Source organism: Panonychus citri, unplaced genomic scaffold (genome assembly GCF_014898815.1).
Source record: "Panonychus citri isolate SS breed McGregor unplaced genomic scaffold, ASM1489881v1 Contig00130, whole genome shotgun sequence".
Lineage (NCBI taxonomy): Eukaryota > Metazoa > Arthropoda > Arachnida > Trombidiformes > Tetranychidae > Panonychus > Panonychus citri.
Window position 1 is genome coordinate 46,930 of NW_026515535.1, and position 143,276 is coordinate 190,205.

Sequence of the window (143,276 nt, forward strand, 5' to 3'; positions counted from 1 at the left end):
TGAATGTCCTCCATATAGCCCAGACACTTGACCCTATGAGACCCTATGTGAAAGACAAGGTCGATACCAGTAGACAAAAAACTCTAGATGGCTTGAAATATCGAACAAAAACCATCATTAATGGTATCCAGGAGGAAACTCTTGCTAATGTTAATAAAAACTTTAAAAAACGTATTCACTATTCAACCCTTGGTTGCCACTCTCTTGCAAAGTAACAACAAAACTACTCTATTGACAAAAACTCCGAAGTTTTGCAGCAAGTATAACCATAAAGTGGCAGTACAATAAAAAATTTTATTGCCCTAACCTTTGACTTTTTTTGTTTTTGTCATTTTCGGTCAGTTTTGTTTTTCTTTTCTAACTTGTTGATTGTTTTCTTTCTTTTTTCTGTGTTTCTAACTCTCAACTTATTCTGTATTTTTTATCTCATTCTTCAATTTTCATATAATTATGGAATTAATAAGTACTTCTGTCTGACCAATATGACGATATTTTTCAATTGGATAAAAACCGTATTAAGGATTTATTGTACTTTATTCGTTTTGCTCACTGTAATAAAAATTTCGACAACAATATTAAGAGATTTAAAACTTTCATCAATCGTAAGATGCTGCTAATAAATGCCTCATTCGATGAAATTCAAATTCATATTAGCAGATTTAACATCCCTTGTTCTGTTATCCAAAATCAACTTACAAAAACATATGACTTTTATGGGACAAAGTTTTGATACAATCAATAGCAACTATTAATTTCGGACATGTTTTCAAACTAACTTGGAAACTTGGATGAAAATTCGTAGTTGGAATTTATTGTTTTATTCGTTTTGCTACCGTTGATAAAAATTTCGGCATCAATATTACGAGATTTAAAACTTTCATCAATCTTAAGTGGCTGCTAATAAATACGCCATTTAATGAAATTCAAAGTCATATGAGCAGAGTTAATACCCTTCCTCCGTTATCCAAAATCAACACCACAAAATGACTTTTAGGGACAAAGTTTTCAATAAAATTATTAGCAAGTGTTGGCAAATATCTTGCATGTTAACAACTCGTCTCTTAACCAGAGACGAGCTAAAAATAAAGATGAAGATGAAGATGAAGACGAAGATGAGGATGAGGATGAAGATGAGGATAAGGATGAAGATGAAGATGAGGATGAAGATGAAGATGAGGATGAGGATGAAGATGAAGATGAAGATGAAGATTATAATTACTTATAATAGAAAGAAAACAAAATGTATCAGTGCAGTTGGGATGAATTTCCCCTTCTCTTGTCTTTGAAGTCAATAAAATTATGTTCTAATAACTAAAGTGATGTGATCTTCAATACTATTACTGATAAAAGTTCATCAGCAAGTATTAATTTTGGACATGTTTACGAATTTGAATCATCATTTAAGGTGTTGCAAGCTGGAATCACCTCAACTGAAATTCAATCTCTGAAAAAACATGAGAATATCGTGAAATTAATTCTAGATGGGAAAGAATATGGTAATGATACATTTACCTTCACCTTTTCCACTTTATGTCCAGCAAAATTATCAATAATCAAAGAAACTTTATCATCACTTCCCGGTTGGTTATGAAATCTATTCAACAAATCGTGAAAAATTGACCTGGTCTCCAAGTGCTTGTATTATAACTGTATGCTTGAGTACATATCGAATTATAATTAAAGAGACGAGATTCCCAATTATCGTTTCCTTTGATTTGAAAAGTGTTGCGATCTGTTTGATGAAAAATAAACAGAACACTTTAGTTTGATACAGTGTTTAGTCATATTGCAATTCTAACCGCGTACGCGTTGTGATTTTTTCGAAATATTTCGATTTCTGACGGAAATGGCTGTAACAATAAAATCGATTTAGATATGAAAATTTCGGTTGATTTATTTCAATTGAATTGGAGATATTTATTTATAAAAACTAATCAATTTATTAATAGTTGGATTAATATTTATTGTCACCTGACAGATTTGATTGATAATATCAAAAAGAAATCAAAAGGTTATGAATAATTAGTTATATTGAATGAATACATATTCACTATATATGTATCATTGGTTCCTCTTGTTTGATGGTCAGTATTTTATCCTGTCAATGTCCATATGATAGAATGACCATTCTTGTTAAGGTCAAGTTATCGTTTGAATACATTAACGATACGATTATTATTATGACAAATTCAATTCACAAATTTACTCGAATCATTGTCATTAACTTTGATTATTTTAATTCTGATTCTCCATCTTCATCAGGAATTAACTCTGAGAATTGTTAAATCAATGATTATAGTAATTGTCATGGTTACAGGAAGAAAATGATGATTGAGTATCACAGGATGCAGCTTTTGGATCATCATTATTGGCTCAGAGTAAACAAAATCTTCTGAAACCAGAACTTTATTATTTCATTAAACCTGAAAATCTTATACAGACTTTCATTATTGAGGATATCATGTTAATCTTTTAATTAATACTCTTTTTGGTTAAACATTTACTCAGATAATGAAACCTCATCATGCTAATGATAATTAATTATTCATAATTGGTTGACTATTAATTAACTTGATCGATTGAATTTAAAGATATTCATAAATAACGATTATCAGTAAATATGTTAATCTGTTTTCCATGATGAGAAAACAAGTTTCAAGAATTTAATTTTCTTGGAACTTTTTTTCTATTCAATGATAACATGATTACTCAGGGAGTAGAATTTTATATTTCCATGAGCATCATGATGATGAAAAAAGATTGAATCAAAAGTGAATATAAAATAATATCTTTCTAAAATGAATGGATGAAATTGTTACCATCGATTTTACAATTTGTCGAATTGTTTTTTTTTCTTTCTCTCAGAACTTTTTTCTCTCTCTCAGGTTAATTCTGAGCATTTGAAATTCATCTTCTAAACATGATCATCATCATCATCACCATGTAAATGGAATTATCTTGAAACGTTTTCTACATAAGTGTTGCAACTTGTATGTTAATCATAGAAAACTGATTTTATTTGGTTAACAAAAATTCGTAATCAAATGATAATAGTAAAACAAAACGATCGCTCGGTAATTGGTTAGTTCACAGAATTGGAACTTTTTTTTCTCCATTTTCGAACAACATTTTTCAATTTACATGGAAATACAGGTAGAGGGAGAAGAGAAGAGAAAGAAAATACTAATATTATCTTCTGAATATCAATTGAAATTTAGATGATGATCATCTTCATATTTCTCCCATGAGCATAATCTATGGAGATAGAAAATTTTTCCCTGTGAGCATTCATCTTGGAATTCATGAGTATCAGAATTTCAATCATCATTATTAGCATTAGAATATCAATGTAAGAATTTGAAAAAGAAAAAAAAATGGAGAGAAAAAGAGAAAGAGGGAGAGAAAAGTTCTATTCTTTTTAGCAACTGATATTCTTATAATTCCAAAGAATTGCCTCAAGATATTGAGGAGGAAATTCTGGTTATCATGAGACTCGAAAGAAAAACTTTTTTTCCAACAAAAAAGTTTTGTTTATCTATTATTCTAATTTCGAGTGACAATTTCGATTAAACCAAACTAATTGTTATCGATTTGACAATCAGATTGTAATGATTCAGTTTTCCATGTAAATTAATCCTCATATTCCTGAATTAATGATATTTAATGAATTCCATGTTAACTAATCACATACCTTGGTGATTATGGTCAATAATAATTATCATGATTGTTTAAATGTATTAAACATCAAGTGAAACAATTAACTGACTAATGATTAAAAGGAATACAATTATTACCTTAATTATTAACTTCAACTGAATCACAATTGAAATTGAAATTACCAAAACAACCAGACTAACCATTTGAATACAATTTACTGTATTACAATCAGAAAATAATGGTTAATCATTATGATAATCATGATTAGTTTACTGATTATGACAATTATCATTAACGACTCCTTGTAAATCCCATTTAAATGATTGTGAAAAGTGAAAATTATGCTAATCATCAAACAATCAACTGAATTAACATTGAAATGATAATCGTAATTAATGTGAATTAATATTGTTGTCAGATTCAGTCTACCATTGAAACAGAAAATGATTTTTTTTTGTAATATTTACTTTTTATTTAGATCTCATAAATTATCATCATCATCATCATCATCTTGACCATTAGTATATCATGATGATAATTGTCATTGCAATTACTTTATTGTTGTTATTAATTGTTAACTAAACAGCAAGATAATCATTTCATCAGATGAAAATTATTATTATCATTTCAATTGAATTGATTTCCTATTGAAAGTTAATCATTTTCTTGACCAGTAACTTAAATTGTTCATCTTGATTATCTTGTTTACTTATGTATGTGTGTGTTAAACTGTTAACAATTAACTTGAACAATTTATATAAATCGTGTCTATTGACTGTATATGTGAGTGTGTGTGTCTTAAATTGTCTAACTAATTGTTTGATAATAAGGATTGATTATCATTGATTGTAATGATAACACACAAATACAAACATATCATGAATTCAATTGTAACTTTAATTTCAATTGTACATCTTGATTGTTAATCATCAACATGATGATGATCATCATTATCCAATTAAAATTTTCATAATTCTCTTAACCATAACTATTATCATTGATTAAGTAGCTACACGAAAAAAACGTGATTGTGATTGAAGATTAAATTGTTTTCTTATGTATCATCATCATCATCATCATCCTGTTGGTCAACAATTGACCTCAAACCGAAAGATACAAAACTGAGCCCGTAAATATAATGTTCATTTCATTATCTTGATTCATTTATCATGAATCATATTCTCAAAGAAGAAGAGTGAAAATCATCATTCATACAAGAAAATTCCCTGAAAAACTAATCATGTTATTGTTTAGTAATATTCAGTTGATAGAAATGATTTTCTTTCTCTCTCTCTTCATCTTCATCATCTTCTTATATTATCAACATGATGAATTTCATCAATTTCCATATCTACTAGGAAGTAATAGAAACACAATTTTCGATATTTCAAAATAAACATAGAAAAGCAAGTTCGAATATGATAAAGTCATTTTTTTTTCTTCTTCTTTTTTGAGAGAAAAAAAAAGTTTCATCATTAATATCAAATCGATCTGATCAACAGTAAAAAGAAACTGTGAAAGTTTATCATTGGAAAACCACAATAAGAATATTTAAATTTGATATTTGATTTGATTTCCCATGAATATGAATCTGAATCGCAAAGAAAAATATGATTACTCCTTTCATGTTGATCATTGATCCCACCAAAAGAAACCAAAACCATGATGATAGTAATAATAAGAGAGCATTCAATATGTATGAATAATCATCAATACATTTGAGCATCTGATTATTCAGTTGATAATAATATGAAATAAGTCACAATAACATGGGATTACCTTGAAATCCAAGAAAAAAAATATCATCAATATCATTGAAAACAAAAGTAACTGTCATGGTGACATATTATTATCATGATGACATTTCATGATGATGCTGATGAGGATGAGGATGATAATATAATATGTCAAACAATTGGATTCTGGTTTTGTATTTGATATAATCAAACTTTGTCATAATTGAAGTGGGAGTTGAAAAGTTAAGCAAGAAAATATTAAATTATTGATAACCTTTGATGATAAAGCAACGAGAAAACAAAAATCTAATTAAATTGTTTGAAAGTTCAACTAGTTTATGTTTTTTTTGATTGTAATAGTTAACAGGATGATTTAAATTATTTATATTTACCAATCAAGATGGTTACAATCAACTCCCAATTGTAATGTAGTAAATTCATTCATTTAATCAACACAATCAAATGGTCCAACTATTGATTAAAGTTAATGTAACAACCACAATATAATATGTATAAAATTTCATCATTTAATCATGAGAAATGATCATTAATTAAATTGTTGGTATTGATTCAGTTATTTTATCAGGTTAATCGTATTGACTATTGGTCATTGTTTTGGCTGGACAGTGGGGGTTGTGGTTGTGGTGGTCGTTAGGATGTTGGACCAAAGGTGGGAAAAGTGGGTGTTGATGCTTAATTGAACCGTTGTCACAATTAAAGCCATTGATTAATATTAATTATGATCATTGGGAGTAGATGATTAGATTAATTATCCAATCACAGTTAAGGTAAGTTTGCTGTTAAAGCTTTAATCAACATTGACAATCAACATTGATTAGTTGATTAACCAACTTTAACAATAACAACGCCCATCTCACCAACAATTAACAATCATTAAGGCTTATTAATAGTATAATTGTAATTGTAGTTAATCATTTAACTTTTACTTTTCTACCTTTTAGATTATTAGTTAATTGTTATTACTATTATTGATTATTTACTATCAACAATTAACTTGAAAACTTTTCCCAATACTTGCATCTTGTGGTTACTAGAAATGGTGATGATTAAAACTTTGATTTAGTTAATTGTGATTCCAAAATTAAATTAAAGTTTTCACACTTTTTAATTGTATTAGTTCAATTGATTAATATCATTGATTTTTATTGTTATTGCTATTTACAGATTCAATTATTTATATTGGTTTGTTGTTGTTGTTGTTGACAGAATTGACAATTATTCAAGTTAATTGTTTTGGACAATTTAATTTTGTGGTTGATTGTGAAGTTAATTTAATTATATATTAAGAAAAATTTATTAATCTACAATGATATCAATACTACTAATATATTTATATATCAATAATAATAATAATAATAGTAATTAAAGTTTCAAGGATAAGGAGAAATCGGAAACGGAAACGGAAATGATGAGGATGATGATGATGATTGCAACTCTCTTTGGTAATAATAAGAGGATGAATCGTTAATTGTGATTATCTTTTTGTTTTTCAAGTTTTCTTTTTAATCAGTTAATTAATGAAGGACAAAGGAGGAAATAAAATCTACATAAAACAAATGATTAAATTAATTTATTGGATTGTATATATAATTAGTCAGCAGTTAGTTGATTGTTGTAAATAAAACAGAGGAGCAGATGATGACGACGATGATGAGGATGATGATGATGAGGAAGATGAAAAATAAATACAAATATTAATTGTTGATGATTGTGGTTTTAATCATTCAATTGGTGGGCTTAATTGTTACTATTAAATTATGATTAGTTTAATTACCATCAACTTCAATATCACTTTGATCATTTTCAATGATTCCTCTCATTTCATCACTACTATCATCAACCTCTTCCCCCACTTTATCATCATTATCATCATGTCTCTTATCATCTTCAAATCTCTTACTCTTACTCGCTCTTTCATCTTTCATTTTTTTACTTTTCTGTTTTCGATGATTAATTAAATTATCATCAGCTGATCTATCAATTAGCTGAATGTTTATCAACTTTTTAGAATCTGAATCAAGAGTATCAACATGATCATCTTCATCATCTTCATTATTATCACCTGAATGATGATGAGAAGATGAACCAATTTTCGAATTTATTCTAATGTCCATTTTATCTTTCATCTGAGAATTTTCATCCTTCTCTTCCGGTTTATCTTCTTCATCATCTTTAGATGAATTGTTTCCAATGATGATCATATTTTTAGGAGTATCGATTTCATCATCATCTTCACTCATTGCATCCTTATTACTATTAATACTATTTTTACAATTGTTTGGGTGGGGCAGTGGTCGATGATGATGATTATCACCCTCATCATCATCACCATCATCATCTGAATTATCATCTGTATCTTCATCTTTGGTATTCATTTGGATTAACATGATTGGACTTTGATGATGGTGGTGATTAATATTATTACTATTATTGTGATTGTTGGTTGACTGTAGATGACGAGATGACCCTCGATTTGAGGGTCCAAGGTCAATGGGTCCAGTGTTATCATCTATATCATGTTCATCCACTTCCGGGCTTGAAGGTCGAGGTGATGAGGACATGAAAGAGTTAACATCATTAGAGGAATCATCATCATCCTCATCTTCATGATCAGATAAAATTGCTCGATGTGATTGTAAATGATGATGATGATGGTGATTTCTTGATGATTTTACCGATGATGATGATGATTTAAACAAGCTCGGACCATGATGATGACGGTTATTATTATTATTATTATTATGATAAAGATGATGACGAGATGATGATGATGATGTTAATCCACTTGAATTACGTTTACCGTTATTATTACCCAATGTTGATGAAGATCCTGAAGATGCTACGGTTGGTGTTGTTGTTGAGTTATTGATATTTCATTATCACCTTTAGATGAATTGTTAACATGATTACCTGTTGATGTGGTGGATGATGATGATGATGATGATAATTGATTCTGTTTATTGCAATTAGAGAGCAGATTTTCAATTGAGAAGGAATTAAATTTTGATTTGAATGCTGATGCAGTTGAAGGATGAAATCCAAGTCCAGTTGATGCGGTTATGTGGGCAGTTAGATTTTGATGTAATTGATGAAGATGATGAGCAGCGTGAGCATGATGAGATGATAATAATGATGAAAATTGAGCATTTGCAAGAGGTGAAAAGGAACCTGAACCTCCACCGCCATTGGAACCGCCATTACCACTGCCACTAGTACCGTTACCTCCGAGACCAATAAGTTGAACATTTGATCGTGAGGATGCTGATGATGAAGAAGATGATGAAGTTGAGAGAAGATGATTTTGATTAGAATTTTTAGTTTTATTGGTTGGATTAGTTAATCCACCGGTTGAGTTAATCTTACCATTGGTGGGATTTGGTGTTGATTGTTGTTTGGAGTGGAAAGCGGATGAAATTGAAGATGATGAAGGTGTTATCGTTGTTATTGTTGTCGCTGAAAGTGAACCTGAAGGTGTGGTTGATGAAGATGATGAGGGTGACATTGAAACCGATGATGAGGATGAATTTGGTGAAAGAGATGAGTGATGATGATGAGAATGATGGTGATGATGATGATTACTAATCATTGGTGGTTTTCTCATGATTTCACAAACATCAACATTGAGCACATCATTTAGTAGGCCGAAAATTTCCCCACCCACCAAATCTCGTGGTTCTTTACGATTATTAAGTGACCGCAACTCGACAAGTGATTGAATAATACCTTCGGTAAGTGAGGCCGTGTTTACACCAGGCTTTAATTTAGATTGTTGTAATCGTTTAGCTTGACGCTCTAATTGTTTTCTCATCTTCTTTCCCCTTGTCTCGATCTCGCTTGACAATTTCATCTGGAGGTATTGGATCACCCGAACAGGTCTGCGGGTGAGCGTTGTGAGCTGGTCGACCTGGACCCTTCTTGGTGTGCTCCTTTTTCCGCCATTTAGCTCGTCGATTTTGAAACCAAACCTGAAAATCCAACAACAACAACAAAAAAAAGGATAAAATGGTTATTTAGAAGATTCAAAGTTCGAAAGGTTCAAATTATCCTTTCATTTTATTACTCGATAAACTTTTCGATCACAATAAAAGGTGAATAATGTTTCACTAATCATTTGATTACCAATCATTCTGGTTATGTCTTTTTATCTGCATCAATGATTATCATTGCGTTTACACCTCGAAACTGTCAATGAGGGATTTTGTTTCTTTGATTAGAACTTGATAAAAACTTGAATTTCTAAACCTTTTACATATGTTTCGAGATTTGGACATTTGTGATATTATCGATATCTTTTCAATAATAATTCTCATTCTTATCAGTTGATGATTTTTGTTTTCCAATGGGCCTGATGCCAAGTCTCCGGAAACATGATGATGATAGAGAATGATGATTGATGCGATTGGGAACAAAATCATCATCTCATCTTCCTCCTTCCACCTCCCCCAATCTCTCTTTCAATGTATATAAATGATGACAATCAAGATGAAAATGATGAGATTTTATGTTCTGCTTTTAATTTCATCCCTCATTATGATGAAAATGATAAAGATAATGAAGATGAAGGAGAAAAATAGTGAGTGAGAGAGAGAGAGAGGAGTGAGGGTGTTGATGAAATGAAGATAATTTTACCTTGATTGATCTATCATCTTCTATCTTCATCAACATCAACATCAAAGTGTTTACAAGATTCAAATGATAATATGAATCAACAATCATGGCGATCATCTGAAAATTTTTTCTTCATATTCGATTCTATTCCAACTAAAACTATCATTTAATAAATTATATCATTAAAAATCCAACCTGAACCACGCCTTTTTTACTCACTATATTTTACTCACCATTCATCATCACTCATCCATCTCTCTCATCATCATCATCATCACCATCTCTGTGTATCATTTTTAAATAAAATCTTTGCCTTCACCATAAATGGAAGATAATCTTTGTAAAATCTTCATCTTTTTCCTCTGAAGTAAAAAGAAGATGAAAAAAAAAGAAAGAGAGAAATTTTCATCTCTCTCACCATCAGGATTATTTCTCATCCTCATCACCTTGATCATCTTCCACCCTCCAACCTCCTTCTTCCTCCACCCTCATCCCTAATCATTCATTTACACTTACAAGATAAAATTAAGTTGTTAATGATCAGATGTTAATCCGAATTGATGAAGATGCAAAAGCAATTTAATAGCCTGCCAACAATTAATCGGATAAAACCTCATCAATATATATTATCCTCTTCCGGTCATCATTATCATCATCATCCTCATCACCACCACCACCACCACCGCCAATAACAACGACCCCTAATTACTAACTCTAATTATCATCTCAATCAAAGTTAATCCAATTGAATTGATGCGAAAATGAAAACATCAAGAAAACAAGAAAATCCAAAATTACAATTGAAACATTTACACCTCTCATCTTCAATCATGATGATAAATATTTTCCCTATATAATCATCTCAGCATCCTCATCATTTATCATCAATAATATAGATATTATTTATCTTATCATTGCTATTCAATTAAATTGCCTTTTCTCCAACAATTGTATCCCAAACAATCAAATCAAATTGTGATCACTTTTCATGATAATTTATCAATACGAAAAGAGAGTTAATTTTAACTACAATTTGTTAAAAACTATTTTTCTTTCCTCTTCATCTTCATCATCATTTTTATCATCAATTGTTGTCTAACAATTGTAATCACGCAATTGAGTCAATAATAAATTGTAACTCGATTGTGTAAATAATAAACAAAGGTTACAAATAGACAATCAAATGAAAAAAAAAGGATGAGGATGAAAACCATTTCCTGGAAATAGTTTGATTTTTGTCATCATCATCATTGAATTTAATCCTATAAAAATAAACAACAACAATGATTATTTTTTTTCAATGAGAAACTTATTGTGTTTATCTATAGGGAAGAGGATGATAATCTCATCATCATCATCTTAATTTATTGTTTATCAAGTAATAAACAATTGGGTATCTTCATATTATGAGCTAATGTTTGGGAATAGTGATACTTTTGATTTGAGTTATTGAAATTTTTCGATCTCATTCGATGAGGAATGAGAGTTTGCTGAGATATTGAATTTTTTCTAGAAATTTTGTTGTTTCTCAAGATATTGCGTCATTTGGTTGAAAATGACGAAATATCATTGAAACTTCTTCCTCAGTTTCCGGTCAAAATACATGAAATTTTTCTTTGTAATTAATTTTGAATATGGAAATAACACTCAGCATTCCATTAATTGACCGATTTTGACCATAAATAATCTTCGATTAAAGTTTGATTATTTGTTCAGAGCTACCTCTGAAAAATGACAATTTATTTTCGACATACATTCGAAAATCAAATTTTCGATGCTTTGATTTGATGCAATATTCGTGAAAGATACAATTGAAGCTCAAAAGTTGATTAATAATTTCACATAATTTCAAGAAATTTAATTGAAAATTAAAGTCACCATAATAGCTTGAAAATTTTATTCCCAAACTTTATGTATATACCTTATTATCATAATGATGATTTAAGAAGCTCAAGATGAAATTATTTTTCTGTAGTACTTTTTGTTATAACGGTTATCCCATTTTACTTCCGGAAAGTTTATTATTATAAGAAAGAAGATGATGAGGAAGATAAGGAAGATAAGGAAGACAGAAAAACAATGAATCTAATATTATCTATTATAGGCTTGAATTTGAGAGAGAGAGAGAGAGAGAGAGAGAGATGATGATGATGATGAAACAATTTGATCTTCGCAATTATATTAATATGAAAATCGAGTTATCATTTAAAGGTGAAGATAATGAGTCAAGAATATTTGTCATCATTATCATTTAACTGTTCTGAAAGTGACCTAGAGCATATATCACATTATGAAGATGAAGATGAAGATAACATTGGATTCTAATATAAATCTGGTAGAAAGATGAAGATGAAGAGAATGAGAAAATTTTTTCTATTTACTATCAACCATTTTCTTCATTTAAATTGTTACTCTATTATTGTTATTTGCTCTTGTTGTTACAAGACTTGGACGTGAATTGAATTGATATGATAATGATGATGATAAGGATGAGGATGAGGATAAGGATGATAAACAATATATAAAAATTGAGATCACGAAGTACAAGGGCAAAAGTGCAAGTTAAATGTTATCCCTATGAGATAAATGATAATGATCATCATCCTCATCTTTTTCATTTGAGCATCCTCATCCTTTTCTGTCCTATTCCTTTGCGTCTGATTAACATTTATACAAAAATTAACTTTTCCCCAATCAGTGTAAAAACAAACAATTAATTCTGATGGTAAATCAATTGTTAATCACCAATTGATTGTTTTTAGATGGTTAAAGATGTAATTTTGTTTTTCCATCACTTTAATACTAACAAGATTATCCTTTGACCTTGTTAACAAGGGGAAAGTGTGTCAATGTTTATTACTAAGGTTAAAAGGCTATCTTGTTGTTGTTGTTTCCATCACTTCATCATTTCCGTATCCTCCTTTTTTTTCCTGCTCTTCTTTTGTCCAGATGAATTCAGATTAACCGGAAATTGTCCGTTAGTGTGAAAATGAACAATCTAATTAGGAAATTACAGATTAATCATTGATTCTTATCCCAATTGACATGAATCTCTCGCCTTATTGTTAATTGTTAGAGACAATTTGATTGGAGAAATTGATAATCAAGAATGATTAGTGATAGAAAAAAAAGAGAAAAACTAATAAACAATTAGATTGTGTTACTACAACTTAATCAACGATATAATAAATTCATTGATGAGATAAACAATTTACTTAATCAACAATCAAATTGAATGATGAAAACAAAGTTAAAGACAAAACAATCAACCCGGAACAATAATGAATAACAAAACTTAAACAGATGATAAAAGATGCTAATTATCAGAGGCTACTGATGATAATCAAGGTGTATAATCATCATCATCTTCATCTTCATCATCATCATCATGATGAGATGCTGGTTGTAAAAAGAGAGGATGAATTATGCAAATAAAGATGAGGATGAATCGCCAAGCGGCACAAATTTAGATGGATGAGTTTTGTTTAAATCGTTAAACTGTAGATGAAGATTAAGGATATGGATAACAATTTATTTTGATCATCTTCAAATCCTAATCAATTCACTGATGCGGGTGCCAATTGATGATAATGATTATAATTTACAATTAATCAACTTAAAAATGAAATGGGTGCCGGTAAAAACTGTTACATGTTTTTGTATATACATACATTCAATTTAATTTGAATAATAATCAAACTACAAACACAATCAAATACAACAATTGAATATCATTTTCAATTCATAAGATACTCAAGGCGTGAATGTTAATCATTTCCCTTCCCTGATCATCATCATCATCATCATCATCATCATCAATGATTAACCCTCCTCGTCCCCACCACCCACTACCCACCATCACAATTGTCACAATTAACTTTGTTTCCAATGTCAATGTGTTTAAAATTTGTCACATTAAATTTGTCAATGGTAATTTGTTATGTCCAATACAAAAGTTGTTTCCCTTTTCTCATTGTAATTGTGATTAAATTATCATCACAATTAGATTATCCAACAATTACCTGTAACCATTAATAAATATTATTGAGCTTTATTGCCTTTTAATTGTTCAAATAAATTGTTACCATTTTGTTGTTGTCAAACAATTTCAAATGAACAATTTGTATCATATTGATAATAAATTGCTAATAAATTCAAATTCAACAATTAATCCTAAATTTAGACTCATTTAACAATTAATATTATTAAGTTAACTGTTTGATTTTTTTTTCTCCGCCATTGTTAACATTACAATCAGTTAATTCAGTTGTTGTAATCAATACAAAGTTTATATGATTAATTTTTCCCAATCACAATTGAAACTAATCAACTTTATGTTATATCATTTTTACATTTTAACCAAATTAATATACAATTAAATTGATTGTCCAGTTGAATTTATCATCATTTACTTGATTCAGTTTGTTATTATATTTAAATTTGATTGTAATTAATAACAATATTTGATTAATGGTTGATAATCACTCTCATGATTAACATTATAATAAGTTTAATTTTCATATTCATATTCAAGTTGAGCTAATTTTTTAGACGATTAATTAACTGTTAGGTAAAAATTAATTAATTATTAATTGTGTTGGTTGGTTAAATTGTTGACAGTTGACCAATAAAACAATCAACTATTGTTTACCTACTGGTCATTATTATTGTTATCACATTGGTCAAGGGTCAACAGTTTCAATTGAATTAAGTTTGATAATCGTTAATTGTTCAACAATCAGTTAATCAATAACAATTTACATAACTAACATTTCCAGCCAAACTTAACTAAATCATTAAGAGTTTGTAATACTCAGAGTAGTTAATCATTTACTCAAATGTAACAATCAAATTAGTTAATTTTTTTTTGTTCACCATTGAAACTTAACTAACAAACTATTCAATTGTTATTATTGTTGTTATTATTTCATATCTGGTTGATGATTTAAACTGGATTAACAATCAACCATTGATTGTGTTGGTTTTTTTTACTCTCACTCTATCATCTTGATTAGTATTATCATTTCTTGATTGTTGGGATAATCATTCAATTCTGGATTCTCAATCAATCCATCATGATGATTGTCAAACTTTGTATTCTTAATCTAACCTTTGATTAAGAAGAAGCAAAAAAAAGGTTAATCTGATAATCATTGATTGTTATCATTATGATTAATACTTTGAGTGTCAATGATTAACTTTTAATTGTTACCATTGGAATTGTCTATTGGTCCTAGTAGTTTATGTTTGATTGTTTGATTAGACAAATTGATCAAATTGTTACTCTCAAACTTTTGATTATAAATAAACTTGTTGGGAAATTGATGACGTGTTGATTGGTTATCAATCAAATTAATTACTAATTAGTTACTTGCTAATTGCCAATAACTGATAGACTGATTTACTAATTATCGCAACTAATTTATTCTCATTGAAGAAACAAGAACAACAACAATTAGCTTATTACTTTTACTTTACTGATTTAATTGTTGATGATTGTCAATTGTTTATATAAAATATTATCTCAAAGATAATTAAGAGACATTAAATTGTTTGTTTATCAGAATCAAATTAAATCAAATTGAATTACTTTTCGAGATGATCATCATGATGATAATGATGATGGTCGAGGCAGCGAGAAAAAAATCAATCCCTTGAATTGATTAACTCTCAATATCATCATTTGGTAATCAAAAATCAATCTTAAATTGTGATCATCCTCATCTTTTCAAATGGTAACCATGGTGACGGGAAAAAAATATTTGTCACGACTCTTGATGATAATGATAATTAACTGATCAATATAATGATAATATCAACTGATTGTGTGGTTGTGGTTTCAACAATCAACTGATTGAGGTGAAAATCGTAATGAAAATTAGAGGAAAAAAAAATTTCTCATCCAATGATCACAATTTCAATTCTGATGCTTTCAGGGTGAGATGATAATGAAGATAAGGGATAATAATGATGATGATGATAAAACAAATCATCATCATCATAATTGTTCAACTGAATATAAAAAAAATATAACAATAATTGTTGGAATAAATTATAATTAAATGAGAATCGAGTTGAAATGATAAAATTATCTAACAACCTGAGGCTTGATTGATGATTAAGATAATTTAACAATCATCTTAATCATTCACATCATCATCATCATCATCATCATCTTAATAATCTTACATGAATTCCTATTTCCTGCTGAACAATCAAGAGATAAATAATAACATTGATAATAAACATCACGAAAATGTTTATATTTATAAAAAGTTGAGACTTTTAATTAAACTAATCTGATGATTGAAACAATCAAGTAAATCACGTTAAACGATATAATTAATAAATCTGATAAATTTCAAAATCTCATCCCAATTAATATATCTAACTAAGAATGAGAAAGTAATAAGTTATCCTCATCATCTAATCAGCTGTTTCCATCTAATATCATCAGATGAATATATAAATTAATTGATGAAGATGATCAATTTTTCCCATGAATTTTGATCAATGATTTTTGGAAACTGTGATAAATGGATTAGTATAAAGTTACCACCATCTCCCACACCCAACTAATTTCACAGATTAAGTGTTACGATTTGTTGTTTATGACAGAAATGATAATATAATAAGTTGCTTGTTATCCTAATCCAATGTTTTCATTTCAAATGTTTATCTAATCCTAATCAGATAAGCTTCTGTTATAATAACAATTTAAAGGACTTTTTAATGAAGTGTAACAATAACATATTATATGTGTGTATTATTATCATATGATTAGGATGATTAAGAGGATATGATGATGAGGATAATGATAATAATAGAGGATGATAAATACTATTAATGTGGTTCTATTAACAAATGAACAAACTTTATTTGAGGTTTTATATCAAGTCACGTGACACATTTACCGTTATCCCTCATTCTGTATACACCTTTTATCATTATTATCCTTTAATCTTTAATCCGATCAAGATGATGAAGATAAACTTGAAAATAATGGTCACGTGGACAAAGAAATAAAGAGAGAGAGAGAGAGAGATCAATGAATAGAGGAAAAGATGATGACGAGGATGATGATGTTCATTTCATGGGATAATCCATTTGATGAGAAATTAAGAAAATGAAAATTCAAAATTAATCTTTGATTGTGTCTCTCTATTTATCATTTAATCGTCAAATAAAAATCTACCATTACAATCAGATTAATGATCGTTAATCTGGTTGTATGTGATTAATTTTATCTAAAGAAAATGATTACATTTTCTCACCTTTAGTAAATTAGTCTATCTAATGATTAAATTGTCAGATTGATGACAAAGATTAACCTGAAATAATCAAATTACCGGAAACTAATCAATTCAGTAAAAAATTCAATGATCCATTCAAATATATATAAATAAATATATCTACACACTTAGCATATGATGTTGTCTTTTTTTTATCAATCAACTTGTTATCATACATTAATGGATGTTGATGATGATGATGTTGTGGATCATCATCATTTAAGTTGATCCTTGTGAGAAAAACAAAAAAAAGGTCATTCAAAGCTCATTAGGTTAACCTTTTTTTTCATTGTTATTTTAGGTGATTTTTTTACCTTGATGACCTTTTCCTCCTCCTCCTCCCACAATTCATTAAGTCAATTGACAAATAAACACACACTCACTATAAATACACACACCAACTATTAACTTACCAAGTTTTTCAAACAAACTCAACAATCAACATCGGGTAAACAATCAACAAAAATATAAAGACCAAAGTCTTTTCTTGTTGTTTAATGATGATGATGTTTTATATTCAACAATTTCCATGAGAAATGATTAATATTTTTTTTCTGAATGAATTTTTCTTGTTTTCATTCATAGGTAAGAGATGATGAGAAAGTGATTAACTGTAATCACCATCTTCTATTAATCATTATCATCTTAAAGTGATCAAGTTTATTGGAAGTTTATTTTTTCTTTTCATCTTCAAAATGTTGATTAAATTTTCAATTATATTTTTCATCGTAAAAGAAATTGAATTGAACTTTTATTGAATTTAAAGTGAATCTTGTTATTAGTTTTATCCTTTTGTTTTTTTGTTCAGTTTCCATTCTCTCTCTCTCTCTCTCTCTCTCTACTTAATAGTACTATTGGAGGATGAAGATGTGCTGGTGTAAATGATGAGGATGCTAAAAGTGATGAAGATAATGATAAAGTTAATACAATAAAATAGGAAACAAAACCAATTGCAAATAGTTAACTGTCAATATAATGTAACTCTCTGTTTCTATTATCATTACTAGTGGAAGATGAAGAAAAAATCATCATCATGGTCTCAATCTTTGTTATCATCATTATCTTCATCATGAAAATCTTTCTCTTTCTCTAATTCCATTGAGGATTTCATGAGGTAAACGATTGCAAGAGTTGATATAACATTGAATTAAGTCTGAGAGTTGATACAAATAAAGACGAATGACTTTACTCATCTCCTTGTCCAATAAAAAAAATCATCATCTTAATAGGTTTGTCTCTCTCTCTCTCTCTCATCATCTTATAAACAGGAAAAGAGGTGAAAACGGAAGAAGGAGGATAAAGGAGGAGGTAAAAGTTTTCCCACTTTCCTTTTTATTTCATCAACAGAGGAGAGAGAGAGAGAGCGACAAAAAAGGATGTCCAGTATAATAGGTCAATTGTTTAAATGATGTTACCAATGGTCATTGGCTTTAACACTCACAGTCTTTTTATCACCATCATCATCAAGATGATCATTATCATTATCATTGTTATTATCATCCAACATCATCATCATCTTTTTGTTGTTCCTCATGTTATGACCATTACCTATACAGTAAAGAGACACAAATACAATGGTCAACAGTGATGATGACCAAGAAACAAGAAGAAGATGCTAACGATAGAAGGAAGAAAAAAAAGAGAAAACATCATTTCCATTGAATGATGATGAGAAAGACTTTCCTTTACTTTCTAAATTACAGTTTACTCTCTTTCTCTACCTTATCATCATCCTCTTCTCATCCATTTTCACCCATTATCATCATTGGCTCTTCTCTTTCAAACCTAAGCATTAACATCATCATCACCTGAAGCCTGAGGCTTAGGATCGCATCAGTTGATCTCGTAAATGAAAATAAGTGTAGGTGATTTTTTTTGCAAGTGAAAAAAAAACGAATCAGTTTTTTTTCAATGAAATCATTTAAATGATCATTTGATAACAAAGGAAAGATACAAAAAAAGACAATGACTCTAGATGTTGTTGATTGTTTGCTTTTACCTGTACAGGTAAAAAAAGCACATTAACATTTACACAAGAAACATTAACTTTCTGTGATTTCAATGAGACTTTTTTTTTTACTATTCTGTCAATGGATGAAAAGTTTTTTGCAATTCTAATGATCAGGTTAATTGTATTCATTGTTTTCTGTTTACATGATCAAGGTGAAAGGATAATGATGATTGTTTCCCATTGACTATTAATCAATTTGCGACAATTTACCTTTGGGTTGCTTAAAATTTGAAACTTTGTGTAAACTTTTTTTCTTATGCAATCTCAATCAATCGTATATGTAATTTGTCATCTTCATCATGATGTTTACCTGAGATTTGATGGTTATAATTGCAAATATGATTGAATAGATATTATTATTTTTTGCTTCTTCTGGTAGTAAACATTTATTATTGATTAAGTTAAACTGTTGGAGATAATTAATTGACACGAAATTGTGTTAATCATTGATTTCATTTTCCAATCTATTCACTAACCTTACCTAGGGAATTAATATCATCAGCATCATCATATTTTTATCATCTTTCAGTTGATCATTTTCATCTTTATCTTCATCCCTGGTGTGTAGAGAGAGAGAGAGAGAGAGAGAGAGAGAGACTGTATCCCTGGATAAGAAGATGAAGAAAAAAGATGAAAAATCGAACATAGATTTTTACTAAACTTATCTTGCTCCTCATCATCTCTCTCCATCTTCATCATCATATTGATTCCTCTTGAGATGATGTTATCTATGTGTTATCAATAAGATATGTCCTTTTACTGAAGTGCAGAAAAAAAATATAATAGTGATACAAAATGATGAGGATGCCAAAAAGCATCAGCATCAATCACAATCAAAATTGACCATTTGAAAAGGTACAATGACCAATATATATAAAAATCCTGCAACAATCAAACTTTTTTTTATATACTTTGATTTGAAACATTCAAACAATCAAATGCTGAACAATAAATTGAAGGCTAACAATTTAGTCAAACAATAAGGCTGAAAAGTGTATCAAGTAACAATGAAAAAGGATCAATGTTGTTGACTAAATCACGTTTCGTTAATCATATAAATATATATTTATACACATATAAATAACTAAATCTAATCCAAAACAATCAACAATCAACAAAATCTTAAATCATAAATATCAAATTACTTTTGCTTCACAAATTGTACTAATCAAATTAATCTATATAAAATAATAATAATATTGCGCTGGACTGTGATTGTAATTAATCAATAAAGGTAAATGATTAAGACTGATGATCATCTGATTCACTGATTAGTTGGAAAGATAAATGAAAAAATAGTATTTTGATTAAAAGTGATGAGGATGGAAAAAGATTACAGTTAAAAGTGTTACTATGTTTTACCTTTTCTTCCGCCTCATCATCATTTTCCTCCCTTCTAAGTGGTGGTTATCTTCATCATCTTGATCATCATCGGGATTGGATGATTAAGGAAGATGATGATGATGATGATGATGAGCAGGATGATGGAGGTGGAGGTGGAGGTAAAAAAGTAGGTATAACTAATTCACTCAGGGAACTGAGGACTAACCTGAACTTTTATTTATCAGTTTCTCTTTCTGATAATATGTAACCCTCTTGATGAGAGTTAAGTAAACTTGATCATCAATTGTTATTATATATTGATTACAATTTGAAATGTCAGTTAATCAATTGTTAATCAATCGGTTGTTAATCACAATTAACTGATTGACAAATAAACACAAATCTGATAATGAGAAAAGTTGGAAATGGATAAAGACAAAAGGTTAAGATTAAGTGAGAGAAAATATCAAATTTAATCATCAATTAGGATTAACGTTTTTTTTTTGTTTCTAATTCGCAATCAAATCAATCATTTGAAACAATTAATGAGTTATTATCAAGTAAATAAACAATTTAAATTATTCAACAATCAACTTACTTACTTGTATTGATAAACAATTAGCTGATTTACTTTGGTTTATAATTTTAATCGTTGTTGATGGTTAATCATCATTATAATGATTAACTACAATTTAAATGTTGCTTAACATGCAATCAGTTGATTGTTTCAACAAACTAGGAAATTAATTGTTTAAATTAAGTTTAAATTTTCATCATTTAACCAGAAATTTAAATATTTTGTCTCCCCCTCAAAAAAAACAGTTAAATTTAATTGTCAAATCAATTGAATGATCAATGGCAATTTAAGATCTTAATTGTTATCATTTTCATCAATAATAATAAAATCCTAAATGATTAATTAAGTTACAAAGTTAATTGTAATCAAATCTTTGGATAATTTAAATGATCGTTTAAATCATTAAAATTGATTATCAATCAAAAGTTGATTATATTTACAATTTAGAGGAAAGAAAAAAAAAATTTTCCTATCAAATTCAATTCTTAATTGTGATTAAATCTATTTACCAATCAATTGATCATTCTCATCACCATTAACTGTTAGAAACTAAATTAGTTAATTAAATTGTTAATGATGATGGAAATGGGAAGTTACCTTGAATCTAAGATGTTTAATTAATCAACCACACCTTAAATTAATTATCACTTTGATTTAATTTCATTTTTTGATTAGCTTATCTACTTATGTATGTATAAGTTTAAGTTGATTGTTGGTAATTAAAACTTTAGTTTAAGGTGTTAATTAGTTACCAGAACAATTGTTTTTCCTTGATTGAAAATAATCAACAATTTAAATTGAAATTTGTTGTTTTGTTTTACTTATTGGATTCATTGGGAAAAAAAGGATGAGGATGCTTTTTGTTTTCTGAAAAGATTAACATGACGGAAGAGAAAGATAAAAGATGAGGAAGATGAGAAAGGATGAAGATGAAGATGATTTTCTTTCCTATAAAATGAATATCAACATGAAGTTGATAGGAAATCAAGTCACGAATGAGAGAGAGAGAGAGAGAGAGAGAGAGAGAGAGAGAGATGAGTAGGAGGAAGGATGATGAAGATGAAGATGAAGATGAAGGAGAATGGGAGTTGAAATATTGTTCTTGGTGATGATAATATCTCGATATCATGGAACCGTTTTCATGATAAAAATTAGAATCACAAGAAGTAGCACAAAAAGAGGATGAAGATAAAGATGAGGATGAGTTTTCTCTCTGTGTGTCTCTCTATTTTCAATCAAAAAAGGATGATGACAAGTAAATCTAATACAAAGAAAAAGAAGAAGAAACAATCAAAGAACAGAATCTTAATTCAGAGAATTGAGAGAAAATCTCATGAAACTGAACATGACAATTGTGAGAAAACAAGGGAAAAAAGAAAAATTCTGGTTATTCTAAATTCGGTAATAACATGGAAGATAATAAAAAGATGATGATGATGATAATTCATGTTCATGTTCACAAACATAATCCTAAGTCCATGATAATCAGCTGATGACAACATGATGATGATTCTTGAATTTTTATCAATTGAAACTCTTGATAAACAAATTCCGTATTTTCATCATATTGACATTCACTCAATATTATTAACATTTCAGTTGTTTATTTTTTTTTACTTTCATCACAATTAAAATGACAATTAAAATGACAATTAAAATGATTATCATATGTTACCAATGGTAATCAAGGTAATAAAATTAACTTAATTTTAATGATTGTTTGTTAATTACTTTAGGACGAGATGATAATTAAGGTTGAAGGCGATCAATCAAAAAAAACCGTAAAAATAATCACAATTTAATCAAAGACACTGGGAAAGGGTTAAATTGTTGTTATCATTGAGACAATTTAGACTTTGATTGTTTACAATTAACCAAATAATAGAAGTGTAATTAAAAGGTAAATAGCAACAATTAAGTGACAATTTTGGCTTCTGATTATAATCAAGATAGAGTAACAATTATATTGATTGTTGTGTGGATCTATTCAATAGTCAATTAATTAGTCAATTAATCAACTAATCAATAAGACATAAGACTGTTGAAGAAAACAATTAACTAATTAACTAGAAAATGAATATATTATTATTAATACAATTAAAATGATCTCGATGGAAACTTTGATTTAATTTAATCATTGCAACTGTTGTTTGGTTGATTGTTTGATTGAGACTGTTAATCATTAGTTAACACGCAATCATGTCCGTTGGTTGATTATCATTGGTTAATCAATTAAATTAATTATTATAATGATTAAGAGGAGGAGGAGGTTAATTTAAGTTGAAGAGGAAAAAAAAAGTTAAATAAGTGGGTTGAAGTTAAATCGCCATTGATTTGTTAATGGTTAATTCAAATTGAATTGATCATAATTAACTTTCTATGATGATAATCAATTGATTGTTGTTTCAACCAATCAACAATTTAATCAAGACAATTGTCAACTGATTAATTTTGAAACCATGTTACTTTAAATTAAATGTCATCTACATCAACCAACCATGATTAACTAGCGTGGCTTAATAATCAACGGTTAAAACAATTAAGAAATTGTTTAATCATTAGCAATATGTATTAATACAATTAGAGATGATGAAACAATTAAATCAACTGATTAAGGGAAAATTGTAAACATTGTTTCAAAATTAAAGATAGAAAATCAATTCAATTAACTTTTGTCGATTGTCGTTTAATCAATTGTTAGACCTGAACAATTAACTATCACCAACTTTATTATTCCAATTTTAATTGACAATTAAGGACAGAAAAATTGATTCAATAGGATTTCAATTGAAACCCAAAACAATTAAATCATCGATCACTAATTACAATTAAATGTATATATAATACAATTATATACATTATTCATTAGTAAGTATAACAATTAAATCACAATTGGTCAGCGTAATAAATTTAATTGTTATGATGATTAAAAACCATTTGATATATTTAACTATTAGTATGATATTAATTTCACTTCCCTAACAATTAACTTTGTTTCTAAATTGTTGTTCAAATACAATATGAATATAAATATTGTCACCATAATATGTATTAGATTGATTGTTAAAAGTTAAATAATATCAAATAACAATCAGTTAATTGTAATTATAATCATGATAATCATAATAAATGGTTAATTTTTTACCTTTTGTATTATTTATAAGTGTGTGTGTGTATATACACTAGTATTTACATGTACATACGAGTGGTAATTTGGAGTGGGTTTTGGTTAATGGGGTGGTAGTTGATTTCCACTCGGTGGGTTTTAAGTGTTTACATTATAATAAGTGTACGTATGGTTAATTGTTGAATATTAAATGTACACAATTGACCTAATCAAGAAAATCATTTGATTGTTACTGGTAATTGTAAATAGGTAAGAGAAAGGGGGATAATTAACATTGCTTATTAATAACAATTCCTTGATTGTTGTTAGCAATTTGATTGATAGGTTTTTCAATTGTGAACGTAACATTGTAATATTATATAAATTAAGAGGTAACTTGTGACTCGTGAGATATTGACACCTATGGTTTTTGTGTAAGTGAGAGAGAGAGAGAGAGGAGAGAGAGAGAGAGAGAGAGAGAGAGAGAGAGAGTGGGATGATGGGAGGTGATGGTAGATGATAAATATGTATTCTAAAGGAGAGAGAGAAGAAAATTAACTAGAAAGCTAATAAGAAGATGAAGATAGATGATGACCAAAGGGGAGAGAGGTTAAGATATAATATTCGCAAGGTCAGTAAAGTAAATTAATCTTCACTTCTCATCCTCCTTCTTTGCCTCTTTCTCCTCCTCTATCATTCTTATAATACTTTTTTTCTCATCATATCTTCATCATCTTCTTTTCTTCATCTTTTTTGTCTACTCCTCCTTCTTCCTCTTTTTTCTGCATATAAGATACTCTCTCTCTCTCTCTTTCTCGTTCTTTCCAAGTATTGAAATAAAAGGCTAATCAATAAGCCTACTAATGGATTTATGAAGAAAAGAGAGAGCGAGAGAGAAGCATGATGATGATGATGATGATGATGAAAAGGCAAGAGAGTGTGTCAACATAATGTATAACATATTATATCAATATATTATTGAGAATACACGTTTAGATGATCAATATAATTCGGGCGTGATCATATTGACCATTGAGACGAGAGAGAGAGAGAGAGAGAGAGACCAAAAGAGATGATGATGATAATGAAGATGAAGAAAAAAAAACAAAAACAGATAACCTGGTTACAACATATATGAAGATGAAGATTAGGTTAAATCAAGATTTAGGTAAAACCAGGTAACAATATCAATTTGTAACATCATCATCATCATTATCATCTTGTAATAGATAACAAAAAAAAACAATCAACAGCAACATCAATAACATGAAAGTGATGAAACAAGAAAAATAATAATTTCATCATCAAAATGATGATACAAACAAGGTTAAAAAGGGCTTGGCTGTCTCGATGATGATGAAGATGAAGATGAAGATGAAGATGAAGATAGTGAGGTAACCATTATTAATAGAAAATTGTAATCCCAACAATACCTGTAAGTGTAAATTGAGATGTTAAATGTTACCTTGTGTTTTTTATTCGCGTAGAGAAAAAAAAACTTTTGTCTTGGCGATTTTTGCATGAGAAGTTAATGAGTATCGTTATCATAATCTACACCTTTTTTTTCATTTTCTCACCTTGCTCCCTCTTACCTATTTCTCTCTCATTATTATCTCCATCTTCATCTTGTTTCATTTGTATTTCTCTTAATTTTCACACCTTCCATCAATACCCTATTGCAGTTACTTCTTAACACATAGTAGGAAGCTGGAAAATAGTTGCTGATGATGAAGGAAGATGATGATGATAATAATAAATGATGATTCGAATTGCGATTTTTGTGTGAGAAATTACATTAAGAACCAGTTCTATTTTCTCTTCTCTATCTTAATCATTAATTTTTCTTTTCTTTTTTCATTTATATTCTATTATTTTCTCTCTCTCTCTCTCTCTCTCTTTGTTGTTGCTCATTTTTCATTTACCTTTTCAAGCTAATAAAACATTCAGTCACCTATTGTATTAAGTGCGATGTAAATACCTTTTGAAACAACCAAGGTGTGAGTGTGAGTGTAGGGAGGAGGTAATTGAGAAAATGAGTGAGAGAGAGAGAGAGAGAGAGAGAGATAAAGTTAATTTAATTTCTAAGTAGAAAAGTTGATTTGTGGTTAGAGAAAAAAAGAAGAAAAAAATAACGAAAAAATAACCGATAGTTATTACCTTGATTCTTGTTTACTATTTATCTTAGAAAAAAGCATCAGGTCAGTACAGGTAAGTGTGAGTGATTGTGTCTATCATTATGATCTGTTTAGCATCCTCATCTTCTTGTACCTTTGATTGAAAAAAAAGAGTCTCAACTCACTATCATCTCGCTTTAGGTATAAGATGAAAGGTCTTAAACAGCCATCATGCCAGTGGTGGTGATGGTGATTGTGGGGAGTGGGTGGTGGATAATTGTGATAATAATGATCGAGGTAAAAACAATAATCACCTATTTACTTTTTCATCATCATTTGTGTGAAAAAAGGTAAAAAAAAAACAGATATTTACCTTTACATAAATACATGTAATCATATTCAGGTAAGATGATGATGATGATGTTGATAAGTATAATGATAATGATGATGGTTAATATAAGAGGGATAATATTTATGAATTACAGGTTATATCAATGGTTAGAGTACAAATAACGTCAAATTTAAATTGTTGACTTTTCGCTTTAACTATTTAGTGAATCTCTCTGTATGTATACTAGTATACACACACACACACCCCACACCCTGACACCATCACCACCCACCACCAGTCACATCAATGAGCATCAGCAGAGTAGCGAAAGGTTAAAAACTATATAAGCTTCCTAATGGATTTTGCTTTGGATGATAAACATTGAGCATCAATTGCAAAGAGAAAACAAAAAAAACTAAACAGAAACTTCAACAATTAACATAATTGTTGCAAAGGTAAATCAGCAAATGAATGAGAAGTTTTTTTCTTTGAAAAAAAAAGTTAATTTAAACATATTCAACAATCAACTCATTGCAATTTACTTAATCAAGGAGAATACATTTAGAGAGAGAGAGAGAGAGAAACAATCAGAAAAACTTAATTGCAATTAGATTTCAATTGAGTTAAATTATTTTCTTTCTCAACCTTCTTAATCATATTTACCTTAATTAGCAATTAACTTAAGTAGTTAAGTTTTTTTCTTCGTTGATAAAACTTTTTTTTTCACTCTTTACAATTAGTTATTAATATGATGTTTAAATTGTTGCTGTTGATTATGATGAATAGAAATTAAGATTTACTATTAAGTAGCTAAAATAATTAGGTCATAAAAAAATGGATTCATTTAGTTTTAAATGATCATCAATGGTAAACAATCAATTGATAATTAACTTGATGAGAATCCCTTACACTTTAATCATGTTGGTTGTTAATTGTTATGATTAAATTTCAAATGATAATGATATTAAGGTGACAAGTTTTTCATTATATTAATATATAAATTGTATTAAGACAGTTAACTTTGATGGTGATGATTGTTATCATTTTAATGATTAATAAATTGTTTCAAATTAACCAGGTAAATAATAAAATCTGTGGTTATCATTAATATAATTTACCTTTGGTTATTTCATGATGATGATGATGATTATTATTATTATTAAACTGTATCATTAACATTCATTGTTATTATTATGATTATCTCGTTGATTAGAATCACCATCATCAAGATTAAGTGTATTATCATCATGGTAATTTAGTTTAATAATAATAATTTGATTGTAAGAAAATAATCTAGATAATAAGAGTAACGGTTTTAAATTGTTATATTGTTGATTGTTAATGATTAGTTATCTCATTAAGATTATCATTGAATTTTAATGTTTATATAACTTGCATTGGAAAACAGATTATCTCGTAATCATCATCTTTAAATATCATTTAAATTGTTATTTATTAAATAATTTGATTGTTACAATGATGATGATGATGATTATCATGATATTAAGTGGCTTGTTGAAGGATGAGGAGGAGGAGGAGGAGGAGGAGGAGGATGATGATGATGATGATGATAAAGGGGATGAGATTTTTTCTTTGCTATTATTCAGATTCCATCTTAAAATATTAATATCATGATTCTTATGATGAGGTTACAGGTAAATTATATTACATGATATTATCTTAATAATAATGTAAGGGGTGGCTTAGGGTATGGTGGTGATGATGATCAAGGTGATGATAAGAGATGATGATATTGATAAGGGATAAGACTTAATGAATTAAGATGATGATGATGATTAAAAGGTTGGGTGAAAGTTTATATGGTAAATGGGAAGAGGGAGGATGAGGAGGATGAAGAGGATGGTGGTGATGAAAGGTATAAGTTGGAGGATGAAGATGAGGCGGATTGTGGTCTGATGAAAGACTTTCAGATTAGAAGAGTGAATTTTAATCTCTCTTTCTCTCTCTCTCTCCATCCTCATCCTCACTCTCTCTCTCTTCATGATCAAGGTGAAAGGTAAGAGAGAGAGAGAGAGAGAGAGAGAGCCAATCATATCTAATTAATGGCTGTCATCACTCGTCTTCAACTATTTTCCCCCTTCTCTTTTTGGTATCTTCCTCTTTCTTTTCTAGTTACTTTATTTTCCCTCTATTATCATCATAATTATCTTCATTACCATCATCATCTTACCTGTTGAAAAGATGTAACTGAAAATCACTTATAACCCGAAGCAATAACAACCTTTTTTTTATAATTTTATTTTCACAACAGACTCATTATTGTATCTGTGTAATACAACTCACGCAATTGACAACATACACATTTTTTTCACTCATTAATTAACTATCTAATTTAACTAATCATTAACTTGTTACAATCCTTTTCTATGTGTGTAAATGAATTTACAATTATCTTTAATTAGTATCACTTTTGTTGAGATTCATTCAGCAAACATCAAATTACAGTCAAACTTTTTACTTTCACCAAAAAAGTTACACACAAATTTCACTATAATTGTTAATTGTTGTTGTAATTTCACTTTTATTCAATGAATTGTGCAAATACACAACAACAATTAGCTAATTGTTGACAACTCGTAGTACATATTTAGTACACGGTTTAATGTTTTAACCTTAATTGAATCTTAATGTAACTATTTAATTCAGTTGTTACATAAAATTACAATTACAATTAGAAAAGTGTATATCTGATTACAAGCGACACAATTAAATAATGTGATTATTATTACAACAATCAAAACAATCGTAAAAGTTAAACAGGAAGATTAAACTGCTCTCTCTCTCTCTCTCTCTCTTTAATTAACTTTACATCTTGTTAACTATATTTAGCAATTAGAATTAAATTTAATCATTAGAAAAGTTGGATAAGTGAAAAAAGAGTTCAAGGTTTACATGGGAAAACTTGTTTTCTAAGAATTTTAATCAAATTTGTTAATTGTTACACTGAAAATAAGACGATTAATATGATGATAATGATGAGGATGGAGATGGAGATGGAGATGAAGATGAAGAAGAAGATGGTGATGATGAATAATCTTCCAAGGGCTTAGCTAAAGGCTAAATAAATGCTCACGGAAAAATAGTCAATGATAATTTTTTATTTACTTTCAAAGGTAAACTTTAAGTTGATTATTAAACTGTTGTGATATTTAATTGTACATATGAATTGTTTTCTCGTGTCAATTAAATAAAAATTAATCAATAATTTATTACCATCATTACCCTTGAATCTCTAACTAAATTTCCTAATTCACTATAAATCAATAATCAAAAGTAAATCAGAGAGAGTTAATTGTAATTAGACTTGAATGAAGGGGAAGAAAAGTTGAATCGTTAACTACTAGTAATCAATTGATTGTCCAAAAAATGGTTAATCAGTCAACTTAATAATCGATGAACAATCAAGTTTTGATTAAATGAACGAAATAATAATCTGTTACGAATCAAATACAAAGAATAACAATTAACTATTAACAATTCCAATTCCAGCAATTAACTTCGCTATTTACATTGATGGGTTCATCTTACTAATCATTCAGCTAAGATGTTTATAATTCAATTAACTTTATTTACCTTAATTGTTTGTTTTCTGGTTAAATTGTTACCACAAGCAATTTGAATCAAGCAAATTCAAGGAAAAGTAATAAAAAATGTTATTTTTTTATTAAATTATTTTAATTTTTTTCTGTTAACTGTCAAAACCGTAAATCACAATTAACAAGTTAATCATCCATAGCTAAAGTTAAATTGTGTATATTTAACAAATCACAATCAGTAGGAATTAGTTGATTGCAAAATAATTGCAATATTGCAAATGATTAAGATGAACACAAAGTTAACCATGAAGATTTGTGTTAACTTTTGATTAGTTGCAATTACAATTACATCTCTCTCTGTTAAATTGTTACAATCAGTGGGCAAGGAAAAAAACACCAACAGTGTTAGTTAATTGTTTCCCTTGTCAATTGTTGTATTATCCACCCAATTTAAGATGATGATCAACAAGCAAAGAGGTTAAAGTTCAAGGTAAGTTGTTACCTTGGACATAAGAAAAAAATTTTTCTTCTTTGACATTGGTTGATTATCCAATTGATTGTTGATTGTTGTTAGTTAACCGTCAAATTGCTTGTTGTTGATTATAAATAAGAGTTAACAATTGGTTAAATTGTTGGCAGAACTAAATTAATCTTAATAATAATCAATCGATCATAATTAATCTCGAGAAAAAAAACCTTCACTTTCAATTGAAAACTTTTTTTTTCGAAATTTTTCTTTTTTTTTTGTTTCATCCGAAAATCTATCAAACAATCAATCTGGTTCTTTGATTGTTAGTTAATTGTAAAAGATGATGGTTATTATCTCAACAATCAATTGTTCATATTGAACAAATTGTTTAATTGTCTATTGATTAATCACTAATTACTTATTAGATTATCATTGTAGCCGCTTAAAAAATAGAAACTCAATCATTATTTACTTACCTTATATTTTCAATCTTAATCCTCATAATAATTTAATAATCTTACTAATCAAAATTGATGAGATTATTAATCAACAACAACAACAACAACAATAAAGTAAATTAATCAAATCAATCTTATAGTTGATACCAGAGCAGCTGATTAATCAACTAATTGACATGTGATGAAGATGATCAGAGGGGCGGAAGATCATCTTGTTAATCCTTAATCCACCCACTTTGATAATGAAGATTAACTAGGAAATTGCTAAATCCTACTCTTTGTATATAATCAAACACACGCACTAATCATAAAACCATAATGATTAACAATCAAGAAGAAAATGCCAAAATTTGGATTACAATTTAAATTGTGATTAGTTGATTTCTCATTGCGTGTTTTCAGCAACTAAATAATAATATCTCTCTCTCTCTCTCTCTCTCTCTCTCTCTCTCTCTCTATGGTTAATCCTCTATCCAGGTAGAGACACACAATTAGGGTGTAAACGGTGTGTAGGTAATCAGTACGAGTATCTAACACCCACAGGCACAATTGGTTAATCAAGTTGATGATTAAATTTAATAATCAACTGAGAAAATATGATTTCCCCTTCAAAGGATAAACTTAAATTCATTATTATTTTTCATTTTAAAGGTAAATTATTGAAAAATATAAAAATGCTTGATACAATCAAGGTTATCCTATTGATAATAATGGAAACAATTAATTGCTGATTGTTCATTTAATCATTTGATTCATATTTCAATTAAAATTAATTAGAAATTGAGTTAACAATTTTATATATACTCTAATACTTGATTCAATTGACTTCCACCAACACCTACACACATTAAATTGTTAATTGTTGATTCAATTTTTAATCATCTCTCTCTCAGTCTCTCTGTCATTCAATTTGATTTAGTTTAAAACATTATCTTCATTGATTAATGTTAATCATGATAAGCAATTAGTTGGCTTGATTATCAATGAACTTCTAGCTTGTTGTGTTAATTTTGTTTTTGTTTTTCTGTTAAATTGTCTGCATCAAAATTGATTGTTACAATTAACTAACATTGATTTTTGGATTTAATTTTCATGCTGAGTCTTGAATAACTTCACCATTGAAATAAGGTGTCAAGTATCCAGGGTGGTTAATGATTTAATTTAATTCATCTTCAATCAATTTTCACCACCATGAGGCCTCATCATCATCCTCATCCTCATCTTCATCCTCATCTTCATCCTCATCTTTATCTTCCTCATCCTTGTCTTCCTCATCCTCCCTCACCTTTAAATTTGACCTGAAAACAAAATTGATCAAAAAAAAAGTTAAATCAAATTAACTTTTCATTTACCTCAACATGAGTAACTTGTAATTGTTACCTTGATTGTTGTTAATTTAAAACTTTTGATTAGGTTAGTTGATCAACTTCCTGTTGGCCTTTAAATCCGATTGATTAAATTTGTTGTTTTCACAATTAATTCCAACTGATTTGGTTAAACCAAATTAACTCAAATCAAATAATTTCTAATTGTTTCCAAATTTCCAATTTTCAATCAAATTAAATGATAAAAGCCACAACTCCAACCAAAACCTTAATCATTACGCTAGTTAATTGTTAACCCTTAATTGTGTATGATGAGTGGTAATTTGATTAGCTCAGGTATAATAATAATAATACAATTTGATTAACTCTTTTAATTAAAAACAAAAATCTGATCTCAATTTACCTTTACCATTTTTTTTTCACTTTTCTAATTAACTTGAGCAATTTTCAATTACTGTTTAACTGGTGATGATTTAATTAACTTACTAATTCACTACGAGGTGAATATGTACCAGTATATGAGTGTGATGATCAAATTAAAATTTCCACTGATTAGTTAATTGTAAATCGTTAATTTCATTTTCAATTTTCTCTCAAAGTCTCAGATTTAATTTTCTATTAATTTACTTTTCCTCACTCATCATCTTTATCCTTGTCTACTTTTCACCCTCATCACTAAGAGTTATCATCCCATTTTCCCCTGCCACTTTACATCTTCCTCTTCCTCATCATCCTCATCCTCATCCTCATCCTTATCCTCATCATCTTTACAAATTACATCTCAATCAATTGGATTGAAATAAAACAGAAACTGTCAAGACTAGAAAACTATCAGATTTCATCATTTTTACCTTTCTCCTTTCATCATATCTCAGGTAATCAAATCTTCAAAAATCATCATCATCATGATTAAGTTAGAAAACATTTCTAATTGTTAAATTGCAAAATCATATCAATCTAATTACCTAGAAATTCAATATTATCGATATATCGATAGAGTGAGCAAAGGAAATCGATTGGATCGAACTGTCGAGTTGGAGAAAAAAAGAAAAAGAAAAACTTTTTGTTCTAAAGAAAAAAAAACTTTTTTTTTCTCCAAAATTTAATAACCTAAATGATGATGATAATTAAGTTAAATCATGACGATGATATAAACAGTATAATAAACTAGCTGTTGAAAAGCTACTGATCATCTATTCAGAAATAAACTACAATTAAAGACTATAGGTAAGTCTGGAATTGTAATTGGACGATCCCTTAGATTAATTATCTTCATCATCATCATCCTTGTGCCTCTCTCGTGATGATAAAGAATGAGAAAAAAAGGAGAAAATAATGATCTATGGATGTAGTTCGCATTTCCAATTGATCATAATTACGATCACCAGGTAATCATTTCATCTCATCATCTCCTTAAAATCCCCTGAAGAAATAATTACATCTCTCCCTCTTCTCCCCCATTATCACCATTATCATCCTCATCATCATCATCTTCTCTTCCTTAAACACCCATTGTTTCAGTTTCTTTTACCTGTTGTTTTCATAAAGTGAATATCAAGGTAACCATGATGATGGAGAAAAAATATTTTTCACCTTAAATTCATTTTCTATTGGAAAATCAGATTGAGCTTTCTAATTGTGTGGAAAACGATTGGGCAACATTATCAATACTCGAGTAAAGAGTTAAAATGATTAATTGATTCTCGGTTAATTGTTAACAATTAGACTAAAACAAAGAGCCAATAATCATCCCTATCGATTCCCATTCTTGATGTTTGCGTTTCTTTGTTTGCTTTTTTCAATCTCCTCACGCATCATCTTGTTTACTTTTACCTTTGGATGATAATTATGATGATGATGATAGAAAGAGATGAAGATGAAGAAGCTTAATTTAATTCAACGGCTGATTTCATAATCACCCTGAGGCTAAATTATTTCATCAACATTAAAAAACGATTCTCAATATCATTTATTAATAAATCTCAAAACTTTAGTTTTTTTTGTTCAAAATTTTCAACACAATTAACTGATTATCTTGATATAATAATCAAAATGTTGCATCTAATTGTCAATTACAATTTAAATTGTACTTACTATTATTGTTTTGAATAATTTGAATGAACAATTAATTTAATCAAAAAGATTTACTCTTAATCATTTGTTTATTATCATTAAAAATCAACAACAATTAATGTATTGATTAGTTGATTGTTTAAATCATCTTACCAATCCCAGTTTTTATTTTCTGGTCTAATCATTATGATTTTTTAAATTGTAATTACAATATTCAACTTAATTTAATATATTGATTAACAATCATAAAATTTAAATTTGATTCAGTTAAATCATTTTGATATATATCATGACAATTAAAGCTTAATCATTATTATTACTATGATGATGATGATGATTGTTGAAGCAAACAATTAAATTGCCTGGAGACAATTAAATCAACTGATTTAACAATTTAGCAAAAAAAAAAATTTTGTCCCTAAATCAATACACAATCAATTAAACTTAATTGTACTTAAACTGAACACACAAAATTATGATTAAATCTTTAACCATGTTAATTACCTTGAAAAAAAACACAACTAATTGTTGATTAAACCAAATCAAAATGATAACAATCAAGTAAAACTTTTAATTTAACGTAATTTGAAAATATTAATAAACAATTTACTAATTGTTAGTTGTGGTTATTAATATTGATAATCATTTGAATCGTTAATCATTAATCTGATTGTTAAATTAACTCTTAAACAAGGTTAAATCAAGGAAAGAGAAACAAAAAGTTAACCAATTATCATTAACTTAATCACTCATCATAATCATTTAAAATGATTATCATTGTTATCATTTTAAATCATCATCGGAATCATCATTAGCTTAATTAATCAATAATATGAAATTTATGTTACCAATTATTATTAAATTACCTCTAGGATATATAACTGAATTAACTGATTGTATTGGGGAAAAAAAAGTTTAGAAAATTAATTTCAAAACTAATCATCATCATCATCATCATCATCATCTAAACAATCAGCTGATTACTGGGTAAGAGTGATAATAATAACCATCATCATCTACTATATACAATAATTGTCATTGTCTAATTGTGATCAACAGTGAGTATCAATGATAATCATGTGTTGATAACAATTTAAGCTAAATTGTTACAATTTACGAGTAAAATATTGGTTTCAATTGATGATTGAATAAAATGAGATGATAATCATAAGGTAAATCAATATTGATTGACAGATTAAAGGTGATTAAGAAAAAATTTTGTTCCTATTGATAACTATTATTTACATCATCATACCTGTAACTGATGATGATGATGAGTGGGAGGATGATAAGGATGATAAAAAGGATGAGGATGAATCTAAACGCCCATTGGAAAATGATGAATAACAATATTAATCTTTATCTCTAATCTTATTGATGCTATTAAATGGACAACAATGATAATAACGATGATGATGATGAAGATTAAGAAGAGAAACAAATCATCTCTCTCTCTCTCTATCTTCCTAATCATCATTATTATCCAATGATGATGAGGATGATAAAAAAAGTGAGCATGTCAAGAGTCTAGAAGATTTTTTTTTTCTTCATTCAATTTATCCGTTTCAACTTCATTCACTTGAATGAATCTAATACTATTAATGTGCTGGTGAGATTGATGATAAATGATTGACCAAAAGGCTAATGGTCAGTTTAAAATAATACACTGGACACACCAAGGGTGAGGTTAGGAAAGTCATTAATTCAATTAAAAATAATAATAGATGATGATTACAATTATCATCATCATCATCATCATCATCAATTAGATGACAACAGGAAAAGTTAACGGACAGAAAACAAAATCAATTGATTTCTACCTTTAAGTTAATGTGACTCTTTTGTTTTCTGGTTAACTGGTTAACTTTTCTGGTTTAATTTTCATCTTGAGCTGATCAGTTAATCTGGTTATCTGGTTAATTGTATAATTTAACAATTAACATTTTTCCTTATACGCATGTTTAATTGTCCCCGATGAAACTGATTGTTTATAAACCAATTACAATATCAACAAACTATATTATCAACTATATTTAAGTTGCGTGTTGATAATTTAACTTTTGATGATGATTAAGGATAATCAATTGATTGTTTATATGATTATTTACCTAAAGGTAAAGGGATTTAACAAACGTTTAATTGTTGATGATAATTGTTACCAACTATCATTTTGTATTATATATATAAGTTAATCATTTCCGTTTAAATTAGTATATATTATTTGTCTATGTATATTATATTATATACACACAACTTCACGGTTAATATAAAATTAATTGTTGTTAGTTAATTTAGTTAGGTTTTTGTTTTCTTCATGGTTTCACATTGTTGATTGTTTATCATTAATAATTGGATATAAATATTACTAATTTTTTTATTCAATTCTTGGTAACAAGCTAATTGTGGCTTGATTGTTGAAACTTAAATTGTTGTTGTTGTTGTTTCTGTTGTTGCTTTTGGTATATTAATATATTGACAAGCAGCAATTATCAGCAATTTAGTTTAAATTGTTAGCAAAATGGTTCCAGACATTATCATCTTTAACTCACCCGCAAGCTATTTCTCATCTTTATCTTCATCCTCATCATCATTCACTTTCTTTTTCTCTTTCTTTTTTTCTTTTCTCATCAAATGTTCAATTCCTTTGCATGGACATTGGAAAACAATGGTGATAATAATACAACGAGTTTACTACTAATTGTTTTGTCTAAATTGTTATTCTGTTGATTAGTTGTCATCAACAACATCATCTTATTGAATTTTTCATTTAATTGTAGATAATTAATTGACTTTGTAGAAGAGAGAAAATATTTCAATTGTGATTCTAAATCAATGCAAACGATTTTTGTTAATTTCTTAATCTTAATCCGTACTTTCAATTCATCATTGTTATTGAAAAGTTAATTGCTACTAATTAATCATGTACAAAGGTGAGTATTTGCTAACAATTAAGTTGATTATTGATGATGATTTGGTTGTTGAATCAATCTTATAATTGTTCAAGTTAAATCTCAATTGATTTTCCTGCAAGACAATTAAATTTAAATTAATTATCAACAAAAAAAAATTGGGCAAACCAGTTAATGAAAATTCAAGAATCAACAATTAACTTGAAACAATCAATAAAGCAGTTAAACATTATCAAGGTAAATTGTTATTAACAATTAACAAGATCAGCGACTTTATAATAAATTTGCCCTCCGGCTAAATGATAATAATTTAAGTTGATGTTTGTCTTAGTTAATGTTAATCAAATAAAAAAAAATGAATCATCTCATTAAATTTGATTACAATCAGAAAACCAATTATCAAATTTAACTAATTATAATCATCATTATGATTAGCCCAACAACATGACAATTTAAAATGAAAATGGTTAACAACATTGTCAACACCAAATTAAATTTAATAATTAGCAATTAACAACTAATTAGTTATTTCTGGTTAACTATTAAATCAAAATCAACCTTGAAACCAGAAAAAAAAACAAAACAAAATGAGAAAACTTTTTTAATTTAATTTACTTTTCTTTACATAATTAACTAATCAAATCAATACCATTATTATAATTACAGCAACAATTAACTAATTTAACAGCAACAATTTAACTTGTCTGACATTTATGGGGAAATTAAATGATATTATCAATATAAATCATTTGATTGTATTGATAATAATTAATAATCAAATTGTTACCCGATTGTTAATTGTTGAAATTGTTTAAATTACTTTACAATTGATCAATTGATTGTCCATTTAGATTTGATTAGATGATTGTTTCTTGTCTCGGGTTAATTGTAATTCATTTGAATCAGAAAATTAAATAATAATAATTTGTTGTTTTCTGTTACAACCAAATTAAATTGTCTATGGTTAATGATTATTATCAATATAATAAAATATTAATTTAATTGTTGCTATTATAATATCACCAGGTATCAGAATTGTAAACTCTGTTAGTTAATTGTTACACCAATTAACAGAAGCAAAAAGTTAATTCAATTGAATTAAATGAATTAACCTTTGAATATTATTATTAATACAAAGATGCAAGTTAAAAAGTAACAATTTAATTTAATTGTAATTTAGTTTTGGTTTGTCTGTTAATCATTGAGCCATAAATGTATGATGATGATGAATAATTTAATGATTATCATAATTGTTGATTATAAATTGTTGGCTGTTAATTGCTGTCAGCAATGAATTGTAAAAGAGGAAATATTAAATAAAATCTTCAACAATTAAAAAAAAAGCAAATTAAAAACCATTTACAATTTAGGTTTGCTTGTTAAATTGTGATTGCACATTGTGATTTATTAGTTACAATTTAGTTTACAGTTAACTGAGTTAGTTGATTAGTTGATTTAACCATTAATAATTGATCATTATTATTAAATTAAACTATTATAAATTTGATTGTTGATTAAATGTATTTGATATTTAACTGAATTGATTAATTTACCTTGAAAAAAGTTTCCATTTTTTTTTGTTATTGCAAACTAATTATTATTACTGTTGTTGTTTATTGTAACTTGTTAATTGTTCAGGTTAATTGCTAATTGTTATTTCATTGTTGATTAACAATGAATTAACCATGTTTCCGTTTTTGATCATACAATTAATGTCAAGCCAGTTAATTCATTTATTATAATCATCAATCACAATTTGATTTACTTTCATCATCATTTCAAATCTCATATCATTTCATTAGCTAAATCATTTAATGATCAACAATTAAAATTAAATTGTCTTGTCAAATCAAATAATAATAATAATACAATAGATAATTATCATATGATAATTGTAACTAATCATGATAGTTAATTAACTTAGACTAATTAATACAATTGCTATTTGGTTAATCAATCAAAAAAAAAAGGTTTCATAACAATAATAAAATTTTCAAAAGATTAAGATGTTAATTGTATTAACGATCATGATGATTTACTAATCACAATTATGATTCCCATCATTTTTAACAAACAATCAATCAATTGAATCACAATTAACATATATTCATGTCAGTTGATCATCATGCTGATTGTTAAATCACCTTAAATCAATGAGAATCAATGATTTTTACAATTGAATTAAATATAATCACAACGAGAAAAAAAAAGTTAGAAACAATCAGAGATACAATTAACTTTGATTATCAACAACAATCAAAGTTTTTTTTTAAATTACACTAAGGGGATATTGTTAAATTGTTGATGATGATGATGATGATGATGATGGTAATCATCAATCATTATTCTGGCAAGTTAAATGATCACAATTAAGATCATCGATCTAATGTCAAACGAATAACTTTTTTCATCTTGATTCCTAAGATGATTAGTTGATAATAGTGATAATGATTTGAGATGATTAAGGAGAGAGAGAGAGAAATAAGATAACCTCCCTTTTCTCACTCATCTTCATTATCATCTTCTCTCTCTATTAATCCTCTCATCATCAATTACCAATTTAAATTTGATTAACATGATACATGTAATGAAAATATTATCGTTCGAGGTTAATAACTAATCATTTGTTGGTTGGAAAAAGTTTCAACCATTGAAAATTATTCAGAGTATTGAGTTAATCATGTAATCAGAACGATATTATCATTGAATAGGAAACATTATCTTGTTTTTTTTTTGCTTTCGAATTGCAAATTGAAAGAATAGATAGAAATTAATAAAAAAAAAGTTCTTTACTCTTACCTGAACTCGAGCCTCGGCGAGATCAAGTTTAGATGCAAGTGATTCCCTCATGAAAACATCGGGATAATGTGAGGCTTCAAATGCTTTTTCCAATTGTTCCAATTGCCAGGAATTAAAGTTGGTTCGGGTTCGACGTCGTTTAGAACTTCCGTCTGGTGAATGATCACCATGTCCATCATCATCAGAATCATCAAGATCATTATCAAGATCATCATCTTCACCAGGACCAACCAAGCATCGAGACATTTGAACTGAATCAGCTGATGAAACAGATCGATTACTCTGATTGGAAAGGTCAGAATTACCGTTAAGATGATGTTGAATTATATTCAATGGTCCAGAGTTAATGGTTCCGGTTAAACCGACTGGTGATAAATGATGATTAAGATGATTAAGATGATGCTGTTGATTAAGATGGTGTTGTTGTTGTTGTTGTTGTTGTTGCTGTTGATGATGATGGTGTTGATTTTGATGATGATTGGAAATCAAATTGGAACCAGAGTTGGAACCGTGAAGTCGACTATTAATTGCATGTAATTGCTGCTGGTGAATTTGATGATGAACTGAATGATGAAGTGATTGTTGGTGATGATGTTGATTGTTCCCACTAGAACCATTGTTAACACTATTACTATTTGAACTGTTATTACTATTACTATTATTATTGCTACTATTGGTACTATTATTTGGATTACTATTATTATTATTGGTGTTGCCGCTGTTGGAGGTGTTGTTACGGTTATCGGTGGGATTGTTGGTGTTATTGGTGCTGTTGGAGGTGGTATTGGTGTTATTTCCTGATGATGATGAGGATGATGATGTCCGATCTTTAATTAACATTGGATGATAAGCACAATCTCCTGGAAACTCAGCACATCGACATCCACTCAGGAAACCAGCTCGCGACAGCGGGTGCACATTTCCAGCGGCAGCAGCGGCAGCGGCAGCGGCCGCTTGAGATGCTGCCGTTGGTGAATAGCCCAAAGCTTTCAAACCTAACAACAGAAAACGTCAAAGAAAACAAACAAACAAACAAACAAACAACAATTAGTTGATTGTAAACAACAAACAATCTCAATACACCAAAAATCAACTCAATCAAATGATCAACCATCTAATAGACTGATCAATGATGATGATAACAATTTGCATCTTCATCTATTTAGATTATCATTTATTGATTATATTACATTAGTGTGTTAGTCTCTCTCTCTTTTTTTTTGCATTTTCAAAGGTGAGTAGCAAACAAACAAGGTAAATGTATGTAACTTTTCAAAGACATTGCCTCAGGGTGTGAATATGATGTTGCTATTTTGTAGTTTTTTTTGTTGATCTTTTTTTAGGTTCAGATATTTTGTTTTTGGCTCTTCTTCATCTTCACTGGTTCACTAACTGTAGATGATGAAGTTTCTTGCTCTTGATTAACTTATTGATATTTTTTATTTCTATTGCAATTATGAGGATGAGGATGAAGATGATAATGATAATGAAGATGATGATGAGCTACCCTAAAGTGTTTGACATTCAAGTCAAGTAAAATGATGAGGATGCTAAGGTAATAATAATAAGACACACCTATGATATATTTTCATATATGTTATAAGTTTTGAATATTTTTCTTGTTTTTGTTGTGTTTTCATTTTAACCATTGACTTTGATGATTTTGTTACCTTTCAATCAATTGATTTTGACAAGGTAACAAAATTATTTGGATGAACAAAGTTAATTGCAAAGTTTTCCAGTCTAATTGTTTGCTTGTTAATTAGGGGATGAGGATTGATTTGGTTTGATTGTTATTCGGTTAATTGTTAACTTACCTTGAAAAGGATAACCTGTTAAAAATGGCCAAATACTCAATGGATTAGTGGCTGACATGATTTAAGATTGTTTGTGATTAGACAATGAATATCAATTGATCACAATTAAGTTAATTTTCCAATTTATTTATTTGCTTCTCAACTGATTAACACACAAAGAGAAACACGCAAAACAATTTAAATCCAAATGTTAATCAAGTTTTAATCACTTTGATAGAGACATTAAATTGTCCAATCAACTTGTTAGTTAAATCACAAAGAGTAATCCAAAAATTAATAATCACAATTTAGTTAATCAATAGGATAATGATGGTGATGATGATGAGGATGAGGATGAGGATGATGATTCAATGATGATTAGGAAACAATCAATTAATCATAATTGAAAAAAAAGAGAGAAAAAAGTTTCCAAAGTTAATCAAATCAATTGAGAAACAATTTATCAGGAAATTTGAATACACAATTATGACTAATCAATAATGATCATCAATTAATTAGAGAAAATTTTTTTTTGTTGTGTTAATTAATTAAGATAATCAATTAAAGGAGTAAAAATGATGATGATGATTATCAACTGATTTAGTTGAAAAATCGTATTGATTGTTGACTGTTTTGAAGGAAAAATTTGTAACAACAACAATCAAGAACCGTAGTAATGTAAATAATATAATGATAATATGATGATAAAAATTTTCTCTTCATCATCATCACAATTTGGGAGTGAGAGGAATGAAAGTTAATTCAAAATGGAAGCTTTTGATTGGTTGCATTTCGAAAATGTGGGAGGAAACTTTCAAAAGAATAACCGATTTCTATTGGTTGAAAGTTCGATGATAACATTTACATGGATCCTCCTTTGGAATGATAATATTTTTTGGATACACTGAAGAGCCGCAGTGAGAAGATGAGATGAGAGAGAGAGAGAGAGGAAGATAGAAGGATAAAGAATGGGGTGGATGATGAGCCGATCATCATTTTCTACTTCAAGTTGATCATCTCTTCATCTTTTATCCTTTTCTTTTTTTTCGCTCTCAAGAAATTCAATGAAAATATCCTCATGATTATTATCTTATTCTTGATTGTTACAATGTTTATCTCAATTCTTTCACTTTGGTAATTTACTTTTGATTGTTGAAGGAAAACAACAATTTACTACCAATTAAATTGATCATCGAAAGGGGGGCTTACAATTCATACTATTAACTAAGTAATTTAACTTGTAATTGGTTCTAATCAGTTGTTATATTAGATTTTCACTATTCTTTCCTGTGATTTATTTTCTACTTTTTTCTTGATTGTTTGAGAATTGGTTTAATTTGATTGTTGTTGTTTTCACCTTTTCATTAAAGTTTACCTTTCTCATTGCTTTTCTCATTCATTATCCTTCAATTGTTTACTAGATTTCGTCTTTTTTTTGGCATCAATCAAATGTTGATTGTTTGTCAATGTTTGATTTTCATTAACCTTTTCAGTGACCTTTGGTTGGATTTTGGGTTGGTTAATATACAAATTGTTGCATCTGATTATTGAATATTTGAAATCCGAAATTTGATATTTAATTGCTTTTCTTTCGGGCCTTTTATATCAATTGAAAATCCAACGAAAGGTCAACAATTAACTTTACTTTTTGTAATCAACTCATTTGGTTAGTAAATTGATCTACTTTTTTCAGTTTCAAGGTTAACCGATTCAGACTTATCGATAGATTATTATTCAAACTTTACTGTAGCATTGGTGGGATCTTTATGATTAATTGTTTTACATTGATAATAAATTTAATTTAATTTAATTTTCGCTACAATTGAAAAATTAATTTCAACTTTGAAAATATTTTGAAAACTTTTTATTTTGTGACATGTGCTGCCATCTATTGGATTGAGTTGCAACTAAAATGATCAAAGTGAAAAAAATTTTTCAATAAATTTGAAGTTAATTACAATTAAGATCAATGATGAATCAGATTGATTAAGCCCTTGATTAGCGTAATTAAATGTTTAGAGTGAATTGTGGAACTACAATTATTGGATTGATTTTATTGTTTTTGGTTAATCACAGATTAAAGTTTCAATTGTTGCTAATTGTTAATCTAATTTGAGTGATCAATTAATTTGATTAATTTCAATAAGGAAATTTAATATTAGTGATTAAAGTTAATTGAAATCTATTGGTGTATTATTGTTGAACACACATCACGATTATTGGTGATTAATTGTAAGTATATTATGTGTTCTTGTTAATTGTTTTAATTAATGATCCATGGATATGATTAACCACTAATCAAGTTTTTCTCAGGTGATTAACTAAAGATGATTTAATTGTTGATTTATTCATCCAGGTTAATCATTATATTCAGAAAACATATCGTCTTACTCATTTAATTAAATTTAATTGTAAACAATTAAGATTGAAATTAACGGTGATCCGGTTGAGTCGTTGAAATGAATTAACAACCTTCCGGCTAATTGATAATTAATTGTTGGAAAAAAATTAATCTTAATCTGTTTTCCAATTGAAACAATCAAGAGTAACAATTAGAGAGAGAGAGAGAGAGAGAGAGAGAGAGAGAGAGAGAGACTTTGATAACAGTGATAATTAACGTTAATTTCTCACTAATTAATCATTTTCTCGGTTAATCCATCAAACTAATTAAAAGACAATTTAATCTCACAACATAATCAGTTAATCATTTTGTTGTTGATAATTTACCTTTCAAATTTAAGAAACGGATGTTTTCATGTTGTTAAATTAAATCGTTAATGGTTAACAACAATTAAGAAAAAATCAATAGTCACAAATTTAACTAAACATTATGATCAATGGTTATTATCCTAATCTATTGGTTGATTTTTTGTTGGAGAGAGAGAGAAAAAAAATTAACTGATTGTTTGATTAACATTAATTAATAGACATTATTCAATTTAGACAGATTGATAATCATCGCAATTGGACAATCTAAATTGAAGTAGCAATTTAATTTTGTCTACTAATTTTTGTACCCTCAGGGTGTTTGCAACAGTGTGTCCCAATATCTGTATAATTAACAGATTTGATTGACATCTCAAGTGATTAAATTTAATCATTGGCTTTCCGCTTCATTATCAGCTTATGATTTTTACATGTTACCAAGAGTTGGATAATCTTTTGATTGATTAGTTTATAATTGAATTTGTTTAAATTACTTCATCATGAAAATCACAACAATTTATCTTGATTTTCCCATTTTCTAGTTCAATCCGTAATTAGATCTCACAATTTAAATTGTTTCACTATTGTTGGATTAATAAGAGTGTCACTAATTCAATGTTCGTAATTGTGACAATCCATCATTTGATTAAATCGATTGTTCCTCAACAATTAAGATGATCGTTTTTCCATCTCATATTAGAACCTTAGAATTGGATAATTTTAAATCATTTCCAATTGATGATTAGATTTGATGACTCAAAATCTCACGTCTCCATTGATCGTGATATTTTGTTAATCAAGTTAATTTTTCTGGTTAATAGTTAACTCTTAGGATGGATTCTCATTGAGACCATTTCTTTAATCATCTATCGGGTTAATCAAATTGTCCATCATCACTTGTCCAGTTTGAAGAAGAATAAAAGATTTGAAGGATTCGATTTTTTTCTTTCCTTAACTCCAATCAATTTGATTCCATTGTCATTGGAAGAGAAAAAGATTCTCTCTGAATAGAAGTTCATATAAGATGATCAGAGAATCCATGATAAACATGATCAATTTGTTTCTTTTCTCTTCTGGTAAAATGATACATTTTCCTGGAACCATTAAAGAAAAGTGAATTGGAGATTCACTTTAATCATCAGGCTTTAGGGTTGGGTCGCTGATTAATTCATCGTTTACAGGTTATTCCAATGATCCTTTTGCTTGTTTGGTTGAAATCCCAAGATAGTTTTTAGATCTGAAATAGAAATGATTTACAATTTTCAATTTATCCAATCAATAACAAAATGATAAATACAAAGGTAATTATCTAGTATTAGGGAGCAATTAAGGTTATTGATTTAGGATAGGATCAGAAAGAAAACAAAGTGAATTTAATTTTAAAAGTTAAATCGAGGGAAAAGAGGTGAGATCAGAAAGACAATTATAACAGCGCTAATGGAATATATAAAGTACAATTATCGTAATTGTTAATTGTACACATATTACAGTCATTAATTTCTGATGTAACTTGAATTCAAAAATTCTATTGTTGACTGTTTATCAGCGCTTCATTTACACAATAATTTAGGCAATGGCATCGTTTCCTTTTCCTTTTTTTTGGTTCGATTTGATTTCTTTCATATTGTTTTCTTTTTTTTTCTTGTTTTCATCTGGGAATGCAAATGAAATTAGTGACCATTGAAGGTCAGTTTAACTGGTCAACTGTTCTTGAATCATGGAAACAAGAGGAAACCAAACTGATTGGGGTATTTTTGATATGCACCAAGTTAAAAGACCATGAGGCCAATATCCTGGTGTCCGTGAGCTTTTACCAATGGTTTGAACAGCTGATTCAGCGAAAGTTGATGTTGAAGGAAATAGTAAACTAGGTGTGGTCAGAATGTTATTGAAATCATTTTCTTGAGATGGACAACAATAACCAGGCATAACTGATTGAACAATGATCCCTTTATCTTTATACTCGTAGTTAAGTGAACGGGAAAAATAGTCGATAAAAGCCTTGGAGGCTGAATAAGCTGACATTAAAGGCAATGGATGGTAAGCTGCGATCGATGAAATATTTACAATGATTCCTTTCTCCCTGGAAACCATATCTCTTAGTACAAGTTGTGTCATAAATAAAACGGAGGCCATGTTAACATTGAGAAGCCTTTGCAAATAATCAGAATCATTAGACAAAAATGGTGAAGGTCTTGATGGCATAACACCAACATTGTTAATCAGAATACCAATTTCTTTGCCTCTAAGCTTTTGTTCAATTAACCGATAAATTGATGGACCTTCATTGAAATCAGCTGAGATTTGTTCCACTTCAACATCAAAACGATCTCCTAAACGAACAAATAACCAGAAATGATGGATGATAAAGGAACCAAGGTAAATTAGAGTGAGAGAGAGAGAGAGAAAAAATTAGAAGTAAATTAGTAAATTAGTTTACGCGCCGCGTTGAACGCGGTATTTTTAAGTGATCAGGTTTAAATTCATCTTGATAAGATGATGATGATGATGGAAAAATATTAAAGAAGATCAAGTAATAAGGTAATTAATTAACATTTGAAGAAAATAATAGCCCAGCCAAATATAATCCTTAATTGGTATCCAAAAATAAATGCCTCATGATGGCCCATCACCACCTTTCCTTGATTATCAATTAGAATCTATTTCCATAGTAATAACATATAAAACTCAACCCATAATAATCATCATCAATCAGATGAGTTAGATGGTTTAACACTGATAATCAGTGACTGATTACTGGTCAATTGGTTAACAAGATACTTACTAATCTCATCTCCAGTGGATTGTAATTTCATCATATCACGAGCAATCAGAACAATATTCAAGCCTCTTTCAGCCAAAGCGAAAGCATAACCACGGCCAATCCCTTCACTACCACCAGTAATCACTAAAACAAAAAAAAGAAGGGAGAAGTGAAGACAGATTAATAGAATAAAATGAGATAATTATCAAAGTAAAATAGATAATCATCATCATCATGTTTGTAGAATTTTTAATTACTAAATGATAATAAAAAAAAAGGTTAAAAAGAAGAACACAAATAGAAGAAGAGAAAATAAAAACCCAAGGTACTAAAAAGGAAAGGAAAACAGAAAACAATTGAAACCAGAAATAGATTGAGGGTGGATTAAGATCAATTAGAGTGATTATATATTGGGAAAAGGGACAATCACATTTTATGTGATTAACATGATTTGTGATGATGGAAAAGTGATTAACTTACCTGCCCATTTACCATAAGATGAAAGATCCGTTGGTGATACTCTAGGCCATAGGTATGTTTTCACCCCAATTGTGAGATCGCCAATGAGAGAGATACTTTTTCTTGTCGCATAGTAGATTCCAAGAATTAGGAGAGTATCTCGATAACCGTAAAAAGATTTAGATGATTGATTAAAGAGTAAATCAAAAGAATCAACACCAGCCATTAAATGAATTTCACTGAAGTAATAAAAGAAAAGAATAAAAACCAAGAGAATCAGCTGGATAACTGGTCTCATTTTATTCTCTTTTTAGAATAGAATTTTTTTTTTCTTCTCTCTTTTTTTTCTCTCTCTTTTCTCTTATTTTTCTCTTTTCTCTTTTCTCTTTCGGTTCACTTTCTTTTCTCTCTCGATCAAACTCACTTTCGTATCTTTTTATTTTCTGTTTATATTTTTATTCTTCGGTGTTTTCTCTTCATTTCTCTTCAATTGTCATCAACAATCACTTGTATTCTTTATACTGATCATCATTGCAAAATTTTTTCTCATCTTAATTTTTTTTTCTTCTTCCAGGTAAGTTTCTTTTTCTCTGTCTATGTTTACATCTTTCTCTTTCTGGTAACCGGTTAGTTTTCTCGAAAAATTCATTTTCTCTTCATAAATTGTTAGTTAAATTGTGCCTTTTTCTTTTCCATTGATTCTGTTGATTGGAAATTATTTAGCTTCCGATCATTTTATTAATTATATCCACTTTAACCTGTTTATATTGGAATGATTGAGATGAGTCTCTCTGTCTTTGCTCTCTCTCACTCTTTATCTTTATCTTTCTCTCTCTCTGTCCCATGTTAATTTGCCCTTTATCTGTGATTTAGTGATTGATTATCGTACTTCTAATTTCTTTAATTGGTTTAAGTGGTGTGGAAATTGTGATTTAACGGAAAGTGTCACAACTTAAGGGTCTTGATTTGGTTCTTTTGCCCTCTTTAGATGTGTCAACATTTTATCCATTTTCTAACCAAGTTGATTATCTTGAAGATCAAATTTAAAACAATTTAGTGATTGTTTTCTTTTCCAGTTTCTTTTTTGTTTCTTTATTGAAATAATCAATATTCATCATGGACAAATCACCATCCGATAAATCAACCGCTCGAAGAGTATCCAAAATGGGCTTCATTGGAGGTGGAAACATGGCCTATGCTATAGTCGTTGGTCTCATTAAATATGGTTTGTTAATTATTCTTCATCTCAATCTAACATCGAATCAATTTCTTGAATCGAATAAAAATTTGATAATTTTTTCTATTTCAGGAAAAGTTGAACCTTCAACCATCATCATCAGCACTCGAACTACAGCCAGTGGAGAGAAATTCAGTAAACTCGGGTGTCAGGTGACAACTAAAAACGCTGATCTGGTTAAAGAAGTCAAAGGCTCTGGTACCGATGGTGCAATATTTTTATGCGTTAAACCAATACAATTTACCGAGAATCGGTCAACCTTTCGTGCACTTCTCAGCTGTTTCGATGGACACATAGTATCCGTAATGGCTGGATTAACCATAGAAAGTTTGGAAGATGTTCTTGGAAAAGGATTAAACATTGTCCGAACAATTCCAAACACTGGTGTTCAAGTTGGTGCCGGAGTTTGGGCTTGTTCAGTGAGAAACAACTATTCAGGTTTCGAGAAGCTTCAAAATATTGCATCAACAGTCTCCTTCTTCCCAGTAGTTGAAGAGAAGCTAATTGATATCATCTCAGGACTCAGCGGAAGTGGAATAGCATTTGTAAGATTATATGTATATCAACATAGACAAATTGGTCCTTCTGTTTCCTCTCTCTCTCTCTAAAATGTCTTCCAGTTAAATATCACTTTCCCTCTTTGGCTTAACGACTTTTCCTCTCTTTCTCTCTCTCTCCATCTTAATCTAAATTAGATTTACACAGCAATACAAGCATTAAGTGATGGTGCAGTTAAAATGGGATTAGATCGAACCCTGGCAACTCGAATTGCTGCTGCAACTGTCATTGTAAGAGACGATTTTCTCCCACCCATTATCTTCAATGAACTTTGACAGATTTTCCCATTTTATTGTTCTTTTATTCCAATGTGTATACATTTCGATATTTCTATTTAACTTGTAAATTCATTTTCTATTCTATTTTCTGCATCTTCATCTCTTCTTCGCATCAAGGGAGCTGGTAAAACAGTTCAAGAGACAGAGACTCATCCATATGTTTTACGTGATAATGTTTGCTCACCCGGAGGAACAACTATTTATGGAATACACTCTTTGGACAAAGCCGGATTCAGTGGTATATTAATGGATGCGGTGGAAGCTTCAACAGTTCGGTGTAAAATAGTCGCTCAAGGGAAACAAGATAAAAAATAGACAATTTAATTGATACAAAATGATTCGTTTGGGGATAAACAAAAACAAATGTTATCTCATTTATCGCATCACCAGCAATCAAGTGCCTCAATCAATGTTATTATTTTTTTTCGTATACATATTAATCGTGTCTAATTCAGCATAATACTTATCATTTATGTTTTTCTTGCCAAATTAATTTAAACAATTGGACCAATATATCAACTATAGCACACACACACATAATATCAAAGTTAATCAACTTTAACAATATATTTTGAAGGATTCATTCATTATCTGTATCATTAGAAATCTTTAAAAAACTGTCAACATAATCAAAAGAAAATTTTCCAGTTTAATTGGATAATTTTTACTTTCTTTTGATAAATTAACTTGTGTAAAGTATTGCTAATAATCAACAATAATGTTCACTCAATCAAGTAGATGATTCATCAGAATTATTCTGAGTAAGAAATCCTAATAATCGTAAATAATTTACTTTAACAGCATGAGAAATGAATCTAATTACTCGTCCATGTAATTTAAGAATCGGAACTGCCAGTGTAATTGTTTCATCGGATCCATTCTGATTCTTAATTAATTTACATTGTATAACATAAGAACCATTATCCAAATTGATCATTTCCTTTTCCTTGGCACAATTAATTTCACTTCCTTGGAGTACTAATTGATGAAATCTTTCCAAATCAACGGTTATAATCAAATCATCGGGAAGATGAGGTAAAATTATGGGAAATCCTTCGGACATTAATCTAAATTGTGACTGTTTTTGCAAATTGACTCGTTCGAAAACTCCAACACCAACATGGATAATCTGTTGATTAAAAGAATATGTAAGTTTAAAAAAATGACAAGTTCGAAATTGGAAAATTAAATTATTCTTACATTTAGTTTATCAGAATTGTCGATAATTATCCTTTTGGCATCTTTCGTGACAAAATGTATCCTTTTGTTAATCTCGGACGATGAAACTAATTGTTCACAAGGAAAATCATCAGGTAATTTAAATGTTTCCTTAATTTCCAACCAATCTGGATCATAAGAATTTAAGAATTTCAGTTTAATTGATTCATCAACTTTCTGTCTATGATAAGGTAAACTTGATTCCCATGGAACTTGATCATTTTTCCTAATTAAAGCGATAAAAAATCCACCATTATTAAAATGATGAGGTAAAATTCTGAGACATCGATCAATACCAATGGAATCAATATTCTCAGGGGGAAACATGGATTCCAATACTTTTTCATCATTTTTCTCTGAATAATCAGATATTATCGATCCATCGGGTTGCATTATTTTCCACCTTGAAAGACCATGAATACAATTTAACGAAGGAAACATTTGGTGGCAATCAACTAATTCCAGGGATCCATTTGATTGATTGATCAGGGAAGCGATAACTGCTTCATTTTCAACTGGATTAAGGCTACAAGTTGAATAGACAATTAATCCATCCTTTGCAAGGAGGGTTACAGCTCGTTTGATTATCTTTAATTGGTTAAAATGGAAACGGTGGAAAAAAATTGGATCCCAAATTTTCCAGACTCCATGATTTTTCCTAACGGTTCCATCGCCGGTACAAGAAACATCACAAAGAATCCGATCAAATTTATGGTAAAATGTTGGTAAATTGTCATCTTGAAGTGGAGGAAAATTGGAAGCATTTCCTTTGGTAATAATTAACTGGGGATAACATAAATGTTTCGCATGGACAATTAACTTGGCAACTCTGGTTGTTTCAATATCGTTCGCAATCAAACAGCCCGTTATGTTGGTTAAAGGTGAAAATGAGTTTAATTGTTGTAATGCTTGGGTTGTCTTGGAACCAGGTGAGGCACACATATCAAGAATTGAGTGATTCGGTTTAATATCAAGAGACAATATTGGAATCATTGAAACAGCTTCTTGGAAATAAACTGATCCGGAAAATTTTCCACTTTTGGCAAAAAAACCGAAACTTGACTTATTAAGAGGAGCATCACGGCCAAAGTAATAAGCTAAACCCTCCGGGTACCAGGGATATTTTGATAAATACTGTTTACCTGGAAGAGAAAAGAGAAAGTTTGTTATGTTAGAAATGGAAAAATTGTAAATTCTAAAATTAGAATTCATTGTTTCTAACCGGAAGTATCAACAAACCATTCCGATGATGCTTTGGTTTCCATGTATTCTTTTACCAAGAGATGTTGATTAAATGGATTTTTATTAACACGAATTGATGTTGGTAATGGTTCCCTCATGATGGTCATTAATTGATTCCATTCATTTTCATCTTTAACCATTTCTTGAGCCTTTAGGAATTGTTCAAATGGTTCATTTTTCAATTCATCCAATGGTAGAAACTGATTAGCATCTTCATCTTCATCTTGGTTAACACTAGATAACTTAACTCTCTCTAATCTGTTGTAATTGTTTCGCCTTAATTGAGTGTTAAACAACCGTTGAGACTGTTGGAAATTAGCTGATGATAAAATAAATCGACTAAATTGATTAAAGTAACAACGAGTAATCAACTGTGATGGTTGATAAACATTGTTACAAATTGGGAAAATTTTTCTTGAAATCATTTGGTTTTTGGGGTCAATTCATGTGGTTAGCTGGTTTGTCGATTGAATTTACTAATCAATCAACGAATGGCAGTTAATGTTAACAACGAAAATCAAAATTGATCACATTTAACTATGAGAATTAACAAATTTACCAAAGAAAAAGCAATCAACTACAGGGTGATAAGAGGTTAAGCCTAAACAGCCAGAAATGGGATCAAGTCTTAATGAATTGAATCCAATGTTAATTCAGTTAAAGGCAAATTTTGAGATCAAAATCCAGAAGCACTGATACCACATGAGATATTTTCACATGAAAAAGAAAACTGAATTTTCTGAAACGATTTTTAATTATTTCACTAGTATTTCTTTTTTTACTATTTAATTGATCACTTTTCATTAATTAAATAAGAATTCACTAATTAGAGTTGAAAACTGATTAAACTTTTCTCTCTGGTTATTTAGACTATTTATAGTGATTTAACACTGTAGACCCTGGCGTTTCGCCAGAGTATTTGGCGGTTTATTTGAGATTTCACTTAGTTCATTCTCTTCAACAGATCATTAAGCTCTGCGAAACATTTGTCCAGTTCCCACCACGACCAATCATGGCATTTTTCCAACATTAGTGTCGCTATTTGATTGTCTCTTTTTCCAAATAGTCCACTTAATCGTTTTATTAAAATGCATGGGATACGTTTAGGTCTTTTCCTCTTGTTTCCCATCATTATTCGTAAGAATTCCGGTGCTTCTTTGTTGAATATTAGCCATTCAGCTTTTTCTACAGCATTTTTAATCAGTAATTTATTGTCAATTTGACATATAATTGGTTCTATTTCTTCCTCTTCCAGTAGCTCGTCACATTGAACTCGTTTGTATTGAATCATCACAAGATCATTTCTTTCACGGTCTACGTGAATATTTTTCATATATGATTTGAATGAAGGATCTATTCTTATGACCATTCTTTCCGTTATCTCAATGTTATTCAGCCAAGATTGAAAAAGTATTCTCACATTTCGTAAGTCGTCAGTTAATCGAAAGTGCTTGTGTGTTTGGGCATCTCGTTGACATAATATTCCTTCGTTCTTGACATCAATGTTCATTCTTTTGATCGAGTTTAGCTCAATATGCATTTCGTTCACAATGATTTTCCGATCGTTAATATTGTTTAGAAGGCCTCTTAGTCCCTTTATCATAGGATAATCATCATCATTACTTTCATCCACCATACTTAGACTTTTCCAGATGAAGGTGTGGGCCGGATTCTCAAGACCAAGCACATAACTCCACCAATCCGACACATAACCTGCGAGTATTTCATTCGCGATTCGCTTCCGACCAAGTAATAATATTCTTTTAAATGAAGCTTCATAATTTTGCCTCTTAAGCCAATATAATGGTGTCCATGGTTCAAAGATGTTTATTAACTTCGCTTTAAGTACACGATTTATCACTTCAATATCCATCACTGACATTCTAACCCTCTCTCGCGGTGACAATACCGTTTTCGTGGGTAACTTGAACTGTTCAATGTAGGTCGGTGGTCTCGCATCAAAGCCAAGTATCGTTCTCTTCGTACTATTCACACTTTTCCCCATCCTTTCCAAGTTCCATTTCCATGTTTTTAGATCATTGAGCTCTAGATTGACAAGTTTTAATGACCATTTCAGTTTCTCATAAAAAACCGTTTTTTCATCCACCAGAATGAAAATATCATCCGCATACGTGAGAATCTCCAGACCTTGAATTTTTTTCATTTCTTTAACCACAATACTCATCGCTACATTGAAAAGTGTCGGCCCTAGAGACGTCCCCTGTGGTGTACCCTCATCATCTGGTATTAGCTCGTAGCCTTTTTCGGTTTTTAGTCGGGTACTTCGATTTGTCAGAAAACTTCTCACCAACGATAGATCTTGTTTATCAATCGTCGTTGTCTTTAGTTTCTCGATTATCTTTTCTCTGGATACTTTATCAAATGCTTTCGCCACATCCATGGCAAACAGAGTCTTACCCTCATGCAGACCTTTTAAAATCTTTATCCAAAGTTGCTCTCTGTTTCTTCCAGATAAATAGGCAAACTGATTCTCCTCCTCAATTATCTCGGTTATCGAATCCTTTATTCTCATTAGAAGTATTCGATCGACCATCTTCATTAAATGAGATTGTGTACGAACGATTCGATAACTTCCATCCGGTTTGGGAATTCTGGTCCCACCACTAATCTTCAACGCTACAGGTATAAGACCATTCCTAAGGATCGCATCAAGGGCACCAGTTACCAACCCAATATTCAGTCGCTTGAATCTTCGCCATTCGTTTACAGTTTAATCATCAGCGTTTCCCGACGACGTCTTTGAGTTGAATCTTCGACACCATTCTACTTCCTCTTGCATTAAACCATACGCAAAGTGATTCCTTGTTTCAGTCGAGTGTATCTGCTCAAATTCATAAATGAAGTGTCTCTCTAATCTCTCTTTTAGTTCATTAACCTTGATATGTTGAAGTTTTAATGATTTGTATTTCCACCAGAATTTTTTTGTCTTCATTGTCAATTTTAGATGGTTTTTTGCTGCCTTATATACTTGTAGTCGATAGTCTAGATCTCTTGTTATTGTAAAATTGTTTTCTTGTCTTAGACGTTTTGTCATCCGTCTCCCTTCGTTGTCCGATTCCCTTCGTTGTTCTCCATTGGTATTGTCGTTTTCCTTGACATTAGTGGAGCCATTAGAATCTGTTTTATCCCATTATCTACAGCATCCAATTCCGTGAAATTACACCAAGGTCTCAATTTCAATCTAGTGGATCTTATTTTTGTCAACAATTTTACGATGAGTGCACAATGATCTGAGAGTTCATTACTTTCAATAACTTGTTGACTTGTTACGATAAACGGGAAGTTGGCTAGAATACAGTCAATGGCCGAGTGATTCCCATTTCTGTTCCTCCTGGTGAAATGATTGCCATTAATTGTCAAGACCGACCGAAAATTGTATTTTATCAGCTCGTTTTCCAATGCTTTCCTCGACCCTTCAACAGTATAACGATGGTTTCTCACCTTCGGGCTCCAAATTGCCGATTCAACGTTTAGATCTCCTCCAATTATCATAGGTTGATCGGTTGTTGCTGCTACGAGTTCTCGCAATATTTCCAGAGTTTCATTCTTTTCAGGCTTATTGTAAGCCGAAACAATCCATATGTACTGTTTGTTGATCTCCAACATGACCATTAGTACCGAATCACTGAAGCTGTAGGTTCGAATCACATTAATATCTTCACTAACAAGAATCGCGGCCTTAATTGTCATTGCTTTTCGCTTGGAGACATTGATGTTTACCATTGTATTGGTCGTTTCACTTAGTATCGCGATTCTACCCCAGCCACCATTCACCCACTGTTGACACTTTATTAATGTTTTCACCCGACGATTGATGTTAAGTTGCATTAATTCTATTTTCATCACGTTTATTGGTCTTTTTGTAACAACATATAATTATTTTAGTTGAATCATTATCTTGTTTGCATTGAATTTTAGAATTGTACGGTTGAAATAGAGGAGTGTAGGAGAAGGAGAAGGGTTACAATTGCTTGACATGAGGTTAGTAGTGAGAAATTAGTATTAATTTGGACTTGATTTAAGTTTATTAGTGGGAAGGTATTTGTTGGTATGAATGCTGGTTAGTCCATTGGTTTGTTGCAGCAGCTGATGGTTTCCAATTTGTTGCTCCATCTTTCGGCTTAGTTTTGAGGATCGACGGTTGAGGTCATGAGGCACAAATAATTGTAAGTGTTGATCTGGCCATTGACGTAATCATCGCAGATTTCATTTAACGAGACGCAGGTTGGGTGATTGCTCGGATGGTTGTAGGGTCTGCCTCTAAACAAGCATGTTCGGCACTCAGGACGAGCATTACAATAGTAAGAGATTCCATGGTATGGTCTGTTGCAGACGGAACAAAGGTAAGCCAAGGTGCAATCATGGTTAATCATTTCACTTTTCGGCCAAATTAGATGACAGGATAAGCATTGTCTATACCCAATATCATCAACCACAAAAGCTGTCGCATCGTTTTCCAAGGTCAACATCCAGTTGTTGTCAGCCATTAATTCCCTTTGATTCGTTTTCAGTGAAACCATGTGGTAACCGCCAATTGGTTGCTCTAATCGCGCCGATATTTCATAGAATCCAAAATTATCTATCAGATCGTTGACAATGATTTCAGAACTCAATCTGTGTGTCCCTTTGTAGGCCAGGTTGAAAAGTGGAACCTTGGTCATACTCTTAACACTAACAGTCCCACAATCTTCTTGCCGATGAATCGCAAGTTCCAATTCTTCACGTTGGTCTTTCAATATACTGAAAAGCATTTCCCGAGGTTCATCATTTATTGTAATACCCGATTGGATCCATTCATTAACCACAGGATTGTCAGTCAACAGTCGGCTGATCGTGTCCACTTGGTCAGTATCATCAAAGGTCAATTTAATGTCCAGCAGTGCAAGTGCCGGATTCATGTTCTTTGTCATAAAATGTAGGGTATTCGGAGGACCACGATTGAAGCCACTGTTGCTTCTGGCGATTATTGGATAGCCAATTGTCATTTCTGGAGCACAATTGTAATTGGAAAGGAGGAAAAGATTAATTAACTAATTAGTAAGAAACAGGAAGAAGATAATGATCACTAAAGCAATTATTGAGTTAGAAGAACGTGATTTATGATAGTGCTTGTTGCTAAGGGGAGTTGACTTTCACAGTTAGAGTCGACATCTGGTGATCAATCATCAACTTCCCACTTTCATTAATTTCATTCCCATTGTTTTCAATTACTGGTATCTTGACCATTATCAGGCCTTTTAACCCTCGCTGTTTTATCAGTTCCCTTCTTTTTTCCTGAACATTTTCGTCGTCATCCAAAGCAATCCATCGTTTCATCATTTCTGGTTCCGGAAGATCATAAAGTTGAAAGCATTTTCCTTCCAGACGGATAACGTTTCCATCTCTAGTGTTCAGCCGATTCCTTAGCGTTTTTGGAATAAATAGTAGGACAACCACTTCATCCTTATAGTCATAAACTTGTATGTTCTTGATATCATCAGGCGTGAGTCGGTACAAGGCCAATAATTTTCTTTTGATCTTTTCTTTCCTTCTATCATACAGATTACCACCAAACCAGACCATAACTTGTGAGAGATCATCACCGTTCAGCAGTTCCACGCCCGCTCTTTTTAGCTCATTATATTCATTCATCCTGTTGTATTCATGGTTATAAAGATACTAAGGAAAATTCACAATTTATATTAATTATCAGCAACAGTAATTTAAACTAGACAATTTAAGAAAAAATCAGCTCTTTTTACTGTTTATAGAATATCGCTGCTCGAAGGACATCTGGTGGTTGGTTATTAATTAATACCTGCCATGCAACTATCCGAATTATATCATGATGTTGGTGTAGTCAGTATTTCAGTGCCTCAAGTTAAAGTTTTATTGGTGACTTCAGTAGATGAAAGAAATATCTTCAAGCTCAAGGCTCAAGTACAGCAAGGATTGAGTGATACCCCTTTTTCTAGCGCTTTAGTATTGAGAGGCCATAAATGTGTACGAGTCATGGTACAGGAAAGTGACTCCGTCAACCAGTTGATCGGATTGTTGGAGTCAAAGGGACATTCAGTGCAGATTGGTCAAATATATGCACCAACACTCAAATTTCTGTTACCAACTCAATTGGCAGGAGGGGTGGAGACTCTTTATAAATTCCTTACTAATGAGCAGAGTGACCAGTACACAATCAAGAATATTACCCATGGGAATCGATTTACTTCTGTTATTGTTGAAGTTCCCACCGCCTACAGACAATCATTGACAAGTCCCATCCTAACAATTGAAGGATTTACAATTCAATTTTACGACTGTTTCTCCCTCAGATGTTGTGATTATTGCTCACAACTGGGACACACTGTTAAAAAATGTCGAAATCCCCCGTTGTGTGCCCAATGTGGTCAACGACATGTGACTCAAAGATGTCCCTGTGCTAATAAGGCGAATTGGCTCTGTTTCCGTTGTGGAAACCCAGGCCATTCCGCATATTATTTCAATTGTCCAAATTTTTCAAGAATGTTGATCCAGCAAATAAGAAAGTTTAATTGCAATTATGATAAGATTTTCTTGCCCCGTAGAAACTTGTTCTAGGTGAGTTACATTTTATTGTCTCATATTTTCAATAAATACATTAGTGTATTGATGATTTGTTTTTTCCATTTCATTTTTTAGTTTTTCCAGAAACAAGGGACAGTCAGTGCAGAAGGCCGAGTGGCCCTTTTTTCCGCGACAGTTAGAGCACGACCAGTTCTCTTTGGTAGTAGCTTCACATTTTCCAGGATGTGCGCCCCCACAGTAACCGCACGTGCGCTTGTATTTGCAGTTGTTTATCTTATGGTTCCATTGTGAGCAGTTCAAACATATTATTAGATTAAATTTATCAAAGATCTCCACCTTCTGATAGCCTGTTGTGATTCTACCACCAAACTTCTCAATATCGTTGCGCAGTATTGAGTTTACCACCAGTGTTATCTTGTATTTTCCTTCTTTTAGCGATATTGTCGATCGCCATTTCGCCTCATGTTTATCAGTCCATCGGTTATACCGTCTTAGTTTCTTCACCCATTCTTCAGCATTAAGTTCATTTATCTCAGAGTTAATGTAAATGTTTATCTGAGGATCTCTCAGTTTGGGAACTTCTATGTTCCACTCTTTTTTCTTGTAATCTGTTAGTTCTTTCATTAGTTTCTCACGAGCAGATTCTGATTCTACAATGAGCTTAATCCCAGTTCGTAACGGAATAGTTTTTTCAATGAAAAGATGGTTATTACCCTCTTTTTCGTAGAAGTCAGCGAAAATACGTTTAGTCGTGAAGCCATCAAGCTTTTCATCATTTTCTTTGATTGTGATGTTTAATGACGGTTTTACTGGTAGTTCAGTGACGTCCAGCCAGTTCTTCGGTCGTTTCTTGATGAGAGAGTAACTCAAGAAAACATTCTGTCCTTTATCATCCTTTCTTTCCGTCATCGGATCCGTTTGTTTTCCCATGTCTTTGCTGATTAAGGAGATCTCACTGGTGAGATTACTCTGTTTCAGAAAGAGTGAGATCAGTGACAGATCTTCGTTGTTAATATTACCATTTGGTGTGGTTTCAACAAACATCTGTAGTTTAGTAAGAGTTTCTTTGATCATCATCTCGTCCAATGTCCTAGACCATTCATTGAAGATCTTGTCCTCAGGAACCTCAAGTCTTCGAAGTGATGATAGTAGTTGTTCTACCGTCATACCCTGTAATGCAAGATGTAGTATCCCATTATTACTTGTAAATCAATAGACAAGACTAATGTCCCTTTTGTAAATTGTATCATGTATAATTAACAGAGAGTCTTACTTCCTCATCTTCCATTTCACTGTCATAAGTTATATTAGGTTTTTTCGCGACCGGGCCCGATGAAAGGAGCTTGTTCAGCTCATTAGATCGTTTTTTTGGTCTCTTCGGTGATGTTTTTCGTGCTTCCATTATCCAAGAGATGCTTATGAGCAATATCAACAATACCTAGTTGGGTTGAATTTCTATTACATTTAGTCAATTATTGATTGTTGTTCTGCCAATGAATAGTAAATTGTGTACGTTTTGATAAGCAAGTTTTCTTTGGCAATCATGTAATCATCATTCGCTCCTTGCACAGCACAAGATGAAGAGTACAATGCAAGGTTGACAAAACTGAGTACAGATTATGATATGATTATAAAATAATTTGGTAAGACTTCGGATTAGGTCCGCACGTTTAGAGACCTGAAATTTTTTGTACATATAGCTCATGTCAAACTACATATTATGTGCGAGTTTGTATATGCGGAAAGATCTAGTTCCTGAGATACAGGGCTTCAAAGTTGGATTTTGCCATAGAGCTCTATGGGTAAAAATGAAGTTTTCCTGTATACATACTAATGCTTTTTACCTCTTGATTTTTGTATATGTTATACCTTATGGTATGATGTATTATCATGAAAAAAATTAAGACTCTAGCTATCACGGGTGATTACTTATAGTGTGTTCTTTATGAGACTTTATTCGTCTTTTACTATAATTAATGAACCACTGCATATAGAAGTACTCCCCTTGGTTGAACATCAAGTCAAGGTCACACAATAATGTCAAGGTCATCTCAAGGTCAAATTATGGTGAGTAGTCTATGATGTTTTTCGCTGGTAGAGATATGTATAATACGCTCGCTGTAGACCAGAATGATGTGTTTGGAGTATATACAAACTGGTATACGATAGATAATAAAATACAAATAGAAGTGATGCAGCCATGCGCAATCAGGTCTATGATTCATCAACCTTTCAGTAGATTCACGGAATCAGCAAAGAATATAATTTTTGATTTTCCGCTCCAAGTGGGTGTGGCTGCTAGCGGCCACACCCACTTGGGGGCGGGAGGGGTCAAAAAAATTTTCGCCGCGCCGTTTAAGTGCAGAGATGTTTAAGTGGTACTATCAAGCAATCTGTATAGCATATGATAAATATCACCATAGCTCTTTTATCTAGCTAGTACTATAAGGCGAAAGAGCTGAGTTTCTAACTGAACAGGTGTTGTTCACCTGGTGGCTGGAACTCCGTTACCAAAGAATGGTGAGCAGTTTAAGTTTTTATTTCCCGTATCCTCCTAAATCATGTACTCTGATCTTAAAGGCTACAATGATAACGATAAAAATTTGCATATACAACACATATACAGCATTGTCAGTTCAGTACGTTCTGGCGGTGTATAAATGCACCGATTATGTGTGATTCAATAGGTTATTTTATTACAAAACTACTTGCGAAAGTAAATGCAAATAGACTGTTTAATGACCTTGAGATGACTTTGACATTATTGTGTGACCTTGACTTGATGTTCAACCAAGGGGAGTACTTCTATATGCAGTGGTTCATTAATTATAGTAAAAGACGAATAAAGTCTCATAAAGAACACACTATAAGTAATCACCCGTGATAGCTAGAGTCTTAATTTTTTTCATGATAATACATCATACCATAAGGTATAACATATACAAAAATCAAGAGGTAAAAAGCATTAGTATGTATACAGGAAAACTTCATTTTTACAAATAGAGCTCTATGGCAAAATCCAACTTTGAAGCCCTGTATCTCAGGAACTAGATCTTTCCGCATATACAAACTCGCACATAATATCTAGTTTGACATGAGCTATATGTACAAAAAATTTCAGGTCTCTAAACGTGCGGACCTAATCCGAAGTCCAGCCAATAATTTCAATGATAAAGTTAATTGTGTTTATGTTAATTAATTAAACAAGAGTTTCTAAGTCCTCTTGTCAATCAAAACTAAAGATAACAGCAAACATTAACAATTAAGGAGATGATGAGAAATGAAAGGTAGCAATTAAAATGGAAAGGTATTTCACAATTAACTGATTATTAATCACAATTAAAATGACATTTCTACGGAGTACAAAAGTCGCAGTGATAGCATTTAAATCAAACATCAATATATCAATTAACGATCTGTGAGAGTGAAAACATTCAATTAGAGTAAACCTATCAATCGGTAAATACAAGAATTGATATAAATTAAATGTCAATTTTTCTTCTGAAATCTAATTTTCGATCACAGTCCACTCTTCGAGCCAATTCAGAGCAATTAAAAGGGCGACAATCCGTCATCAATTCACCCGTTGTTTCATAATTAAGGGCAAATTGATAACTATCTAAATGCTGTTTACAATTGACTGCAATCAGATGATAACGATTGACTTGAAACGGGAAGTAATTAAATTAGCAGAAAGCACTATTCTTACTCTTGAAATCTAATCTAATCACAACTAACTCTGCGAGCCTAGTTATCAACATGAAAATCCAATCAACAATAAAATACAACCTGAGTGGATTGTATCCAAACAGTATAGACTTCAACCATTGTATAGTTTTTCCAACCAACAATCAATATTGACAACCAGCGATTAACTGGATTCAGAGTAAATGAAGGTTGATGAATCTCAATATTAATCAATTTGTTGTCGTTTCATAATTAACTGTGAAAGATCAACTCATATCAATAACTTGCATTTTAACAACAATCATAAATTAAATTATAATCAATGACCTTTGATGATTTAAAGCTACATAATTAAGGGCAATGACAATTATCTAAATGTTGATTACAATTTAACTGTAATCAAATGATAGCGATTAACTTGAAACGGGAAACAATTAAATTATCAGAAATCACAATTAACTGACTAATGAGGAGAGATCGGTTTGTTTCTTTTTCTAACTAATCTGATTAACCAACAGATCCAACATTTCTAATGATAACAATTTAATCACAATCATTTTTAATGACAATAATATCAAACAACAATTAAGAGCTATAAAGATTTTAATTGCTTTAGTAGATTAATTGGTTGTAGGGTTAAAGGATTAATACATTCAAGCATAGTTTACCTGTAATTTTAGTTGTGTCAGTGTCAAGGGTAACAGTCAGTTTTGATTGATTCCGGATCAACACGATATAACTCGATACACTTAGTTAAGAATTTTTGTTCTTCACTCGAAAAAGTTCAAAAAGTCATTTGTTGTTCATTCAAAAGAAAGAGACTTAGACAGGTTATTTAGGCTCGGGAACTATATGACCAGAGATTTCTGGTCGAATAGGCTGTTCCGTGATAAGAAAGTTTGTTCCTCGGGGCGAGGCTTAAAATGCGTTTGGTACAAGCGCTTGATTTAAAAAATTGTGAGCCTGATGGACATGAAGCTGTCGCCTACAAATCTCTCATGCAGGAAGTAAATACAGTAAACTACCAGATAATGAGACTACCAGATAATGAGACAAATTTTTTCAACGGTCCCTAATCACGACTTTTCTCTTTCTTTTTTCTCTTTCTTTTCCGTTGTCATCACAATTACGACAACGTCGTCACGGCAATGGACACTTCGTAAGAATAGCTTATTTACACAGCAGTCTCATTATCTGGTAGTTTACTGTATGTTACCATTTATTTCACTGTATCATGGAACCGTTACCGTCAAGGGGTGTTCTATTATCGGCATTAGCAATCAACTGTATTCCTTTGACAACCCATTTCTTACGGACATTAAAATGGGATCAAGAACTTTCCTTGAAGACGAGGTTTCAAATGGTGAACCGAGTAAAGATCTGTACAAGAAGATGATTAAATTGGATCCTAACTCGTTATCATCAGAGGAAAAGTCAAAAGGGACAATAACCAAGTTAAAATATATGCAACTAAGGGAGCAATTAAGTTTCACATCAACTCTCGGATTCCGTATTGAAGGATTCAAGGTGAGCAATTAAAAAAGAAAAAAATAACTTTGTTTTTGAATAATAATTTTATCTCTCTCTCATCTTCAATTGAGCAGACAGAATCAAGACAAGCTACTAACAAAGAATTATTCTCAGTGAGAACTCGTGATGAGGTGAAAACCGTTTTCCAAGAATTTCTTCCTACTCGGCGGGACCAGTTAGATGCTCTTATTGGTCGTCTTCAATCTATGCAAAGGGAATTACAAAAATCAGTCTTTTTCTCGACCCATGAGATGATCGGTAGCTCTTTACTTATTGTCTATGATAAATCTAATGTTGGTGTTTGGATGATGGATTTTGCTAAAACACGGCCTTTACCGAAAGGTGTCACCATTGATCATGTTTCGCCTTGGATAGTTGGAAATCATGAAGATGGTTATCTAACTGGATTGCAAAATTTGATCGATATTTTGAAAGAAAACCAAGAGAAAGTAAATGACCCACAAAGATCGCATTCAATTTGACCTTTCAATTACACTGCGTTGCAAAGCATTAAGACCAACCGTTAATTTTGATAAAGTCAACTATTCTCTTCAATCCTTTGAAGAAAATAAATTTATTGTTATAAAACCATAAGAAATTATCATAATAATAATAATTAATTTGTAAAAAGTCGAAAAAATCAGAAAAAAGAAATTGATATACAGAGCATTTCACCAAGTTTCCAACAAGTTTTTCTAGAATAACTTTTTTGTTTTTGAGTGTTGAGACCCCATACTCGAGTTATGGTAGTTTGGGCCATACTCAATTATCATATTAAAGTCCTATATTAAGGTATATTAGGTCCTTTCGGTCATTTGGTGGTCACAATCGAATTCAATAGTAAATATGTTACCATTTATTTCACTGTATCATGGAACCGTTACCGTCAAGGGATGTTCTATTATCGGCATCAGCAATCAATGACCACCAAATGACCTTTGAGTCGTATCCTAACATAATGACCGAAAGGACCTAATATACCTTAATATAGGACTTTAATATGACAATTGAGTATGGCCCAAACTACCATAACTCGAGTATGGGGTATCAACACTCAAAAACAAAAAAGTTATTCGAGAAAAACTTGTTGGAAACTTGATGAAATGCCCTGTATTTTACTTGTTCACATAAGGGACAGATTAAAATTAGCGTCTATTCAGCGCTAATCGTTGTTTCTTTTCGTCCATATGACTAGCAAAAAAACACAAATTATCATTGCTTCTGTCTAAATCATATGGTCTTGATAAAATGCATCATAGTGTATCTTTTAAACTTTTAAACTTTTTAACGATTTTTTTCATTCAATTTTCGTGAAAGTTTCGAACAAATCAGCGAGTTCAAACTTGAATATCATATTCTGTTCAATAGTATTAATTTATTGTTTATCCGAAGCTATTTAAAAATGCTACAATTTTCAGCAACTTCGGGTGCTCGTCTCTTGGCGATCCATGGAACTAATTTACTAACCAAGGAAAGATGAACAAGGTGTAAACAAACGACCAAAAATTAAACATTGAGACGACAATTAACTATTGATACAACCATTAACATCCAATATTGATGATAGATTTACATCTCAACAGGAACGTCTATTATTATTTATTGTTTAGTAAATTCTAAAGAAATGTATCCACTTAATTTCATTTTTTCGAGAAAATTTGAAACTTTTGAGATTTACCATTGTGATTCAATGGTAAAAAATCATTTTCATCGATTTTCACGTAGTAACAACATTGGTAAGAATCTAACTAACTAGTTAAAGGTTTACCTGTTTTCTTTTTAAACTTGAGCCCAACAAAAAAGAAATGAGAACGGATAAGACCAGTCAACTTGACCAGTGGAGATAAAGACTTGACCATTTCTCTTATTCTCTTAAAAAACACAAAGAATCGAGAAAGTGTTTACATTTAACTTGAATGTTGTTGAGGTTTTCTAGTTGGTCTGGAAAGAGAAAAAGAGGATTAATTGAACTAATCGATAATAAGACATGAAAAATGTCTTCGTCAAGATAAGAGAGATGAAATTTTCTTTTCCCATTTAACAAGCTCTTTCCTTCCCATATTGTTACTGAAAATCTGATTACTATCTAAGAGTAAATGGATATTGTTCAATAATTCAACGGCTCTTGGGAAGGAGGTTAATTGGTCAAATTGAATAAAGATCATTTCTCTTTCCTTACTTTTGTCCGGTAATAAAACTTTTCCTTTTTTCATTAATTGCGACGAACAGATTGAGAAAATCACCACCAGGAGTCTCTAGTGAGGAAACAACGTGTTCCAAACATGTGATTGTTTACTTTTTTAAAAAAGTTTTTTTATCTTTTCAATGAATAGTTTTCATTAATTTTATTTTTCACTTGGTTTAATTGTCACCATTAACAATGAGTTGGTTAACCAATATCAAACAAATATCTTTGGAAGATACGATATTCGACAGCAAATTTCACCCAAGCAAACCCAACATTTTTGTCTGTGTCACTGTTTCTGGTGATCTTTTCATGTAAGTCACCTTCTATTGTTAAACAATACAATTTATCTTATCTTCATTTTCGGGTAATATTAAGTTTCATTACCAGCTCCCATTTATACATATGATTGATACACCTCTCGATGACCATAAAATTACAGTTTAATGGCAAACGTTACAATTTCAATTCCATTGTAATATAATAACGATCAACGTAAAATTATAAAATCAACACAATTAAATTCATCATCTTCATCGTCTTCAATTTCATCGACAATAGTTATTCCTAAGATTAAAGTCACCAATGGTCCAATGGTTCCAAATTAAAGAATCGAGATTCTCTATCTCTCTCAGTTTTTGTTTTGCTCTATCACTAAGCAAATCTGTCGCTGTGATTTGTTTTGAACGATATGATCTGCTGATTTGTTCGGCCAATAAACGGTATTTATTTGGTGGTGTTGTGTAGGATAATTGGCAGTACAATCTTTCCTGGTACTCGACTCTCTTAACAGTTGATGCAAGGGTTGCAGGCGATTTAATGAAACTTTCACGTCTTAAAGACCGTCGATGTTTTTCTTGAGGTTTATCGTCTACGTCAGTCCAACAACTATCAACAGGATTAAGTCCACCACTTGACTTTTTATAACCTCCGTCAGAATTTGTCAAGGTAGATCCATTGGCGATCTGTGGACTTACACGAATCTCTGAAATGTTTTGCTGAATTTTGGAATCACTTTGCTTTTTTCGCTGCATCGATATCTTTTTTAATGCTTTCGGCAACAGTCACCTTCTCAGCAGTTTTTCAACAGAAACAGCCAATTGCTGACGTAAAGATGTCAGAGTAGAAACGTCATTTTCGGAAGAACAAATAGAAACACTTTCAACAACAATATCTTGACTAACAGCCATCAATTCCATTGAGTAGTCATTCTGAGTGAAAAGAGCTTTTTTCAAATTTTCTCGCTCGATTTTTTACCATTTTTTTAATAAGCCTTTGCTTAAAAGGTGTTTTTCTGGTCTTTTTATTATTTGTATTTCCTCCAAGAATTTGATAAGGTGAAGCGCCACTTCGAGTTAATTTTCTAAACTCAGTTTCTCGTAGAGAATAATATTTTCTTGTTTTGGAAGAAACTGGAGTTTGATAGTTTGATGACAATTCAAGGATCAAATCAATCTTTATTTCCATGTTGTTTACAAATTCAATTGGTGATAAATATAAATGAATTGACCCGCAGAGAGAAAGATGGAAATTTAAAGAATATGATGAGCAACTTGAATGATGGATAAAAAGATGATGGAATCGCCAATCAAACCCAGTAAATCTTCAACAATTAACACATAACCTGAGAGAGAGAGATCGTAAAAAATAGAAAACAAGTTAATAATCATTGAAAATTATGGATTAGCAGAAGAGAGAAAAACAACAACTTTGATTAAAAGACAAACACTGTGTTTGAAACACATAAAACACAGTGTGAGGAACATTTAAAATTTTTTCTCAATATTTGCTTTTCTTTTCAACAGATGGCGTTACTTTCGTTTTTCGATCAGATGTTTTGTCCAAATGATTTAATTCCGAACAATTTATTTAATTTGATTGATTGTCAATCATAATCAATTTGTCCCGGTGGTTTAATCACTGTTACTTTATTGTGCTGAGCAGTTTCTACTGGTGATCTATTACTTACTTGTTTATTCATGTATCTCCTCATCAAGTGACATCTCTCATTGACAATCAGATGTGTTTTCAGCCTTTGGTGTGACTTTGATCATCTTAATTGTTACAATTTTAGTTTTTTGCGTCATCAAACTACTAAATTTAAAAAATAACATTGGGTTAGAAAATTTATCTTCATTCACTATTTTCATGAATAAAAGTGAAAAAACTGTCAATTCAATAATCAGTCCACCTCGAGTTCAAAATGCCTCTTACCCAGAACTCAATTTATCAATATTTCATTTCCCACCTCCCACCCTGAGCCAATCAATTTTCGCTTCGTGCGTCATGATTAGCGTGTTGACTGTTGATATGAGAGGCAAGTTTAAAGTTGTTTGTACTTCTTTTTTCACAAATTGGACAGATTGAAACGTAGTGAATGCTGAATAAATGATTTTCTAAATTTTGATTGCTGGCAAAGCTTTTACTACACTTGTGTTGCTGATCATAAATGCAAGTGTATTTATTGCCCTCTTTACATTTGTATCGGAGCAAAAATGAAGTAATTTCAACAATAGAAACCTTTTCGCTGGATCTTTTATCGATATAGATAAATTTCCACTTTTCAAATTTGTTTCTCAACCGTTCCATTTCACTTGAATCGAGTTCTTCAGAAACTGATGAGTTTTGGCACATTGACACATCAACATCACCGCTTTGACTTTGGTCGCCTGTCCATGCATCTGAGCTTTTTTCTTCTTCCCGCTCAGACGTTTCGTCAAGAACAGGGTCAAAAACAAGATCAGATACTGTGTTGATGTTTACACATTGAGTTGATTGATTGCCATGTGGATCTTTGAGCTTCTTTTCATTGATGTCTGGAGTATCGGAGTAGTTATTACTCTTTGCTTTAATTTCTTGAAGATCGCAAATTATGTCTGCTATGTCTTCGCAAAGTGAATAGCTTTTATTCAACTTTTTTTCGCAGTTAAAGTTTACTTTCATTGTGTTTTTCACGATTCTTGAAAGGCAGCTTTCGAAAACATCACCACCTTCTTTAAGATTTTTGATATTCGAACCAAGAAAGCTGTAAAAAGGATCAGCTTGTCGGTGCATTCGATCTAGTGCATCATTGACACCTTCCCTTTTCAATTCAAGTTCTTCCAGATTTGTGTTTGGCACTTGAGAATTCATCTTATTAGAATCTACAGAACTTTGTTCCAATTCTGCTTTTTTTCTCAGCAAGTTTCTTATTTGCGTCTTGTAATTTGCAAGTTGTGAGAGGCTTTGCTGGATTTTGTATTCTCTCTTTAATTTTTATCTCCTCAGCCACAATACTTTTCTGAATCTCTACCACTTTCCTTGAAAGGCAATCATAAAGTTCAGTTAATAAATTCTTTTTAAAACAGCTCTCACTTGCCGATTCGCCAATATCGTTTTCTTCCATTGAAATTTCTCCAGCCAATAAAGGAAGTTAATTCCTCTCTTTTATATCTTCATCCATAATTTCCTTGAGACTTGAGAGATCACTGATTTGATCCATAAACTGAGATACCAGAGTTTTTTGGGAATCGACAACACGCTGAAGTAATAATCGCAAAAGCTTCCAGTTTAATTTTAATTTGAAACAACTTTTCGAAACCTTTTCATCCATGAGTTGCTGCTGGTGAACAACCGAAGACTGATACTTAGAGATCTTCTTCATTTCTTCAGACGGACGAATCATTATTTTCTCCAAATCAGAGATTAATTTTTTTTCTCAGCTTCCAAAGTTGCGAGAGTTTTGCTTCTATAATGCAATTCATTCTTTAATTGATTAGCTATGGCCTCCGAGGTTGCCTCGCGGATCAATTGTTCATCTGGGGAGGGTGGAAAGCCAAAAAAATAATTTTCATTACTTTTTCCCTTTCTTTTCAGGGGGTTGACCACTCCAATTAAAGCTCATACTGTTTCCTGTCGATTCTCGATAACTTGATGATATTGATGAAATGTTTAAGGTGTTGACAAAATTATCATTACTATTGAGAGTTGACAATGGTAGTGAAAACTGATTTTGTCAATTTACTGGTAAACTGAAGACCTTTACCACTTTTGTAATGTTAATTCAGCTAAAGGTAAATTTCAAGTTCCAAATTCTTAAGATTTGATACCATACGAGGCGTTTAAAATGAGAAAAGAAACACAATTTTCTGAAACTATTGACAATTGATCACTTTTAACTTCACTTGAAAAAAATTCTCAGTAAGAATCTCGGTTAAGCCTAAATAGCCAGAAATGGGATCAAGTCTTAATGAATTGAGTCCAATGTTAATTCAGTTAAAGGCAAATTTTAAGATCGAAATCCAGAAGCATTGATACCACATGAGATATTTTCACATGAAAAAGAAAACTGAATTTCTTTGAAACGATTGTTAATTTGTTCACTAGTATTTCTTTTTTGCTAATTAATTGATCACTTTTCTTTAATTAAATAATAATACACTAATTAGAGTTGAAAACTGATTAAACTTTTCTCTCTGGTTATTTAGGTTTTATTGTGTATCCAGGTTACAGGAGTTGTATAACAACTGAGTGTGCTTGGTTTCACACCCACCATGAGGTCATTATACCACCTCATTTACAGGATAACCTTTAAAAAGTTTCATTTTTTCAGTTTCTTCAATTATCAGTACATGTTCAATAATTGTTATAAGTTTCTTGTCAATTAGGATATGGTCCAACTGTATTCTCCATAGAGCTACTTCATCGTTATCATCATGGCGTCCAAGTTGGTATTTGTTTGGGTTTCATGTAAGAGGATCAATTGACCGATTTAAACCAATGAGATACCAAATTAAATTGAATCATTCAGATGCTAAGATTGTAGAGAAAAATAAGAAAATTCATTAAAATTCATGATATAGAGAAGAGAGAAAGAGAGAGAAAAGAGAAGAAGAGATGAAACAAAAGAGAAAGAGATAGAGAAAGAAAGTGATTTTCAAGTTTTTGAATTTTCGTTTTTTAAGAGCGTTTTTGATTGTCGTTTTTGAGTGGCGTTTTTGAGTGGCGTTTGTTTCACTTTATGTGTCACTTATAACTATCACATGGAAAGAAAATGAAAACAGGATAAAACCATAACAAACCAAAAAAAAAAAAAAGGCTCGGGGACTATAAGACCAGAGATTTCTGGTCGAATAGGCTGCTCCCAAAGTGAAAGGTGAAGAAATCACATTTACAAATTGAAGAGAAAAAATTAACGCGCCAAATACAATTTCTTATCTTAGGAATTTTTTTCGCAATTAACGTAATTACTTCTTAATTTGAAACAATCAGTGACTCATTTGTAATAGAAAACCAATGAACAATTTAGATTACATGTAATAATTAATAATTTGAATACAATGAAGATCTAATCAGTTGATAAATTGGTGAAAACAATGTTAACTTAATAGTTGATACGAAATCAATTTAATCAATTGAAGGTAGTTAATTGCTACTAGAATTTATTAAAGATCATAATTGATTGCGGTGGGTGGATTTAGTAGACTGTCTTTTCAATGATTAAACTAATTTGATTTGAGTAAAAGTAAAATGTAAATATAAGATTCAAATTATTGATCAAGTTGGTTAATTGTTATTTTCTTGTGCCAACAAAATGTTAACTATTAAAAGTGAATTTATTTTAATTGTTTTAACAATTTGTTTTCATTTTTTGCATCAAGTTAATTGTGATTGTCCAGATAAAGGTAATCAAAGTAAAATTATTCCAAATATAAAATCTCTTATTAATGGTAAATCATCTTACCGATTGCGAGTGGAAATAATTAATTCTGATTATGTTTCCATTGAGATTGATGAGTATTACAATTTAATTGAACAATCAGGTTGGTTTAATTGTTATTATTCAACAGCAATTAAAGATGCAAATGTTGTGAAAGTTAATTATTATCAAAAGACAAAGGAAATATTTACAATTACCAATGAAAATTGTGTAACCCAAACTCTTGACCATGAAACTGGTCAAGCGACAATCAATCAATGGTTTAAATCAGAAAATTTAACTAATCTAATGATTAACGATTATAATCAAATGCTTGGACCTTCATTACTATTTGATTTCATTGAAAGTATTGAAAATGAAAGTAAATTCATTGGAAGTGAAATGATTGATGGTCATTCAACTGACCATTGGTTTTACTGTTTGGACTCGACTAGTGGTCAGTTTATTGAATTTTGGTTCGATTCTAAATCATTTGAACCGTTTCGAGTTTCAATTTATCAATCAGATGAATTAGAACCTTTGATTGTTTATAATTTTATCGAGTTTGAACCTTTAATTGACCTCGAGGCGTTTGTTTATCCCGTTGGATTTGGATGTCAACCGAATGGTCAGTCAATGGACAAAACTTTCCCCTGGAATAAAAATATTGACTCATTTTCTTTACAAATGGAAGCGGTCATTTCATTTGGATCATCGGATAAAACTGAACTGACCAGTATAAAGATAACTAAATATCAGGAAACTTTTTCATTTGAAATAAATGATGAATCAAAAATTAGTAAAATTATTCAAAATGGTCAACACTTTGGACGATATTTAATCAATCAAACAACTGGTCAGTGTACAATTGACGAGATTGACCCAATTGAAATTGACCCGACATTAAATCACAATCACATAACAACTTGGCCTTACCACAATAAAGTAGAGTTTAATTTACTAACTAAGATAATCTTAGAATCGGAAATTAAAGTTAATTACATGGGAGAAATTATCAATTCCAATGGTCAAACAATGGACATTTATGAACAATCAATTAGAAACTTTTTCCTCTACGATTCACCAACAACAATTGACGCAATTGCTAATTACTATTTTCCAGTTCAATCAATTAATCAACAACAACAATCAATCCCGAGTAAAATAATAATCCGACCAATTAACGTTGATAAAATAGTTTCCCATCAACCGATTCCCTCACTAATTGAGATGACAACAATTAACCATTCAGAGGATTTAAATGAGGATCCAATTGATGGTCAGTTTGATGTAAGTAATTGCTACTCTGAGACTGGACGTTACACTTGGTTCCAATTGATTTTATCCGATCTTGATGATATTCCGATTTCAAGTGTGTCAACAATCAGGAGAGCAATTAGTAAATTGTTGGAATCATTTATTCCCAAAATAAGATTACCCGAAATATTGGTAACCATTGACGGAACGGAAGTTTATGTGACCTGTAAATTGTTGGAAAGACCATCGATCAGGTTTAATTATCTTGGCCAAGATTCGTATACAATTAGCAATCCAAGTGTGGTGATTGGTCAAGACAATCTAGATGATTGCGGTCAATTGTGCACCGATGATGTTAATTGTCTTGAATTCTCGTATTGTAAAGATACACGTTGTTTAATTTTCTCACCTTCGAGTCCATCATTATCAGAACTTTCATCGAATCTTAATTGTTCATTATTTCGTAAGAGCATTTTCAATCAGAATGACCTTTACAATCAAGACAATAAAAGGTTCGACTGGTCATCTAATCAATTGTCCAGTTCACGAACTATTTTACATCAATTGAAACGAAAATGTGACGATGGGTTAATTGTTATTCCAGAATTAAATTTATCAGCTGATGATTTATTCATTGTTAATGGTCCCGAAGATGTTGGCTCTTTGGCCACCAAGTATAATGATCTTGAGAGTGATTTAAAAAAGGTCAACAATTATAATCTAATTGGTAAAAATCGGCGACTATCAACTGGATTAACGACAATTAATGATATTAGTTATCAAGAGTGTCTTTTATTATGTGAAAACGATGTTAATTGTTACAGTTTATCATTTTGTTCATCAACTTTATCCGAATGTATCTTATCCTCATCGACGAGTAAGTTAATCACTAATTCACTTAAACAATTAACAAGTTTCGCTGATAATTGTAATCTTTTTGAAAGTAAGTCATTGTTACCATTTAGTGTTAAACTTTACTAATTATTAATTGCTCTCTAATTATTCAGAATCATATTTGTCCTTTTACAATAAATTTCCTGGTACAAGTTTGGTGATCGATTCATTGGAAACCATTGAAAATATTGATTCCGTTAATTGTGCTGATCGTTGTTTACAATTAGATTCAAATTGTCAATCATTTGATTATTGTGATAATAAAAATCAACAGGAATCAAGGTAACGTAATAATTTCATATGATAATAACGATGCTAATTGTCAACAATTAACTATTTCTCTTTCTAGTGATAAATCAATTTGTGTCCTACACTCTTATCATGTTTCAATTAATCAACTAATTAACGGTAATATTTGGGACTTTAGTAAATCAAAATGTGATCATTATGCAAGTAAGTTAATTGTTTGATTTTGGTACTAATTTGAATGATAATTAATAGAAATGATTTAAATTGTTTCTCGTTATTAGAAAGATTATCTCGAGATTATCAACATTTACCTGGAGTTAAATTTGATGATAAAAATGATTTAATTCAAGTGATTAATGAGATTACCGATGTATCAATGGAAAGATGTGCTTCTAATTGTAATCGATCACCAAATGATTGTAAATCATTTGAATTTTGCGAAAATTTTGGACCAAATGATCAACATGATTATCTAACAACTTGCAGATTATCAACTTACAAACCAAGTTCAACAATTAACAATCAAGGAATAGAATCATCAGTTAATCAATGTTCAGTTTATGTTAAGCAAAGATTAACTGATAATCGCAATCAGTTAATTGTGGATAATTATTCAATGGCCATAACCTTAAATGCTTTCTTTTTCATTGGAGCCTTTGTTTGTGGTGTAATTGCTTCAATCTACTATACGAAAAAAAGATGAAAAATTAACAACAATTAACTAATTGTTTCTCTCTTTAAGAAATAAAAATCTCTAGACAAGTTTATCTTTCAATTGATTGGAAAAGGTTGATTGTTAAAAGTGAAATCAATTAACCTTTTTTTTTTGCACAATAAACAAAAGTTAATTAAAATGTTGACTAATCTGATTTGACTGAATCAATTAACAATGATACCAAAAAAAATGTAATTAAATTGTTAACCTTCAATATTTTTAACTTCTTCTTGGGAAACAAAATGTATTTAAGTTTTGCAGATAATTAAGAAATTGATTGTTAAATGAGATAATTACAAAAACCCTTTTGTTCACATTTCTCAAATAATCAGATGATAATCAAATCAAAACAGCAAAGAGATAGTTCAATGGACTTAATTGTTGAGGAGAAAGAGATGTAATTAGTTAATGGTAGTAGTTAGCAGACGTCTTAATTGAATTTTGAGATGTTAATATTAGATTAACATTAGATAATTTAACAATCAATTGATTCTTAATTACCCAGTATGTTAATTCAGTGATTTCAGATTTGTTGTTGTTGTTTTTGTTGCTTTTTTCGTGGAATTAGTTGAATGACGAAATGTGAAGTAACTAAATTGTCTTGAAATTTTTAGAGATATCAAAAGGTTGATTGTGATAAGTGACACTTTTAAATCCCAATATCTGATAGAGAGCAATAAATTATCGATATGAAGCTAGAACGGGAGCAACAGATTCGAAGTCAATTGTTTCGGTTATGTTCTTGGTCTTAATATTTGCTTCTTGATTAGTGATGAAAATTACTCCTGGTTTGACTTCTTTCCATTCACTTTGTTTCATCCATGGTTCAAGTTGAGCATCATTTACATTTAACAGTTTCTTGAGAGTTGGTTTATCAATGTTTTGATAGGTGATACTGATAACGTAGCAAATATCTGAAAGAGAGAGAGAGAAATTGATCAGAGTTAATAATTGAATCAGAAAGATGATCGATTATTTTGTAGGTAAACTTACATTTACGAACTGTATCCGTAAATCCAGTGACATGACTGAACAAATTTGGATTCTTGTCAACGAAACTCTAAGATGGAAAATTTTTCATAAATATTAGATTTTGAGTGGAAAAAAATTTTGAGATTAAAAAGAATCTTTTTTTTCATCGAGAATTGATTTACTAACCCAGAAATCGATGAAGGCGCAAGTTTCCAATGTATGATGAACTCCACAAAGATTTTTGATTGTATCTAATTCCAACTATAGAAAAAGAGAAAATGAGAAAAAAGAAAACATATTGTTACAAACAAAAAGAACATGAAAATATGAATTAGATAGATCTTACATTAGATGGATCAATTAAACACTTGCAAAGGACAAAATCAGTATGTGGCATGTTGGTTAAAGCCTTAATGAGAATATCTTCACAAATATTGGCCTTAAATGATAATGGATTAAACTGGTACAATTTAAGAATGGCAAGATTTGCTTCCAAATCATAGAAATTATCTTTTATCTGAGCATCAACATACTCCTCCAATTGGGCAATATTGTTTGGGTTGTACCTGAAGGTAGAAAGGGAGAAAAAGCAAAGGTAAAAGATGAAAGGAAATCCGAAAATAAGAAAGAATAGAAAACCAATTAAAAGACAAAGGAATAAAATCAACTAATCACTAACACAAACAATTATTAAAACTCTCAAAAAGGTAACACAACAGGAAGAAAAAACCATAAGATTACCTACCTGTTAATACCCTTTAACATGTCAGAGATAATCTCTTTCATCTCATCACTTTGCATTTCCATTTTACTCTTTGACAATTGATTAAACACTAATTGACAAAATTATGACAAAAAAAGAATAAGATAATTGGAAACAATTAAATAACAATCAAACAATTTACAAATTCTAATAAGTGAATGAAACGTGTTGGTCAACCGGCTGAGAGAAAATGAGAAAAGGGACCGTCTCCGAATTACGGCTCGAAAATGAGAGAGTAAAGAAAAAGAGAAATTAATTTAATTAAAAGAGAGAATTAGCTAAACAATTAAGCGATTTAATGGAAAATTAAGAATAAAGTTAATAACTTAAATTTGGAATAAAATAGAGACCAGTAAGAAGAGGTAATCATTTAATTGGAAGGATAAAAAATCGAAAGGAAAAAAGTTTGATAATTAAATTTAACTCCAAGGGGGAAAAAGTTAATTCAATTAATAATAAATTGGTAAAGTGAAAGAATTAACTAAAAGTGTAAACAATTTAATAAACTAAATAGTAAGAAGAATTAAAATCAAAATGGTTGATAAAATTTAAGAAGAAAATTAAACAATTTAAAATAATTTACATATTCTAAGAATCTATTGATTGGAATGAAGCAATTTGTTGATTCCCTTTCAAGTGTTAATTGGAGTTAGTGAGCAGAGGTAATTGAAAAATTGGAATCAAATTAGGATAATAATAAGAATAAAAGAGAAAAAGAGAAAAAAGAAAAGAAAAGGTTAATTCTAACTAAATAATGCTAATAATAAGAAACATTGTTAAGGTAAAATTACAGGTAAAGGTTTCGCCAGGTAAAGAAGCAGCAGATTTGTATTATCATTACTTTCCAGCTTAACTTATAATAGTAATAAACAATTGAATGGGTGAAGAAAAAGGATCAGAGGAGAGATGAAGATGAAGATAAGGATGATAAGAGAATGGAGCACAGAGAGAGAGAGAGAAATGATGATAATGATGAGAGGAAGAAAGAGAGAAAAGGAATCTTACCTTACCAGCACCTCACCCTCTCTCTCTCTCTCAGAGTCCAAACCCACCCCCAGCCACCCCTCGCATCTCCCCAACATCAACACACAGGTAATGGTACAACAAATACCTGTAAAATGTTATTATTATCATTATCATCATCATCATCACCATCACCATCATTATCCAGCATTAATATTATTATGTGTTAGTTTGAAGGTTGAAAACCCGCCTCAATGTGATTAAAATAAACCAATGGTAACTTGTTATCATATTACCTGTTACCACCTACAAATGGTCAAACTAACCAATCAACTAATGTTTACTATGTTGAAAGTTAATATCTTGTATTGGACTGTAGTTGTATTATATTGTTGTGAGTGATTGTTGTGATTATTGTTGTGTTATTGTTAATCACAATTCTAATCACTTACAACAACAACAAGACATACACACACATCATCATAGTTTTTACTTTCCTCTTTCTTTTTTCTGTCTTTTTTTGCAAGAAAAAAAAAGTGTCTCTCTCTCTCTCCTTCCTAAAAACTGACCAGTCTCATCATTCACCTTTTAACTGACCAACACTTTTTTTTTGTTTTCCTCTCTTCATATGTTTCGTTTATTTTGTCAACATTATCTCAATACAAAAAGGATTCTGATTATCTCTCTTAACTGTTTATCTAATAATATTATTATTATTTGATTATTTGATTATATCTTAATGGATTATTGATTAGAAACTTATATTGGAAATTGTCCCAATTGTCTTAATCTCTTTAATCCTCTTCCTCCTCCTCCCGCCGTTAACTTATTTCCTTAATTGTGATTTGTGAATGATGGTGAAGGACCATGGGAAATGACTCAATTCAATTTAATAATTTGTGTCAAATGTTTTTGTGTAATATTGTTGATTATTAATGGATTAACAATGCCTCCAGCAATGGCCTGTGGACCAGGTCGATCAGGTGGACGTCGTCGTTTACCTCGAAAAACAACTCCCCTTGTATTGGAACAACATATTCCCAATGTATCCGAAAACACCCTGTCCGCTTCGGGACCTGGCGAAGGAAAAATAAACATTAAAGATCCAAGGTTTCGAAAATTAGTTCCTAATTACAATCCCGATATCGTCTTCAAAGACGAAGAAGGTACCGGTGTCGATAGGATAATGACCTTGGTAAGAATTTTATTTATTATCAACAAAAAATTGATCGAAATTCAATTTTCTCTATAAACATTTAAATTGTTCATCTCTCTCTATCTCTCTCTCTCTCTCTGATTGTTGATTCAGCGTCTCAAGGAAAAATTAGATACATTGGCCGCTTTGGTTCGTAATCAATGGCCTGGAATTAAATTACGAGTAATTGAAGCCTGGGATGATGCTAATCAATTCAATTATGATTCACTTCATTACGAAGGTCGTGCCGCTGATATAACAACTAGTGACAAGGATAATTCCAAATACGGTGTATTAGCGCGTTTAGCAGTAATCGCTGGATTTGATTGGGTTCTTTATGAATCGAGGCATCATGTTCATGTTTCGGTTAAATCAGGTAAGATTAACAACCTTAATCATTATCATAATCTAACATTAATCATCATTATCACATTTCTAATTTGAGTGTCTGGTAACTTTGTTTTTCGAAGTTGGGAAAAAAAAGAAAACTCATAAATCCCTTTAATCACCTTAAATCATTAACGTTAATCATCGTTATCGTTTATTGTACCCGAATGGTACAATCAATGTTGTTATTTTCTGACCATAAAAACATTTTCTTTTGGCTTGACCAGTACAAAGACAAAGCGAATGTCACTTTTTTTTTGGAAAAATGTTCATTTCTTTTTCAAATTGTTTCTATTATTATATGATTGTTGTAATTTAGTATCATCATTAATAAGATTGATTGATTGATTATATTGATTCTTTGTCTGGAAATCAAATATTACCAATGAGAGAATAGGAAAAGAGAGAGAGAGAGAGAGAGAGAGAGAAAACTTGATAACAATTAAGAAAAAGTTTTTTTTCTTAAATTCTATATGCTAATATTGATAAATATAATCTGATACTAGTTAATCAAATACTAAATCATAATAATAAGTTATATCATTGATTGTTATTAGTTTCCTGTTCTCACATTGATTAACTTTTTACCTTTTTTTTTAATTTGCAAAGGTACAACAATCAACAATCAACAAGAAAAGTACATTAAATTAAATTAAACAAAATCAACAAACAACATCTTCAAATTACACTTTACCGATAATATCATTTTTTTCTTCTTCTTCTTGTTGATTGTTTGTTAATCATAATCACAATCAAGGGAAACATTTACCAAAAGCTTAATAATAAATTAAATATCCATTAGATTTCTCATAGAGTAAGAAAAAAAAAGGTAAAAATATCTTCAATTTCTCATCTCATCATCATGATCGAAAGCGAAAGCGAAAGGTCCAAGTATAATGATGATTATTATGATGATAATAGTAATAATCAACAAACAATTAAAGCTGAATGGTAAATAAAAGTACCAAATAACAACAATCAACAATAATAATAATAAAAAACAACTAAGTTATATACAATTCATTGATTTACATTCAGGTAATAATGATAATCAATGTGAAGTGGACCTTTTATTTGTCTCCAAGAAAAATGAACCAAAAAAATGTTGAGATTTTGTTTGGTGACTGTAAAAATATATTAGGATGAAGGAGATGAGAATGAAGATGATGAGGATGGAAGAGAGAAAGAGAAAACATTTTCTCTCTTTCTTTCTGTTCTCTCCCTCTAAAATAAGGTGAAGGTAAAGGTAAAGGTAGAGAGAGAGAGAGAGAGAGAGCCCACTTTTTTTATTATTATTGACAATTACTTGAGAAAACCGAGTTACAGAAAAAAAAACAAGAAACAGAAAAAGTTAAGAAACAAGTTTTGAGCAACAACGTAAAAGTTAAATAGGAGAGAGAAAGATGATGATGATAATGGTGATGGTGATGATGATGCCGATGAGAGAGAAAGAGGAGTCAGAGAGGGAGAGGAAGGAAGGAAGAAAAGAGAGCAGCCCACTTGAAGAAAACCACACAAGGTGAAAAAAAGATATTGAAAGAAGATGATAGAGAGAGAGAGAGAGAGAGAGAGAGAGAGAGAGATGAAGAAAGGTAAAAAGAGAGCAGCTAGTGTAAGTACAGGGTATCACTCACTAATGGTCGTGATGGGATTACAAGATAGGAGAAAGAAAGAGAAAAGTTATCATCTTTGTTGGGTCTCAATAGGAGACTTAGGGCGAAGATGATGATGATGAAAAGAAAGAGAGAAATGAAAGAGATACTCTTTACTCAACGGGGGTCATAGGTGAGGTATTTACAGGGTGGCCTCTCTTTCATATCCTCTCTTTCTTTTTCTCTTTCTCTCCTTTCAAATTTTCCTCTTCTTCACCCACTAAGCAGCATCTTTGTTATTGATGTTGTTAGTTAGTCAAAGAAAGAGAGACAGAAAAAAAGAAAGAGCAAGAGAGAGAGAGAGAGAGAGAGAGAGAGTAATAAGTATACAGGCTATAATATGAATAAGGATGAAGATGAAGCTTAACACAGATAATCGTTAGCTGTGCAATTTGCGAACCTGAAAAGAAAATAAAATTTTCACCCAGTCGGCCATGTTTTACTTATCTCTCTCTCTCTTCCTCTCCCTTTTTACCTTTCCTTTCTTACCTGCTTGACCATGACAACAACAACAAGAGTATATACCGAGAAGCTAATAATACAAAATAAATACAGGGCTCAACGTAAGTCACTTTTACCTGAGCGCTGTATTTGTTGTTGGTGGCGAAGTGTTTCTTTTCCTTTACCTTTATCTTTGCTCCTTTCATGTCTTACCTTTTCTCGTGGTCATCATGATGATAATTTTTACATTCTTTTTATTTTTATTCTTTCAAAGAATTGAGATAATTTTTTCTTCTTTTTCTTCTTCTTTGAGTTGGTTTAGCTTTCGCTTTGTTGCTCTCACATAATAATAATAATAACAATGATATTGATTATCTCGATGTCCGTTTAATCCCCATATTGATAATGATACCTTTTTGATAGACGAGAGGGAGGGAAAGTTGTTGAATCTTGTGGTTGACAGGTAAACAGTTTTTACTTACCTGGTCATTTGATCATCAATAGTTTTTAATCAATAATTGTTATGGTCAATTTTGTGATAATAAAAGGTTCCCTTTTTTATGTGGTGGTTGTTTAGTTGGGTGGCTTAAGAGGACTGACCACACCGAGAGGTAAAAAGTTGTATACCTTTGGGGAGTAGTTAAGTATTGACCTTTTGAAAACTTGTTGATTCCAATACCTTGGTGGTAATATTATCAACAGGTATTAACAGATCTGTGTAAATGAGAAATGATAATTAGATAATTTAATTGTTAATGGTGAGAAAAGGGGTAGAAACCAAAACAGGGTTGAGTTGATTAAACGATTTGGTTAAAATTAATTGTTTACAATTAAGGATATTATCTTACCGATCCAGTTTTTTTTGTTTGCAACTTTTAAACAATAATGTTAAATGAGGGTTGTGATTTAAAGTTTTTGTGGTTAATTATGATTATGATCATGATGATAGCTAATAATTTCCAGCTCAATGAACTGATAAATGTTAATTAGAGATAATTATTAATTAGTTGGTTTCTGTTTTCTTGTTGAATAATTGAATTTTCTTTTTCTTTTCTTGAAATCGATTCGTTGTTCGATACAGATAAAGCAGCGGCCTCATCGCGTCCTGAAGGTTGTTTCACTGGTGATTCCTTGGTCTACACTCCCAATGGTCCAGTTGCTTTATCGACAATTGATGTTGGTCAACAGATATTAACAGTCAATTCTGATGGAGATATTGTTTTCAGTGAGATTTTATTATTCCTTGATCGTGATCCAAGTGTTGAAAGGATTTATGTTCACCTAACAACTGAAACTGGTAAAGTGATTACATTAACCCAATCACATCTTATATTTACTTATGATCCAATTGTATCATCAAGTGTAACAAGAACTTCTAGTAATCAAATCAACACTACCTCATCTTCATCTTCATCTTTATCTCCATCATCTTACAACTCAACAATACCACCGATTCCATCTCCATCAACCTGGACAGCATCTTCGTCAACCGATCCTAGTGGACAATGGACAGCAATCTTTGCACGTTACATTGAACCAGGAATGTTTGTCTCCACAATACCTGTAAAGAATGAAAAAGAAAAAGAAAATCAACAACAATTAAGTGAAAGTGATTACCATCAACAATTAAATCTAGATGATTACTATTTGAAACCTGAGAAAGTGGTTAAGGTAACCCAAAGCTTAAGAAAAGGTGCTTATGCACCTTTAACTCGTAATGGTAATTTAATTGTTAATCAAATTGTTGCCTCATGTTATGCAGTCGTAAACGATCAATCGTTGGCTCATCTTTCATTTCTACCTGTAAGACTTTACTACAATTTAATAGAATCTTTAAATTATATTAGAAAATGGTTAACACTTCGTTTACCATCATCATCATCATCATCATCAACAACAACATCCATTTTATCATCTTCATCTTCATCTTCATCATTTCCATCAAAAAAGTCATCAAAGTCATCTATTATTTTATCACAACCAAAATTAGAGATCAATCAAGATAATCAACAATTATCTTATAAAGTAAATGATATTAATGATAATAATAGCATTAGATATAAAAAGAAAATTAAATCACAATCTAAATCTAATTGTAATTTAAATTATGGAATACATTGGTATCCTAAATTACTTTATTCAATTGCCAAATATGTAATTAGTAGTGATTATATGTACTCTTAGGAATTAACGAGAACACAAACAAAATTAATCTTCAACATAACGATTATCTCTGTCTCTTTTTTTTTGTAAATTAAAATTAATTAATTTGATCAATTAATTTGTATTGATCATAATTTGTATTTTGTATTAATATTATTTTTAAAACAAAAAAGAAAAACAAATCAATACTTTTTCCCCCTGAAAATTAATATATTCATTCAATTTATCGTTTCTTTTTTTTTCTTGACTTCATTTGATCAACTAATCAAAATTCAATTCATCAATTAATCAACTATCAATTGTAAACAATTTATCAAAAGTATAATATTATTTGATCACTGGATTAACAAGATTTACGAAAGTTGAAACTTTCTATATTCTATTGGATATAATGTAACAAGATACTCAAATAGAGGTAATAACTATGATCGTTAGATTGTAAAAAGATAGGACAATTAAAGTTAAATTTTGATTAGTGATTAGTGAAAGGTCATTCAAATAATTAGACTGATGGTAAATTAAAATGATGGTAGATGAATTAATCAATCAATTTGACGATACAAAAGGCCAACACAATCATGGTTAAAGTAGATTCATAGTTATATAGGTTTGGTCAATCATTTGTTTTTCTCAATGAAATTTTAACTGAATTAAATTTGATTCTTACCGTTTAAATGTTGATACTTTATGTTGGTTAATCAGTTGATTCATCAATTAGCAAAATGTTTCAATATTATTCCTCCTTCCAAGTCATAACCTTTCTCCAAATCAAGGTGCATAAAAGGGGCTATTTTATGGTACCTCCTCGGAAGAGTAACAAGTTACAGGTAATATGATGATCATTTGGAGGTTGTAATATTTTTTTTTCTTTCCTTTCTCTTTCTGCTCTTTCTTTGAGTGTGATGATGATGATGATGATGATGATGATGATGATGGTCGTGAAAACGGAAGAGCTGTGGGTGATTGTTTATAGTTATCGGGGTGGCATGTAAAAGGTAAGAAACACTGATTGTTAACATGTAAACATTTGGATGGGAATAAATTAGCGTTGTCATGGAAAAGGTTGAAAATGCTAATTAAATGGATCCGTTGATTGTTGATTTTTTTTACCAAGTTAAATGTGTAACTCAAATTATCTGTCATGGTTTGATTGTTTTAGAATTGTAACAGAAACTGTATATTATTTGTATTATCGTATTCCCATCCTTTTGGTTGGTAGAAATGTTTCAATTTTTGGCTTTTATCGTCTCGTTCCTTGTAACATGTTACATGTTTGTCACCCAAGGGTATTTGATAAACTAATACTTGATTCCATTGATTGGTTTTCCAAATGATCTTTAGTTAATCTGTAGGGTTTAAGATGACATTGTGTGGGTAATAAGTAAGTCTTGTGGAAATTGTCATTTTTGTTACAAGTAAATTATTTGTCTTTTGTTTTTGTTTTGTTTGACTCAAATACTTTTTTGTTTCTTCCTTTTTGTAGTCAAAGGTTTACCTTGAATTCAGGAAGAAGTATTGAAGAATTGATGTTGAATGTTGTCTTAACTTGGGTGTAACGTTCTAAAGCTCTATGTTGATTATTACTAACTTTTTGTAAAGGTATTTCTTCAGGTATAGATGCTTGTTTTAGTCTTATTTTTTCCTCTTCTTTTTCTTTCTTTTTGCTTTCTTCTTCATCGGCTATCATGGTGGGATTAACACCCCAACCAGATTTTTATCACTTTAAGACTTTGAGCGTAAATAGTCATCAACTGGGGGAAACTGTCATCATCATCATCAGGCTAAACAAGTAATTTATGATGTATTTCATGGCCAATATTCATTAGTCTGGGTTGGCAATGGTGTGGTGGGTGTGTAAGCCGTAGAGTTCATTGTAATTGGCTAGGCCATCAAAAGAAGAAAAGAGAAAGAAAAAAAAAGCAAATGAGTCCTTGGGCTTTACTTGGTTTAGTTATAAATCTGTTGTATCAGCAAATCTCCATAAGGTGTCCACCATCAATGTAACTTTCCAATTCCCATTTGAGTGAATGGCTGTAAGTTGATGATGCCTTTTTGCTATCCAGTTTGTAACATGTAGTTAGTTTAGCTATAGGAGGTGGAAAAGGGAAGAGAATTAGAAAAAAAAGAGAAAGAGAGAGTGAGAGAGTGAGAAGAGTAACTTGACCATCATCACCAACCATCACCTCAAGATCCGGCTTTTCAAACGATATTCAAAACTTACCAGTAATTAGCTGACATTTGGTCCAAAAATGTTTTCCAATTAGTGGCTACTAATTGGTGGAATAAAATGAAAATAAATTCAGTGGAAATTGTTTAAATTGCAATCTAATTGAAAAATTATAATCAAATTAATTGGAAAGTTGTTAACCTGTTGATTTAAAAAAAGAAAATTTTTTTCTCCAAATTTAGAATAAATTAAATTCTAACATGTGCTGCCATCTCTTGGTGAGAATAAGTGACAATCTCTGTATGTTTACATTTGGAAGAAAAATTTTTTGATAGAAATTATTTTCTAATCAATTTATTGGTTAGTTAATTATTTTCTTTTATATTTTTCAATTATTTAATTTCTATTTTTTACAATTAAGTTTAATTTTCAATCTTCGATTACTCTCTTGATGGAATTTTATTTTGCTGATTGATTTCCTTTTCTTCATTGGTTCAGTTTTTCCATTTTCCATTTTTTTGCTTTGATTTTGTTTTTCTCTCTCTCCTTTAATCTTTGATTTATTTAATTTTTCTTTCTTAATTGTTGTTACCTTCTCAATTATCAATAACCATGGTTAAAGAGACTCTGTCATTATCTAGAGTATGTATTCTGTGATATTCCATAAGTGATACAAGAAGTAATTCTGTTAATTTGGTGAATCTTTTTGTGTTTCAGTTTATTCTTAGAAGTCAAGTGATGGACCTTTATCGAGATTTTCTCCGAACAATTAACCCAATTAACGATATTAAAAGTAAGAATGAATTGAAACAATGGATTCGCCAAGATTTCCAACTGAACAAGAGTGTAAAAGATGAGGTAAATAGTCCAATTTAATCCCAAGGAGACCAAGAGAAAGACTTTTCCATAGTATTAACCAATTGTTATTTCTAATAAAATTGTGTTAATTGTTATCAATTTTTAATTCCAACAGGAAGTGATCAGAATGCATTTATCTCGAGGTAGATTGGCTTTGAGAGAGTTACAAGTTTCCATTTCAATGCCTGCGTCCAGTGGATTCAAGAAATTTCAAATTAACAATAAGGATATGAAAAGTTGATTAACTGTGATTGTTAACAAACATTCAATAAGTAATATTTATGTAGATAAATATTAATTTATTACTTGGATATAATTTAATTTTCTCCTTTAACTGGATGGATTCTCAATGGACAAAATGTTGTGTAATATTTGTAAGATACAAATGAGATAAACTCTGTATCTTGATAGATGATGGTGATAACAATTATCGGTGTCCGATTAATCAAAGATTATAACATTTGAATAGACGAGGATAGAAGATCATTTGTCCAACAAATTAAACATCAACAATTAGTTAAGTCAAACATGAAGATCGTAAAGAAAAACGCTAAGAACGAAATGATATTCTTGGATCAAGTCGATTGTTTCGTAAGAATTCAAGTTTCCAATAAACTTGAGGCCATTTCTTTTATCGTCATCGAATTGATAGTGAACCCGTAAAACACTTGGTAATTTGATCCATGATTAAATTGTTAAATGAATTAACGAAATGACCAGTTCTTCATGATCATTGGGTTCAAACTTTCACTTTTTCTTTTTCTTTTTCTGCTTTCACTTGGATGGGTCAAGTGTGAACCTTTTTGTCGTACAACAATTAACCAGTGGGAGAAATTATTTTATAAGTATCAATTAAATGTGTGTGTGTGTGTGTGTAAGAAAAAAAATCAACAAATTACCAATGGAAAAGGGAAAAACAATCAAAGAAAGTGAAAAAGATATTTTTAAAACTTCAATCCACTAATATTTGGTAGATCAGGTAATTTCATATCCTTTATTTGTTGAGGTATATTCATATTCTTAACAGCAGAAACTGCTCTTGCTGGAGCTGTTGCTAGTCCAGCCTAGAAAAATATAAAAAGATAATTGTCATCAAAATTAACGCTTCTAAAAGGGATGAACCAATTTAGAGCAAATTGTTTCCACTCCATTACTGACCTCTTGTTTCTCTAATTTAGTTTGCTCTTCAATTCGCAATAAAATCTCATTGGCATTTGTTTCCAAAACCATACCTCCCATCACTAATTCATTAAGAATATGATGTACCTTAAATAAAGAGAGATAGAGAGAAATAGATTAGAAATGAGAGAAGAAAAAAAAATGCCATTTTCTATAGAATTACCTTATCAACATGGAAAATCAGATCAAGTTCACAAACATTTTCAAAACACTTATCAAGAGTTTCAACGAAAACCTAGAGAGGCAGATAAATAAAAAACAGAATAGTAATCAATTTATTAGATTATTAATAATTCATCTATCAAGATTGAATAACAATCAACACAAACCTGAATTAAATCAAGAATACCCAATTCACTCTCTGAAGAGTCTACACAAAAGACGAAATAAAGAGTAGCATAATGACGATAAATCAATCGATAATCAGATCCACCGATTAAACTGTAAAAATTGTAAAACAAAAATAGAAAAAAAAAATTAAAATAAAACAAATCATTAGAATAGAATAGAATTTGCAATCAAGCTCAAAGAGAATAGAATAAAAATGAAATTCTTTACCTTCCACCCTCTAAGAAATTACAAACCACCGAATCATCACGTTTAGATACTAATTGAAATGTTTCCTGGACAATTTGTTGTTGCACATCCTCAGGCTATAGAAAAAAATAACATTACAATTAAGATTAAATTGAAAATAACAATCAAATTGTTCAATTTAAATAAAAGTAAACAAAGAAAAATCCATAAACCAAAAAAGCTAAAACCAATTCAATCTCAACAATTGGAACAATTTAATAAATACTTACATAGTGATGATAGAATTTGGTTAAACGAGGTTTACCATAATTGTTGAACACTAGAATAGCTTTAATCATAATTAACTAATCAAAAGAAATAAAATCATAAAAAAATTGGAGAGAAACCAAAAAATTAAAATGAAAGAAAAAAAAAATTCAATGTTGTCATTTTGGAGAAGCGAATGTAGTGACATCTAGTAGAACAATTAGTTACTAATATTTGGATTTTTTTTCTTTTCATTAATTGTCAACAATTAGAATTGGAGTTTAAATAGTCGGAAGAGGAAAAAGCTTAATAACAAGGTTATTTTTTTAAATTAATTAAAGTTTATTGATCGAAATAATTGTTGATTAGATTTCTACCATTTTTTTATGGTTTGTTTGCTAAATAATAATAAGTTGTTAAGACACTTGAATGAAGATGTGATGATAATGATGATTAGTTGATTTTAGAAGTAGAAAAAAAATTATCAGTGGACATGTAGAGAAAGAGAGAGAGAGGGAGATAAAGGTGATGGCGAATTGGTCAATTGATCTAAATAATAATAATAATAATAATAATATCGAAATATATAAAAGGGATGAAAGTGAATTGAGAAAAAAAAAATGAGACGAAAAAGTGTCAGGAAATGAGAATGAGGAACGGAAGATAATTAATGGTACAAGAAGAAGCTTGAAATTGATTGTTGATATGATATGTTCAATGATGGTTGTGGTGGTTAATTAGTCTTTGAAGATGTTGTATATTTTATCACAGGTTTCACAGACAAGAATAATGTCCCCTGAGGAGACTGTGTAGCTGGAAAAATTGGCTGAACAATTGGCCTTATGTTGATTGAGAGATTCAAGCATCCGTTGTTTAAGTAGATTAATTGTGACCCCAAGATTAATCGTATGATAATAGTCACAATTTGAACAGGTTAGCTTAGTGGTCGCGGTTTTTTGAAGGGCATATTGTTTACAATAAGCGCATAACATGGTATGTGGATCGTTGATGTTTATAAGGGGCTCAATGAGAATCTCGGTTTTAACAAGCCAAGGATCAGCTTCTTTCTCATCGATTGAATCATCGTCAATATCTTTCATGATCTCATTTCTTGGGGGCGATGGTGGTGGTTTACATTTACCGGAAGCGATTCGATCTCTTTCACTTAGTTCTAAGAATTCATCCCAAGTTAAACTATCGTCGAAAACATACCAGGGAATAGTCTCTTTTGGCGCTGATTTCGAGAGGTCCCATTGTTGGTTACACATCGCATCCCATGACCATTCAGGATCATTAGCGCCAGGATCTTCTCCCTCGTAATCATCTGAAAGATCAATACCACGAAATTTGGCCACGAATTCATCTCGTCTATTTTTTAGCATATTGGCTGGTGAATCTTTAACGTGATCTCGACCTTTCCAATGTTTCAGGCGGGTTGTTGATGAGGATGTTGGAGATGTCGATGAGTTTGATGAAGTTGAAGATGCTCCAGACGATGATGATGATGATGATGATGCAAATCCAGCAACTGAACAATTGGCTGAATTGGAGCCAAAGGGAGATATTAATGGAGATACGGAGGAAAAGGGTGCTGAAGAAAATGAATTTGATCCATTCGAAAATGATTGGTCATTTGAGAAGAAAGATGACGAAGTTGTTGAAGAAGATGAAGGAAAGGATGAACATGAAGAGAATGATGATGATGCAGATGAGCCAAATGGTGACGAAGAATGAGACGGAAAAGAAATAGTCTGTGATTTTGAGCTTGAAGATGCTGATCCAAAGAAGGAAGAATATGGTGATGCAGTGGACAATGAAGATGATCCAAAAGGTGAAGGGTTGACTGGTTCACTCATAAAAAATGACGACACGGGTCGGGTAGAAATGTGATGACCTTGATCCATATTTAAATTTTCTTTCCAAGAAGCAGAAATCAAATAGTCAGGCCTTGAATGAACAAACGTACAGTTGGAAAGATGCTGAAAGAGAAACAAACTAACAAAAAAAAACAAAAGAAAAGAGAAAGAGAAAGAAAACTGGTCAACAGGAATTAATTGGTGGTCACCAGGTTGATGATTATTGGATTCCAAATGAGAGATTAAAGGTAAGCCAAAATAGAAGGTAAACCATCAAGATAACTAATCCTCTCAAATAGAGCCAAAGGTTTGAGGGTAAAAAGAAGAAAATGGCGATACGAGTTTACAACAATCTTTAGAAAAAAGCGGAAGAAAAAAAACAGGTCTTGAAACTGGATAAACCACAGAAAAGAACAAAAATCCACACAGTAGAATAGAACAATTTTCTAAAAAAGAAAAAAAAATACAAACAGAAAACGAGAGAGGAAAAAAAATGTTACTGTTAAAATTGAATTGAAAACAATTGAGTCGTTAAAACGATTGATCTAAAAGCTTCAATATGAAGGCAGGGATAAAATGAGAGATAATGACAATTAAACTGCTACAATTATAAAAGGAAGCAATTGAGACACAATAATGAGAGAGAATCAAGTGAGAGAGAGAGAGAGAGAGAGAGAGAGAGAGATGAAAAGAAAGGGAAAGAGAAAGGGAAAGACAAGGAAAGGACAAATGAGAGAGAAGAGAAATCAACAAAGAGTAACAATAAGATACTCACAGAAAAAGCGAATCCAGTCGATTCGGTTAGTCAGTCAGTCGAAAGAAGATCAACTGAGAATCAGCCGAATTTTACACTTTTCGACTTGAGTCAATTCGACGGGAAAAGGGGAAAGTTATTGAAGCGAAAATGTTGACACAATAAAACGAACAAAATTAATTTTCGTTTTTTTTTGTTCCAACCAAAGTTCACAATCACTTTTTTCGATTTGCGAAAAGAACTCAACCTTCGTACCAATTCAATCCAAAGGTTCGATTATCACTTTGATCTTCTCTTCTTTCATTCATCGAAAATTGGACTTAGAAATTAGTTCAATTAGGTTGACGTTTCGGTTGATCGATCAATTCAACTTTAAGCCGATCGAAATTCACTTGAGTCGACTTTTAATCGACTTAACAATCGAATTCGACTGTAAGCCAAGAGATGGCGTTTCAATTTCTCTAAATAGTCGATCTATTTTTAGAATCTCATTGAAGAAAAACTGGTTTTCGATTGATAGAAATTCGCAGCGCCATCTGTTGGTTTCTCTTGTTATTTCCTCGATTTTACTCTCTTGGAGTAAGAACTCCTCACTATCAACCTTATGATCTGATTCTTTGATAATCTCTCAATTCTAACGGTTAATTTTCTGTTCAATTCTCACAATCTAAACTCTATCCAATCAGAATATACTAATCAATATGTTTCTCTAGTGTCTCAACTAACCAAATTAGTTTCCAATTGTAGTGATCGATAAATAAATTTGTAACTTTTAGAGCCCAACAAAAATTAACCTAAATTCATATTCAAGTTCAACTTGGTGTTTCTCTCTCTCTCTCTCATCATCATATCATCATTTTCATGTTTTACATTTTCTCCCATTGTATATCAATGAAAAGGTTAACTTTTTTCTTTCTTTCTCTTGTGCAAACTTATTGTTCTTTCACATAAAATATAATAATAATGGAAAAACCTTCATTATAATAGTCATTGAATTCTGAGGGAAAATTGTGACATATATATATGAAGAAACTGCCATTTCCTGAATAATCTGATATTCTCATTGTGTCCAAACAGTTCAGTTGAAGATTATTCTCTCAGAGTCGACTCTTGATTCGGGAGCAAAACCATCTAAATCACTGGGGAATATCTAGAATATACAATAAATCTCAATTTCCATCGAGAAGCAAAAAACCCTTTCAATTGGTCATTTAATGCCGGACAAATTTATCGATATTCTTTCCTCATTCTTTCCCACCATGTTTCTTGTTTGTAAATTTCACCAATTCAAAAGACAACAACAGGAATCGAATAGGAAAAAGATCACCGAGAAAGAGCTCTCCCATCTTAACCATAAAATCGTAAGTCAAAGTAAACTTAATTTGTTTTCCTTCTTCTACCAACCAAAATGCTTTCGAATAAGAAAAACAATTCCAACAATTAATCTTCCTTCTTTGAATGAAATAATCCATGGAAAACCCCATGAACTTTTACATGAATGTTGTAAGAATGTTGGAAACAAAATCAATTTATAGATTTTGATATAACTTGGGTGTGTCTCAATTGTCTTTTGATATTATTTTCTGTTCAGGATAAATTGTTGAATAAACTTGAAGAACATGATTCAGAATTGGCTTCAACGCCTGACGAAGAGGTAAGTTAACTAATTACCGATAATTAACTTTATCATAATCCAATCTTTCATTTCTACTGCTTGGATATTACTTTCAACCTTTAATTGTAAACCAATTAATCAATCAGATTATCAGTTTTTGGATATCTACAAACATTGTTATCATTATGATGAGTTAATTGAAATGTTTTACGATAACAATTAATATTGTGATGGTTGATTGTTGACCAACTGATGGATTAACAGTTGGATTATTATTTAGATTGTCAAGTGTAATTGTTATCAAGTTGTATTGATGGTGAGAGAGAGTTAATTGTTATCAAAGTCAATTGATTGATAAATTTTCTTTCTGGACTATTGATTGTCCAAAGCTTTTAAATTATAACCAAAAAGGGGTAGAGATTTGTTTCTCTATCCTTGAGACAAGTATTGACCAATAAGATGACCAATTGAGTAGAAATGAGTTGACAATTGTGTTACAATTAACTGATTGAAATGATTGATGAGTAGCAACTAAACTCTTCTTGTTGATGGACTGAAAATCGTTGTAAAGTCAATTAATTTGATTAGAATGTTGTAATTATATATTGATCATTTTTTCGCTTTTTTTTCTTTCTTTTCTTCTTCTTCTCTTATTTATATTAAGTGTGTCATTTGCATAAGTGCCAAAGCAACGATGCAAACATTTCCTTGTGGTCATCGAGTTGTTTGTCGGAAATGTTTCGTTAAAACGATCCAAGTGGCCGTTAGCCAGCGGCTACTTCCCTTGAGGTGTGTCATTTGTCGCGCGAAAATATTGAGATTAAAGCAAACCAGCCAAGGAGGAATCGACACTGGAACTGTATTGAGAAGTCATGTCGCTGCAGTGACCGCAGGTCATCATCATCACCACCATCATAGGTCATCTTCTTCCTCTTCACTCTCGTCATCTTCATCTTCATCTTCATCACCTTCCAGTAAAACTGTGAAAATCTCACCAGTAACTACACCAATTTCCAGTTCGACATCTCTCAATTCACCCTTAGGCAATAATCCATTTTTTATCTCACCAGCGACTAGTCCAGTTTCCCCGGTGACCGAAATTTTTCGCGAACAACGAGCCGTTTGGGCTCGTAACTATGACTCTTTCGGCTACGAGGTTACAGGTCAAAGCCCAATCCCAAATACACCGTCACCGATTGTCAGTACACCAACAGTTGAGGTAAGTAACCAATTGATTATTAATACTAACACAAATCAATAATAATAATCTCATTGAGAAAATTATATAGATTTAGTTTGACCTCTTTCCTTTTCAATAATATTGATAATTACTTTTTACTCACATATATCACTAATCAGATTAATCTAAATATATTTCATCACTCTAATTATCTGCAGGCCACTAAACAAAATGTAATTATCTCTTAATTGTGAACCGATCAATGTCCGTCATATCAATATGTAGACACTAATTGTTATCATCTCTATTTTTGAGTCACAATTAGCGAACCATGAAAATGCATCAACCAGAAACTTCTGAGAATCAAAAAGTAACAGAATTAATAATAATTATGATGATAATAATAATAATAATAGTAATCATGGTAACCTTATCAATTTGGTTGACCAATGGTCAATTCAATTAGCTCACTTGGTTGTCCATTGTTTCATTATTATTGTCCAATTTTGTCAAGTTAATTGTGTTTTAGACTAAATTTTGATTACTATTTTTCTCCTTCCGAACAATTAACTTTCATTGTTTTCCTGTTATTCTTGACACTTTCTAATAATCAGAACTTTTCTCTTGTTCATTGTGTATTCATTATCTTCACTTGATGACCTTTAATAATAATGATGCTAATTTTTCATTCTCTTTTCTTTTCATCGTTCCAATTATCTAGTCAAAAACTGACCTTAACCTTGGGTCAGGATGTGTTCTTCATAAACATTGCTTCAATAAACATAACAATTTGAACGGAAATGATGGCGGAATCAATAATTCAGGTTCAGTACGAGGTTCACCATCCACTCCATCATCATCATCATCATCAAAGACATTTCTAAGTCCATCAATTACTCCAGCAACTTTATCATCTCCATTATCTACCTCAGGGTCAACCAATAATCTATCACGGAATCAACAATCCTTGTCTTCACCAGTTTCCTTGACACCAACAACATCATCATCTTTTACACCTCTCTGTCCAACAGCTCCCAATCCATGGCAATTCCAGATCAACCGGAAGAGACGCCATCGATTAGCTCATCGACGGAGGAGAGGTCATTATGTGCCTTCCGGTCGACCTACTTCATTACTATTACCGATCGATGAGAAAGACGAATGGCATGAAGATAATAATAACAACAGTTCCGATCATGAAATTACTCGTCAGAAAAGTTCATCCTTACAGAATGAGAAAAGTTCATCATCATATGATTACTATTATCGATCAAAAAGGAAACAATCAAGTGACAATTGCGATTATGGGAATGATGAAGATGATAATATTCTCGATGATGATGACGACGACAATGATGATGATGATGATGACGAAGATGAAGATGAAGATGAGGAAGATAATGATTGTAATGAGAGTCAATATCTAAATGCTCAGAGTGTCAATGAAGATATGAAACAAGAAGATAAAAGTAAATCATCCAATTATCATGAAGTTAATGATGATGATAATGATGAGAATAAGCTAATCAATGGAGGATCAATGAATCTAAATGAAAATGATTCCCGACGTGATTCAATGAAACACTTACTGGACACTTCACAATCAGCCAAATTGTCACCAAATAATCACAACTCCAAGCTTTCAAATGCTTTTGCTAGAGCCAAAAATTTGGTCCTCAAGGGTAAATGGAGAAGTCATTAGTTAGTCAATTGAATGATTAATATCAACCATCAATCAACAAACCCAATCATCAATTATTAACAATTCAACCATCAATATATTCATAATATTTTCCCTTTCATTTAACAATCAATTTCAAATTAACTATGATTCCTATTTATTTATAGATGAGACTCTCAACTTTAACCTTAATCTTTCCCTTTGATTCCCATTCTTGATTCTATCATCTATTTATTTGGAATTATTATCCGATTAATTGTTACAATTACAATTGAATTTGATGTGGGAGTAGGAAAAATTGGTTCTCATGATGCAATAACAACTCATAATAATCAGATACTTCAATGTTAGTGCCTTGATTAACCCTTTTCCCTTGTTCATTGTTGATTCAGTCTCTTGGAAATTTAATCTCTTTTTTTCATGATGAAACTTTCATCAGATTGTTTCATATTCATATCGATCTTCAATATCTGCTATCTACTAATTCATAGAGTTGATGAGTTTGTATCCGGTTTCCGTTTCCAAAACAATTGAGAATCAGCCTTTTTTTTATATTAATACAATAATCCAATGAAAATCAGGAATTCATTTCAATTGCTCAATCCTTTCAATTGTCTTGATTTAATGATCAAGTATTTTAACAAATAGTTGATTAACTTTGCTGATTAATCATTTTAATCATATCAATTGTATTGTACTTAGATACTTAAAAGTAATGTTATTAATAGTTTCAAATCACATTAATCAGTGTAAACTTAATTATTAGCTTGATCAGCACAATAATCAATTAATCTTGTTGACAATTAACTGTTATAATATTTTGCTAATAGATTTAATTATTTTCTATCACAATCATAACAATAATTTAGGTTTACAGTTTACAAATCAGATGAAACAATTGAATCTAATTTTCATGATGAATGAAAAAGTAATTAATGAAAAGATTAATGATCAACAATTAACCAACAAACGAGTGGTGATAAATATCAAATTTAGTAATCAATGTAACCTTAAACATATCTTTAAATTAACCTTAAATTGAAGGCAAAATTTAAATTGTCTTCATCTCTATTGGTGGTTAATCATATTATCAAAAAAATAAAATATAACAGAACAGATAACTTTCACTCCCAGTCATTCAATTGGTTTCAATTTCAACATTGAGAGGATATTAAATCCATATAATATAAAGCAATCAAAAAATGGGAACATGATTAACATATAATAATCAACAATATTGTTAGTTAATTGTTGTGTAACAATATTATAAAAGCAATAGAAAACAAAAATTCAATTCTTTTTCCTGTTTTTTGGTCTTTCTTAACTTCTTTCCTCTAATAGATTAGACCAATTGTAAGGATCGATTTCTACTAATCAATGAATCGATTTCTATCTTCATCATCATCATCATCATCATCGACTCATTCAACTAACGAACTCGAAATAATCAATTCGATAATAATCTTTTTCTTATTCTAAATTCTCATTCGTTTTAATGACAACATGATGCTGCCTGAAATTTGCCCAAAAAAATGTCAAATATCCAAAATCCTCATCAATTTTGATCCTCATCTCCTCCTCATCCTCATCCTTATCATCCTTATCATCATCATCATCATCCACGATCCTCTCTCTTTATTTCCTTTGCCCTATTAATTTCAGTGATTCAAATCTAAATCGCGACAAAGAATTAATTTGAAACCAGAGATGATAAAACCAATGGAGACAACGATAAGATCCTGTAATGGAAATTAACAATTAACGAATGATTTTTAATTCTTTCTGGTCCTTGTGCCAATGATTAACTTAATTACTCTGATAAATTACTGTCAAATATCATCATTATCACAGTATCATCATAATTTACAACAAACAAAACAATAACAATTAACTAATCAAAACCTCCTGTAAATGTAAACTGAAAAATCAACTACAACTTTTGTCAACAAAAATCAACTAATCAATTAATTGGAGTAATTCAATTAATATATTAATCAATATATATATATCAACCTCTCAATTAGAACCAAATTAACAAACTTTAATAATAATTAAAACATAATTATTGTATTATTACAACAACGAAAACAATTAATTAATCATGAAATTGAAATTGAAAATTATAACTCAACAATTAAAATCTATCTCAGTCCATCAGATCAAAACTGAATCAATTATATATTGAAATCTAATCAGAATTAAATCAATTCAGATTAATTATTTAAAAAGCTAAATTGTTAAAATATAATTTACAAAATCTTCCAAATTTAATTTCAATCCAATTTCTAATTGTAAATAATTAACTTTTTTTTTGTTCTCACTATTGTTTGAAACTCCAATTCCAATCTTAATTTTTTGTTATTCCTTTAATTGTTAATCGTTAACTCTGATTACTATTATATACAACTAATTGTTACATAAACTGTTATAACAATTAACTAATTTGATAATCATTTGTGCCAAAAAAAAAAAGAAATTGTTTCATTGTAAAAAAGTTAAATTGGAAAATCAATGTTATTGATTAATTTTAATTTCTAATTTAAGTTAATCATGTTGTTTCATTTAACTATTATTATTATTAATTGTTATTAATATATTCAAATTAATCACAAGTATAATAATTAATTGATTGTAATTTAATTATTTAATTGTTTTCATTTTGCTTCATTTGATTTTCCCAATAATTTAATTGAAAACAAATTATCAATTCTGTCTATGCAGGAATCACAATTAACTTAATCATTAATTGTTCAAATGATTATATATATATAAATTGTCTCAAAATCAAAGATGAAAATTGATTAACAATTGATTAAGTAATTAAAACTAATAAAAAATCAAATGACAATTTCAAAGTTTCAAAATTAAAATACAACAATTGATAAAATTCATTTTTCCTTATTTCCAATAGACAATAAATGATTTTTTTTCACGATGAATACATTTGATCTAGTTGATAGTAATTAAAAGATTAAATTGTCAATTTAATTTAGCTCAATTAATTGGATTAATCGGTTTTCCAATTTTCGGGTTCTCCATTCAAATTTGGCGCTTTTCCAAAATTTTCTGGTTCTTATTTTGGTTGATTGAGAAAACAGTTTGTCCTTTGAAGTCCTTTACAAATCAAGTGAATTAATTGTTTGTTTATTAATTAATTGTAAGTATTAATTTTAATTATTCTTGTAAATTTAGATAATTTAACTGTATAAGATTGTGGAATAATTAGTTTAAGTTGATAAGTAAATTTCCATCAATTGGTTTAATCAATTTTTCTTTGTGAGGCTTAAGGTTGATTTTTGTTTTTTCCTCTTTTCTATTTAAGACTTTCCTTTAATATAGATTTTGTTTTTTTTGTTTCTTCTTTTTAATTTTTGTTGTTCTTTTTTTTTATTAGGTATTGTTGCAGATACAATGTTGTTTAGTCGATTATCTTTGGTTACCTCTCGTCATGTTTACCGAGCTTTGGTAAATTCAAATCGATCCGCTCATTATGCTAATCCTTATGCTAAATGGCATCCGTCTGGTGTTGCTTTGATTCCTGCTCATCATTCACCAGATCCCTACACTTTAGACCCTGAAAAGATTGCTAAAGATCATCATCATACTCTACATGGTGTACCAAGGGAATTTTGGCCTGCAACTTTAAATGAATTTCCAGTTCCAAGTGGCTCATGGGCTGAACATTATGCTGAAGTTCAATCGGCTTACAATAAGCAACTTGCTATTGGAATTGTTTTCTTTCTCATCTCTGTTGGTGTATTTGTCTCGCATCCTAAAATCTTCTGGTACTCACCACCATTAGATATTACTGATCTTAACTGGAGAGACGAGTCAAGTGAATAGATTTTAATTGGGAGATTATTGTAAATTGTAAAATTCACGAGAAAAAGAAACAAAAAAAAATTATGTAAACGCTAATAACGTATGTCCAATTATCGAAACAAAATTTCGTTAATTGTGTTGATGGTTATATGTTTTCTTTCTCAAACTATATAACCATAAATGTTTAACATCTTTCAGAACTAAATTGTTGTCTCTTAAATAGTTGATTAGCTCTAAGAATAAGAATAAGAAAAGATCATTTTGAAAACAAACCAGATTATTTGTTTTAATTTAAATTTTCTGCATATCAAAAATTAAGATGTCAAATAAAATTTTCACTTGATTGAAGTGAAATATCACAATAAACGTCAACTAATTTAATTACAATGATTTTTGTCTAAATTCTGCATGATAGTTACAGTTACATTTTAAACAGAATATTTTTCAAAAATCTGTTGTTTCTTTTCCGCGTACGCCCGATTCAATTCATCTGTACTAATCTCATATTTTTCCGTTTTCCCACCGCGACCATAATTAATAACGGTAGCATTTCCCAAGTCCATAATTCGCATCATCCTGTGCATATAAGGTTCATCAACGGAATAAGCTTCCCCTCGATCTTTTATAAAATTAGCATAAAGAGCGTAACCAGCAATGTTAAAGGCAGTGAAAAGATAGAGCTTTTTAGCTCTACCATACCACAATTCAGCAGTAGGCTGGCTGATTGGAGGAAAATAGGACCTAAAGAAACGAATAACCGCAAACCTAAAAGACATAATTAATTAACACGATGACACAACAAGAAAAATGTAAGAAAAAAACAACAACAGCAACAATTAAATATCGTTCCAAATCCTTTTGAATCCAAAATCGTGACAATTTAAAAGACCAAAATCATTACCAATAAGTCATAAAGAAAGAAAATGGAAACAGAAAGGACACACAGGATAGAAAAGAATCAATAATATTCAAAAGAAAATCATTAAATTGGTCAAGCGTCGAAATAAATTACACAATAACAATTAAAGAATAATCAATAAATTGGAAAGAAAACAAAAAAAGAATAGAATAAAAATCAAAACAAAATAGAAAAGAAAAATTCTAAAAAAGAGCGACACCTATCGGAATAGAAAACAACTGGTATATCACGTTTGTTCTTTTTAAGGTTTTCGGCTCTTTGAGAATCATCATCATCTTTTTTCATCTTGATTCTTAAATCATTTGCCCTTAAAGTGTAACGTTTTCTTTTTATTTCACCTTCCTGTTAATCTGTTAATCATCTAACTGTTGTAAATCGAAAAAGCTTATTGACAATTATCTTGATTGAACAGAATTAATCTCTTCTTCTATTTTCACCTCTTTCTAAATTCAACTTCTAAATTGTGTCTATTTTTTTATTCTCTCTGTCTCTTAACACCCAATAGGTATTAACATTTTCTCTCTCTATTTGTGTGTTTCTTTGGAACAGCATCTTCTCTCGGAAAATATTTCATCTTTTTGTTTCTTCTTCTTTCAATACCGGTAGAAAAATCATCCCTCATCACCATCACAATGACAGAAATTCAAGGATCTTACCAGTGTGTCAATGTATATGCAACATCGTGCACCACTGAAAATCTTAGTCGTCATGAAATGCTGGGTTGGGTCAATGACAGCCTTCAATCCAGCTATAAAAAGATTGAAGAACTTTGCTCTGGTTTGTTCTATTCTTTTTTTTATTCTCTTCTTTTTTAATTTTCTATCCAATTACTCATCCTTCTCCTTTACCTCACCCAAACTCTTCCTCTTTCCACCATCTCTTTCTTTCTCTCTCTCTCTCTCTCTCTCTCTCTCTCTCTCTCTCTCTCCTCTCACCTCTTGTTCTTCTTCCTTGTTTACACCTTCTTTTTTATTCTTCTTTCTCTTTCTCTGGTTTTCTTTATCTCACCTTTCTATTCCTTTTTGTTTCTTCATCATCCTTTTCTTACCTTATGTAACCCCTACTTCTTGAAACCCCTTTACTCAGCTTCGGGTTTCGTTTGCAATTCTTGTTAACGTATTACCCATTTTTTCATAGCTCATTTGTTCCTTGTGTTACTGTCTACGTCTTCTTGCCTTTTTAAATTGTCAACCTCAACACTTCCTTTTCTAATTATGCTGTCACAATTTAATCATCATCATCATCATCACCATTATCATGATATGGTGTATTTTTCAGGGTCTTTAGGGTAGAAAAGGTTTCAATTGGTATTGACAATTTAACCAGACGTAATTAATGACTCGTTAAACAGAACAACATTGTCTGAGAAATTAATTTTCTCGTTCTCTCTCCAATAATAATAATAATTGTCTTTTTTTCCTTCTCGCCATTTTTTGTATCAGGAGCTGCATATGCACAGTTTATGGATCTCTTGTTCCCTGGAACAATTGCCCTGAAAAAGATTAAATTCCGAACCCTTTTGGAACATGAATATATCCAAAATTTTAAACTTGTCCAAGCGGCTTTCAAAAAAGTCGGATGTGACAAGGTACGTATTCACTTTGACATGAGACGTCAATCAAAAAAAAAATGCGTATTCATTTCTCGTTATATCAGTTCTTATACCCTTTCAATTTTGAAGGTTCTTTTATATTTATATCTTTTTCTTTATTACATTATGATTATACTATTCGATTATTATTATTTCGTTTTCTTTTCTCTTCTCTTAATGCATGTAACTGAATTTTCTGTTTTCTTTTTATTGCTCATGACAACTTTCTCACTTTAAGCAGGAAATTCCGATCAATCGTTTGGTTAAAGGTCGATTCCAAGATAACTTTGAATTCTTACAATGGTTTAAAAAATTTTTCGATGCCAATTATGATGGCCGAGAATATTCACCATTAGAAGCTCGAGGTGGTATTCCCATTGGTTCGGGTGTTTCAGCCGGTGGTAATTTACAATCTTCTAATAGTAGCTTTACAATGCCCAGTCGAATGCCTCTTCAGCCTCGAGCAAGTGCAACCACCGCTGTTGCCGCAGCTAGTAAACCTGTAAGCCGAACAGGACCAGTCCAATCAAGACCAACACCTACTCGTAATCCTGGTGCTCGACCAGCACTGGTTCGAGGGGCTCATAACAATGACCATAATAATGATATTGATCCTCGATTGGAAGAGGTTGAAGGACAAATGAGTAACCTTAAATTAACTATTGATAGTTTGGAAAGAGAGAGAGACTTTTATTATGGTAAATTACGTGATATTGAAGTTCTTTGCCAAGGAACCACGGAGAATGAGGATGAAGAAAAATCCGTTCTAATTGAAAAGATCTTGAATATTCTATATGCCACCGAGGAGGGATTCGCGGTTCCCGAAGAAGGTGCCGAAGAGCCTCGAACTGCAGCTGAAGGTGCTCTAGATGAATATTAATTAACTGCAATCAAACATACAATTTAAATTACACAAACACAAAAAAAAGATCCCAACGATAGTCTCACAAAACAAAAAAGGTGAACAATCAAGTTTAAAGAAAACACGATTAATTACTGATTCTCTTTTACTTTTTCAGTCAACAATTTGACAAAATTTCTCTCTCCATTCCCGTTATCCCTCCTTTCTCTCTGAATAAGTAATTAACTTTCTCTATCTCTCTCTTACATTATCATCGGAATTAAGCAAATGAAAATGTTATCAAGCATCAATGGCAATTAATTTTACGTCATTAAATTTACTCATCCTAACAATATATACAATTGATTCTATTAAAGAAAAACAAACAATCTAAATTTTAATCAATTCTCGAGCCCGCTTTTTCCCGATGATTTAACTTTCATATGAATAATTAACTTATTTCTCTCTTTCTCTTTTACTTAGATTTTTACTCAATTAATTTAAATTAATTCTCAATCAACATCATGATGAGGGACAATTAAGGTAAACAGATGGAATTCACTTGATCTTTATCTTGTAACAATTTGGTTAATTGTGAATGTTAATCCATTCGGTTAATCTGTTAATTCAATTGCTCCTCTCACCAATCGTTTTCCATTGATTGTCTATTGAATAATTTAATTTCCACAATCTATTCGTAGATTTAATTTGACCAAATGATTAAATTGTTCAATCAAACCAATGGAAACAATTTACAATCAAGGCAAACAATTGATCATGACAATTGATTTTCTTTTTTTTTCTTTTGTTACAATTTGATTTTTAACAATTAGGCTTATCAAAGGGAAGATTATTATTCTGACAATTAACTTGTTTTGTAAATTTAATTGTTCAACTTTTAATTGTTCAACTTTTGATGAAAATCAAGTTACTTTTAGTTAAGAAAAGTGATCATAGATGTCGCTAGGAGCTTAATTTTTTTCGCAAAAAAAAAAGTTTCAAATGTTTGATTAAGTTTTAGAAAATTTAATTGTTAACAATTTAACATAATAATTATAAATAAATTTCTCAACTCATCATGTTAATAGAAAGTAAATTAAATTCTATTGAATTTAACAATAATAATAAGGAAAAAGGGGAAAAAAAGGATTAGTGAGAAAAGAAAAAAAAATTTCAATGGAAACAATTTAAAAAGATTTTCTTATTAATATGAATCCTGCAATCGGAATGATTTAAATTTGATCATGATAATTAAAGGATCAACTTTTTGATTGTTAAGATATAAAGATGATGATTAAAATAAATCAGTAAAAGTCATTCATCAAAAAAAACTTTTCTCTCAACCAATTCAATAATCAATTGAAAAGTTTGTATTCCTTTTGATAGTTAACTTAATTTTCAAGGTAACAACAATCTAATATAATAATTATCATTAGATAATATGATGATTACATAAACTGTTCAGTTCATTTGCCTGAACAGAGTGGGTAAGTTTATGGCTGAGTATAAGAAAAACTTGAAATTGAAATACACACACACACAATCAACTAACTAACAACAATTACAATGTATCAAAGCTAAATCGAGAACGTAATAATAATCAAATCTGTTCAAATGATCATCTCATGATTCAATCAAATTTCAAGGTAATCATGAATTAATCAGCCTGATATACACACAGATCAATGAGAAAAAAGCGAAACTGAATCCAGAAAATTGATGAAACTCATGAGAGGGAAAAACAAATGAGATATAAAAGAGATAAAAAAAATCTGAGAAAAAGATTCAGAATATTGAGAATTTGCTCAGAACGATTTTCCATGAAATTTTTTCTTCTCCTCTCTCTCTCTCTCTCTCTCTCTCTCTCTCTCTCTCTCTTTAACTTTCTCTTTCTTTCGGAGGTGGAAAAAGTTGACATAAAGACAGAGAGAGAGAGAGAGAGAGTGACAATGATTTCCACCCTCTAGAAACACTGAACTAGGAGTGGTAACAATTTAACCCACAACCAGATTATTAGTGTGATCATCGGAGTAGCAAGTAGAGATTAGTATCAATAGAGAGACAAGAAGACAAGTAAAAGATGATATTTGTTATCATCTGATGAAGATGATGATGATAAGCAGAGTGAAAGTCAAGTTCAAGTTGAACGGATATGGATTGACTATGTTAATCTCTCAACCATGATAATCTTTCATCTTTATTTTTCTTAAGCCAAAATGACGATAACTTTTTTCTCTCTCTCTCTCTCTCTCTCTCAATTCTGCTATTAATATCATAGTGTTTTTTTTATCATCCTCATCATCATCATCATCAATAATCATATAAGCGAGTCAGAGGTGGGAGGGAAAAGTGAGAAAAACATTTCCAACACCAAAGGTAAGAAATACTAAAGAGTTTGAAAAAAAAGTTCTGAATCCGAATGAAAGTTTTTCATATATACAATTAAACGGTTGGTGATTCTTGATCATTATCAACTGATTATTATGATTACTTACAATTCATTGTTAGGTTAATTGTTGGCTAATCTATGGAAATAAAATTAACGCTATTGATATAATAAAAGAAATCAAATAATAATAATAATATCAATAATAATGATCGTTTCTAAATAGCTTCAGGTGTTTTTCTTATTATTATCATCACAATTAACTTAATTGTGACCTGATTGGCTTGAGTTAATTTAGTTTACTCTCTATTACAATTATTAGAAAAGGAAAGAAAATTTTTTGTAAAACTTTGATTATCTCCGGAAGTTTAAATTGTTATTGATGTTTTCTCAACTTAATTGTTATTATTATTATTAGAATGATGCTGATTATGATTAAGATATGAATTAATTAATTGTTGTCTCATCATTAACTTGCTGTCGTATTTGTTTATTAAGTAAATATGATTATCTTGTTGTGATCATTAAATTAGTTTTTTTTTGCTTCGATTGATTAATAGAGATTGAAGAAGAATCAAAAAGTTTAAAAAGGAAACTACAATTAGTTAATTTCTCCTTAATTGTTTGTCTGACAACATTTAGTATATTAATTGTGAAACATTTTCTTAACTATTCCAACTAGAAATAGTAAATTGTTGCTAATTGTCGAGGACAATTAAACATTTGATGTCTTATGTTTACCTTGTGTTTTACTTCATTAATATTTAAATCACTTTGTCACCTTAAGAGGGCTAATTGTTTGCTTATGATAATTAGTAATTTACCTGGATAACAATTAACAATTAACGTTGTCACTGATCATTGTCTGTAGTTTGTATTAATTACTGTAAACAATTAGTCGTTACAAAGTTAAAGGTATTTACGAGAATCTAATTAATCATAAATCTCCAGAAATTTTAATCACTCCTTTGATTACTTAATTGTAAGTAACATCTTAATCCTTTTAACAACAATTATCAATTGACAATTAGATGATGTCATCAATATTATATATTCAAATTAAAAGTTTAATTTGATTGATTAGAAACAAAAAAGTTCTAATTGTTATCATTAACGATTTGAACAATTATCTACCAACGAACCTAATTAAGGACTATTAAAGGTTAATGAGCGATTAATTAATTACTCAATAGTGATTATTAAATGTTGTAAAATCAGATTGTTAATTGTTTAGCATTAGGCAACAATTAAAGTTTATTATTGTGTCGGCAAGTGGTTATCATTGGTAAGACAGTTAATTGATTATCTTAATTGTTGTGAATATCTAAAAAAAAAATTGAAACTTTGTTACTCTTGTTAATTAACTTAATCATAATTACTGATTAGATTTGTGTAAATGATCATAGACATAATTAAAAAAATTTGTCATTGCCACTTAATTGTGGTTACAATTAAAAGGAAAAATATTATTAACTTTTTATTATCAATGTGATTAACTGATTAACAACAAACTTGTTGACTAAATTGTTGTTAATTTGAGCTTTTCAAACAAAATAATATAATAAATATATTGACCGTTAATCATACAACCAAATCTAATTAACTTAACGAGTCATTAACTTTAAATGAATTAACTTGATTAACTAAATTGTGTTAATCATTTTCAAATCATTGATTGTTATCATTGATCAATAACAATTTCCTGATTACTTTTTAATTTTATCCACCACTCAAATAACTATCAATATAAACACGTTAATCAATCATGTAAATCAATGATTAAGCTCAACTAATTAATAATTAAATATCAATCTAATACTTAAATTGCTCCTTTAATCAAATCCTTTCAATTGTGAACAAATCTCAACAAAGTTAATTGGATTAACTAATCAGCTCAAATTGCTTACTTACTACTCAACAACTTGACAACAACAATTAACACTTGATCAAAAATCAAATGATCAACAATTAAAAGCCAATAAAATACAATTTGAATAATTTTTGACCTTGAGAGTAAAAACAGACAGTCAACACGTATTCTTTAATTTTTGGCCTGACTCGCGATTTTCGGGAATTAGCCCAAAACGGGAAAATGGTTCGAACTGTTTTGTGCTCGAATTGATAAACTTACATAACCTATGGCCAGAAAAGATGAGACTCTTCGCAAAAATCGCCATAACTATTGAACAATAAAGAATTTTTTTCTCAAATTTTATACTCGAATAGTACACACATATGATCATGTCAACAAGAAAAATTCAGTCTCTCAACTTTTTTAACTTCGATTTATTGAGGTCGAAACTCGCCGAAAGTTTTACTCAAGTCGTATTTTCCCATTCATCTCCATACTCATTTTATAATGGAGGAGATGGGTTTTCGAAAAAACGAAAAAATCTCTCTTAGAGGTAATTAAATGTTAATCAACTTTAATCATAATTCAGCATTTTTAATGTTTAATTAAATTTTTATTAATATGAAAATGATAAAATACCAACAATTAACTTTTCCACCCACAACCTTAATCATATTTAATATAATTAAGATGATTAAAACTAATTGAAAAGTTAAAAGTATTAATAACAAGAATCAACAATTTAACACATTGGTTGTTGATTTAAATTCAAGTTCATAAATTAAATTAACCACAACAATTAAGAGAATCAAATTAAATCATAATATTCCCTTTAATCGAGTAAAAAACAATAGGTAATGTGAGAATCACGTCTTTCCGTGATTTAATCAACAATCAACAGATAGTTGATTATCAAATAAACGATTCAAATTTATAACCACAACAATTAACTAAACATTTAAAATGATACATTAACGAAAATTTTAATTCAATTGATCAAATTAAAAACTAAAGCAACAAAACAAACTTCAATTTTTATATTAAATTAAACATTTTGTATTTCATTTGATTTAAAACTAAATTTAAATCACCTTGGAAATCAGATTAATTGAGTCTTAATTGTTATTTTGGGCGTAATTACGATTTAACTGTCAAATTGTATATTGATTACATAATTTAATTGTTTTCTACGTGTGATAATTGTTAAATTGTTGAGGGGAAATAATAGTAATTAATATGAAACAATTTTCTGTTACATATAAAAAGCAGCTTCCAGCTTGATTGTTTCATTTTCAATTGACTAACCTTCGTGTCTATTGATTAAATTACACACATAAGTTGTTACAATTAAGTTAATCATGAATGTTAATTTGAAAGGTAAAAATGTTTTGGTAACTGGTGCAAGTCGTGGTATTGGCCTGCGTTTAGTTGAAAGGTTTGTCGAGGCCGAAGCGGCAAAAGTTTATGCCGTTTGTATTGATGGTGAAGCATTGGAAAAGCTCAAGGAATCGTTACCTTCCGTTGAGACGCTAATTGTTGACCTTAGTAAATGGGAAGAGACTCGAGAGAGATTATCATCACTGGACATTGTCCATTGTTTGGTTAATTGTGCTGGTGTTGTTGAATACACCGAAACGGGTCAGATCACCGAGGCTCAATGGGATTTTCACTTTGATGTCAATACGAAAGCGATTCTCAATGTAAGTCAAATCATTTGTAATAAGTTAATCGCCGCGGGTGAGAAAGGATCAGTGGTCAATATCTCATCGATTGCCTCGCACCGATTTACTCCCAATCATTTGGTTTACTCGGCTTCCAAAGCAGCGGTGGATAATATAACCTGTACTATGGCCGTTGATTATGGTCGAAAAGGTATTCGAGTTAATTCAATTAATCCGACCGTTGTATCTACACCAATGGGCGCTAAAATGTGGTCCGATCCAGCTAAAAGTGGACCTTTACTTGAACGGACACCAACGGGTCGTTTTAATACAACCGATGATATCGCCGATTTGATACTTTTCCTGTTGAGTGAACGAGCAGCGATGCTTAATGGTGTCGTCCTACCGATAGACGGTGGTTATAGTAGATGTTAAATTGTTCACAATTAGCGGTAATTGTTCAACCTTAACATAAGTAAAACAAATGGCAAAAATAAACATAAATCTGTTTTCATTTAAATTCATTGAATCTTATCAATCAATTTCTTCAATCTAAACGTACAGGAAATGAAAATTAAATTTGCTAATTGTTACTAAAAATTTGACAATAAATCAAATATCATGAAGGAAATTAAGTTAAGTAGGTAAATTAATTTATTGCTTTTCAAGTTCATTTGTACTCACCGTCAATCAGATGAGACACTCTGTAGTTTTGACAATGGGTGAACAAGGGGGCAAACCTTTTAATGGGTGGGGTGGGTTGTTGGGTGGTCTTTTTTGATTACAGTGATAAACAATTGTCTCTCTCTCTCTCTCTCTCTCTCTCTCTCTCTCACTTTCCCATGTTAATAGTAAATCATTTTCATGGATTAGGTGAGAAACAGGTAAGCTCAATGTTAGATAATCTAACAAAAGTAATTCAAGCTTGAAACTAATAGGAAAGAGTAGATGAAGATGAAGATGAGAGAGAGAGAGAGAGAGAGAGAGAGAGAGAGAGAGAGAGAGAGAGAGAGAGAGAGAGAGAGCTATATGTAGTGAGTAAATTTATTGCTTTAAATTAAATCGTAACAAGAGATAAACAGTAGGGAAGATAATCAAGATGAAAACTTTTTTCGTTCTGAAAAAAGTAACTATTTTAACCCTTTGAATTTTGCATTATCATGCTAATCATGTTCATCCCTGTGTATCTCAATATCATCATTATTTACCTGGAAATAATTATCACAGGTAATTAATATTGAAAGTTTTTCTTAAATCTACAAAAAAAAATGAAGATGATTCCAACTCCCTGCAGACTGAATGTTAAGATTCACATTGGAAACAGATAATGATTAAGATGATGGAAAGGTAATTAATGATGAAAAGATTTTAAAGATTGTATTTAATTTGCTTCCTAATTGCATTGATTGTCTTCCAGCAATTAAATCAACAGGCTATCGATATGGTCAATAGTCTTGGTCAAAACAAGTTAATTGCAAAATTTAATTGCTGTTAACTTTTCGTAAATTGTAAAAGCATCAAAATCAACTTTGAAATGAGATGAAAAAAAAAGTTACACAAACTATAAAAATCAACAGATCAACATGAAGATTGTTGTAAAAAAAACTTCAATGATTGTAATGACCACCATCAAGTTTAATTAACTATCACAGAGAGGTAACAATTAACAAATCAACAGGTAAAAATGATTAAAGGTAAGATTTGAACACAATTGCGGTAAAATTGAAACAAAGAATCAACTTTTTTGTCCATTCAACTCTTGAAACGATTTTGCTTTCCAAACAATTTACTAATTCTGTTGATAATCATGATGAAATAAACACAATTACCGATAAATATCAACAATTAACTATAAGATAATCACAATTAAGATCGTGAAAACCAAAAAAACTTTCACTTAAACTGTTAAAATGAGAAACTTAATTGTCTATCAATACTTTTAATCATTTCCAAATTTTCTCGCTCTTGATAAAGTTAATCACTAAATAGATGCTTTTTTTTACAACAATCAACAGAGACAATTGATCATCAACAATTAGACTAACTACCAATTAACGAAAATTAAGTTAAATTCATTCATTATCACTAATGAAGGTTAAATTGTTGACAATTTACTTAGATGATTAACTTTTTTTCCCTAACCACCAATGGTTATCAATTCATCCCTTTAATTGTACAAACTAATATTCTGATAGTCTGATCAACAATCAATTTAATTAATCTCGATGTTTGAAACTGTTAATTACTGTTAAATTAAAAAATGATCCACTAATTGTCTTTCTAATTATGAACAATTAACTAGATGAGTTTTCACTTTACAACTTAAATTGACAATTTCATTGTAGTTATTGATTTATGATTAGTGATTAAAATTAGATTGATAATAATATGATTAAACAGGCGTTTAGTTTCAATTTGATTGCGACCAACAATTTATATTATGTCAATATGACACATATTCAATATAAACAATTAATATTAATCATCAGTAATTTTATTGATAATAAAAAGTTAATAATAATAAGCTGGAATAGCTAATTGCGGAAATTGATTGTTACAGTTAGTTAATAATTTATATATTGTCTGTCCATTTATATGAGTCTGTAAATGAGTAGCAATTTGTTTCCTATTGATTAAATGATTAGTTTAATTGTCAAAAATTAATGATTAAGAGCTGCTGGTAGACAAGGGAAAAAATTAGTCACAGCTTTTCAAGTGACAACAATCAACGATAACAATTAATAATTAACGTATCATATAATATAAGTGCATCAGTTAATAGCAATTAAATTTAATCACCAACAATATAACAAACAAACAGATTTAATCATTCCAAATTAAATAGATTAACTTAATCATCTTAATAATGAAAATAAATTACTTTGAATTGTTGATCAGAAAATTAAAAAAAAAATGTAATCAAAATTTTCCCGGGAAAAAATTTCCCGCCTTTTAATTTATTTGAATTGAGAGCTTGACCTTTGGTCAGGCTGTTTGTGTATCAATAATTAAATGTTATGAATCAATTTGTAAATGTTGACCACACACATATTAGAGTAAATTTGATTGATTGGATTAAATTGTTCTAATATCAATTTCAAATGAAATTAACCTTCACAATTATTTCACTAATCAATTGAAGTTGATAATCAACTGACCATCAAAGTTGATTAACTGTGAAATCGGTCAGTTGTTTATACCTTACAGGTCAGTGGTCTATACAATTAGGGAACAATTTACTAGGATTCTAATTACAATTAACAAGGTTTGCGACTTGATTGTTTCATCAGTGGTACTTAATTGTAGCGGTTAATTGTACCATCGGGTATGCAAATGAAGCGAGTGTCCAGTTACTGTCCGGTAATGTCCAAGAGGTGGGAAAATGTGATGAAGATGAGGAAATTAAAATGAAAAATTTTCTTATCAAAATCAAAGTTTTTTTTTTACTTAAATTGTTAATCCAAATCACTACGATGATACAAATAATATCCTTGATTAACTTTAATCAATTACCATCACAACCAGAATAATTAATCAAGGATGTAATAAATTGTTGGACCTTTAATATTGGTAGTTAACTTTTTTTTTAAATTTAATTCCTTTCTGTTAATTGTGATTAAATAACAAGATTTTAAAGATCCTGTTCCAATCTGATTAACTTTAGATTAACCGTTAATTTTAATTAATCCTTTTTACCAGATTAATTTTGTAGGTTAATTTTGAGAATCAAAATTTTGATTGTGATAATTTTCAGGCCAGTTAATTGCTGGTAATGATGATGATGTTAATTTAATTATCATCTAAATTGTCAACAAAAACCATCAAATATCAAACAAATATTAACATGAAAATAGTAAAGTTGAAATTTTAAGTTTTTGTAATATTTTCTTACTTGTTGATTGTAATGATTAAGATGATTTTTCCAATTGATTAATTGAAACTGGTTTAGTTTTAATCAACATGAAGATGATTATAATCACTGGTTAAACCTGTTAGGTTACAGTTTACAATTAGGATTTTAACCTGGACCCAATCAAGTTAATCTAATCCAATGTTAAACCATGAAAATCTTAATTCAGTTTGATTAAGGGTCAGGTTAATGAAGATGATGATCATCATCAGTGGTTAACAGTTAACAACAATTAAGTATTTATATATCACTAAATTAACAACTGAATCAATTTTCATGTGTGTAAGTTTAACTAATTGTTTTCTTAATTATCTTCCAATCTCTCTCTCTGTGATTAATAACAATATATTAATATTTCCAAAACAATTAATCAAATCGGATTAAAATCGCAATTTAATGAATCTAATTACACCTTTAAGTTTGTTCATTTTTACCTTTAAATTAGGTAAGTAAATTAAACAGAAAATGTTTTAATCAATTAATCATTTTAATTTTTGTCAATTAACAACAATCCAAGGAAAGACAATTAGTTAATTGTGTTGTACCTCTTTCTTTTTTTTTGAATTACAATTAAATTTAATATACAACAGTTGTAGTTATTAATCAAATTACCTTGAACTTGATCAAGTGTTACAAACGTTGATTGTGTTGATAATGATTAAACTAAATTAAAAGTCCAATGGCTTTGATGGTGATCAAGGTTTTTTTTTGTTGTTCATGGTTAATTTAAGCAAACAAAAAGTAATCAAAGTTAATTACCAAACTGATTATTAGCTAATTATTACAGTTCTAATAGACCAATGATAAAATTTTCCAACCTTGATTGTTATTGAACACGAACAAAAATTAGGACTTTGATACAGTTAATTGTTGTAACTTAGCAATAGACATAATCATCATCAAGTTAGTGTTAAAACATTGAGAGACAAAGTAAACTTGAAATTAGTAATTAACGATTACAATTTAAATTATAATTCTTGATAGGATGATGATGGAGGATGAGGATGATGATGAACGGAAATAGATAAAAAAAAAGACTCTTTTTTCATTCCATTTCCGTTGGGAACTTTTTTCGTTCATAGATATTGATCAGTAAAGTCCATTCGTTATGCTGACTTAGTGTCATCTCAATGACACATTTTCATCATCTCTCTCTCTCTCTCTCTCTCTCTCTCTCTCTCTCTCTTCCATGATGATAATTAACATGATTCATTCATTTTGTTGATTTTTCCCCTTCTCATCTTAATGCAAATTGCTGATTAGGTTCAACTTTCCCTGTGAATGATGATAAACTCAATCCATTGGTTGATGATGAGTATCCAATGGTTATCAGGAATGATAGGATTTCCGGTCACAGTGGGAGGATGAGGATGATGATGATGACTTATAGTGATGATAATAAGTCACTGGACGATGAAATTCAAGTGACCACCACATCATCACCATCACAACCACAACCAGCAACAACAGTAATCATATCCAATCAGGATGAGATTCAATTAACTTCAACAGAATCATCATTGATTACTATTGGTACTGATGGTGATTTTAAACTGGGTCAATCACCAATTAATTTTACTGATAATGTTAAACCTAATCAATATCATAATCAATTACCTGATAATTTAAATGATAATTTAACTAATGATCAATCATTAAGCCCGTTAAATGTTACTAATCAAGTTATAAATGATTTGGAATCATCATCAAAATCAATTGAAGTAAATGAAATTAATAATCAAAATGTATCTCCATCAACAACAGTTTCCTCAACAATTAATCAAATTACAAGCAAGATTAACTTACCTTCATCATCATCAGCTGAGACCTCGGATTTACCTGAGATTAACCTTTCAACCACAACCACAACACAATCAACAACAACAACAACTCAATCATTTCAGGATAAAGTTAATTCACTAATTGAAGATTCATTTGCTCAGACAACTAAATTATTAATCGATCTGGAAGAGCAGATTAAACTGAATCAATTCAGTCAACAAACTGAACCTAATCTCCTTCCACTCAATATATTCACCTCAGCCCATGGATTAGCATCTTCATCCTCATCCTCATCACCTTCAATCCCTTTAGCTTATGCACTTAAATTGTCAACCTCAAATTTTTTATTCCGACCGTTAATCCGAGGTAGTTCAATTGTCTCAGGCTCAGTTAATTTTCACCATAATGATGATTTAAAATCATTAACTGATCCAGATAATCTTAACCTTGGTTCAGTTAACTATGAGACAATTGATGAAAATGGTAATCCAGATAATCCTAATAGCATAATTAACCATAATAATCCCCATTGGTACGGTAATCAGAAACAAAGTGGAATCCAAATGCAATCAATGATTGATGAAGTAACAAGAATCGAGCAAAATGTTGAGGTAAGAATGATAGAAAATTTTAACAGCTAATTAACTAATTGACTATTTAAATTTACGATAAAACAATTAACAACCATAACCGTTAATCTAACGGTAATTGATAACAATTAACCGCAAAGGTAATTTGTTTGACCCTCCAACTTCAAATGTAAAGGCTTTTGTGATTATAATCACAACAGATTGAAGATTAACAAAGCAACAATTTAGTTTAACAATTAATAATAATACAACAAGATTAACCAACGCCCATGTAACAATTAACAGTCGACAATTATCATTAACAGCAATTAAACAAAACAAAGTTTTCAATTTAAAAGCGACGCTTGAGTAATTTTGATTACTGTCCATTCATAATAATATTTTGTATCTGCTAATCAGAGTCAATTAGCTTTAGGTCAGATTAATAGTTAATTACAACTAATTAAACTCTTGTTTTTATTAATTGTTATGCTTATTGTAAATGAAAATCACTCTCTCATTCAATTCACTTTCTTATTACTTCCTCTTTCGTCCATTCAATGGTCATTTCCCTCTGGTCATCCTTGGTTAGGTTCTCATATCAGAGTTGGTCTCGAATCGCCGTTACGTTACAGCGGCCGTTTTCCGTTCATTACTTAACTACCTAAGGTAAGATTCTTGGACATCATTATCATCATCATCATCTTAATCTCCATCATCATCTTCATCTTAACATAGAAAAAAACTAGTTTTTCTCTTCCTTAGATATTAATGATGATGAGCTACCGGATATCTCTCTCTCTCTCTCTTTTCTTCCTCTTAAATGATGAATGATGATGATGATGATAATAAGGTCACTTTTCCGTGTCGTCAAGAAAAAGTGATCTCTCATTAATTATCATTCTGTTACCACAATATATAAACACCAAATACTATCAATGGATTAATGAAAAATTACCTGAATGAAAAACACTAGAATAATCAACAGAAACAATTTAAATTGTCCTTCTAATAAAAACGATAGTTACTTTAACGATAATATGATTGGTGTACAGAGTTAGCGAAAGAATAAAAAAAAAGTTTCTAAATTACTGACAATTCCCATTTGGTTGAACACCTCAAGCGTAAATCACAATCAAGAAATACACTAGTAGTAAATGATACTAATCATAACCATAGAGATAATAATAATACTAATAATATCTTAATATCAAATTACAAGTTGATTGTTGTCACCTTAACTACGAGGTGGTGAGTATCATCAACAAGAGAGCCAACACCAGCCAGAATCACAATCACCCAAATTTAAATTGTTGTTCACCCAAAAAAAATGATCATCAACACTTAATCATAATAGTAATCAGGATAATAATGATCATCATTAAATTACAGAGTGATAATAAATGTAATAACATGTTGATTATATTAGTTTACAATATTATCAGAATGATTTAATGATGATTGTGTTATTATTATCAATCAAAAAGTCATCAAGAAGCTTGAAATTGAGCAACAAGATGATTAACTTAATGATTAACCTTTAACCCGGAGTTTTGTTTGTTTATTTGATGTTTTTGAGGTCCAATAATTGATGATGATGATGATGATGAGGATGCTGATAATCAGCATCTAATTAACTTTTATTATCATGATTATTACTCTGAGAGAAAGTTAAAAGTTTGTCTTTTTTATGATTGACCTTTCAACTTGAGAGGGAAAATTGTACCTTTGTTTTTTTTACGACATTTCTGTTTCTATTTTGTTTATTTTCATTCATATCATGTCATTTGACCTTTAGCCGATCTCTGGTCATTAATCATTTGAGATGATTGTCCGGCTAATAATAAAGGTGATCTAATGAATACTGACCTTTGTCCATTTCTTTTGTTTTGAAAATGTATTAGACGATTAAGGATAAGCCTTGAACGATTGCAAAGTCGTATGGCCATTATTGGAGTGGGAAATTCACCTCAGGGGTCATCACTGGGCGGAAGTATCTCCAGTGGAATATCATCTTCCGTCTCCTCCATTGCCTCATCAGTTTCGTCAACTTTCCTACCCGAACAAGCTTCCGGTCCACTAGGTGGTTCTTCCGGTGGCTTTAATCCGATCACCAGTGGTTCAGCAATCGCTTCAACTTATATTGAATCAATTCGAGTTCGAATGAATCGAATAACCGAAGAAATTAGAACCTTAATCACTCGAATGAGATCATCATTCTCTTCAACTTCTTCTTCTTCCTCTTCATCACCAACACTCTCATCATCTTTATCACCTTTACCATCATTAGATCAATTTCCACCCTTGAAAACAACAACAACAACAACAACAACTACAACGAAATCACCTTTAGCATCCTCATCATCAATCTTAGGTTCATCCAGTAGAAAGTCAATCTATTACTTTAAATGAATGGTGACAATTAACTCAATCACCATCATCACCTACCACTAATTAACTTATTAACTTTTATTTAATAACTTTTATCCCAACGATAAGCAAAAATTGAAGAAACTGATTAACACAATTAACTTATTATTATCATTTACATTATAATCCAAGTCTCTTACTAAATTAGTAATATAATCATATAAATATATTATTATTATTATTATTATAAATAAAGTCAAAAATAAAAGGTCAACAACTGACAATCAATTAACTTATACACAGTTAATTAACCTTTAATTAGTATAATATTTATTTTTTTTATACAGTTAATTACCTAACGATGTGTGATATTAGTACAGTTGACAATTTATTATTCATTGTAATCATTATCACTCCTCTCAATCACCTACTACAATTACTGTGTTTGTATTTGTCACCTTAATTACAATCATCTCACCCATGCCATCAGTAAATAATATTACCAAAAAAAGAAGAAAAAAAAACTCAATCAACAACAATAATTATCCAATTACAATATAATTATAATTTCCATCACAACTAATATAATATTCATCTAAATGGAACAATTAAAAAAGAAACATTCGAAAATCAACCCAGATGATTGGATACAATAATCTGCATCTAATTTAGATGAATCGAAGAGATTGAAAAAAAAGAAAAAAGAAAATGAAACAACAACGAAGAGTAAAAGAAAAAAATTCGAAAACTTTTTTTTCTCTCTACTAGATGGCGTTGGAAGTTCGTAACTTTACACAACCAAGTTAAAAGTTTTTCCATTTATTCTGATGAAATGTTTTTCCATTTAATTTTATTACGTCTTCAATTTTTTTCCTTTTTTTTCTTCCATCATTATAACCATAAAATTTTTCTTCTTCTACTTTCTCTTTCTTTTCTTTCTTTCAATTGGTAGAAAGATGAATAACACATATTCATACAGATGATGTTGCAGGATGTGGGCCTGGTTTGACCTTGAGAAATGAAACACACGAAAACCAGTTGAAGAGGAGACAACGAAGAGAGAGAGAGAGAGAGAGAGAGAGAGAATATCAAAGCGACTTTATCATCATGATGATAATGGAAAAGGAAAAAAAGAGCTAGTAACGGTGAATAAACTTTCGAAGGTAGTTTCGATGTCGACTGGTTTTACTTTATCATAATTATTTCATGATAGAATTTTCTCTTTCTCTGATTAGCTTTTCTCTCTTTTTTTTTGTTCTTTCTCTCTAATTCTTACCCCACTGAACATCATTCTCAGAATCTGAATCTAAATCTCTCTCTCTCTCCCTCTCTTTCACCATGTTAGTATAATAATCAACTACAATAAACTTGGTGAAAACAACAAATGAACTGCAACCAAACCTTTTTTATCATCAATTTTGTTACTTTTTCTCTTCTTACCTTTACCTGAGTAACTTTTTCTGATTAGTATGAATCGTAGGATCGTGTCATATGTATGAAATCATCATGATTTGATTTTTGAATCCTCTTGAGTAAATCCTAGAATCATGGAAACATGTAAAGAATAAAGAAAACCAAAAATAAAGGTAAACTGGTTAATAGATGAAATCAGATTGATTTGATTATTAGGAAGATTTTCTTGTTATTGGAAATGTTTTTTTTTATCTTTTTAGATTTTTTTCCATCTTCTTGTTTGTAACAATTGGGATAAAGGTAGAAAATAAAAGATGAGGAGACGATTCTGTTACGATGATTATGATGAGATATGATAAAAAAAAGGTAGACAAGTAAAAGAAGAGAAAGAAAGATAAAAAGAAAGAGATGATAAATCTTGTTTTTAGGTCTTAACGATCATCACAGACAAAATATTGACCTTGAAAGTTGTATAACCATGAATGATGTTCATTGTAGCTCTTTATTCAAACTCATGTTGAAGATTTTCATTTAACCGCCATTTCAACTTCATTTTTTCACTTCTCTTCTTAATCTTCATCATCATAATCATTACATTAAGTACAAATATTATTATTATCTTGCCCTTTCTCTCTCTCTCTCTTGTTTTTATTTATTCCATTGGAGGTACATCATCATCATCATCATCTTAGATTGGTTGACCTACTTTTTTCCCTCTCTTTCTGTTTCCAATGATTTGTTTCTCTCTAGTCAATAAACTGGAAACAGAGATGATGATGATGAGAAACAAGGATGAAGATGAAGTCCTTTGAAGGTAAAAAGTTAAAGGTAATGATAGAATTGATAATCATGATTGAACCAGAAAACGAAAATGATTATAAAAGTTTCTTCAGCTTAAAATGAGACATATTAATCTGAAGGTAAGTTATGATTCCATCATGTTAATCAGTTTACCTTGTATTCAGTTCAGGAAAACTAATAATTTGGCAACAAGTTGTCATGTGAACAAGAGATAATAATAAAGTGTGAAAGAGAAATGAAAAAAAAAGATAGACAGAAAAAAAGAAAGAGTTTAAATACGCAAAGACCATCATCATCATCATCATCATCATCATCTTCGTCAGCATCATCATCATTCTGGCGGGAAATGTCTTCGTTCGTGTTCAAGGTTTTCCTTTGATATTAGAATGAAAAATCATATGATTTACCAAAAAAAGTGAACATTTTTTTTTCTTCTCCCTCTTCCAACTAATACATTAACCATTATCATTAACTAATAGTTAATAATATAATTCTCAATGTTTCCAGTTAATTCTGTTGGTGTTTTAATTATAATTGCTTCACTGATAAACCATTTGAAACCCTGAAGCCTTTTTAACGATAAATGATAATAATGATCAACAGGTAACCAGAAAAAAAAAGAAAATTCAATTTTCTCAACTTGAAAGTTTCCAATGTTTACCAATCGATCATCGATCATCGATCCTTTTTCTTAAAAAGCAAAACTTGCAAATCGAATTTAAAAATATCGCAATTAAATCAACTATCCTCATCTCTTTAATTAATTTTCTCTCATCTTGTTATCATGATAATACACGCAACAAATAATGATGAAGATGAAGACGATCAACTTGAAACTTTGTGTTTCTTTCTCAGGGTTGATATTCACCTGAATAGACATTGAATCAGCAGAAAACAGGTAAACTTTTTTGCAAATCAAACTTTGTCTTGGTAATAATAAGATTAGGAACTGAATTAATTTGATGATTAAACAGTCTCCATCATCTTAATCATCATCAGCTATCATCCTAATCATTTGTGTGTGTTTGTTGTTGTCGCTATCAAATCTTATAATCTTGGTTTCTATTTACCTTGTTTACCTTTTTGTTTGTTTTTAGATTCATCATCGTCATCATCATCATCATCTTCATCTTCATCTTCAACTTCAACTTCATCATCTTAATCATCATGATTATATATCTTCTTAATTCCTTACCTCTTATCATCATCATTAACCATTGAGATAACAATTTGTTAATTATCTTTCTGTATATATAATATTTGAAACAAAGAAAGCGACAAATCCAATGATCATTAATGATACTAAGCTTACACATTAATCTAATTGTAACAATAATTTAATTTTCTCTAATAATTTATTAGAAATTAATCTTATATATATATTCATTCATTAATTGTCACTTAATTAATTAATAGAGTTTAAATATTATCGAGACTTGTTGTTCATGGTTACTAAATGAATGATCAGAATCTGAAGAGAAAAATTTTTCCCCAAAACTTTTTTACTTTTCAGTTTCGTTGGGACGAAGATTACTCATGATGATAGTAAAGATGATGATGAGGATGATGAAGATGATGATGGTGATGATAATTTGCTGGAAAAAAAGTTACATGAATCATGATAACAAATGAATTTTTCACATGAGAAAGAAACAATTTCTGTTCCCAGAAATGAGAGTCAAGACTATGGAGATTCAGTTGTATTGAGAGGAAGAGGATGAAGATGATGAGGATGAAGATGATGAGAGAGAAAAAGAGAGAGAGAGACAAAAACAAAGCCATATTCATCATCTCATCATCTTGTGAAGATGAAGATATCATCATCATCATCATCAAGCAAAAGTCTAAAGATAATTATCTTCATCTCAACAAGATGAAAGTTAATTGTGTGTCCTGATTATAATAATAAGTTAATCAACATCACCGATCAGTTGATTAATAAATTGAATCTTAATTCATTAAAAAAGGCCGATCATCTTAATCATATTTATTGATTGTTATAATAATTAACAACCGAGATAAAAAAAAAATCCTAATTAACTTTATTCATCTAAATTATTAAAGATCCCAATGGTAATTAAATACACACAGTTGATATATTATAATAAATAAAAGCATAAAAGTTAATCAACGAAAAGAAGAGGAAAAAAAAATTAATAAATTGTAATCAACGTTCAACATTCAATTAATTGTAACCAACTTTTTTTCTGGATTCTCAATGAAAATTAATATTTCTTCAAATGCTCAATAACAATTAATCAATTCTATTAATCTTAATCTCATATGATGATTGAATATGATTTCAGATTAGTGTGGGAAACAAATCAGGTGTAATCAATTAAATCCTCAGTGATGATTAATCTCACAATTATGATGATTATAATTACTATGAAACCAGGAAGGAGAAAGAAAGAGAAACAGAGAGAGAGAGAGAGAGAGAGAGAGAGAGAGAGAGAGTTTAATTGTTAAGTATTTTAATTGCTTTTGATAATCAACAAACAATAAACAAATACTAGTAACGAGGAGGAAAAGGTTAGAGTAAAAAAAAAGTTATCATGAACATGATAACTCATGAAAGAACTGAATTAAATGTCTGGCTTCTGATGAGGATAATGATTAGGGTGATAAAGTTACTACACAAATCCCTTTGTATAATCCACCCTGTGTAATATTAACACCCACTTCCTCTTAGTACACTCAGACTTTGGCAGATCTTGATCAACACATGAACACCAAGAGTTACAAGCGTCTGAGAATTTATTATCATCGAGTATTAACTTGTTGGTGTTTGTTGATATTTCTTGGCGGATTAACAGAAATTCATCATCTCCCTGATAATTTACATCATCATCGTGTAAACATCATTACATTGGGGAAAAGAAGAAGATGAAGAGAGAGAGAGAGAGAGAAAGGAGATAATAGAAAATGAACTGATTCGAGAAAGAAAAAGGAGAGAAAAAAAAGTTCGATTTCCTCCCTTTTGGATACAATTCAATCTTAATCCACCAAGGGAACTTATTTTATCCTTTACACACTCGATGATGATAATTTCAAGTCAACGATAATTTATCAGCCTCATCATCACCAAGAACATCATGTAATAACAAATTTGTCTTAGAGTAATTATCTATTAATATGATGATGATGAATAATATTCTGAGTTATGATTAGTTTATTCTGGAATTGATTTTTAAAACATCTCAGACTAAATCATTGATGAATTAATAGTAACATTGAAAATGATTTTTAAACCAATAATTTTCTAGATTAGGATTAGGATTAGATCTTTCTAGCTCTCTCTCTCTCTCTCTCTCTCTCTCTCTCTCTCGCTCTCTCAATGAAGATTAAGATTTAAACGAATGAATTTGGATCTATTCCAATAGATTAGATCTTTTCTCTCCTTTCCTGTGTGAGGTCAAAATGCGAATGTATAACCATCATGATGATGAAAAGAAGAAAACGAAAGAGAGAAAAAGGTTAATGATCATCGAATTTTTTTCTCTCTTATTTATCTTCCTTTTCTTCATCTTCTTCTCATCCCAATATATACTCATAGAAGAAGAAAAAAAAACAGTTACATCAGCTAAATACCATAGACTTGAACTCCTCAGTTAATTTAAGTTGCATCGAAGAGGAAAACTTTATGAGCTTAAAACGAGTACATTGTCACTAACGCACTTGGATTAAAAGACTTACGAAACATTTTCATGGATTAACATCATCACCAAATTATAATAATCTAAATTAAACCAACTAATCCATTAATTTAATCACATCTCAACTTAGGTAATAATAAATTTTGTTTTAAATTATAAACGATAACGATTATAAGTTATCACTAAAATAATAATAGTGAGATGATAACGATTTAAGATCGAGAGATGAATTAAGTAATTGATCAATTGTCCATAAATTTTTCGCCATCTTAATCATCGTCACAATTAAAAGGGAAGGGCAACAATTAAGGGTTAGGCTTTTTCCTCCCAAGGTACTAATTCATTTTCCCTTACATCAGTAGCATCTTATTCTAGACACTTTTCAGTAGGCGTTATCATCATTCTCATCCTCGTCATCATCATCAACATCATCTTCCTCTGATGATGATTGAAAAGATAACTGAGTTTATCATCATCATCATCATTGTTATTGTTGATCCATATGGATAATGTATATTACATTGACACTTAACCTGTTTTCTGGTTTGTTGCATTAACTGTTCTTGATGATGATTAACCATCAAAAAGTTAATTACTATTACATTATATTTGAAAAAAGCACCACCAACAATCACCCACCATCACAATCAAGATGATAAAAGGTAAATGGTTAATTAATTGCAGCCCACAAATATCCGGTTTCCATGTTAATATTATTTACCTTTGATAATCATTGTATTTGTTTCACCTTTTATTTTCTATCTGATTATCATTGATGATATTAGTTGATTAAACTCAATCCTAATGATTTATCTGTCGTTAATTATGTCACGTAAATTGTCTCTCTCTCTCTCTCTCTCTTCCTCTGCAATTGAATTACAATTTAATCTAATTGGTTGGTAAACAATTAACTAACTTTTCATTTCCAATGTGAACGAAAAAGTTAACAAACTTTTCTCAAACTTTTTCCAAACTTTTTGTTTTCTTCCAATAAAAGTCGAGCCTACAAACTTATCGGTAACTATTGATATTCATACATACACCTGAACTTTTACCTTGAAAAACTTTGTTTAAATAATTAATTGCCGGTAGTTAATTTGTAACAATTAAGCGTAAAAGTCCAAAAAACAAGGTAACATCGGCACTTTGTTACATTCGCAATGATCACAAACAATTATTATTACCAATGATGGATAAAGATTAAGGTAAAAAAGTACTAAGTCAACCGATTATTATTAACATAGATTAGATTAGATTAGATTATGATTGTTATTAAGGATTAGGGGATTGAATAAACAGCTAAATTGCATTAAGATAAAATGAAACTGCTATTAAATTGTTAATCCCTGTAAAGGAAACAATCAATCAAGAGACACCTAAATAATCAACATTATTATTATTATTATTTAGCAATTTACCCTAAGATTACAATCAGTTAATTGTTTAGTATCCATAAAAGGTTTCTCACCCAGTTAATTGCAATTTAAAAGTTAATTTTCGTCTTGAACAATATACAAATTGAATAAATAACAACAACGATCTAACTTTGTCTAGTAAAAATTTGAACGTTGATTGATTCATTCATGAATTATCAACTGATATGATGATTAACTAATTATTAATAACTGATGATTATGTTTCATCATCAATCAGGTCAATGGTTTCAAGAAAAAAACACTCATTGGAAAATTTAAATTTGTGATAATTTGTGATAATATGACAACAATTTAATGATTTTCCGGACAAGCCCAAGTTAATGATGATGATGATAGTTGATTATAGTTGATGATATGAAAACAACCTACGTTTTTTGTTGTTATTATTAATACTTGTTCATCATCTGAATGAATCAAGTTTTTCATCATGAATGAATGAGTAATAGTGTGAGGAGATAAATTTGATTATGATGATTTCCTTTGCTCTTCGTTCGGTGTAGAAAGATTCAAAACAATATCTCGACTGGTTGAAGGTGTATCGACATGTAGAATAGGGTTTTCTCCTGTATCTAAACGCTCATGGGTGATGATATACAAATTTATCAATTCGTTGAAAGTCAAACCTGAAAATATAAGTTGTTGCATAAACTCTATTTGTTGATTACTAAATCTCATCACTAAGTTCCAGATCAGCCAATTCGTCGTCCAGTATTAGTTCCAGAAACCAGTCTTCCGGTCCAGTTATCGATAGGTGATGCAAGATCAGTAGATCAATTATTTCTTGTATGGCTCCTTGAATCTGGATTACTACCGCTGTTAACTCTCTTAAGTGTTTTCCTATGGACATTCGAGTTTTGAAAACTTAGACCAATTTGATATCGTTGGTTTCGCCTGGAACCTAAAACTGTCGGTAGTTGCGATGGTACTTACGTTGACCTTAGCAAAAGATTTCGATAGTTCTAGTAGCGATAATGATTTCGTAAACTCTTGACCTTCGATGAAAAGCTTTATTATGTCTATTAATAATAATAGTATAGTGATTGGTCAATACAGGGTTATAATCGGTGCAGTTAATTGGCGAGCAATAATAGTTACTACAGCTGGTAAAGTACCGTGAAAAGAAAATACTCTCAAGATAAATGTTGTCTCGTTGAAACGGTTATCCTTGAGGCGGAAGCTTAGCGTAATAAAGGTTACGACTGGTGATGAGAAGTACAATATTTAAGTTCGAATGCGATTCTTATGGCGAAGGATCGTAGGTTAAGGTTACTGGTTATGATGAGGTTTGATTATGATTACAAATATAAGATAAAAGGTATGCTAATATGGTTAAGGACCAACAAATTTCCAATGACGGTGTCAATAATGGTAAAGGTTCGGAAGGTAATTGATAAGGAGTTGATAGATGGTTATGGTCAAGGTGAATGATCAAAGGTGATAATCTATAACTAAGTCTACCAGGTTAACTTGGTGTAATGAATCAATGGTACAAGTATAAGCATGCGAGGATTATGGATAAGGTGAAGGATCAATGGGTACGAAAGGAAAATAAAAGGTAATACTCAAAAAGCCTAAGGCTTACCTTGAAGATGTTTTCCCGCTGCGGGTCAGTCTGAGAGGGAGTCAAGGGGCTCAAACTGCGATGAAGGTTCTGGTGAACGCAGTGATGGTGGTAACAGCGAAACTGGAAACAGGAAACACAAGGATGGTGATGATGATAGAATTGGAAACTGGGAAACACAATGGTGGTGGAAACGGCGAAACTGGACACAAAATTGGAGATGGTGGCGAAACAGGGGGAAACAGGGGAACACAAAGGTGACGGTGGTGGTGGTGAACACCGAATATTTAAAATAAAACTTCTTAAAAACTTCTTAAGAGAAGCACAGAGAGAGAGAAAGAAAAACAACTATTTGTTGATGTTGATGGTGAGAATGTTGAGTTGTAACTGACTTCGCAACCCTCTTTCTTTCTCTCTTTCTCTTTTATAGCCAATTCGGCCCATTGCGAAAGAGAAAAGACAGAGCAAAAGAAAGAGATGTGGCCCCCAAACAAAGAAAAAGAAAGAGCCTCTTTCTTAGGACCCCAAAGTTAATTGGATGCGATCTTAAACTTTTCCTGCTTTTCCCTAGAGAGATGGTCATTTATAATGTCCACCTTTCCTAATGCTTTCTCTCCCTTCTAAAAGTAATTTAGTTTTCCTGCTTAATGTAGAAATGGAAAAGTCATAAAAGTTAATTTCCCTGGAGAGAGGAGGAGTAAAGATGCAAACATATACTTCTCCTCTCTTGTCAATGTAAATCAAAATAAATGGGTTTTTAGGAGGAAAAACTCCCAGTAAAGTAAAAGTAATAAAAATAATAGCATTGGGGTGAGGAGGAAGGTTATGCTACCTTTGACCATTTAGATTTTTATCCCCTCACATCGGCTCCCCTCTTCAAAGGCTGATGTCCGCAGCAGCGTTTCATCTCCAAGGTTTACAAGTCACATTATAGCTTGTTACATTTCCAAAGGTTTGGAAAAGTATTGTCTTGGCGTACAATCCGAAAGAAAAATTCCGATTGAAAGTATCCTGATAGATAATTGGATTACAAGAATAGGTTAAGGTTAGATTAAATTGTAATATATATAAGGAAGGATTACAAATTTCCTTCTTTAATAAGAAGGGGGTACAATTTATTAAGGACGAATAGCTGATATCATGAGAGAGATGATCGAGTAAACGATTGCCAAGTAGATACCAATTGAGACCGTAACACATCCATACTTCAGGACTTTACGAGTAACGGCCAAGCATCGATTCGTTGGAACGTTGGCTGGATTTTCTTCGCCCACTTCAATATCTTCCATTATTCGATGGCTGTAGATATAAAAACAAAAAAAAACACATTTGGTTAAAGTTAAAGAGGGAATACAAAAATTTAATTTGTGAAATAGTGTAGGTGGAAGGGGGGAAGGTTGACAATTAGGGGAAAGAAAGGATCATTTGGAATTTGTTCATTCATTGTCAGAATCGTCCAACGCCATTTCTTCGTCTTCACTGAGCTCGAAGTCGTAGTCACGCTGCCAATACCCTAACTGGTTCCGAATTCCCACACCTTCAGGAATTTCTATGACGAATTCGTCTACACAAATCGGGTCTGGTAACTCGGTTCGGCTGCTATTTTTACTTATACCTGGCCAGAGTACAAATTCACCTTTACTCTTAGCCTCTTCCAAATATTTGGCTTTGGTAACCTCTGCAGCATAATGGTCTATCATTAGCAGTACGTGAAGACGAGGTAGTCTAGCTGGTCTTGTCTCGTACTTCCATAGAACATTAGTTCTCACATCGATGATACGATATCGTTTGAAAAGATACCAGGATGGATTGGCGACAAAATGATAGAGATACACTTTATTGCCCTCTAATGTCGACCATAAGGAGTGATTTTCCTGTTCCTCTGTGTCTTGGAACAGTTTTGCCTCAACTTGATTGTAGAGTCTAACAGGAAATAGCAGCTCTTTGATTCTTGGAATTATCTCGCAAATCTGCTCAATTTCCTCGTAATATTTGGCCAACTTCTGGAAGGTTTCACGTGATTGTTTAGCTTCCTTGAGCTTTACCAAACAGGATCTAACTGCGATGGCTGAAAGGTACTTTAACGATAGAACTTCCTTTCTAGGGACCAAAGAAGCTGTATTGTTTTCACCATACTTCATTACCAGGACTCGTGCTTTGTGCATATAAGTTTGCAGCTCTATCTTATTGTTCCCTGTTTTCCACCATGGCCGGTTATCAGCAAACCACATATAATGAGTGTGCCACGTGGTTAAATTGTTTTTCTCGAAGATCAACGATAAATGATCTGTTTCGAACACGGGAACTATCGGGAGGCCTTGATCGTCACTCCATTTACGTGCAATACGAACTGGGTTCATGCTACCTAATGAGGGAAATTCAAAATAAGGACTAATTAACTACGCAAAAAAAAAAAAAAAAAAAATTATCTAAACTTTGGTAACATGCGGGAAATAAATAATTTATAATGTGTGTAAAGAGTTGAACATGCATAAATGTTAAGTTTTGGATATGTTTTGTTTTCGTAAATAAATGTTGGTGATAATAATAGTGTTTAAGATAAAATTGTAAAAGAGATTAGACAATATTTTTATGAGCTTGCTCAATCATATAGTGGTATCGATTTCTTTGTTTTGACAAACATCGCTCCAAAACTTGATTTCGCAATTGTAGATCCTCAATGTCACGCTGGTTTTTCTCTGCGATGTTATGAGCGCACGTTACCAGTTCAGTTAGGTATTTAACTGTGTCTGGCCTAACTGAGTCTGAAGTATAAGGTAGCGAGGATCGATAGCTACTTAGTTTATGTTGTTGTTCCAACAAGATGACGATTAGTTTAATCATAACGTGGATAATTAACTTTATCTCCTGATCACGATGAGTCCCTTTTCGAAGTGTAGGCCGTGAATCTATCTCTATTAGATTCTCGTAGATGTGTGGTGACGGCGCTCGACTCTCGGGATCAGGCGTTGGTTGTCATATCATCTCAAAGTTAGGTGGTGGCATCTTCTGTCGAACATAATAATTTGCTCTGTGATGCCTTGTGGATACCAGAGTAATTATCTTAGCTATCAGGGTGATGATAATAAAAGCGACCAGCGCGATTATGGTGATTATCATGAGTTGAACTTCCTTTATCTTCAGTATCGGTCGGTATAACTCCAGGCGAAGCTGTCGACACTTTTGATCCAAAGTACACGATCTAGGTGCGAGATCCTCATACCCGCATGTCTCTATGGCCGTTGATGTGTAATTTAGCGCTTTAAATATAGAGGAGGTTACTCTGCCCTCATCCCATTCGGCAATGGCTTCATTGATCAGCTTATGGTATTCCTCGGCCTTGGTTGTAAGTGATGAGACGGCAGACTGAATTTCTATTGTTGAATTTGCAAGAGAGAGACTTATAAGACGATATCTTTCGGAGCTGTATTTACTCCTGCGTCTTCTTGCCGGTTTTATTTTATATTGCATTATCTCAAAATGCTTAAATTTTGCTGAACCATCCCTTCCGTTACATTTATTAATCAGGGGCATCAGAAAGACGTCTTGAAGGCGCTGGCGACAAAGACTCAGGACGTAATCGTTTAGATCTTCCAGTTTCTCGCATGGATCTCCGTAATTTATCACTAAACTCAGGTCATTTGGTTTTGACGAGCATTCCTCCGCATCAACAACCAGTATTAGTGTGGCGGTGACCAGCAGGACTTTCTGGAGTTTCCTGCTCTTTCTAGGTGCTCTTTGACTGTTTATCGAACTCTCATCATCTGCTGAAATATCAGATAGCCCGGTGGAGAACACGGGGCGGGGTCTCTGTTGTCGTAGTTGTTTAGTTATGCGTTGATAAACGAAATAGCCTATCACCATTAGATTGATGACGACTATAATGGTTGTCATTAAAGAACTGGTGGTCACAATTTCCTTTGACCATGTTTTCCCATCGATCAGTTCATTTAGTCGATCATCTGTTTTGGAGAAGTCGTATTGATGTAGGTCGGGCATTAACATGAAGTTGATTCTATGAGAAAACTTTGAAACAAACTCTAATTTGCCAGTTGCTTTCAATGTCTTGAAATTGTAGCGTCGGAAGCCAACGTTGAACGGTACATCGTTGTGCAGAATGAATGGAAAATTTGGACAGGGGTAATGGACGTTGTACAAAGTTATGTTTTGCCAACGACAGTAAAGGTAATTGAAACTATTGAAGTTTTTAATCTGGACCACATCCTCTCCTGTGATCTTCACAATATCTCTACATGGTTGTTCTTCCCAATATTTGTCAGCGTTTCTCTCCTCTTTCTGATTTTCTTGGACACAAATGTTTTCATGTGGACTTAATACAATATCGTCATCATTTAGATGATTGTTTATTATCGTGATACAATCCGTTTTCTCCTCATATATGATGTGTCTGGGGCCAACGTAAATGGTAGGGCAAAGATCACCGTCTTCATTTTTGTTATAAATGGTGAATGGATCCGCTTTCATCACTTTTAAAGATGCTTGGACTCCTGACATTTGAAACTCGAATTCCAAGTCTTTTCTTATGGTATCTATGTGACAGCGAAGGGGTCGAGCCAATCTGATAGGACAATCATCGCAAGGGACACTGACGTTAAAAATTCTGAAGAGGCTTTCATCTACCGTATTTTTATTCCAACTTTCTTTGATTTTGAGCAGATTCTCCTTAAATAGTAATAGATTGGCCGCTAGGTGAGAAACTTCTGGAATCGCATATGGTAGTGTGGATTTGAGTATTTCTATGTCTTTTTCAACGTTATTTAGTCGGCTGTGTGCCACTTTTAGCGATTCTTTCAGCAATTCTGTAGCTTCTTTGAACTTGTTTTCTAGTTCGGTAAGGTTTCTGGACAACTCGTTTATTCTTCCGTGCCCAGTTATACCCGTGACGAGTCCGGCAGTGGCGATAGCACCCACGGAAAACAGTCCAACTATGGTTACTATTGCAATGATCGTAAGAGTGAAAACTTCTTTCTTTTCTCGCGTTAATCTTCGATCTCTTTCTGTGGAAACTTATCGATTTCCCTTTTGCTTTGGCGGGTTGATCACAAAATTCTTGTATTGGCTTAATGAAGTCGTCTTCGAATGCACCCAAACACCACTCCTTCAAAATTTCTGTGCGATTTAGATCCAAAAAGTAATTCCCTTCAAAAATGCCACAGGGGTCTTCATAACTAATCTCTAATCGCACTCGTCTGATCCCCGTTACAATTGGGTGATCTGTCTCCCTCCAGAGTAATGGACTCGATTTCTCAAATGATCCTAACGCGCTCACTATGAGACCGAGTAAGAAGGCAATCATAATGACAGTTGGTGATCCAAGAGAGTAGTACGCCAGTCGTCTTGGAGGTTTTCTGATGCGTTTTATGACTCTAGGGGTGGTTGAAATTTCGCTTGCTGGAGAGTCTGATGAGTCGAAATTTGCTTCGGTGCTATCATGAGAGGTATTTTGGTTCTCTTCTTCTCGATCAATTGGTAGCTCCTCTCTTGGCGTTGAATAGACATTTTCATCTGGAATGGTAGTGGCTTCATCTGAATCCTCAGCTATAGGTGATGGTGGTGGAGCTGCCTGGTCTTCAGCCCATGGGTCAAATTCTAGATCTTCATATTCGTAAATTTCTGTTTCGTCATCATCTTGGTCAATCGATTCAGCTGAGATAGGGACACGTTCATTGTACGGTTTCATGCGGCTAACATGGACGAAATCAGCTTTTTGTTTCCCACTTACGGGCTTAACCTCGTACACTACGGGGCTAATTTGTTTCGTTACTTTAAAAGGTCCATGATACCGGTGTAGTAGTTTCGTTGATTTACCAATCTTCCTTATTGGCGTGAAAATTAACACCAAATCTCCTTGTGCATAAAGAACATCTCTTCTTTTGATATTTTCATGTCTGATGGCAGCAACTTGGTGCTGAGTAACATTTTGCCTGGCTAAATCTCTTGCCTTGTCGATGAATGATTTGAAAGTGGCACAATACTGATCGACATCTTGGATTCCCGTGGAGGGTAATTTGCATACTGAGTCACAAGGTAACCTCGCCTCTCTTCCATGTACCAAGAAGAACGGTGTGAAATTTGTCGTTGCCTGAACTGAGGTGTTATAAGCAAATTGGATCGGCTTGAGTGATCGATCCCAATCTTTCTGTGTCTGACTAACATACATTGAGATCATAGTGGCTAATGTTTTGTTAAATCGTTCCACTAGCCCATTGCATTGGGGATGGTAAGCTGTGGTCTTCACATGTTGGGTCCGAGTAATCAAAAAGATATTTTTCATAAGTGCTGAGGTAAAGTTTCGTCCTCTGTCTGTTAGCACTTTATCAACGGCACCGTGGCGACACAGAATATCATTCACGAAAAATTTCGCTGTTTGCCAAGCATCAGCCAAAGGTAAGGCTCCTATTTCAACATATCGAGTCAGGTAATCGGTTCCCACTATTATGTATTTGTTTCCTGATTCTGATAATGGAAAAGGCCCAAGTATGTCCATTCCCACCAATTCCCATGGTCCTCCCACGGCAATCGGATTTAATAAACCCGCTTTTAGTTGAGTCGGTTGCTTCTTAGTCTGACAATCTCGACATGAGGTGACATAATGATAGGTGTGTTCTTCGAACTCAGGCCAATAGTAACGGTTCTGTATTTTGCTCAGTGTTTTCTTCACTCCTAGATGGCCTCCACTCGTTGGATCATCGTGGCAAGAGTAAAGTATGTCTTCAATATATTTTTCTGGGACGCACAGACTCAAAGCAATCTTATTATTGTATTTAGTCCTTTTGTAGAGGATTCCTCCGACTATAGTGTACTCTCGGATAGTGGCGTACTCTTCCGGGCTTAGCGAATCAATCTCCTCTACCATTTTTATTATTGGTTTCCAGTGTTTATCCTTCCTCTGCCATTCTTTCAACTCGGGTAGATTTATCTCTTCGTCAATGAGCAGAAGATAATCTTCTAGTTCCCTTGCGTTTGCTTCATGCTCAACTGGCGCTCTGGAGATACAGTCAACATCTTTGTGTAATTTACCACTCTTGTAAACTATCGTCATGTCATATGGCTGCAATTGTAGTGACCATTTAGCTAAACGGGAGGGTAGAGTCTTCTTCGATCGTAACCAACAGAGGGCACAATGGTCTGTTGCGACCGTAAAACTTCGTCCACAAAGGTACGTGCGGTACTTTTCAACAGCCCAAACGATGGCAAGGCATTCCTTCTCAGTCGTCGAGTAATTTAGTTCGGCTTTGTTCAACAATCTGCTAGCGTAGCTTATTGGGTGATGTACTCCATTGTCGTTATGAAGCAGGATTGCTCCAAGGCCATACCCACTTGCATCAGCTCTGAGCTCTACTGGCTTCTTTGGGTCATAGTGGGTGAGTACGGGATATTCGGTTAACGCTCTTTTAATCTCATTGAAAGCTCTCTCCTGATTTTCATCCCAGATGAAAGGTTGTTCCTTCCGCAATAGTTGTGTCAATGGTCTAGCAACAATAGAGTAGTTTTTGATGAACCTTCGGTAGTAACCGCTACAGCCGAGAAATCTCCTTAGTTCGGTTATGTTTCTTGGTTGCTTCAGATGGCTAATGCCTTTGATTTTATCGGGGTCCATTTTTATGCCGCTGGCATCGATTCTATGACCTAAATAGGCCACTTTGTTGACAGCAAAAATACACTTGCTAGGTTTAATAGTTAGTCCCGCTTCGGCCAACCTCATCAGTACCCGATCCAGTCTCAGTAAAAATGATTCCATCGTTGGACCGAACACTACGATATCGTCTATGTAGCAGAAACAGTCCGAATATTTGAGTCCCGATAAAACAGTATCTAAAACTCGTTGGAAAAATGAAGGTGCCACCGAGAGTCCAAAAGGCAGGTAATTGAAGCAGTACAACGAGTCCTGTGTGGTAAATGATAGAATGTGTCGATCTTGTTCTCTTACGGGTATTTGCCAAAATCCACAATTTAGGTCAATGGTTGCGAAGTACTTTGAACCTTGCAAGTAGGAAAGGATATCCTCAATAGATGGTAACGGATAGGAATCTTGGCGGATGATTTGGTTCAATGCCCTAAAGTCCACGCACATTCTAGCGCTTCCATCTGATTTGCTTACAAGTACAACTGGGAAAGCGTATGGGCTTCGACTATGTGAGATTATTCCAAGTTCTAATAGCTCACTGACTTGTTTCTGTATTTCTTGGCGTTGTGAGAGTGAGTACCTGTATGGTGACATGTGTATGGGTCGATTGTCGGTCAATTGGAGTGAGAATTCAGCCATATTACATTTACCGATGTCCTTCTTGTCGTAAGCGAAAACTTTTTCATAATTTTTGAGTACATTTACCAAATTTCGTGTCTCCTGTTCTGATAATTCAGCTCCAACATTAATTTTTCCCTCTCCAAAATTGATTTCCTTTATCGTTTCTTTAGTTAGATTTTCCTCCTCCTTCTCAGTGATGGAGAAGGCGACCTCTTCTTCATATTGGTCGTAAGCGGTAACTCCTGCCAAACACAAACCAATAGGTACAGTTCTCGTGATGTTACTGGTGTTTGTCATTGTTACTTCCGATCTCCCGTTCTCGAATCTGAGAATTTTATCTCTCATTTCCAGTCCATACTCATCTTTGACTTGACTCATTTCATAGAGCTTCCCCCACTTGAAGGTGTTATCATCGTGATCAGCTAGCATAGCTTTGATGATCTTAGTGCTTCCTGGTGGCAAAATGTGTCTATCTAGGCTTATCAATCTTATCGGGTAGAAAGGTTCCATTACGCACCCGCATACCGGTTGGCCCTCATCCTTTAATCTTCCGAATTCACAGGTTCCGTCTGTCCAATCGATCTTCAGTCCTGCCAATTTATTGAAATCATTTCCCAGCAATAGATCGAAGGTGAAATCCTTCACCACTAGAGCGTACACTAGTATTCCAGGGTTACATGAATTTGTTGTTGTGATGGTCGTTGCAATTTCACCAACGATTGGAATGGGACCAGTAACGGAGGTGATTTTACGTCCGCAGTCCTTGTTAATTGGTTTACCAATTTTCTCAGCTAACTTTAAATCAATGACGGTTGCCATTGAACCAGTGTCAACCACCGCTGACATTTGAATACCTTCGATTATCATCTCTTTGTAGAGCATGTTACTCCGCCTCCCGTTTCCTTCGACCTGGAGTGAAATCAATGCAGTATCATTTGGTAGTCCTTGTTGGTTTGGGTTGTTAGAGTTGGGATTCTGTTCACCTCCGACTGGGGCAGCCCTTTGGCTTGCCTGATTACCTTGCCAACCTTGATGTTGTTCTCGGTAATTTGTATTATAGTTATTTTGGTTGTATCTTGGACCCGTTTGAGCCCATCCGTTATTGTAGTTATGGTTGTAGTTTGGTTGATTAAATGGTCGATACGACAACTGGTTATATTGTTGATTATTGTAGTTTCTTTGATATGGTGGCTGGTTATTGTTTCTTTGATTATTTTGTTGATTATTATTTTGATTAGAGTTGAAACTTTGGTTCTGCTGATTAAATGACGGGTTGTTATTTGGTCGGTATCGATTTGGTTGCGGTTTATTTCTTCGGTTGAAGTCACAATTATTAGCTTTATGTCCCACCTTTCCACATTGCCAACATACTGGCTCGCCTTGTCCGTTTCTGGTATTATTTCTATTATCTGCTTCTCTCATCATTTTTGTCATTCGTGACTCAGATTTCTCGACCACTTTGTCCACTACATCTTTCATAACTGTTGCCATGACTTCAGCGATCCCTTTGGAATCTAAAGAGTTCAGATTCTCATTACCATAACCATTAGCTTTGAACCCTCGTTCAATTAACTTGGCCTTGACAGCCAATTCATCCACTGTTTCGGACCCGTGAACATATAATTGCCTGACGATCTCAGGATTCATTCCTTCTGAATGTGATGGATTTTCTTTCTCGTCCATTTTACTATTTATTCTATTACACAGCTTCTTTCGATAGAATATAATTGGCCACTGGTTCGTTTACCTTGGATCCGTTGCTCAAGAGTCTCTTAAATAAGTCTGTTGATCAACCGGCAAAACTGTTCTTTAAATAACTTTTCAATAACATTCCACTCAAACGAGCTTCCACTAATCTTAACATTGAACCAGTCCTGAGCGACCCCGATAGAAAAGTAGGCAACTTAACGACCTTTGCATCCTCATTCCATTTATTTGACTTAGCAATATACTCGAATTCTTCTAACCATCGAACGACATCTTGACTTGGGCTTCCAGAAAAATTTTCCAATTTACGAGTTCCATGACCACTCAGCGTCATTTGCAGTGACTCCATAATAAGGTTTCGTACATCGTCCGCTGACAAAGTTCCACTGGGAGTTTTAGGCTCCATAGTATATTCTGTAAATATTTGATTATTTGTTTGAAAAAGTTAGAGAAAAAAAAATGGGAGAAAGAAAAAAAAAAGAGTAGATTATTAAGATTCGGATAATTCAATAAAATTTTGATTAACGATCAAATTCAGTTCCCCAACAGCATCCGTAGCAGCTTCTCATCAGCTCTTGGTTGACAGCTCTACATGTAAAGTAAACGATTACGAATTCAGTTAATATTCCAATAAGTAGAATTAAAAGTTCAATAGTTTCCATAAATTTATTACTACAATATGAGTTGATATTATTTTCTTACGTGTTATTTCCTTTGGAAGGTGACTTACTAGAGCAAATTTTATTTTTTTTTTAACTTACTTAAATATCCAGGAAATATATCGTGGACCTGGCGAAGACACCAAAAATGTGAGGAGATAAATTTGATTATGATGATTTCCTTTGCTCTTCGTTCGGTGTAGAAAGATTCAAAACAATATCTCGACTGGTTGAAGGTGTATCGACATGTAGAATAGGGTTTTCTCCTGTATCTAAACGCTCATGGGTGATGATATACAAATTTATCAATTCGTTGAAAGTCAAACCTGAAAATATAAGTTGTTGCATAAACTCTATTTGTTGATTACTAAATCTCATCACTAAGTTCCAGATCAGCCAATTCGTCGTCCAGTATTAGTTCCAGAAACCAGTCTTCCGGTCCAGTTATCGATAGGTGATGCAAGATCAGTAGATCAATTATTTCTTGTATGGCTCCTTGAATCTGGATTACTACCGCTGTTAACTCTCTTAAGTGTTTTCCTATGGACATTCGAGTTTTGAAAACTTAGACCAATTTGATATCGTTGGTTTCGCCTGGAACCTAAAACTGTCGGTAGTTGCGATGGTACTTACGTTGACCTTAGCAAAAGATTTCGATAGTTCTAGTAGCGATAATGATTTCGTAAACTCTTGACCTTCGATGAAAAGCTTTATTATGTCTATTAATAATAATAGTATAGTGATTGGTCAATACAGGGTTATAATCGGTGCAGTTAATTGGCGAGCAATAATAGTTACTACAGCTGGTAAAGTACCGTGAAAAGAAAATACTCTCAAGATAAATGTTGTCTCGTTGAAACGGTTATCCTTGAGGCGGAAGCTTAGCGTAATAAAGGTTACGACTGGTGATGAGAAGTACAATATTTAAGTTCGAATGCGATTCTTATGGCGAAGGATCGTAGGTTAAGGTTACTGGTTATGATGAGGTTTGATTATGATTACAAATATAAGATAAAAGGTATGCTAATATGGTTAAGGACCAACAAATTTCCAATGACGGTGTCAATAATGGTAAAGGTTCGGAAGGTAATTGATAAGGAGTTGATAGATGGTTATGGTCAAGGTGAATGATCAAAGGTGATAATCTATAACTAAGTCTACCAGGTTAACTTGGTGTAATGAATCAATGGTACAAGTATAAGCATGCGAGGATTATGGATAAGGTGAAGGATCAATGGGTACGAAAGGAAAATAAAAGGTAATACTCAAAAAGCCTAAGGCTTACCTTGAAGATGTTTTCCCGCTGCGGGTCAGTCTGAGAGGGAGTCAAGAGGGCTCAAACTGCGATGAAGGTTCTGGTGAACGCAGTGATGGTGGTAACGGCGAAACTGGGGAAACAGGGGAAACACAAGGATGGTGATGATGATAGAATTGGGGAAACTGGGGAAACACAATGGTGGTGGAAACGGCGAAACTGGGGACACAAAATTGGAGATGGTGGCGAAACAGGGGGAAACAGGGGAACACAAAGGTGACGGTGGTGGTGGTGAACACCGAATATTTAAAATAAAACTTCTTAAAAACTTCTTAAGAGAAGCACAGAGAGAGAGAAAGAAAAACAACTATTTGTTGATGTTGATGGTGAGAATGTTGAGTTGTAACTGACTTCGCAACCCTCTTTCTTTCTCTCTTTCTCTTTTATAGCCAATTCGGCCCATTGCGAAAGAGAAAAGACAGAGCAAAAGAAAGAGATGTGGCCCCCAAACAAAGAAAAAGAAAGAGCCTCTTTCTTAGGACCCCAAAGTTAATTGGATGCGATCTTAAACTTTTCCTGCTTTTCCCAGAGAGATGGTCATTTATAATGTCCACCTTCCTAATGCTTTCTCCTTCTAAAAGTAATTTAGTTTTCCTGCTTAATGTAGAAATGGAAAAGTCATAAAGTTAATTTCCTGGAGAGAGGAGGAGTAAAGATGCAAACATATACTTCTCTCTCTTGTCAATGTAAATCAAAATAAATGGGTTTTTAGGAGGAAAAACTCCCAGTAAAGTAAAAGTAATAAAAATAATAGCATTGGGGTGAGGAGGAAGGTTATGCTACCTTTGACCATTTAGATTTTTATCCCCTCACAATAGTATCAACCCCATTAACGTAGGTTATTGTTGGGTTAACCTTGAAACTGACCAGTTCTTGTGGTCTACTGTCCGTTAAAGTTGATCAATTGTTCAAAGTAATTCACGAACTAATTACTTATATTATTATCATCATGAATTTCAACTGAATCACTTTTAATTAATCTTATACAGGATTAGGTCCATTTGTTTTTCTTGATTCGAGGCTTAATGGCCAAACTTATGTAGAAATTTTGGACACCTATGGTGTTGAATTGATTAAGGAGAGATTTGGGACTAACGAATGCTTTTGGGTTGAGGACAATTGTCCCGCTCATCGATCGTCGTTAGTTCGTGAGTGGTTTGAATGTGCAAATGCGTTACATCAGATCAATGTAACGCTTTTGAGTCTACCTGCCTACTCTCCTGATCTCAATCCTATCGAAAACGTTTGGGGTGATCTTAAATACGAATTCTTGTATTCAAATTGTTCAATTGATTCTATCGAAGAAATGAAATTGAATATTAAGTTAAATTGGGACAGAAAGAAAAATGATTGTGACTATTTCAAACCTTTCGTTAATTCATTACCAGAAAGGTTACAAGATGTAATTGAGCAAGATGGTTTTCCAACGAGATTTTGATTAAATGAAATTGATTAAATAAAATTGATTAGATAACCAACTCTATGCGCAACATTAATTCAAAGTGTACGAAACTTAATTTTCGTGGCTGTATAATGTTGCTTATTAATTAACATTAACATAACATTTATCGTTCATTTAACTTACCTTGTTTTTTTTTCATGTCTTAATGATTGTAAGTGGTTTCTATTTTCAAATGATTTAAATTTATAATTAAAGTTAATCATGATTTATCATAACAACAATTTAAATTCTCAATGAAATGAGTAATAAATTAATTGATTTGTTTTAATAGTAATCAAAGTGTTTACGATGCAAAGAAAAGTTTGAGAGAAAAAAAAACTTTTTTTATTTATTCTCATTCCAATTCCAATTCCAATTCCAATGAATTATGAATATCATGTGGGTAGGAGGAGGTGGTGGTGGTGGTGATGGTCAAGGCTGTGGGAGGTGAACTAACCAGGTGGAAATTGTGAAATTCATCATGATTATAATTGATATCCAATCGATATGAGTGTTAATCAGTTTTAGTATAATTTATTCAAGGCTGAATCTGGATAATGATCCTGATTTCCCTCTTGTTCACTAATTGCTCAAGGGTGAATTTGAGTTATAATCCCTTATATTCATATTTACAATCAATTGTGACAATTAAGCCTCATCATCATCATCATCATAAGGTAAATTAGAGAGCCTTAAAAAATTAGAAAGAAAAATTAATCATTGTAATTGAATTAAAATTAAAGGATAAAATGGAAAAATGTTAACAGTGACTAAGGCAAATTGCTACAATTAGCCTGCAACAAGTTTACAGTGATAATTAAAATTGAAGAGAGAGAGAGAGAACAACGTAATCAGCTGATAATTGGAATTTGATCATCATCATCATTATCCTTTTCATGGTTATCTCATTTCATTCACCTTCCTTATGATAGAAAATTACAATTTTTCTTCCATTGAGAACAATTTTCTCAGAATAAAATTCAATTGAAACTGTATCATAAGTGGAGTAAGATGATGACGATGATGATGATGATGATTCTAGTTGGAAATTAGAGGCAATGATGTTAAAGGTTGATTAGCCCTCAGGGTATGACCGGGGGTTTGATTGGTCAGAGATTTAAAGAGATCCAGATAAAGGGGAAGGAGAACCTTTTTCTTACCTTTTTAGTTACCAAGGATTTCGAGGTTACCTAAGATGATGAAGATGATAAAGAAAGTATAAGTTCTCTCTCTCTCTCTCTCTCTCTCTCTCTCTCTATCTTTCTCTGGACATAAACAAGAAGCTCATCATCATCTTCAGATCATTATATCGAGTCCTAATTGTCTATAAATTCTAATGCCCTCAATACCCTTGGAAAAATATTCTTGTTTCCCTGATTTCATTTTCCCGCTTTAATTTTCCCTCTTTTTTTTGCTTCTCTGATTTTTCTTAATCATAACCATCATCATACTCTCTCTCTCTCTCTCTCTCTCTCTCTCTCTCAATTGATTGGTTATCACAATTAAGAAAAGAAAAATTATCAAACATGGCAATTAAATATTTCTTTATATTTTAAATACAAATTACAATTTAAATGCCTTTAATATTATTACAACAATTATTGACTTTCCCTGTTATTGAATTGGGAAAGCAAAAACTTTTCCTTCATTGATTATTACCTTTTAATCATAATTGTAATAGTTAAAAATCATCATCATTGAGGTTGATGATCAATGTAAACAATTAGCAAAAAAAAGCTCAATTAATTAGAAATTAATTTCCAATAACAAACAAAAAATCAATCAAAACTTTTTCAATTTTACCGCTTCTCGATTTTTCATTTTTTTTAAGAATCAATTTTTTCACTATTAATATAAACATTGAAATAGTCACAAAACTAAATCATTGCAACAACCTTTCAATTGATTGATTGATTTAATCTTAATGATCTGATAAAATATACAATATTTCATAAGATTTTGTTTGAATTGTTATAATTAAATCAGCAAATCATGATAATGATGTAGATTCTGATGATGAGGACAATTAACTTTAATAGTTAATGATTGTGAAAATAATAATAATAAGGTTTCGATATGAATCAAAATGAATGGAAAAAAAATTTTCGAATTTTAAATTTTATTCTTAATCATATTGATAATGATGTTAGTTGATTTCGTTGACTCTTTCTCTCCAATCGTTAACATATAATAACATAGATTGTTATCATTATATTATTAACGATAATCATGATGACAATTTACAAATTACACCCAAAAACCACGGAAATTAAATCGAGGAAAAAAAAAGTTCAATTGAAAGTTAATAGTTAACTAGATAAGTAATTACACTTTTCTCAAATTCTCAAAGAGGGAGAGAAAAAAAAGTTCTAAGAGAATAATTTTTTTCCCAATTCGAGCCAACAATTGATTGTTAATATCGCTAACTAATGAAACTTTGATAGTTAATTAACTGTTACACCAGAAAATTTATATATGTACACATACACACACAGACAATCAATCAATTTAATCATTGGAAACATTTTGAATCAACTTTGAATTAATGATTGGGTATAAAAAGTTGATTGACTTTTGATTGTTATCATAATTGTTAAAATGATTAACTAACCATAGGAATTGAAAATTATGTCAAATCATGATCGTGATTATTATAACTACCATGATAATAATGATCATCATCATGAATCTAATCATAATTGATTAAAATCAAATCAAATTATCAGAGAGAGAGAGAGAGAGAGAGAGAGAGAGAGAGAGCAAAAAAGGTTAAAAGGTTTTAAACAAATATCTCAACGATTAGACAAGAGCAACAATTAACTTGATCTCTTGATTAACTATTTGCTGATTAAAAATCGTGATGATTAACTTAACTATCGATAGATAATTACGTTGATTAGTCCAATTGAGAGTTAGTTAGTAACCCCAATCAATTATCAATCAATCAAATTAAAGTTTCCAACTTTCAAAGAGTCTACAAGTTTTTTTTTATAAAAGTAAATAACTTTTTGATAGCTAATAAATTGTAACCATTAATTAATCAATTGCATGAAAAGATTAATGATAATTGTTGATGATGATTAGTGATCTTAATTGACAAAATATACAAATTAAGTGTAAAGGTGACATTTAAAAGGCCAAAGTGTTTACAATCTGCAGAAGACTAATAATAATGATAATACCTTAGTTTTTAAGTATTTGTGGGTTAAAAGTAATTAACTTTTGGGAAATGATTACTTGATAATAATCATAATGAAGTTAATGATTATGATGATAAGCATTAAACAGCAGTATCAAGTCTTAGGTAGGAAAGATGAAGTAAAATTT

At 31.1% G+C, this 143,276-nt stretch overlaps 16 protein-coding genes and 4 long non-coding RNA genes across 28 annotated transcripts; 12 read left to right on the forward strand and 8 right to left on the reverse strand.

Annotated features, from left to right (window-relative positions):
• Positions 1-8,253: 8,253 nt before the first annotated feature.
• Positions 8,254-42,814, reverse strand: LOC128390915 (myb-like protein I). Its single transcript, XM_053350696.1, is given in 5 exon segments — positions 8,254-8,675; positions 8,778-9,232; positions 9,234-9,379; positions 40,367-41,361; positions 42,184-42,814. Coding segments are annotated over 5 exon segments (2,076 nt in total). The 5' UTR covers positions 42,242-42,814.
• Positions 42,815-46,219: 3,405 nt separating this feature from the next.
• LOC128390876 (inactive hydroxysteroid dehydrogenase-like protein 1) lies at positions 46,220-48,447 on the reverse strand. The gene is made up of 3 exons (XM_053350648.1): positions 48,113-48,447; positions 47,654-47,776; positions 46,220-47,201 (listed from the first exon to the last, which is right to left on the reverse strand). The coding sequence occupies exons 1-3, from the start codon at positions 48,387-48,389 to the stop codon at positions 46,561-46,563; spliced, it is 1,041 nt and encodes a 346-aa protein (XP_053206623.1). The 5' UTR covers positions 48,390-48,447; the 3' UTR covers positions 46,220-46,560.
• A 61-nt stretch (positions 48,448-48,508) lies between these two features.
• Positions 48,509-50,637, forward strand: LOC128390877 (pyrroline-5-carboxylate reductase 3-like). Of its 2 annotated transcripts, none has more exons than XM_053350651.1 (5): positions 48,509-48,665; positions 48,965-49,316; positions 49,401-49,873; positions 50,024-50,116; positions 50,282-50,637. In XM_053350651.1, the coding sequence occupies exons 2-5, from the start codon at positions 49,208-49,210 to the stop codon at positions 50,477-50,479; spliced, it is 873 nt and encodes a 290-aa protein (XP_053206626.1). In that variant the 5' UTR covers positions 48,509-48,665; positions 48,965-49,207; the 3' UTR covers positions 50,480-50,637. The 2 variants fall into 2 exon arrangements, with proteins under 2 accessions (XP_053206626.1, XP_053206625.1); XM_053350650.1 differs by having other exon boundaries at positions 48,515-48,665; positions 49,168-49,316.
• On the reverse strand, positions 50,463-53,484 carry LOC128390875 (RNA cytosine C(5)-methyltransferase NSUN2-like). The gene is made up of 3 exons (XM_053350647.1): positions 52,605-53,484; positions 51,365-52,524; positions 50,463-51,293 (listed from the first exon to the last, which is right to left on the reverse strand). Exons 1-3 carry the CDS (start codon positions 53,047-53,049, stop codon positions 50,895-50,897), a joined length of 2,004 nt encoding a protein of 667 aa, XP_053206622.1. The 5' UTR covers positions 53,050-53,484; the 3' UTR covers positions 50,463-50,894.
• Positions 53,352-63,759, forward strand: LOC128390878 (uncharacterized). The gene is made up of 2 exons (XR_008325712.1): positions 53,352-53,484; positions 63,703-63,759. It is a non-coding gene; the product is annotated as an uncharacterized LOC128390878 (long non-coding RNA).
• A 322-nt stretch (positions 63,760-64,081) lies between these two features.
• On the forward strand, positions 64,082-65,076 carry LOC128390905 (inositol-trisphosphate 3-kinase homolog). Its single transcript, XM_053350685.1, has 2 exons — positions 64,082-64,399; positions 64,477-65,076. The coding sequence occupies exons 1-2, from the start codon at positions 64,082-64,084 to the stop codon at positions 64,882-64,884; spliced, it is 726 nt and encodes a 241-aa protein (XP_053206660.1). The 3' UTR covers positions 64,885-65,076.
• Positions 65,077-66,626: 1,550 nt separating this feature from the next.
• LOC128390903 (uncharacterized) lies at positions 66,627-68,994 on the forward strand. Of its 2 annotated transcripts, none has more exons than XR_008325718.1 (2): positions 66,627-66,954; positions 67,030-68,994. It is a non-coding gene; the product is annotated as an uncharacterized LOC128390903 (long non-coding RNA). The 2 variants fall into 2 exon arrangements; XR_008325719.1 differs by having other exon boundaries at positions 66,627-66,901.
• LOC128390902 (uncharacterized) lies at positions 68,014-68,676 on the reverse strand. Its single transcript, XR_008325717.1, has 2 exons — positions 68,557-68,676; positions 68,014-68,211 (listed from the first exon to the last, which is right to left on the reverse strand). It is a non-coding gene; the product is annotated as an uncharacterized LOC128390902 (long non-coding RNA).
• Positions 68,995-70,783: 1,789 nt separating the features above from the next.
• On the forward strand, positions 70,784-75,439 carry LOC128390907 (uncharacterized). Of its 2 annotated transcripts, XM_053350689.1 has the most exons (5): positions 70,784-71,053; positions 71,664-74,464; positions 74,529-74,697; positions 74,765-74,868; positions 74,946-75,439. In XM_053350689.1, exons 2-5 carry the CDS (start codon positions 72,160-72,162, stop codon positions 75,365-75,367), a joined length of 3,000 nt encoding a protein of 999 aa, XP_053206664.1. In that variant the 5' UTR covers positions 70,784-71,053; positions 71,664-72,159; the 3' UTR covers positions 75,368-75,439. The 2 variants fall into 2 exon arrangements, with proteins under 2 accessions (XP_053206664.1, XP_053206662.1); XM_053350687.1 differs by having other exon boundaries at positions 70,784-74,464.
• A 135-nt stretch (positions 75,440-75,574) lies between these two features.
• On the reverse strand, positions 75,575-77,303 carry LOC128390910 (eukaryotic translation initiation factor 3 subunit K-like). The gene is made up of 5 exons (XM_053350692.1): positions 77,097-77,303; positions 76,698-76,917; positions 76,538-76,612; positions 76,373-76,439; positions 75,575-76,293 (listed from the first exon to the last, which is right to left on the reverse strand). The coding sequence occupies exons 1-5, from the start codon at positions 77,156-77,158 to the stop codon at positions 76,061-76,063; spliced, it is 657 nt and encodes a 218-aa protein (XP_053206667.1). The 5' UTR covers positions 77,159-77,303; the 3' UTR covers positions 75,575-76,060.
• A 1,068-nt stretch (positions 77,304-78,371) lies between these two features.
• Positions 78,372-84,110, forward strand: LOC128390908 (indian hedgehog B protein-like). The gene is made up of 3 exons (XM_053350690.1): positions 78,372-79,272; positions 79,387-79,648; positions 82,834-84,110. The coding sequence occupies exons 1-3, from the start codon at positions 78,952-78,954 to the stop codon at positions 83,934-83,936; spliced, it is 1,686 nt and encodes a 561-aa protein (XP_053206665.1). The 5' UTR covers positions 78,372-78,951; the 3' UTR covers positions 83,937-84,110.
• Positions 79,016-82,842, reverse strand: LOC128390913 (uncharacterized). 2 transcript variants are annotated; one of them, XR_008325721.1, is made up of 4 exons: positions 82,601-82,842; positions 82,235-82,466; positions 81,966-82,164; positions 79,016-79,153 (listed from the first exon to the last, which is right to left on the reverse strand). It is a non-coding gene; the product is annotated as an uncharacterized LOC128390913 (long non-coding RNA). The 2 variants fall into 2 exon arrangements; XR_008325720.1 differs by lacking the exon at positions 79,016-79,153 and having other exon boundaries at positions 79,564-82,164.
• A 2,469-nt stretch (positions 84,111-86,579) lies between the features above and the next one.
• On the forward strand, positions 86,580-87,810 carry LOC128390912 (LYR motif-containing protein 2-like). The gene is made up of 3 exons (XM_053350695.1): positions 86,580-86,724; positions 86,800-86,940; positions 87,056-87,810. Exons 1-3 carry the CDS (start codon positions 86,695-86,697, stop codon positions 87,179-87,181), a joined length of 297 nt encoding a protein of 98 aa, XP_053206670.1. The 5' UTR covers positions 86,580-86,694; the 3' UTR covers positions 87,182-87,810.
• On the reverse strand, positions 86,612-89,086 carry LOC128390911 (AP-3 complex subunit sigma-2-like). 2 transcript variants are annotated; one of them, XM_053350694.1, is made up of 7 exons: positions 88,926-89,086; positions 88,678-88,772; positions 88,449-88,560; positions 88,283-88,354; positions 88,099-88,206; positions 87,840-88,004; positions 86,612-87,739 (listed from the first exon to the last, which is right to left on the reverse strand). In XM_053350694.1, the coding sequence occupies exons 1-6, from the start codon at positions 88,992-88,994 to the stop codon at positions 87,885-87,887; spliced, it is 576 nt and encodes a 191-aa protein (XP_053206669.1). In that variant the 5' UTR covers positions 88,995-89,086; the 3' UTR covers positions 86,612-87,739; positions 87,840-87,884. The 2 variants fall into 2 exon arrangements, with proteins under 2 accessions (XP_053206669.1, XP_053206668.1); XM_053350693.1 differs by having other exon boundaries at positions 86,612-88,004.
• Positions 89,087-89,220: 134 nt separating this feature from the next.
• On the reverse strand, positions 89,221-91,416 carry LOC128390909 (uncharacterized). Its single transcript, XM_053350691.1, has one exon. The coding sequence runs from the start codon at positions 90,804-90,806 to the stop codon at positions 89,640-89,642; it is 1,167 nt and encodes a 388-aa protein (XP_053206666.1). The 5' UTR covers positions 90,807-91,416; the 3' UTR covers positions 89,221-89,639.
• Positions 91,417-92,107: 691 nt separating this feature from the next.
• On the forward strand, positions 92,108-98,079 carry LOC128390899 (myb-like protein A). Of its 2 annotated transcripts, XM_053350682.1 has the most exons (5): positions 92,108-92,873; positions 93,104-93,166; positions 93,792-94,346; positions 95,029-95,989; positions 97,651-98,079. In XM_053350682.1, the coding sequence occupies exons 1-5, from the start codon at positions 92,727-92,729 to the stop codon at positions 97,662-97,664; spliced, it is 1,740 nt and encodes a 579-aa protein (XP_053206657.1). In that variant the 5' UTR covers positions 92,108-92,726; the 3' UTR covers positions 97,665-98,079. The 2 variants fall into 2 exon arrangements, with proteins under 2 accessions (XP_053206657.1, XP_053206656.1); XM_053350681.1 differs by lacking the exon at positions 97,651-98,079 and having other exon boundaries at positions 95,029-96,368.
• A 909-nt stretch (positions 98,080-98,988) lies between these two features.
• Positions 98,989-100,197, forward strand: LOC128390881 (uncharacterized). Of its 2 annotated transcripts, none has more exons than XM_053350655.1 (2): positions 98,989-99,145; positions 99,383-100,197. In XM_053350655.1, exon 2 carries the CDS (start codon positions 99,400-99,402, stop codon positions 99,829-99,831), a length of 432 nt encoding a protein of 143 aa, XP_053206630.1. In that variant the 5' UTR covers positions 98,989-99,145; positions 99,383-99,399; the 3' UTR covers positions 99,832-100,197. The 2 variants fall into 2 exon arrangements, with proteins under 2 accessions (XP_053206630.1, XP_053206631.1); XM_053350656.1 differs by having other exon boundaries at positions 99,136-99,276.
• A 783-nt stretch (positions 100,198-100,980) lies between these two features.
• On the forward strand, positions 100,981-103,556 carry LOC128390879 (microtubule-associated protein RP/EB family member 1-like). 2 transcript variants are annotated; one of them, XM_053350652.1, is made up of 4 exons: positions 100,981-101,234; positions 101,336-101,506; positions 102,172-102,317; positions 102,559-103,556. In XM_053350652.1, exons 2-4 carry the CDS (start codon positions 101,362-101,364, stop codon positions 103,198-103,200), a joined length of 933 nt encoding a protein of 310 aa, XP_053206627.1. In that variant the 5' UTR covers positions 100,981-101,234; positions 101,336-101,361; the 3' UTR covers positions 103,201-103,556. The 2 variants fall into 2 exon arrangements, with proteins under 2 accessions (XP_053206627.1, XP_053206628.1); XM_053350653.1 differs by having other exon boundaries at positions 102,562-103,556.
• A 5,116-nt stretch (positions 103,557-108,672) lies between these two features.
• Positions 108,673-109,580, forward strand: LOC128390880 (L-xylulose reductase-like). The gene has a single exon (XM_053350654.1). The coding sequence runs from the start codon at positions 108,758-108,760 to the stop codon at positions 109,493-109,495; it is 738 nt and encodes a 245-aa protein (XP_053206629.1). The 5' UTR covers positions 108,673-108,757; the 3' UTR covers positions 109,496-109,580.
• A 3,515-nt stretch (positions 109,581-113,095) lies between these two features.
• On the forward strand, positions 113,096-117,989 carry LOC128390900 (uncharacterized). The gene is made up of 4 exons (XM_053350683.1): positions 113,096-113,415; positions 114,234-115,363; positions 115,914-115,990; positions 117,226-117,989. The coding sequence occupies exons 1-4, from the start codon at positions 113,367-113,369 to the stop codon at positions 117,731-117,733; spliced, it is 1,764 nt and encodes a 587-aa protein (XP_053206658.1). The 5' UTR covers positions 113,096-113,366; the 3' UTR covers positions 117,734-117,989.
• The last annotated feature ends 25,287 nt before the right edge of the window (positions 117,990-143,276 follow it).

Coding starts and splice junctions, on each gene's coding strand:
- LOC128390905 (XM_053350685.1), top strand. CDS start 64,082: ATGTTACCATTTATTTCACTGTATCATGGAACCGTTACCGTCAAGGGG. Junction 64,400..64,476: donor TCCGTATTGAAGGATTCAAG/GTGAGCAATTAA, acceptor TCAATTGAGCAG/ACAGAATCAAGACAAGCTAC.
- LOC128390876 (XM_053350648.1), bottom strand. CDS start 48,389: ATGAGACCAGTTATCCAGCTGATTCTCTTGGTTTTTATTCTTTTCTTT. Junction 47,777..48,112: donor ATCTTATGGTAAATGGGCAG/GTAAGTTAATCA, acceptor TTTTTGTTTTAG/TGATTACTGGTGGTAGTGAA. Junction 47,202..47,653: donor ATCCACTGGAGATGAGATTA/GTAAGTATCTTG, acceptor TTGTTCGTTTAG/GAGATCGTTTTGATGTTGAA.
- LOC128390877 (XM_053350651.1), top strand. CDS start 49,208: ATGGACAAATCACCATCCGATAAATCAACCGCTCGAAGAGTATCCAAA. Junction 49,317..49,400: donor CGTTGGTCTCATTAAATATG/GTTTGTTAATTA, acceptor TTTCTATTTCAG/GAAAAGTTGAACCTTCAACC. Junction 50,117..50,281: donor TTGCTGCTGCAACTGTCATT/GTAAGAGACGAT, acceptor CTTCGCATCAAG/GGAGCTGGTAAAACAGTTCA.
- LOC128390875 (XM_053350647.1), bottom strand. CDS start 53,049: ATGATTTCAAGAAAAATTTTCCCAATTTGTAACAATGTTTATCAACCA. Junction 52,525..52,604: donor ATGGTTTGTTGATACTTCCG/GTTAGAAACAAT, acceptor TTTCTCTTCCAG/GTAAACAGTATTTATCAAAA. Junction 51,294..51,364: donor ACAATTCTGATAAACTAAAT/GTAAGAATAATT, acceptor TTTAATCAACAG/ATTATCCATGTTGGTGTTGG.
- LOC128390912 (XM_053350695.1), top strand. CDS start 86,695: ATGGTTAAAGAGACTCTGTCATTATCTAGA. Junction 86,725..86,799: donor AGACTCTGTCATTATCTAGA/GTATGTATTCTG, acceptor TTTGTGTTTCAG/TTTATTCTTAGAAGTCAAGT. Junction 86,941..87,055: donor ACAAGAGTGTAAAAGATGAG/GTAAATAGTCCA, acceptor TAATTCCAACAG/GAAGTGATCAGAATGCATTT.
- LOC128390881 (XM_053350655.1), top strand. CDS start 99,400: ATGTTGTTTAGTCGATTATCTTTGGTTACCTCTCGTCATGTTTACCGA.
- LOC128390879 (XM_053350652.1), top strand. CDS start 101,362: ATGACAGAAATTCAAGGATCTTACCAGTGTGTCAATGTATATGCAACA. Junction 101,507..102,171: donor GATTGAAGAACTTTGCTCTG/GTTTGTTCTATT, acceptor TTTTTGTATCAG/GAGCTGCATATGCACAGTTT. Junction 102,318..102,558: donor AAAAAGTCGGATGTGACAAG/GTACGTATTCAC, acceptor TCTCACTTTAAG/CAGGAAATTCCGATCAATCG.
- LOC128390880 (XM_053350654.1), top strand. CDS start 108,758: ATGAATGTTAATTTGAAAGGTAAAAATGTTTTGGTAACTGGTGCAAGT.
- LOC128390899 (XM_053350681.1), top strand. CDS start 92,727: ATGCCGGACAAATTTATCGATATTCTTTCCTCATTCTTTCCCACCATG. Junction 92,874..93,103: donor CCCATCTTAACCATAAAATC/GTAAGTCAAAGT, acceptor TTTTCTGTTCAG/GATAAATTGTTGAATAAACT. Junction 93,167..93,791: donor CTTCAACGCCTGACGAAGAG/GTAAGTTAACTA, acceptor ATTTATATTAAG/TGTGTCATTTGCATAAGTGC.
- LOC128390900 (XM_053350683.1), top strand. CDS start 113,367: ATGAATCTAATTACACCTTTAAGTTTGTTCATTTTTACCTTTAAATTA. Junction 113,416..114,233: donor CATTTTTACCTTTAAATTAG/GTAAGTAAATTA, acceptor ATTGCTGATTAG/GTTCAACTTTCCCTGTGAAT. Junction 115,364..115,913: donor GAATCGAGCAAAATGTTGAG/GTAAGAATGATA, acceptor ATCCTTGGTTAG/GTTCTCATATCAGAGTTGGT.
- LOC128390907 (XM_053350687.1), top strand. CDS start 72,160: ATGTTAACTATTAAAAGTGAATTTATTTTAATTGTTTTAACAATTTGT. Junction 74,465..74,528: donor TAATTGTAATCTTTTTGAAA/GTAAGTCATTGT, acceptor CTAATTATTCAG/AATCATATTTGTCCTTTTAC. Junction 74,869..74,945: donor AAAATGTGATCATTATGCAA/GTAAGTTAATTG, acceptor TCTCGTTATTAG/AAAGATTATCTCGAGATTAT.
- LOC128390908 (XM_053350690.1), top strand. CDS start 78,952: ATGACTCAATTCAATTTAATAATTTGTGTCAAATGTTTTTGTGTAATA. Junction 79,273..79,386: donor TCGATAGGATAATGACCTTG/GTAAGAATTTTA, acceptor TTGTTGATTCAG/CGTCTCAAGGAAAAATTAGA. Junction 79,649..82,833: donor TCATGTTTCGGTTAAATCAG/GTAAGATTAACA, acceptor TGTTCGATACAG/ATAAAGCAGCGGCCTCATCG.
- LOC128390910 (XM_053350692.1), bottom strand. CDS start 77,158: ATGGAAATGCAAAGTGATGAGATGAAAGAGATTATCTCTGACATGTTA. Junction 76,918..77,096: donor ATGTTAAAGGGTATTAACAG/GTAGGTAATCTT, acceptor TTCTACCTTCAG/GTACAACCCAAACAATATTG. Junction 76,440..76,537: donor GCGCCTTCATCGATTTCTGG/GTTAGTAAATCA, acceptor TTTCCATCTTAG/AGTTTCGTTGACAAGAATCC.
- LOC128390911 (XM_053350694.1), bottom strand. CDS start 88,994: ATGATTAAAGCTATTCTAGTGTTCAACAATTATGGTAAACCTCGTTTA. Junction 88,561..88,677: donor AATTTCTTAGAGGGTGGAAG/GTAAAGAATTTC, acceptor CAATTTTTACAG/TTTAATCGGTGGATCTGATT. Junction 88,005..88,098: donor CTAAATTAGAGAAACAAGAG/GTCAGTAATGGA, acceptor ATATTTTTCTAG/GCTGGACTAGCAACAGCTCC.
- LOC128390909 (XM_053350691.1), bottom strand. CDS start 90,806: ATGGATCAAGGTCATCACATTTCTACCCGACCCGTGTCGTCATTTTTT.